Source organism: Watersipora subatra, chromosome 5, assembly GCF_963576615.1.
Source record: "Watersipora subatra chromosome 5, tzWatSuba1.1, whole genome shotgun sequence".
In the NCBI taxonomy this organism is placed as follows: Eukaryota; Metazoa; Bryozoa; class Gymnolaemata; order Cheilostomatida; family Watersiporidae; genus Watersipora; species Watersipora subatra.
In genome coordinates, this window is record NC_088712.1 from 28,265,512 (window position 1) to 28,409,690 (window position 144,179).

Genomic DNA, 144,179 nt, shown 5'->3' on the forward strand with positions numbered 1-144,179 from the left:
AAAAAAACATGTGTGAAGTCATGAATGCACTTATTTTCTTAGCTCGTCAAAATATAGCTATAAGAGGTAAGTGTTGATCCAAGACTATATCCAAACATCTACCCATTTGTGCAACAGGAAAATCTCTTTGTGGTAAAAATCATTTGATTCGGTAGACATAGAACAGCGATTCAACTTGGCACCATTCATATGATGAGAAAGGGGCCATTCAAACACTATTGGAAAACAAAAACTAATGACTTTGACCAATGGCTGTAGGACAGACAACTCTCAATGAGTTCACGACGAATCAAAGCTCTCAAATCCCAAAGGCTATTTGGGTTGATGAGCATACATTACATGTGAGTGTGCTTGTGTACCGTGCGATAATATTAAAATAAAGCCAGCGATTCCCTGCCCCATTTTGAAACGGTAGCATTGATAGGTTGCAAAGGTCATGATTCTAATTTTATCTCTTTTTGATTATATGGCATACCATTGGGGTAATTACTTTGGTCATAAATAATAGTCTCACATTTCAAATTTTGCAGGATCCACTGTAACCAACCCAGAAGCTGTAATAGCCTGAGAACCAAACTCTAACCTCAGCCAACTGCTTAAACTTATGGCATCCACAACTACTGACTTGGAGAAGTGGCTTCAATCTAAAGTCATTTACAACTCTCCTGATAACATCAATGAGTTACTCAACATAATGGGGCAAATGATTAGCCGGAAACTGACAAGCCAGATAAAGGTAGCTGGTATATCTTAATGGTTGATGAGAGTCCAGATGCATTAAATAAGGAGCAGTCAACTTTCTGTTTCAGGTGAGTGTAAACAACTTGCTTTTAGGTCTAAAATTTGGATGCCACACAAGCCTCTTTCTTTAGTGCAATATATATTGGTTACAGCTTTAGACTAGGCCCCAAACCTTAACTCCAAACACAATCTTACAAAAAAATCTATCCTTTGGTGTCATCTGCTACAACAGACTTGAAATGGATATTTGTAAAGTGACCTGGTTTATTAACTCAATTACACGTGTCATATTGTCATAATCACGTCATATTATAGACGGGTTGACAAGAACTTTGTTGCCCATGATGAGTTCTTGGGGTTGTACCATGTAGACAAGACTGATGCTGTGACTCTTTTCAACACCATCAAGGATGTGACCCTGCGCCTTGGCCTGCCACTTGATCTATGTCGAGGACGATGTTATGACGGTGCTTCTGTCATGTCTGGTGTGAAGAATGGTGTTGCTACAAAATTCTTATAAGTGAGTGTGCAGTGTAGGCATGGCAAGGTTAGATCACAAAGCCCCTTAAATATATATCTACTTTGATGGGATTACCAACACTGCATTTAAGTTTCAGTCAAATTCCTCAAACGGAAACACCCAAATATAAAAGTATTTTTTGGTATGGTTTAAACAAATATGCTTGGTTCAAATGCATAAGCTCTATGTTCACAAAGTTGTCTGAATGAAGATTTGATACATACCGCTTTATGCTACTAGTTACTTAATCAGTGAACTCATTTTGTTTTAGGTCAACCCTAAAGCCCTCTATGTACATTGCTACGCACATTCACTGAATCTCACTGTGCAAGACACCACAAAAGACTGCTCAGTGATGAGAGATTCCTTGGATTTGTGCAATGAACTGATAAAGCTGATTAAGAGTATTCCGGAAAAAAGAAGCATGGCTAGAGACTATCAAGAAGTGTTCAGGGGAAGGCGACTCTGCTGGCAATGTTAAAATATTCTCCTCTACAAGATGGACTGTGAAAGCTTCCGCTATGAAGAGCATCATCAATAACTATGGTAGTATTCAAACCCTGCTAGATGAGATAGAAGACAACTCTTTAGACAGTGATACCAGAGCTAAAGTGTTATTACTATCAACTAAGATGGAACAGTATGACTTTCTATTTGGTAGGTTTACTCGTATACTTCCCAAGCTCAACTAAATGGAGCATGACCATGTCCTCCTAGTAACATCTCAACTGTAGTAGCTCAGCTATTATATTCAGTCACAATGATAATGTGACAATGTTACATATATGAGAAGTCTCTTATGTTTAAATTTATAATGTGTTTTGAGCGATGTCGATGGATATTATTAAGATTTATTATATCGGATCGTAATTGTCATCTCCTCCTAATTGTCATTTCAACAACATAATGTTTTAGGATTGATTCTGGGGAGAAGTTGTACAGAATGACAGACACCATAAGTACAGGCTTACAAAAAGAGGAGTTAACAGCTAGCGAGGCCAGATGTATGGCGAATAATATAGCTTCCTATTATCAATAACATGAGAACAGAGGGGTACTATAAGAGGTTTCACAGCCAAGTGGAATCCATGAAAGAGAAACTAGGTTTGTCTTACTCCATTTACTTGTTAGGCATGAAAGCATAGTGTGAAATGGACCCGGTGTCAATCAAATGCAAGTAGAATATAAAAACTCAAATAAGCCCATGCAGCAACAAGCTAGTATCAAAATTGTTCCCAAAATATCAGCTACAGCTATATATGCTACTGGTTTTTCGCCTAATGTGCAAGGGAGGTTTAATAACATGCTCTTTATTTCCTATAGATGTGAATCATTCTGTGTTGCCGAGAAGGAGACCAACCAAAAAGAAAGATGACAACCAAGATACAGCTCATTCACATATCAATCAAGACCATCATCTACCATCAAGACATGTATTGAAGATCGGTTCAACCAGAAAGGTATGAGTGCTCACATAGCTTTAGAGCAGCTTTTATTGAAGACTAGCGCAGGGGAATCTGTAGAAGTAGAGCTTAATACCATCATCAAGCTTTATAATTTAGACTTTAATCAGTCAAGTCTAGAGCATGAACTAGAGCTCTTGTCATTTAGTGACTGAAAGTTCAATGTGATGTCAGAGTTCTTTGCATGGATAGCTAAGGGGCAGAATAATTCCCTGTATCCTCAGTTATCAAACACAGCCAAACCGCCTTCTATTAATGCCTGCCAGCAGTGCTGCAAGCGAAAGGTCCTTTATGTTGAAATGTAGCTACATAAATATTTCGTGTGACCTTGCTGGGTGACCGGCTGGGTGGTCACTATGTCTCAATCTCCTTGTTTTTGCTCTTTATTGTTATTGCCAGTACAAGCTAACCTGGCTATTTATATAATGCCTATTTTTAGCTGTTGTTGCTGTCTTGTCTTTGCTTCTTTAGTTAGTCAGTCTCTGTCTTGATACGAAACAATAAAGCTGTGTAACACATAATTTTAACAGGTTATGGGCCCAGACTCGCTTTAGTGCAAAAAGAAACTTATACCGTGAATTCAGAATGGCAGGTGTTAGTGATGATAAGCTATCACTGAATAAGCTTACTGACAAGAATTACAGCACATGGAAATTTAAGCTGAAACACTATCTAATTGCTAAGGAACTGTGGGATTAAATTGATGGTACTACACCAAAGCCAGCAGAGAGTGCAGATGCGGCAGTGAAGAGTGCTTACACAAAGAAGTCTAACCAAGCCATGTCGGTGATAGTATTGTCAGTGAGTGATAGCTTTCTGTATCTTATAACCTCGTGTACATCACCTGAAACTGCATGGGACACTTTGCAACAACACTTCGAACGCGACAGTCTAACGAACAAATTATTTTTGAAAAAGAGATATTTTAAGACTGTAATGCAAGAAGGGTCCTCTGTAGAGTAGCACATACGGTTTATGAAGGAAACCACTGACAAACTAGCGGCGGTAAAGGCACCTATTTCAGAAGAAGACCAAATAGTTACATTATTAGGCAGTCTGCCTAACAGTTACGCTATGCTGGTGACAGCTCTATAAGCACGTGTAGACAATTTGACTTTGAACTACGTGCAGCAGGCAGTCATCAATGAAGAGCAAAGCAGGCAGCAGAGTAAGATGAGTAGTCATCAGTCTGATTCTGCTCTTGTGGCAGAGAATAGTAATCGATCAAGGTATAATAGAAACAGGAGAAGAGCCTGCTATGTCTGCCAGAGTGTTTTTCATCTAAAAAAGGACTGCCCCGACTTGGCAAAAGCAAGTTCTCAAGAATCTAACAGTCATCACAGCACCAAACATGCTGCCGCTGGCATTGAAGCAGACAACTCCGCTTTTGTAGTCTGCGAACCTAATGACACCAGTGATGCTAAGGAGTGTAAGTGGCTGATTGACTCTGGTGCAACTAGTCACATGACCTATAGCAAAAAATCTTTCAAGGAGTACACTGAATTCAAAACTCCTCAAAAGGTCAGCCTTATAGATGGTCACACCCTGGAGGCTGTTGGCATTGGACAGATAGATATCGAAACTATGGTAGGACGCAACAAATCCAAGCTTAACACTATGTACGACGTACTATACGTGCCAGCAATGAAGGTCAATCTGTTTTCAGTAAGAGCCGCAGCTTCAGAGAACGTTATAGTTCGATTTGGGCACACACAATGTTGGTTGAAGAACAAACGGGGTGAAGTTCGAGCAATCGGAACACTAACTAACAAACTGTACTACTTGGATACATACAACACGCATCAAGCTACTGTGGCCTGCAACATGTGGCATCAGCGCTTAGGACATGTCAATGAGCAAACCATTCGGACTGCATTCAATAATGGCTTGGTAGAAGGCGTAAGTTTGTCTAATGTACGTTTAGATTTTTGTGAACCTTGTGTTTTCGGGAAAATGCATAGGAAATCTTTTTCAAAAGATGTTAGTGTCAGATCTAATAGACCTTTAGAGTTGATTCACACTGATGTCTGTGGTCCTATGAAAACCGTTGGCAATAGTTTGTATTTTGTGTTATTTATTGATGACTTTACAAGATATGTTTTTCTCTAATTCATGAATGAGAAAAGTAAAGTTTTTGAAAAATTTAAAGAGTTTGAGGCATTGGCGACCAATCAGCCGGGTCATTCCATAGGTGCTCTGCGTAGTGATGGTGGGGGCGAATATGTTAGCGCGGTTCTTGAGCAGTACTTACTACTTAGCATCAAAGGGCATACACCACTAACTTACAATACCTTACACACCCGAACAGAATGGTGTAGCAGAGAGATATAATAGAACCATTTTTGTGAATCAGCTAGGGCCATGATAGTGCAGTCAGAACTGCCAAAGCGTTTTTGGGCAGAGGCTGTGGCGACTGCTGTCTACATTAGAAACAGGCTACCTACAAAAGCAACACAAACCACCCCTCATGAATTGTGGTTCAAAAGGAAACCGAATGTTAGCAAGTTCAAAGTATTTGGATGCACAGCCTATGGTCACATTCCTGATCAGCTTAGAACAAAACTTGATGAGAAGGCTGAGCGCATAGTTTTTGTAGGATATGGTAACAGATGTAAAGAATACAGGTTGTACAATCCAAATACTGATCAAGTGGTAACTAGACGCGATGTAGTGTTTGATGAAAGAAGACTCGGCCTGCATCTATCCAACGTTGAGACATGTGTAGATAAGTTGTCAGATTCTAGTATTGATTTGTCTTCTCCTGCTGATACGCTTCCTGTTGAGTTAGAAAGAACTAGCAATGTGACCCCTGAGCGTCGTTATTCACAACGCACTCACAAACCACCAGTTAGGTATGGCATTGATGACTATTCATGTGCTAGCGTAGAGCACATGGCATTGCGTGCATGCGATCTGGTTGAACCAGCTAACTACTCAGAAGCCAAATCTAGCCTGCAATCCAAGCAATGGCTTGCTGCCGCAAGAGCAGAGTACAAATCATTGGTAGACAATGGCACGTGGGAACTAGTAAAACTCCCAGAAAATCGAAGGGAAATTGACAGCAAATGGGTTTTTAAGGCCAAATATGCTCAAGATGGGCAAGTCACTAGGTTCAAAGGTCGCTTGGTTGCTAGAGGTTTTGAGCAAAAGCATGGGTTAGACTATGAGGAAACTTATGCCCCTGTAGTTAAGTATCCTTCACTAAGAGCAGTTTTGTCTTACGCTGTAGCTAACAAAATGATCATCCATCAAATGGATGTCACAACTGCCTTTTTGAATGGGGTGCTTGAAGAGGAAATATACATGTGTCAGCCAGAAGGGTTTGTACAGCCAGGCTCAGAAAATCTAGTGTGTCGCCTCGAAAAATCCATATATGGCCTTAAGCAATCGCCAAGATGCTGGAATAGCATGCTTGATAGCTTCTTAAAGTCAGCTGAATTTCAACAATCTTCAGCTGATCAATGCATATATGTAAGAGAAAAGGGCAGCGTAAAAGCCATCATAGCAGTGTACGTAGATGACCTGGTAGTGATGTGCAGTTCTCAATCAGAATTAAATCTTGTGAAACAGCTTCTGGGTAGCAGGTTCGAAATGCAAGACTTAGGTGAGCTTCAATTTGTTTTAGGTATTGGTGTCAAGAGAGATGACAAATGCCTGAGCTTGCGTCAAAATGCTTACATTGAGCAAATGCTCAAAAGATATGGTATGGCAGAGTGAAATCCTGTATGCACACCAGCAACATGTAACGTCAAACTAGTGAAAGATGATAGCAGCAAACCAGTAGACATTAAGCAGTATCAATTAATCATTGGCAGCCTTTTATACTTGGCGGTAGCTACAAGGCCAGACATCTCGTACTCAGCAGGGGTTCTTTCAAAATTTAACAGTTGTCCCACAGTAACACATCTGACTGCTGCTAAGCGAGTGTTGAGGTACTTGAAGGGTACTATGCACCTGGGCTTGAACTACTCTATTCCATCAAGTGGGGAGGTTATAGGCTATTCGGATGCTAGCTGGGGTGATGATGTGAGTGATAGACACTCTACTAGTCGAGTAGTCTTTCTTAGTGTTGGCAGTCCTATAGTGTGGTCTAGTAAAAGGCAAGCCACAGTTGCTCTCTCTACTACGGAATCGGAGTATGTTGCGCTGTTTGATGCAGTGAAAAAAGCTGTTTGGTTAAGGCAACTCTATCTGGATTTTGGTCAGGCTAATCACGAGCCAACTGTAGTAAATGTGGATAATACTTCAGCTAGTGCAATAGCAAATAACTCTAAAAGCAGCAAAAGGCTAAAACACATGGATATAAAATACCATTATGTCCAAGAAGTAGTTAGTGGAGAGGCGGTAGCCACAGCTTATTGCCCAACAAATGCATGTTGGCAGATATTCTGACTAAGTCATTGGCCCGAGCTCGCTTTGAAGAACTCAGAAACAAATTAGGGTTGGTGGTGTAGGTCCTCAAAATATGATGAGCTAAGTGGGGGTGTTGAAATGTAGCTACATAAATATTTCGTGTGACCTTGCTGGGTGACTGGCTGGGTGGTCACTATGTCTCAATGTCCTTGTTTTTGCTCTTTATTGTTATTACTAGTACAAACTAACCTGGCTATTTATATTACGCCTATTTTTAGCTGTTGTTGCTGTCTTGTCTTTGTTTCTTTAGTTAGTCAGTCTCAGTCTTGATACGAAACAATAAAGCTGTGTAACTCATAATTCTAACACTTTAGTGCCATGAAATGGTTAAAATCCCATATTAGATCCTCCATGAGTCAGGTGAGGTTAAACTCCCTCATGCTGCTTCATGTCCACAATGACCTCACTGATACCATAGACATACAGGAAGTAATTAAATTGTTTAATTCAAGATCTACCATCTTCAAATTTAAATAATCTCTAGGAAAGAACATTAATATCACATTGAGTTTTGAGTCACTCCTGACTGGTGCTCTTATTATTATAGATCTAGGATAGTATAAGTTTCATTGTTCTACGATTATTTATTCTCAGCAGAATCACAAACCTTCTAATATTCAATTTTAAATAATCTTTAGTCTTTTATTTATAGATTTGCTGTTTAGAGTTTATTATCAAATTTTAATCAATAATCACAATATTTTATTTCTTACCCCTGGCACAAGTTTACATACCACATGACATGTATTCAATAATTCGTATGGAAGGTGATACACAGCAATCTTCATGATTTTTGAGAAATTTTTTTAGTATTATGCTTGCTTGTATAAGTTGCAATAATACAATTAAAGCTGCTCTCAGATAGCATTTCTTGTGTGTTCTGTAAAAGTTTTTTGATATTCGCGAGGGTGTTGCACCCCTCCCGAACCCACCCCGCCGGCCTACGGCGGAGTATAATGTATAGTATAACGGCAGAGTAAAATGTGAGGGCCATAGGCCGCAGGCGGCATACGGCCCTCACAAGTCGCCTAAGGGAGCTACTCAAGATATTGGCAGAGGTATCCTAAAAATGAACAATACAGCCCCGGTGTATGGCACCATTAAACAGGAGGTTGCCACGGCTCAGTTTTATGCTGCTACTACGGACATGTGGAGCTCACGCACTTGGGCAGCTTACTGTGGGTTTACTATTCATTTTATCAGGAAACTTAAGTCAAGCTGCTTGCAGGCATGTTTCAACACCAATACGCGGCATCGCATTGTAAATTTGTAGCATGTTAAAAATGACTTTTTTAGAACCAATCTCATTACAGAGCTTATCGCAAACCAACTAAACAAATTTTAGACGCGTTAGCTATAAATGGGATGTGCGTTTGTTTAAGAATTTCGAATTTCATTGCCAATAAAAATTAATTGTTAGTGAGGTTATTGTATTGGTTAGGCATATTTTTAGTAGTATAGCTGAAGAAAGTAACTTTTAGTAAATTTTAATTCTACTCAACACCATATTTTATATCTTATCTCAACAACAGAGTGATGCATTGTGCTCTTGTTTTGTAATTAGTTTTAGCAAGAAAAGCTCGAGTGTAAAATGTTGCACTTCCAACTTCCAAATAAACTGACCGAAAGTGGCAATCCCCAAGCTTTAAAAAAAAGTATCGTAAATTGTTATATTCCGCTAGGTTTTACATGCCCTGAAGATCATACCTCTGAAAACCTAAAAGCTGGCATCATCGGGGTAATTGAACATTGAGGGTTGGATGAAGCTAAGATGACTATTATTTCCACTGATAATGCTGCTAGCATTGTCAATGCACGCAGATATGCAGGTAACTTATTTCAGACTGAATTTTATTGTTTGTGACCACCAAAGTCACTCTCTTGAGTGTCACAAATATTTCGTAACAGCAGTTGAACAGTTATAGCTGCTATATATAGATTGACAAAACGCAGCCTTTTGTCCATGTTTAGTCTGGTATTTCCATTTATAAGTAAAATGGTTCAAATTCAATCCTTGCCAAGCGCACAAGTACAGTGAATGCTGACTAGTATACCTAGTTGTGACAGTTTGCAATGCATTACAGGTTGGACCAGAATATCATGTTTTGGTCACCGCCTTAACCTAGCAGTTGTAAATGCACTGAAGAAGGGCAACAAGGCAATAGATAAAGCCATTTCAAGCTGCCAAAAGGTGGCGACACACTTTGCTCACTCGCAAAGAAGAGTCGTCTTCTAGAGGCTGCTCACGAAAAACTCCATCTGCCAAAACACCATTTGCTAAATGAATGCCTTACGAGATGGGGCTCAAAGTTCACGATGATCAATCGCTTTCTTGAGCAAGAGTGTGCTGTGGGTAAAGTGCTTTCAGTCGATAAAAAACACACATTTAATATCAACAGGAGAGGATTTGGCTACCTTGGAAGCCATCAGAAGTGCTATAAAACATGTGAAATCTTTCACTGACACGCTATTAGGTAGGTTTTGTAAACATCTACTGTTAATATGAACATTGCCACTACAATCCTAAGCATCTACTATGAATGTGTTTTAAAAATTACTATAATGCAAATGACCAAATGTAAATTAAACATATTCTCTGCCATTAAACTATTTGGACTGCCTTTTATTAAAAATTAGATTGATGAAAAAGATTAAATTGGCCAAAAATAACATATAACCATTATTTCAAGAAAAATAGAATTGAAACTTTTTAGTGATGTGGAGTTGGGAAGGGCATGACTGCTTACTCTTTCCCCTATACTGCTTTTGGAGATATATTAGCAGGTGGCTTTTTAGGTTAGCAATATTGATGCCATATTGTGATAGTCACCTGCTAAATGCTTTACTTATAGGTGAAGACGCGGTCAACATATCACTTGTTCAACCGTCGGTCATGCTGTTTAACAAACTTTTAGTGCCGGAAGAGGGTGGCGTCGCCTTGACCCGACAGATCAAGTCCTCCATCTTAAAATACATCAATAAGCACCATCAGCACTGATTATTGGCAACTGGTCTCAAAATGTAGCTTTTTAGATCCAAGGTGAACGAATTCTACTGGCATATTAGTGTGACATAGCTACAAGATACATTGCATAGGCTACACTGCAGGTATGAAGCTTTTGAAGCAGTGCGTATAATACTCAACAGGATAAAAATAAGATTTTTCCACTGATACTTTAATCATTAGTAGAAAACACAGCATTGTAATATAACATGTTGCGAAAGTTTTTTTTGAATTTTTAGATTCAAAGCTACACACAATGAGAGTGTGACAGAAATTATACTTCGTGAGTATGAACAGCTGGCTCCCCAGATATACAAGAAAGAATCACACTGGAATCTGCCACCACCAGCTGTACTGCTTCAACAAAATTCAAAATTTGGGGAGCGTATCTTAATGCTCTCACTACTCCGTCTCTCATTACTGCCAGCAGTGACCGGCTTAGCAAAGAAGTTTCATTATACACAAGTTTACCGACAGTGGCGGAAAAATACTCTGACCCTTTGACTTGGTGGAGCCAGCATTAAACTTATTTTCCCTGCCTCAAAAAGCTTGCTAAGAAGTATTTGTGCATTCAAGCTTTCAGTGTAGCTAGTGAAAGGCTGTTTTCAACCGCTGGAAACATTATCACAGCAAGACGAAATAGCTTTAAAGCCTGCCAATGTTAATCAACTATGTTTTCTATCCACAAACCTGGCATCTCTGTCAAACGAATCCCATAACTGAACGTTTTATGGGGTTAATGTTAGTAAAATTATAACACATGCTATGTCTATAAAGTAACTTCATTAATCTTGCACAGTTGAAAATTTTGAAGTTTAATACTTCGGGTTTGTGCATGTGCAGGTATTATAGTTTCCTCAATGTCAATTGCCAAACTGAATATGGTGTAGAGCAATTTTTTTCAACCTTTTTTGAGTCCGGGAACATTTTTAAATTTGAAAAATTTTGCGGCACACCATTAACCAAAAATGTTATAAAATGACACTCTGAACAGTATATTTAATCACAATATAATTTCTCAATTTATTTATATTCAGTCAGTGTGTAAGGGGTGTGAAACCTGGGCATGTTTAGATGAACACAAAGCCAATATTCTAGCGCCACCCCTTATTTGAAGGTCACCTATAATTGAACGACACTGACATTCATCATGCTAATTAGTAATCAAAGATGCGCAACTAGGCATATTGTACTAAACCATCTGTCCAATTCCGATGGACTTTGAGTTTGTGGGTCTATATCAAATGCATTGACCATGCATTGACCATGCATCAAACATGCGAATAGACGCACCTAGATCATGTGCCTGGAGATTGAACTAACTACATCGACGACTGGGCATTCGATCAAAATTCTCCTACAATATAAGTTGTGTGTTAACTTTAAGAGCACTACGGGAACGTACGTATAAACTTTAACAGATACGTCGAGCAGGTACGAATCCGAAGATGCTAATCGGCAAGTCGGTCAAGGGATATAGAATGTCAGACGCTCTAAAGGGTTCTGAGGATAACAATATCCATCGTTTCAGGTCAGACGTCTAGATGAACATACAGCTAGTAACTATCACAAGTAAGCCACACTGAAGCAGTCTGATAGCATTCCAAAGGTAGACGCCATGCTTGATAGAAACATTGCGGAGAAAAGGAAAGCGATTAAAAAAACATGTGTGAAGTCATGAATGCACTTATTTTCTTAGCTCGTCAAAATATAGCTATAAGAGGTAAGTGTTGATCCAAGACTATATCCAAACATCTACCCATTTGTGCAACAGGAAAATCTCTTTGTGGTAAAAATCATTTGATTCGGTAGACATAGAACAGCGATTCAACTTGGCACCATTCATATGATGAGAAAGGGGCCATTCAAACACTCTATTGGAAAACAAAAACTAATGACTTTGACCAATGGCTGTAGGACAGACAACTCTCAATGAGTTCACGACGAATCAAAGCTCTCAAATCCCAAAGGCTATTTGGGTTGATGAGCATACATTACATGTGAGTGTGCTTGTGTACCGTGCGATAATATTAAAATAAAGCCAGCGATTCCCTGCCCCATTTTGAAACGGTAGCATTGATAGGTTGCAAAGGTCATGATTCTAATTTTATCTCTTTTTGATTATATGGCATACCATTGGGGTAATTACTTTGGTCATAAATAATAGTCTCACATTTCAAATTTTGCAGGATCCACTGTAACCAACCCAGAAGCTGTAATAGCCTGAGAACCAAACTCTAACCTCAGCCAACTGCTTAAACTTATGGCATCCACAACTACTGACTTGGAGAAGTGGCTTCAGTCTAAAGTCATTTACAACTCTCCTGATAACATCAATGAGTTACTCAACATAATGGGGCAAATGATTAGCCGGAAACTGACAAGCCAGATAAAGGTAGCTGGTATATCTTAATGGTTGATGAGAGTCCAGATGCATTAAATAAGGAGCAGTCAACTTTCTGTTTCAGGTGAGTGTAAACAACTTGCTTTTAGGTCTAAAATTTGGATGCCACACAAGCCTCTTTCTTTAGTGCAATATATATTGGTTACAGCTTTAGACTAGGCCCCAAACCTTAACTCCAAACACAATCTTACAAAAAAATCTATCCTTTGGTGTCATCTGCTACAACAGACTTGAAATGGATATTTGTAAAGTGACCTGGTTTATTAACTCAATTACACGTGTCATATTGTCATAATCACGTCATATTATAGACGGGTTGACAAGAACTTTGTTGCCCATGATGAGTTCTTGGGGTTGTACCATGTAGACAAGACTGATGCTGTGACTCTTTTCAACACCATCAAGGATGTGACCCTGCGCCTTGGCCTGCCACTTGATCTATGTCGAGGACGATGTTATGACGGTGCTTCTGTCATGTCTGGTGTGAAGAATGGTGTTGCTACAAAATTCTTATAAGTGAGTGTGCAGTGTAGGCATGGCAAGGTTAGATCACAAAGCCCCTTAAATATATATCTACTTTGATGGGATTACCAACACTGCATTTAAGTTTCAGTCAAATTCCCCAAACGGAAACACCCAAATATAAAAGTATTTTTTGGTATGGTTTAAACAAATATGCTTGGTTCAAATGCATAAGCTCTATGTTCACAAAGTTGTCTGAATGAAGATTTGATACATACCGCTTTATGCTACTAGTTACTTAATCAGTGAACTCATTTTGTTTTAGGTCAACCCTAAAGCCCTCTATGTACATTGGTACGCACATTCACTGAATCTCACTGTGCAAGACACCACAAAGGACTGCTCAGTGATGAGAGATTCCTTGGATTTGTGCAATGAACTGATAAAGCTGATTAAGAGTATTCCGGAAAAAAGAAGCATGGCTAGAGACTATCAAGAAGTGTTCAGGGGAAGGCGACTCTGCTGGCAATGTTAAAATATTCTCCTCTACAAGATGGACTGTGAAAGCTTCCGCTATGAAGAGCATCATCAATAACTATGGTAGTATTCAAACCCTGCTAGATGAGATAGAAGACAACTCTTCAGACAGTGATACCAGAGCTAAAGTGTTATTACTATCAACTAAGATGGAACAGTATGACTTTCTATTTGGTAGGTTTACTCGTATACTTCCCAAGCTCAACTAAATGGAGCATGACCATGTCCTCCTAGTAACATCTCAACTGTAGTAGCTCAGCTATTATATTCAGTCACAATGATAATGTGACAATGTTACATATATGAGAAGTTTCTTATGTTTAAATTTATAATGTGTTTTGAGCGATGTCGATGGATATTATTAAGATTTATTATATCGGATCGTAATTGTCATCTCCTCCTAATTGTCATTTCAACAACATAATGTTTTAGGATTGATTCTGGGGAGAAGTTGTACAGAATGACAGACACCATAAGTACAGGCTTACAAAAAGAGGAGTTAACAGCTAGCGAGGCCAGATGTATGGCGAATAATATAGCTTCCTATTATCAATAACATGAGAACAGAGGGGTACTATAAGAGGTTTCACAGCCAAGTGGAATCCATGAAAGAGAAACTAGGTTTGTCTTACTCCATTTACTTGTTAGGCATGAAAGCATAGTGTGAAATGGACCCGGTGTCAATCAAATGCAAGTAGAATATAAAAACTCAAATAAGCCCATGCAGCAACAAGCTAGTATCAAAATTGTTCCCAAAATATCAGCTACAGCTATATATGCTACTGGTTTTTCGCCTAATGTGCAAGGGAGGTTTAATAACATGCTCTTTATTTCCTATAGATGTGAATCATTCTGTGTTGCCGAGAAGGAGACCAACCAAAAAGAAAGATGACAACCAAGATACAGCTCATTCACATATCAATCAAGACCATCATCTACCATCAAGACATGTATTGAAGATCGGTTCAACCAGAAAGGTATGAGTGCTCACATAGCTTTAGAGCAGCTTTTATTGAAGACTAGCGCAGGGGAATCTGTAGAAGTAGAGCTTAATACCATCATCAAGCTTTATAATTTAGACTTTAATCAGTCAAGTCTAGAGCATGAACTAGAGCTCTTGTCATTTAGTGACTGAAAGTTCAATGTGATGTCAGAGTTCTTTGCATGGATAGCTAAGGGGCAGAATAATTCCCTGTATCCTCAGTTATCAAACACAGCCAAACCGCCTTCTATTAATGCCTGCCAGCAGTGCTGCAAGCGAAAGGTCCTTTATGTTGAAATGTAGCTACATAAATATTTCGTGTGACCTTGCTGGGTGACCGGCTGGGTGGTCACTATGTCTCAATCTCCTTGTTTTTGCTCTTTATTGTTATTGCCAGTACAAGCTAACCTGGCTATTTATATAATGCCTATTTTTAGCTGTTGTTGCTGTCTTGTCTTTGCTTCTTTAGTTAGTCAGTCTCTGTCTTGATACGAAACAATAAAGCTGTGTAACACATAATTCTAACAGGTTATGGGCCCAGACTCGCTTTAGTGCAAAAAGAAACTTATACCGTGAATTCAGAATGGCAGGTGTTAGTGATGATAAGCTATCACTGGATAAGCTTACTGACAAGAATTACAGCACATGGAAATTTAAGCTGAAACACTATCTAATTGCTAAGGAACTGTGGGATTAAATTGATGGTACTACACCAAAGCCAGCAGAGAGTGCAGATGCGGCAGTGAAGAGTGCTTACACAAAGAAGTCTAACCAAGCCATGTCGGTGATAGTATTGTCAGTGAGTGATAGCTTTCTGTATCTTATAACCTCGTGTACATCACCTGAAACTGCATGGGACACTTTGCAACAACACTTCGAACGCGACAGTCTAACGAACAAACTATTTTTGAAAAAGAGATATTTTAAGACTGTAATGCAAGAAGGGTCCTCTGTAGAGTAGCACATACGGTTTATGAAGGAAACCACTGACAAACTAGCGGCGGTAAAGGCACCTATTTCAGAAGAAGACCAAATAGTTACATTATTAGGCAGTCTGCCTAACAGTTACGCTATGCTGGTGACAGCTCTATAAGCACGTGTAGACAATTTGACTTTGAACTACGTGCAGCAGGCAGTCATCAATGAAGAGCAAAGAAGGCAGCAGAGTAAGATGAGTAGTCATCAGTCTGATTCTGCTCTTGTGGCAGAGAATAGTAATCGATCAAGGTATAATAGAAACAGAAGAGCCTGCTATGTCTGCCAGAGTGTTTTTCATCTAAAAAAGGACTGCCCCGACTTGGCAAAAGCAAGTTCTCAAGAATCTAACAGTCATCACAGCACCAAACATGCTGCCGCTGGCATTGAAGCAGACAACTCCGCTTTTGTAGTCTGCGAACCTAATGACACCAGTGATGCTAAGGAGTGTAAGTGGCTGATTGACTCTGGTGCAACTAGTCACATGACCTATAGCAAAAAATCTTTCAAGGAGTACACTGAATTCAAAACTCCTCAAAAGGTCAGCCTTATAGATGGTCACACCCTGGAGGCTGTTGGCATTGGACAGATAGATATCGAAACTATGGTAGGACGCAACAAATCCAAGCTTAACACTATGTACGACGTACTATACGTGCCAGCAATGAAGGTCAATCTGTTTTCAGTAAGAGCCGCAGCTTCAGAGAACGTTATAGTTCAATTTGGGCACACACAATGTTGGTTGAAGAACAAACGGGGTGAAGTTCGAGCAATCGGAACACTAACAAACTGTACTACTTGGATACATACAACACGCATCAAGCTACTGTGGCCTGCAACATGTGGCATCAGCGCTTAGGACATGTCAATGAGCAAACCATTCGGACTGCATTCAATAATGGCTTGGTAGAAGGCGTAAGTTTGTCTAATGTACGTTTAGATTTTTGTGAACCTTGTGTTTTCGGGAAAATGCATAGGAAATCTTTTTCAAAAGATGTTAGTGTCAGATCTAATAGACCTTTAGAGTTGATTCACACTGATGTCTGTGGTCCTATGAAAACCGTTGGCAATAGTTTGTATTTTGTGTTATTTATTGATGACTTTACAAGATATGTTTTTCTCTAATTCATGAATGAGAAAAGTGAAGTTTTTGAAAAATTTAAAGAGTTTGAGGCATTGGCGACCAATCAGCCGGGTCATTCCATAGGTGCTCTGCGTAGTGATGGTGGGGGCGAATATGTTAGCGCGGTTCTTGAGCAGTACTTACTACTTAGCATCAAAGGGCATACACCACTAACTTACAATACGTTACACACCCGAACAGAATGGTGTAGCAGAGAGATATAATAGAACCATTTTTGTGAATCAGCTAGGGCCATGATAGTGCAGTCAGAACTGCCAAAGCGTTTTTGGGCAGAGGCTGTGGCGACTGCTGTCTACATTAGAAACAGGCTACCTACAAAAGCAACACAAACCACCCCTCATGAATTGTGGTTCAAAAGGAAACCGAATGTTAGCAAGTTCAAAGTATTTGGATGCACAGCCTATGGTCACATTCCTGATCAGCTTAGAACAAAACTTGATGAGAAGGCTGAGCGCATAGTTTTTGTAGGATATGGTAACAGATGTAAAGAATACAGGTTGTACAATCCAAATACTGATCAAGTGGTAACTAGACGCGATGTAGTGTTTGATGAAAGAAGACTCGGCCTGCATCTATCCAACGTTGAGACATGTGTAGATAAGTTGTCAGATTCTAGTATTGATTTGTCTTCTCCTGCTGATACGCTTCCTGTTGAGTTAGAAAGAACTAGCAATGTGACCCCTGAGCGTCGTTATTCACAACGCACTCACAAACCACCAGTTAGGTATGGCATTGATGACTATTCATGTGCTAGCGTAGAGCACATGGCATTGCGTGCATGCGATCTGGTTGAACCAGCTAACTACTCAGAAGCCAAATCTAGCCTGCAATCCAAGCAATGGCTTGCTGCCGCAAGAGCAGAGTACAAATCATTGGTAGACAATGGCACGTGGGAACTAGTAAAACTCCCAGAAAATCGAAGGGAAATTGACAGCAAATGGGTTTTTAAGGCCAAATATGCTCAAGATGGGCAAGTCACTAGGTTCAAAGGTCGCTTGGTTGCTAGAGGTTTTGAGCAAAAGCATGGGTTAGACTATGAGGAAACTTATGCCCCTGTAGTTACGTATCCTTCACTAAGAGCAGTTTTGTCTTACGCTGTAGCTAACAAAATGATCATCCATCAAATGGATGTCACAACTGCCTTTTTGAATGGGGTGCTTGAAGAGGAAATATACATGTGTCAGCCAGAAGGGTTTGTACAGCCAGGCTCAGAAAATCTAGTGTGTCGCCTCGAAAAATCCATATATGGCCTTAAGCAATCGCCAAGATGCTGGAATAGCATGCTTGATAGCTTCTTAAAGTCAGCTGAATTTCAACAATCTTCAGCTGATCAATGCATATATGTAAGAGAAAAGGGCAGCGTAAAAGCCATCATAGCAGTGTACGTAGATGACCTGGTAGTGATGTGCAGTTCTCAATCAGAATTAAATCTTGTGAAACAGCTTCTGGGTAGCAGGTTCGAAATGCAAGACTTAGGTGAGCTTCAATTTGTTTTAGGTATTGGTGTAAAGAGAGATGACAAATGCCTGAGCTTGCGTCAAAATGCTTACATTGAGCAAATGCTCAAAAGATATGGTATGGCAGAGTGAAATCCTGTATGCACACCAGCAGCATGTAACGTCAAACTAGTGAAAGATGATAGCAGCAAACCAGTAGACATTAAGCAGTATCAATTAATCATTGGCAGCCTTTTATACTTGGCGGTAGCTACAAGGCCAGACATCTCGTACTCAGCAGGGGTTCTTTCAAAATTTAACAGTTGTCCCACAGTAACACATCTGACTGCTGCTAAGCGAGTGTTGAGGTGCTTGAAGGGTACTATGCACCTGGGCTTGAACTACTCTATTCCATCAAGTGGGGAGGTTATAGGCTATTCGGATGCTAGCTGGGGTGATGATGTGAGTGATAGACACTCTACTAGTCGAGTAGTCTTTCTTAGTGTTGGCAGTCCTATAGTGTGGTCTAGTAAAAGGCAAGCCACAGTTGCTCTCTCTACTACGGAATCGGAGTATGTTGCGCTGTTTGATTGAGTGAAAAAAGCTGTTTGGTTAAGGCAACTCTATCTGGATTTTGGTCAGGCTAATCACGAGCCAACTGTAGTAAATGTGGATAATACTTCAGCTAGTGCAATAGCAAATAACTCTAAAAGCAGCAAAAGGCTAAAACACATGGATATAAAATACCATTATGTCCAAGAAGTAGTTAGTGGAGAGGCGGTAGCCACAGCTTATTGCCCAACAAATGCATGTTGGCAGATATTCTGACTAAGTCATTGGCCCGAGCTCGCTTTGAAGAACTCAGAAACAAATTAGGGTTGGTGGTGTAGGTCCTCAAAATATGATGAGCTAAGTGGGGGTGTTGAAATGTAGCTACATAAATATTTCGTGTGACCTTGCTGGGTGACTGGCTGGGTGGTCACTATGTCTCAATGTCCTTGTTTTTGCTCTTTATTGTTATTACTAGTACAAACTAACCTGGCTATTTATATTACGCCTATTTTTAGCTGTTGTTGCTGTCTTGTCTTTGCTTCTTTAGTTAGTCAGTCTCAGTCTTGATACGAAACAATAAAGCTGTGTAACTCATAATTCTAACACTTTAGTGCCATGAAATGGTTAAAATCCCATATTAGATCCTCCATGAGTCAGGTGAGGTTAAACTCCCTCATGCTGCTTCATGTCCACAATGACCTCACTGATACCATAGACATACAGGAAGTAATTAAATTGTTTAATTCAAGATCTACCATCTTCAAATTTAAATAATCTCTAGGAAAGAACATTAATATCACATTGAGTTTTGAGTCACTCCTGACTGGTGCTCTTATTATTATAGATCTAGGATAGTATAAGTTTCATTGTTCTACGATTATTTATTCTCAGCAGCATCACAAACCTTCTAATATTCAATTTTAAATAATCTTTAGTCTTTTATTTATAGATTTGCTGTTTAGAGTTTATTATCAAATTTTAATCAATAATCACAATATTTCATTTCTTACCCCTGGCACAAGTTTACATACCACATGACATGTATTCAATAATTCGTATGGAAGGTGATACACAGCAATCTTCATGATTTTTGAGAAATTTTTTTAGTATTATGCTTGCTTGTATAAGTTGCAATAATACAATTAAAGCTGCTCTCAGATAGCATTTCTTGTGTGTTCTGTAAAATTTTTTTGATATTCGCGAGGGTGTTGCACCCCTCCCGAACCCACCCCGCCGGCCTACGGCGGAGTATAATGTATAGTATAACGGCAGAGTAAAATGTGAGGGCCATAGGCCGCAGGCGGCATACGGCCCTCACAAGTCGCCTAAGGGAGCTACTCAAGATATTGGCAGAGATATCCTAAAAATGAACAATACAGCCCCGGTGTATGGCACCATTAAACAGGAGGTTGCCACTGCTCAGTTTTATGCTGCTACTACGGACATATGGAGCTCACGCACTTGGGCAGCTTACTGTGGGTTTACTATTCATTTTATCAGGAAACTTAAGTCAAGCTGCTTGCAGGCATGTTTCAACACCAATACGCGGCATCGCATTGTAAATTTGTAGCATGTTAAAAATGACTTTTTTAGAACCAATCTCATTACAGAGCTTATCGCAAACCAACTAAACAAATTTTAGACGCGTTAGCTATAAATGGGATGTGCGTTTGTTTAAGAATTTCGAATTTCATTGCCAATAAAAATTAATTGTTAGTGAGGTTATTGTATTGGTTAGGCATATTTTTAGTAGTATAGCTGAAGAAAGTAACTTTTAGTAAATTTTAATTCTACTCAACATCATATTTTATATCTTATCTCAACAACAGAGTGATGCATTGTGCTCTTGTTTTGTAATTAGTTTTAGCAAGAAAAGCTCGAGTGTAAAATGTTGCACTTCCAACTTCCAAATAAACTGACCGAAAGTGGCAATCCCCAAGCTTTAAAAAAAAGTATCGTAAATTGTTATATTCCGCTAGGTTTTACATGCCCTGAAGATCATACCTCTGAAAACCTAAAAGCTGGCATCATCGGGGTAATTGAACATTGAGGGTTGGATGAAGCTAAGATGACTATTATTTCCACTGATAATGCTGCTAGCATTGTCAATGCACGCAGATATGCAGGTAACTTATTTCAGACTGAATTTTATTGTTTGTGACCACCAAAGTCACTCTCTTGAGTGTCACAAATATTTCGTAACAGCAGTTGAACAGTTATAGCTGCTATATATAGATTGACAAAACGCAGCCTTTTGTCCATGTTTAGTCTGGTATTTCCATTTATAAGTAAAATGGTTCAAATTCAATCCTTGCCAAGCGCACAAGTACAGTGAATGCTGACTAGTATACCTAGTTGTGACAGTTTGCAATGCATTACAAGTTGGACCAGAATATCATGTTTTGGTCACCGCCTTAACCTAGCAGTTGTAAATGCACTGAAGAAGGGCAACAAGGCAATAGATAAAGCCATTTCAAGCTGCCAAAAGGTGGCGACACACTTTGCTCACTCGCAAAGAAGAGTCGTCTTCTAGAGGCTGCTCAAGAAAAACTCCATCTGCCAAAACACCATTTGCTAAATGAATGCCTTACGAGATGGGGCTCAAAGTTCACGATGATCAATCGCTTTCTTGAGCAAGAGTGTGCTGTGGGTAAAGTGCTTTCAGTCGATAAAAAACACACATTTAATACCAACAGGAGAGAATTTGGCTACCTTGGAAGCCATCAGAAATGCTATAAAACATGTGGAATCTTTCACTGACACGCTATTAGGTAGGTTTTGTAAACATCTACTGTTAATATGAACATTGCCACTACAATCCTAAGCATCTACTATGAATGTGTTTTAAAAATTACTATAATGCAAATGACCAAATGTAAATTAAACATATTCTCTGCCATTAAACTATTTGGACTGCCTTTTATTAAAAATTAGATTGATGAAAAAGATTAAATTGGCCAAAAATAACATATAACCATTATTTCAAGAAAAATAGAATTGAAACTTTTTAGTGATGTGGAGTTGGGAAGGGCATGACTGCTTACTCTTTCCCCTATACTGCTTTTGGAGATATATTAGCAGGTGGCTTTTTAGGTTAGCAATATTGATGCCATATTGTGATAGTCACCTGCTAAATGCTTTACTTATAGGTGAAGACGCGGTCAACATATCACTTGTTCAACCGACGGTCATGCTGTTTAACAAACTTTTAGTGCCGGAAGAGGGTGGCGTCGCCTTGACCCGACAGATCAAGTCCTCCATCTTAAAATACATCAATAAGCACCATCAGCACTGATTATTGGCAACTGGTCTCAAAATGTAGCTTTTTAGATCCAAGGTGAACGAATTCTACTGGCATATTAGTGTGACATAGCTACAAGATACATTGCATAGGCTACACTGCAGGTATGAAGCTTTTGAAGCAGTGCGTATAATACTCAACAGGATAAAAATAAGATTTTTCCACTGATACTTTAATCATTAGTAGAAAACACAGCATTGTAATATAACATGTTGCGAAAGTTTTTTTTGAATTTTTAGATTCAAAGCTACACACAATGAGAGTGTGACAGAAATTATACTTCGTGAGTATGAACAGCTGGCTCCCCAGATATACAAGAAAGAATCACACTGGAATCTGCCACCACCAGCTGTACTGCTTCAACAAAATTCAAAATTTGGGGAGCGTATCTTAATGCTCTCACTACTCCGTCTCTCATTACTGCCAGCAGTGACCGGCTTAGCAAAGAAGTTTCATTATACACAAGTTTACCGACAGTGGCGGAAAAATACTCTGACCCTTTGACTTGGTGGAGCCAGCATTAAACTTATTTTCCCTGCCTCAAAAAGCTTGCTAAGAAGTATTTGTGCATTCAAGCTTTCAGTGTAGCTAGTGAAAGGCTGTTTTCAACCGCTGGAAACATTATCACAGCAAGACGAAATAGCTTTAAAGCCTGCCAATGTTAATCAACTATGTTTTCTATCCACAAACCTGGCATCTCTGTCAAACGAATCCCATAACTGAACGTTTTATGGGGTTAATGTTAGTAAAATTATAACACATGCTATGTCTATAAAGTAACTTCATTAATCTTGCACAGTTGAAAATTTTGAAGTTTAATACTTCGGGTTTGTGCATGTGCAGGTATTATAGTTTCCTCAATGTCAATTGCCAAACTGAATATGGTGTAGAGCAATTTTTTTCAACCTTTTTTGAGTCCGGGAACATTTTTAAATTTGAAAAATTTTGCGGCACACCATTAACCAAAAATGTTATAAAATGACACTCTGAACAGTATATTTAATCACAATATAATTTCTCAATTTATTTATATTCAGTCAGTGTGTAAGGGGTGTGAAACCTGGGCATGTTTAGATGAACACAAAGCCAATATTCTAGCGCCACCCCTTATTTGAAGGTCACCTATAATTGAACGACACTGACATTCATCATGCTAATTAGTAATCAAAGATGCGCAACTAGGCATATTGTACTAAACCATCTGTCCAATTCCGATGGACTTTGAGTTTGTGGGTCTATATCAAATGCATTGACCATGCATTGACCATGCATCAAACATGCGAATAGACGCACCTAGATCATGTGCCTGGAGATTGAACTAACTACATCGACGACTGGGCATTCGATCAAAATTCTCCTACAATATAAGTTGTGTGTTAACTTTAAGAGCACTACGGGAACGTACGTATAAACTTTAACAGATACGTCGAGCAGGTACGAATCCGAAGATGCTAATCGGCAAGTCGGTCAAGGGATATAGAATGTCAGACGCTCTAAAGGGTTCTGAGGATAACAATATCCATCGTTTCAGGTCAGACGACTGACTAAGACTGTGCTGGAGCGTCTCCAGCAAGCAGGGCCAATGCTGGCATTACCAATAAAAAGACCTTCAACTATTGAACGCTGATTCTAGAGCGATTTTAGAGCTACTCGACAGTTCTAGAGAATGACGAGTACTGTTGCAATAGTGATGTATTATTGGATTTTCAACAATAAACATTATTACATGCCAGTAATCACCTTGTTACTTTGTATTATATGTCTTGTATTATATATTTTGTCTTATAATTTTACGTTCGTTGATATTTTATCATTGTTTGTTGAATTATCTTATATTATAACTTCATGTTGGATGTTATGTTATCATTCGTTATTCGTTAAATGAAGTTCAACTTACCAAAATCTTGAGCAGCTAGTTGAAAATCTGAATGCCACCCTTTCATTGAAAGTCATCTCTCATTAAAGGCTATCATAAAAAAGGGTCAAAAAATAGAACGCCATAGCGTTCAAATAAAGGTTTTACGGTAAATAACCCTCCCAGTCTTTACACCAGGGGTCTCCAAACTACGGCCCACGGGCCAGATGCGGCCCGTTGGGCCCCTCAATCCGGCCCGTAGAAACACTTGAAAAAAAAATTAATGAACAAAATAAAAAAATAATATTATTAAACAAAATAATATTATCAAACAAAATAAACTTTGTGCAGAAAATGCACGTTATGACTCAAGCCAACTAGCAAGAGTGGCTTGCGTCGATTTTTGTCCCAACTTCCTATTCATACTTCCGTTTCAAGCACATTGCGAAATTTAAAGAGCTGAGGGATAACGTGGAAATTCCTTATATTTCAATGCTTCATAATGGTTCATAAAAGGAAAAGAAAAGTAGATGATGAATGTCGGCGATTTCAAGAAAAGTGGAGTGTAAAATACTTCTTCATCGAATCTGCAGATAAAGCATTGTGTGTCATCTGTCATGAGACTGTTGCAGTATTGAAGGAGTACAATTTGCGGCGCCATTACCAAAGCAAACACCAGGGAACATATTCACGGTTTGAAGGAAATATACGTGAAGCGAAACTTGCAAAGCTAAAGCAGTGCATTAATTCTCAAAGATCAGTTTTCACAAAAGCTTCAAAACAAAATGAGTCGATAGCAAGGGCTAGTTTTAAAGTGGCTTATATTCTCGCTAAAAAAGGCAAGCCTTTTACAGATGGTGAGATAGTAAAAAACTGTTTGCTAGAGATTGTGGATGAACCTTGTCCGGAAAAATCAAAAGTTATTAAAACTATAACATTGGGTGCTAATACTGTTGCCCGGCGAATTGGAGACATGAGCACAAACCTAATGGAGCAAATTGCCAGCCATGCTAAGAATTTTGTGCATTTTTCTTTGGCAATTGATGAGTCAACGGACAGGTGTGGTACCTCCCAGTTGCTAATTTTCCTTCGAGGTGTGGATGCCAATTTAAATATCATTCAAGAGTTGGCTTCACTGAACAGTATGTACAACACAACGACTGGAGAAGACTTGATGAAAGAAATACAGAAAACATTTGAGCAATATAGTTTGGATTGGAATTGACTGAAATGCTTAACTATAGATGGGGGAAGAAATATGTGTGGCGCGAAGAAAGGATTGGTGGGACAAATCAAACAATTTTGTGCTGAAAAAGATATATCCGAACCAATGTTTCTACATTGCATAATACACCAACAAGCTCTTTGTGCTAAGTATGTGGGCATTAGCTGTGTGTTGGATTCCGTAACAACAATGGTGAATTTGATAAGATCACATGGACTGAATCACAGACAGTTCAGGGAAATGTTAAGAGAGACTGAGACAGAATCTGTAGACATGCCATATTACACTGCAGTAAGATGGCTAAGTTGTGGAAAAGTGCTGTCAAGGGTTTTTGAGCTAAGAAAGGAAATTACTGAATTTCTTGCAGGAAAAGGGAAGCATCAAGCATTACTGTCTGATAAGGCGTGGATATGTAAGTTGGCTTTTGCTGCAGATATCACTGGCCATATCAACAGTTTAAATATTAAGCTACAGGAAGAAGAAAACCTCATTAGTGATTTGTTCACACATCTAAAGGCCTTCAGGCACAAACTAGACCTGTTCCTGAAACAAGTTCAGGTTATGAATTTAATACATTTTAAAAACTGTACAGAGGCTATGGTAGAAGCTAACACAGATTTTCCACTTTCATTTGCTTGTGGGATTATTGAAGAGCTTCAACATCAATTCCAGAAGAGATTTGCACGCAAAAGCAGATGAGTTGAGACTCTTTCAAAATCCATTTGAAGTGGATGCAGCTGCGTGTCCAGACAGTTTACAATTAGAGGTGATTGAGCTACAAGCAAATGACTCGCTGAGGGATAAAATTTAAGAAGGGTTTGTTCAATTTTACCAATTCTTACCTAAAGAGAACTATGAAAATTTGAGGCATTTTGCTGCAGGACTGCTATCTATGTTCGGCACCACTTGTGTGAAAAAACTTTTTCTAGAAATGAAGTATGTGAAAAACTGTTATAAAACAAACATGTCAGATGAAAATCTGAGGGCTCTTCTAATGCTTGGGACCTCAAACCTAAAGCCAGACTTTTTCACAATTTTGTCATCGAAAAGCTAGTTTCACCAATTATTTATATTTATATTACTCTTGCTTGAAATTTAACTTTTAAATTTTGAATAAATATTTTCTTAACTAATGAATCTTGTGTTATGTACTTCATTTTATTAAAATATTTGCTCTTTGACCAGCGGTATACGGTTTATCAGCCCTCAACATGCTGGCTGAAGGTTCATGTGGCCCTCTGGCTGTAAAGTTTGGAGACCCCTGCTTTACACCAAGGACATCGGACAATGACATAATATAGGCCCTATACAAAGAATGATTAATAAATGTTTTGTAAAAATCAATGCTTAAAAAGGGTCATTGGATAATTTTTCACGGCACACTAGTGTGCCGCGGCACACTGGTCGAAAATCACTGGTGCAGAGGAGTGTATATTTTAGTATATTTTCAGTCTTCATTGTCTGTTTGAAGCTTTGGCGTGTACCATCAGAATTTTTGTAGTTATTAAGCAAAAACAAGTTTTTCACTAATAATTGCAAATTAAGTATATAGTACAAGATTAGCCTGAAAGTAAGATGTACCGCATATCATGAACACCACACAGTTTAGTTACATGGTTATTGTTTAAGTTTTTGCTCTTAGTGGGTGTCTATATTAAAAATGATTTATTTACATGGAGTTGTCCCCTTCTGTCAAAAAACTACACACGGTAGGCAGTAGACATGAAATCCGTATCAACAAACCAAATATCCGAAAAACCCGTAGGCCAAGAAGCACTCTTGCCCAGCACTACTAGCTACCCGATACTCTTTAAAACTCGAATGGACAGGGGTGAGTCTAAACTCGTTGGTCAAGAAGTACTCGTGCCCAGCACTAGTATATATGTATGTACCACCAAACCTCTAATTGAATGCCTTTTCTATTTGATATTGATCTTTATGAACCCACTAGCAAGTGATTGATAAAAAAGTGTCCACCGAATGGTACTAATAAAGACTTTGAAGCAACGCTATAAAAATATACAATAACCATATCAGGCTAACAGTAGTTCCTTGTTTAATGCGGCCTTGATAATTTGGCTATTTTGAAAAACCGTTTACATTTACGATGGTATATAAACAACTAGTTTTAGGCTTAAAGTTGTACTTGGCACCCTAGGGCTGAAAGTTTATCATTTATTTGTGTAAAATGCAATGCAGACGAGTTTTGCTAAAAACATTGTTAGGACGCCAATACCAACTAGTTCAGTCGTACAAAAAAGAGTTAAGGTCTAAAGACATTGTGGAAGGTATTAAACAGCCAGAAGATGAAATCGTTTCAAACGAAAGCATCAACCAGAAAGCAACTGGCCGAGCAAATTATGCAAATATTTGTCTTTAAAATGTTTATTTCTTCTTCTGCATGTATTGTAAGTATGATTTATGCCACTCGTTCTTGAATGTATCCATGTATTTGTAGCTTGTGATAGATTATTATTATACAAAATCAGTATGCAGATTCATAGCATATTATTTGATAGCATCCTTGCGGTTATTTTAGCTTGGCTTACAATGGATCGACATACATCTCCTTTTCTATTGCATGTAAAAGGCCAGTTCTGGCTGTAAACTGTAGCAAACATATTAACGAGTTTTTAAAAAAAATTGTGGAATGTAGTATAAGTAAAAACATGCCCTTAAATTTACAACCAAATAAAAAATTCAAAACCCTAACAAATTGCAGACTGGCACAGACTATAATAGCATCACAAATTAATTGCAAGCAAGAGATAGATATCAACTGGTAGAAATATTGTTCGGTTTTCCAACACATTTATTTAGAGATCTACGACTAATTGGAGGTAAGTTATCGGATTTCTTGCATTTAAAAGGGTCAATGTCGCTCCACCAAAAAAGAGTCCAAAATATAGGCGACGTGTGCTTCATCTGTAAGTGTTAACTTTATTTTCCCAAAATTCTGATGAGCTATTTGAAAAAACACGATGCCAGTCTCTATTTGAAAAGTACTATATGGGAAGGGTGAAAAAATAGAGCACCATGGTGTTCAATCGAGGTTTTGCAGTATATATCCATGTACAAAGGTTTGTCTGTATAAATGTACGCGTGTACAAATGTATGTGTTTATATGCGTGTACATAGAAATATGTATATATGTGTTTATATCTCTGTGATTGCATATTTACTAAAGTGCGTACAAATTCCCTGTGTGTACAAAGTGTACGCTTGTTCATGTTTATTCCCGCATTTATTTGAATATTTGGTTTATGTACAGCCAGTTCATTATTGAATGATAATTTCATATAAAATGTGAAAAATACAAGAGGATACTTGCTGTACCTGTCAAGTCACTGATACATCACTACTATACTCCTTGCTGAACATCGGCACACTACGACATACATTTGTATATCCATCTATTTAGGTTTAATATTTAAATCTTATCTACAATTAAAAGTCAAAACACATTCCATTTTGCTTCCTTAAAATTGCCTGTGTTATAGTTCTGCCACATTGACATGAGCAAGCAATACATTTGTGTCACTACTTGATCCTGTCGAGTCGTTCGTCCTTTAACGATATGGTGACTGCAAATAGGTTTCTATTCAGTCAGTGAAAGATGTGAAAGACGTCCCAACACCAAAACGGGTTCAAGAAGTGAGAAAATGCGGAGAATATTTTACAAATCCTTCTGTTATTCTCTGTAAATGTACGATGTCAGCAACTCCTTTTTCTGGGTTTTATTTACATCTAGAGGTTTAATGATAATCAGTTTTCATGAATTTTACTTCAAAGTTCATCAAGTTTAAATATGCTTCCTTTGAAGGATCAAAGCGTCATAATTTTATTCTTTGTAGAAAATTACATTTTGAAAAAAAAACATCAATGCAATCAAATCTTTTTAGCTTTGCGTATTTCTTAGTATAAAAAAGATGTTCAAATGCTCTCAAGAGGCAATATTAGAATCTCAGCAAAAGTGATAACACAGAAGCAATCTGTATAACTCATAATTAGGTTACAGAATACTGCGATAAACTGTGATTGTGATAAACTAATAAGGTTGCTAGTAGTACAACAACAAAATAGACAAGTGGTTTCCCATAGTATTCAGCCATTTTGTTTATTTATATTTTGAAATTCTATACAATTGTATGGAATATGGCTTTGTTAAATGTTACCAACCCGACTTAGTTGAGTTTAACTGTTACGAGCGAACATCATTCGATCAAGTAAAACATTTCGGAGTGAAATTTTTATAACTCCTGTTAGTCGCACACATTATACTACAAGTGAAAGAGATGTGTGAGAAGTGAAAAATTATCTCCTCACGTGCTTCATCAATCAGTCATATACACATTCCACTTTCTAAGGAAAAGAGAAGACAATTTGAGCTAGAAACCATCTGATGACATTGCCACTAGAGAGCAAAATGTTACAACTATCCAACGTCCTTAATCTCGCATCGAACTATCAACTGTACAACTGCCATCAACACCCGTCACCAAGAGGGTAGCATGTCAGGTTATATGAATGTGTCTGTTACTCGCTAAAAGAGCAAGCTCTATACATTGCGCCGTACCAATCCTCGTACAGTCCAGCATGTCAGGAAAGTTTATTACCACCTGGAAGCATCCTCTTCATCTCTTCTTCTCTGACTTGCTGGTAATAATTGAAGACAAGTTTCTTATTGCCGATCGACCCAACACCAGGAAGTGTGCTTACTCCCTTCGCCACATTCTTTGTTCTCTTCTCACTAGACTACAATGGGCAACTTTGAGAATTTTTCTCTCATATCATCCTACAAACATTCCTTAGTATTTAAATAAACACGACCACCCAGGAAGTTCTGTTTACTCTCACATAAATCAAGGACCATCAAGGTCTGGTGAGCTATGGAGAATATACTCTACTGACTGCGTGCAACACTTCATTAATTCTATTACAGTTCTTAACATGATGCAGAATATGTATGTATGTACTGTTATAATATAGAAACATTTTTAATTACTGGCATGTACATGCTATAATGAAGTACATGTTCTACATCATATTCAATGTCCTCTTCTCGCTGAAAGCAGCTATTACCATATTACAGTTTACTTGTTCACAAGCATACCCTTTGTTCAATCTACCACTTCATGATGTTTAAAACTTCTGTTTAATGCGCTTTATTGCGCTAGTTTAGTCTTCTGTCTAATCCATCTTTTCATGCTATGTAAACCTTCTGTTTCAACCTTTCCTTCATATGTTCAAACGTTCGATTCGATCCAGCATTCATGCTGCTTAAACCTTCGGTTTAATTCACCTAGTCATGCTGTTTAAAACTTCTGCTCAATCCACCCCTTCATGTGTTTAAATATTTTGTTCAATTCACCACTTCATGCTGCTGGAACACTTTTTGCAATCAAACTTTTTTCAATCAGCACTACATGCTGTTCAAGCCCTCTGTTCAATCCACTCCTTGCTGTGCAAATTTCAAAACTGCCAGGGTAAATGACACAGAGTAACCAGATGAAATGACACAGGATAACCGGGGTAAAATGAGACACCTCATTTTCCCCTGGAACCCAACTTCTCGGAGGAAAATATCAAGGCAGCAGTGGCAGAAGTAATGGCCAGGAAAAAATTCTACAAAATACTGCAGCTATGTATGGCTCAAGTTATGCAACACTTGGCAGGTAAATCTGCCCAGATGTGTGTTTAGTTGATTGAAGATGCTATCTTTATCAGTTTAGCTGCAATGACGATGAATGGACATTAAAAGTTTGCAGCACATCATATCCCCTTTGCTTTAATTGCAGGTATGTGCAAAGAGAGGACTAAGAATCACAAGTTGGGAAAAGTAGCCAGAGAGAAACCAACTGGTGCAAGTGTTTTCCGACTCGGACGAAGAAGCTGGAGACTAGAATGCTTGCATACAGCTATGCAAAATATCTTGAAAAGTCAGCTATTTTTTTCCTCATGGCAAACAAATGAAATTGGCGGGTAAGGAAAGGCTAATGGGGTTCAGGCAGCGACGTTCTGATATCTCACTACGAACCTCGTAAAGCACTAGCTTATCAAGAGCTGCAGCCTTGGACAAAACAACTGTTAATGCATTCTTCGCTAAAATTGAAGACGTGCTTCAAGTTTCCAATATCCTCATTGAGAAGATTAGCAACCTTGATGAGTCTGATTTTAAAATGATTCACCAACCAGGGGAAAGCGCTGGCATCAAGGTGTGAAGCAGCTCCGTTTGCTTTCTTCTGCAGAAAGAGGCGCACTTACGACCATGTGCTGCTGTGTCGGTGGCCCAAGACAATTTCTGCCTTCGGCATACATTTTGCCTCGAGCACATGATGAAAGGTGCACCTCCAGGCAACCTTGGGCTGTCAACCATTGTCTACGACCTCCTAGGGCAGGAAGGAACCGGCCAACTAAGCGGAAAAAGCAGCAGCAATTGTCTACCAATTTGATGGGAGGTCAAATAAAAAAACCGCTCCAGCTCCTCGACCAAAAGTGATTTCTCAGTGCATGATAGTTCCGAAGATGACAGTTCCGAAGATGGCAGTATCAGCAGTGGATCTGAGAATGCAACTGAAAGTAGTGATCCTTGACAAGACATTAGTGTCGGTAGGCTTATTATTGCTCAGTTGAAAACTGAGGCACCACGACCCCGAAACGTTATAAGAAATATTGTGAAAATAGAGGCAATCGACATCATCGTATCTTTTTATAAAACAATTTAAAAAAAAACTCAATTTTTTCAAAAAACCAGAACAGTCTGATGAGGGTACAATAAACATTGGGCAAGTGATAAAAGTGCTCTCCGACCCTCTGATCATGGTTGGTACAGCCAGAAGAAGGGGACGATGTTTCATTTTGACATCAATTTGGAAGAAGTCCACCTCATATAATGTAAGGTGGACAGTAATATGTTAGACAAAACCTGCACTTAAAATAAATTTTTGAAATCGTAAGAGTTGCATTTAGTTATGAAATGATATGGCCATGTTTACTGTGTTATGATGAATATTCTAGTTGCTAACCACAACTTCATTGGCCGCCTAATTTTCCTCCGGCTCCGGGGAAATGAGACGACCAATAAAGTGTCATTAATACCTAGAAAATGAAACAATTTTTAAAAAGCACATTTTGGCTGTGTTATACAAATATTCTAGAAGTTTTTTTAACTTTCGAGAGAATAAGGACAATCAAACTGCGGTAAAATTTGTTGAATTTTCAAGTTAGAAAACGCGTAATATCACCCATTTTATGGCTTTGGAAAATTGGAATATTTTCCTCTGGTTTCCCCAACAATACATCTCTGATAATAAGTCTCTCATCATATCCAGCAAACATTCCAATCTTTAAAATAGACAGCATTATCCAGGAAGTGTTGTAGGCCCTCAGTAAAGTGAAGGACCCTGAAGGGCTGGTGAGCTATGAGGAATATACTCTACTGGCAGCATTCAACAACACGACTATATCATTAACTCTATGATAAGTTAGTTATGAGTATGATGAATGATTACTATAATATGTTTAAATATATTTTTATACATTATTATGAGTCAAAATTATATTGGTTATAATTACAGCAAAACGTCTATTTGAGTGCCACCTCTATTAGCCACTATAGAAGAAGGGTTGAAAATACAGTGTCACCCTTTAATTGAATGCCACCTCTATTTGACCGCCACCTTGACATTCATCATGTTTGATTTTCATGAACTTATAATGAAGATGGTTCATCAGTAAAAAAAAACCCACAAAATGGTACTAATACTGGCTAAGTTATATTAACAAGAATTAATTCTTTTGTTGTCATAGCTGCCATGGTATTAGTGATGACATGTCTGAGAAGGTCAATCGCCAGACTCATAGCTATATTGGATTCAAAGTCACTAGGGTATAAACCTAACCCATTGCTTTCAGATTGGTCCATTAGATGGTTTATAACCTAACCTGAAAACTTAGGACATTTAGATAAACGATGAGAATATTCTTCAATAACAGCGTACAACGTAATAGCAGACATCGTAGAGACGTTTTCAAGTCTGTTTTCTAGCTCCAATGTTTTTATTTTTTTCTTCACCATATATCTTTTCTCAATATAACGCCACTATAGCAAAAGGGTTGTAAAATATAGCACCATGGCACTCAAATAAAAGTTTTACGGTATGCAAATATGTTACAACTAAGAAAACTAGAGATAAATAATACGGCTAGGTTTCATAGCTATAATAAATATGGTTTATACAGGCCTAGTTCAATAGTCAATTCTATCATTTTCCTTTTACTAGTGATTATTATTATATTACTATATATTCTGGATGACTATCAGTCACCTTGCTATAATCGAGTGACATTCAGAAACAAGTAATTGTTATATAGTTTCATATCCTAAAAATTAAGCTTGTTACTTTATAGTATTTTATATTCATAATTTTGACCAAGGTTGACAGTCTTATACAGGTAAACCATTTTTTTTACACAATCTCTTGTCTCTTTGTAGTGTATGTAGGTTTTTACATGTATGTTAATATGGGTATGTTATGTATGATAACATGTTAACATGTATGTTAATATGGGTACATGCATATAAGCGTGTGGGCACTTGCTTAAATGTTAGTATCTGCATGCATCTGACATAGTCCTGATAGTTTGCATTAGCGTTGAAGCCCACATTCTTATGGATGCTGACATACACCATGGGGTATGCATTAGTAGTATGGAAGGGAGAGCATTCGGTGACCAAATGGGTGTCATTAATCAGAATTCAGTTTTACAAGATGTGACTAATCAGGGTCGATCAGCAACTGGCCGATCAATTTTGTGTTGAGCTCTTCGACTGACTAAATATTTCAAATTTTGTCTCATTTTCTTCTGAGCATTTTGACTTCTTTTTGATTGGTCAATTTCTAAATTGGAACTACATGTACTTTTGTTTTAATTTTATTAGTTCATTTATAAAATCGAAACTACATTCATTTTGGAACTATTCTGATTGGATGTTTTGGTAGTACTCCTAATCCAAATGCCAATGCGAGAAAAATTTCAAATATTTGAATAGTTTGTAGGCGATGTCAGTCTCACAGTCAATAAAATAAGATCGTGTGAACATGTAAAATAAAATCATAATTCTTAATGGTAATACTACACGCTAATAAAGCTGGAAAATAGATAAAAAAAAGAGCAAAAAATACTGCTTATCGAAGAAGGAAATGCTCTCGATAATGCTCAGAAATCATTTCGTCTTAAGGCAGTGCCAAGTCTATAACGTTACCATTTTGTGAAATGTCTGGCTTGTTGCTGTTCTGAGATGAATTGAAGCTAGTAGCATCTTCATCATCTGTACTAGATGCGAATAACGACTTTCTTAAATCATTCATTGCTCTGTTGTATTCTTCTTTACAACATCTGTGATAATGTAAATCATCTATGAATGAACAATATCCGCTATCTTGTCTCGGATACTATGAAAAAAAGATAAAAACATCAGAGACACAATAAAGAGATTGAATACCAGTATATTGACTGGTCGATAACTCTTTGGAGACGACCACTTGGAGGAATGAGATATATTACATGAGTAGAGGCGGAAGTTCAATGAATCCCTGGAAGGGTGATCTAGCCAATATGGCAGAAATAAAGTCTGCTACATAACAAGTCTTCTATGACATAGTCTACTATGCTGAGAAAATCCATACAAAAACTTGCCCATGCACTCTCAAGCCTGCGGACATTCAGTCTTATGACCAATACTAAACCCAAGACTCTGAATGATTTCTATCATTAAAAATAATGGACAACAAATTACTAACACCTCAAACTGAAGGTAATTATAGCTAGAATGTTTTTCTTTAAACTCATGCTCAAGTACCATTTTGACAAAAACACTCAAATATCATATGAAATATGTCACGACATCATGACAAGTCTGAAAAAGCCCACAAACAATAAGATACAAAAACAAATTTGAAGATCACAATAGAGATGAAGTCGTTACCAATGACACATTATACAGAAAGATCAATCAATGTACTGTGACGTGCAGTCATCCTAATGCGTATTTAATTTACAGATTCCTTGATAATATAAACCTATGGAAAAACTAAATCAGACAAATACAGAATGAATTTCCTACCCAAATAAAATCAGAAAAGAAAAAAATTGGACAGCAATTTGGAAACCCAACATTGTTTCGACAATGGGATTATACACATTCAGGGTATCATGGCAATACAATATCCCATTGCTGACTCTGGTGGCACCAAGGTCTGAGGCAGGAAACCAAAAGCTAATCTCGTGATCTATTCAAAAAGGCTCTGACCTACTTTAAACAATACACCAACCACAAAACAACCACAAAACAGACGTAAAAAAGGATAGAGACGCTTAGAAAAAATGTCAGACATTAGAAGCCCACTAGCAGGCTGAACCACTAATCATAATTAATCCACAAAAACAGATTAGCTGCACATTTACTAGGATTTCAACCTCAAACTCCTCTAACTATATAATAACCTAGATGATTAAGTAAATCCACCCCAATTTGACAATATCAGTCTGTGCAAAAATGTTCTTTTGAACGGAGAGACTAAATAGAACAGGAAGCCAAATCAACATTTTTGGAAACAAGCAGGGAAAATAGAGGCAATCATCTAGCTGATGTTCTTACATGTGTAGAATGACTAAACATCAAATCACAACACTAAAAAATGTGAAAAGTTGAAAGAAAAAACTGGTTCGAAAATCAAAAAAATTGCTAGAAAGTTTGATCTTAACAGACCTCGATCTGCTATAACAACTCATAGTAGCTTTGCAGATCATAATGGAAATCTGAGGAATAGTGGAATAAAAAAATCTATGCCAAAACAGCTAGCAAGAGAATTGTGTTTGAGAGACAAAGTCATAGATAACATTTAAACCTCAAAAGCAAATTTAATCAGACGACGTTATAAGAGTAATAGGAAACAAAACAATATTATTGATAGAATATTAAAAAGTAGAGATGGTAAATTTTCGTACAACTGTCAAAAACCAAACATGCTCAGTGAGTTATAAATAGCTGGAACCCCCACTAACTTTGTTAGTTCAAGTCTCTAAAAATGACCAACCACACCGTAAACTTGGGGGTACTCAAAGGAGTAACTTTTGATGTCTGATAAAAAAAACAGACCCTAGAATCTGACTATAACAATTATGGAACAACAAAAATTCTAAAGAAACAACAATTACCCTGCGCTGAAAAGTAGAATTCAACAATACTGATGACTCCGAAAAAGTCTGCATCGTAAAGCAGTCAAAGAAAACATGATCCTCCAAAATATCAGAATAGAAAACTTCTGTTCCATTCGCCAGTTTTCAAGCATTAAAAATGTTTTGTTATCGATGGGTGGTGTTGATCTTTGTGACCAAGCCATTTCTTACCACAAAGTAACAGCCAAGTCAAAATTATGGCCGATTCGTGTAATAAATCATCTTCTAGACTTAAGAGTTAATAACTGCTGGCTCACTCAGAGAAACTAACTTTTCAAACAAACTCATGCAGCTATTTGACTATCGTTTCGTAATGGGAGAACAACTACTAGCATCGGCAACAAAAGTAACTGATAGTGATGACACGAGAAATGAAGAGCTACAAATTAGCGGAAAGTTAGTTCCACTTCCAATGGCGTACGATCGAGAAAAGGGAGCAAAACATTTACCAGAAGCCTTGACGCTGAATAACAGTGTTCGTTGTAGACGAGAAGGTTGCTCAAACAAAACTAGCATTCGCTGCACAAAATGCAATGTTTTTTGTGTATCAATGCAGGCAGAAATCGTTTTTTGTTCTCATAAAAGTACCTGCTAGTTTTGCTTACAATATTAAATTGATGCTTTATGCTTTTATGTTTAGTTTTTATGTTGCATCTATAACAATTGTTTTAGACGACTTTTATAGTCATCGAGTTCCAGTGTCCTATAAGGGAGGAGTGCTGTCGATAAAATACATTTAGAAAAAAACTTTAGTTTTATGAGTTATTTTGTCATATAAACAATTGCAAGTTTAAAAATCCACTCAGTCTTTTGGGTCTCAAATGGATATAGATAGACTCGCACTGCTTTATGCTGATAATTGTTTAATGTGTTTATAAACATGAAAAAAATGAGGAAAATAAGGAATGATCTCCAATTTACAGAATCGGAATGCTCCATTGCTCAGAACTCATTTCCATCTTAAGGCAATGCCAAGTCTATAACGTTACCATTTTGTGAAATGTCTGGCTTGTTGCTGTTCTGAGATGAATTGAAGCTAGTAGCATCTTCGTCATCTCTACTAGATGCGAATAACGACTTTCTTAAATCATTCATTGCTCTGTTGTATTTTTTTTTACAACATCTGTGATAATGTAAATCATCTATGAATGAACAATATCCGCTATCTTGTCTCGGATACTACGAAAAAAAAGACAAAAACATCAGAAACACAATAAAGAAGAGATTGAATACCAGTATATTGACTGGTCGATGATTCTTTGGAGACGACCATTTGGAGGAATGAGATATATTACATGAGTAGAGGCGGAAGTTCAATGAAATCCTGGAAGGATGATCTAGCCAATATGGTGAAAATAAAATCTGCTACATAACCAGTCTTCTATGACATAGTCTACTATGCTGAGAAAATCCATATTACAACTTACCCATGCACCTTCAAGCCTGTGGACATTCAGTCTTATGACCAATACTAAACCCAAAACTCTGAATGATTTCTATCATTAAAAACAATGGACAACAAATTACTAGCACCTCAAACTGAAAGTAATTATAGCTAGAATGTTTTTCTTTAAACTCATGCACAAATACCATTTTGACAAAAACACTCAAATATCATATGAAATATGTCATGACATCATGACAAGTCTGAACAAGCCCCACAACAATGAGATACAAAAAACAAATTTGAAGATCACAATAGAGATGAAGTCGTTACCAATGACAGATTATACAGAAAGATCAATCAATATACTGTGACGTGCAGTCATCCTAATGCGTATTTAATTTACAGATTTCTTGATAATATAAACCTATGGAAAAACTAAATCAGACAAATACAGAATGAATCTTCTAGCCAAATAAAATCAGAGAAGAAAAAAATTGGACAGCAATTTGGAAACCCAACATTGTTTTGACAATGGGATTATACACATTCAGGGTATCATGGCAATACAATATCCCATTGCTGACTCGGTGGCGCCAAGGTCTAAGGCAGTAAACCAGTAAAAAGGCTCTGACCTACTTTAAACAATACACCAACCACAAAACAACCACAAATCAGACGTAAAAAAGGATAGAGACGCTTAGAAAAAATGTCAGACATTAGAAGCCCACTAGCAGGCAGAACCACTAATCATAATTAGTCCACAAAAACAGAGTAGCTGAACATTTACTAGGACTTCAACATCCTCTAACTATATATATATAATAACCTAGATGATTAAATAAATTCACCCCAATTCGACAATATCAGTCCGTGCAAAAATGTTCTTTTGAACGGAGAGACTAAATAGAACAGGAAGACAAATCAATGAGTTGGAAACAAGCAGGGAAAATAGAGGCAATCATCTAGTTGATGTTCTTACACGTGTAGAATGACTAGACATCAAATCACAACACGAAAAAATGTGAAAAGTTGAAAGAAAAAACTGGTTCGAAAATCAAAAAAATTGCTAGAAAGTTTGATCTTAACAGACCTCGATCTGCTATAACAACTCATAGTAGCTTTGCAGATCATAATGGAAATCTGAGGGATAGTGGAATAAGAAAATCCTCGCCAAAACAGCTAGCAGAAGAATTGTCTTTGAAAGACATAAAGTCATAGATACCATTCAAACCTCCAAAGCAAATTTAATCAGACGACGTTATAAGAGTAATAGGAAACAAAACAATATTATTGATAGAATATTAAAAAGTAGATGGTAAATGTTCGTACAACTGTCAAAAACCAAACATGCTCAGTAAGTTATAAATAGCTGGAACCCCCACTAACTTTGGTAGTTCAAGTCTCTAAAAATGACCAACCACACCGTAAACTTGGGGTACTCAAAGGAGTAACTTTTAATGTCTAATAAAAAGAAAAACAGACCCTAGAATCTGACTATAACAATTATGGAACAACAAAAATTCTAAACAAAGGACAAAGGACGTGTCCCGGAGGATTTGAGGCTAGAGGTAGCGAAAATGGAGAAGAAATGTGATTATTCTATTAGTGATGGGTGTTTACGCAACTTCTCTGACTCTTTAGGCCGGCTGGTGGTGCCTAGGCACCTAATTATTAGAGTTTTAGAGGAGTGTGATGATACGATATATGGAGGACACTTTAAGGTCGAGAAAACACCTGGTAAGGTGTTGGAGAAGTTCAACTGGCCTACAGTCAGGAAGGACGTAAATAACTGGGTAAAATCTTGCCAAGGGTGCCTGACGAGGTCCCATATGACACATCCCAATAAAGAGCTGATGCAGCCTATTTTGGCTGCAGCTCCATGGAATGCAGTTGTAATGGACGTCTTAGGCCCACTGCCAGTGTCCAATAGGGGTTTCAAATACATCTTAGTGATGATGGACCAGTTCACTATGTACCCCAAGTGTGCCCCTCTGAGGTCTATTTCTGTCAAAGTAGTGGCCAGGAGCTTTGTACAGCTCATAGTTTGTAGACATGGTGTACCTAATCAGCTACAAACAGACAGAGGTACGCAGTTTACTTCTCAACTGCTAAATCAAGTCTCATTGTTGGGAATGAAACAATCATTTAGCAGTGCTTACCACCCTGAGAGTCAGGGATTGGTCGAGAAGTTCAATGGAACTTTGTTACAACTCCTGAAGGCGTATGTGGACAGGGACCAGAAGGACTGGTGTTCCTACTTAGACCTGGTTCTACTAGCCTACAGGACAAGCAAACATACTTCAACCGGGTTCTCCCCGTTTGAGATGGAACATGGTCGGACCTGCCGCCTGCTTGTTCATTCGCTCTGCCCTCAAACTGATGAGCCAAGTTTTGATTCGTCAGATGATTTTGTCCTGACCTTAAGGCAGTCGCTCAGAAAATCATGGAAGGTAGCCCATGAGACTAACAAAGCTGCCAGTTTGGCACAGAAGAGGCAGTATGATAAGCGGGTGAATTTTGATAATATACACCCAGAAGATAAGGTTTGCGTGAAGCGTCCTAATCCCAGGATTGGACTCTCACTTAAACTCCAGCCTGTTTACAAGGGACCCTATGAGGTTCTTGTTAAGCAAGGGGTGGATGTGCTTTTGCGGCAGGGTAGATCCCAAAAGCCAGACTGGGTTCACCTTAATGACTGCAAGCTTGCTCATGAACGGACACATTATTGGCCTGATGCTGTGAGCTCTGAGGTAGTTCCCCCTTTTGGTGGTCTAGCCATGCAAACTACGCATGCAGCGGAGCCAGTACCAAATGCAATGTCTGGTGCTGATGGTGGAGATAACTCCACAGCATCTGATGTGGTAGCAGACTCAAGTCAGTCACCCGAGGCTGAGGGGGATAACATCAATTGGGATGATGGGTTAGAGGCGAAAGAGTTGCCACGGTATGAGCTGCGACCACGCGGCCCTAGGCCCATGTACGACATGAGCAAATCGTAAAAAATAATAAAACGTAACTGGCAGTATATTGTATTATAATCTCGTATTATATACACACATATATACAACTAAGATTATGCTAAAAGGAACGCTAGTTTTACTGGAATTTTAAACCATGGGTATAGGTACGAGGTGGGCTATGGTTCCCTCGACATCTATCTGGTTGGTGTTATTCCGATGTAGTTGAGACCGCCAAATGAACATAATTGACTAGCTACACGCGTGTGGTTGGCTCGATTACATTCATGTATGCCTCAAATTGCAGATGACTGAGAAGAGTACCAGTGAGGGAGTAGTGGTGAAGGACGAGGTGGTGGAAATGTCCATAGCCATGGACACCGTGGAAAATTCTGTGGACCAATTCAAAACTCCGGGGCCAAACAGTAAATCCCAGCCAAAGCCAGCAGTCAAAGCTCCAAAGACCACCAGCAAAAGGGCAACCAAGGAAAAGGGCGAAAAGAGGAAGTCCAAGAAGACTACGGACTGTTGTAGCACTGCCAAAGATTTAAGGAAACTCAGACAATTGCTGAGAGACAGAAGAGCGGCCGTCCAATCAACCGGACCGATCGAGCTACATTACTAATGTATTAGATAAGCTTTTAAATGACATTCTGGCTGAAAAGAAGAGTAACCATTTTGTAACCATTATGTATATATCAGCTATATGAAATACACCACTTCTCCCTATACCTCTCCTCCTTCTCGGCCAAGCAAATGATCGGGCACGATGCTTTTTGAAAGAAGGAAGGTATAAGGTGCCATATAGCTGTATTGTGTATTGCCAAACACGTTTGCAATATCCAACACTGATGCACAATGTATTTTGTGTATTGCTAGGTACACTATCAATAGCCATTATACAACTTGTCACTATCAGGTTTACTGGTAATGCACGAGGCAAAGACTCAATAGATACTAAAAGGATCTATTGCTTTGTACAACATAAAAAAAATTGCAACATCAACTGAATATAATGGAGCGGTATCCATGTATTTAGCACAAGAGGGTCACACCAGCATGTGACCACAAGCTAGACCTGGTCAACTCTGGAAATAAACAGATTCCTCACGGTTCAAGCAAATGTCTCAATATTTTGGGCGGCTTGACGTTGTAACCCGGATTTTCGAGTTATAACCTTCAACCGCCTAAGCTGGATTTGAGGAGCTGTTTTGTGCAAAGTCAGTCACGAGTGGTACCGACGTCAGCGTTAATCCAAGTTAATGCTACGGAAGATACCACACGACGCCGCAAAAGCTTAAGCAAGATCTGTGTAGAATTGTATAAAAACCAAGAGCTTGTGCGCATCTCTTCAGTTGGTTTCCAGTCACTGCTAATGACAAAGCACCACTGAGTGAGAGAAGGCACCAGAGTTCCAGGCTACACGTAAGTTGTATTGTGTTGTTACAAAGTAAGGGGGTGGACATTGGGAGAATGCTGAAGGGAAAACGGAACTCCATACGAAAGAACACACGCTGTTAGAAAATTTTAATCTAATACACTGGTAGACTCCAGGGGACACTGCATACCTTTGATTAGATCAATTATATATATTGTATAGAGTAAAACTTCATGGATAATTGTGGTTGCCTCATCTGGACAAAGCCTTTTGGCTGATGCTGACTACTATTTTCTAATATTATATTACACTAGGTTTTGGGGTTTTTGAAAATATAACTGGAGTATATGAAATGTTAAACCAAAACTTGTTGTTCCCACATCTAATAATAATTACTGTTTAGTGCTCTATGAATAATTAGTTCTGTTGGTCATATAAGGAGTCTTCTCACTCGTACAAACAATTCTGAATGTTCGAGATTTGTACACATCTACAATGCTACACAACCCACAGCAGAGCCGGATGCTCGTTTCATTGTCTAGATACAGTGCGTTACACATAGACCTTATAATAAGATGATATGCGGGTGTCTTGAAGGCTAATTAAGGAGAGTGCAAGTTTAAGATGAATAGAAAAATATCCAAATAGATTGTAAGAGACAAACAAACAATGAGATAGACATATACAGTAAACCATTGATATAACTGAGGCAAATTTGAATAATTAACCATGACGCACTTAGCATATTTTTCCTATTACAATGTAAAACCATTAGTGACTGGCTATGTAAAAGAACGCTTAAAAAAATTGCTAAAAAATCGCCGGATTTACTTCTAAGAAAAACCGCACAAATGCAGACTAGTAATGAAAAATAAACATTGCATCAGAGACAAAGGTATTTGGAATTATCTGCGAAAGCTTACATACAAACAACAGAAAAAAACTGGGTAAATCTACTCTCTCAAGTAAAGAAAATAGGACATACTGCTACTATATATACTCCATCGCCTGCGAAAACAAACCACAAGTACAATTCTCAACACAACGATTATCTCAAAAGTACTATACAATGCATACATATGAGGAAATGTCTTTTAGTTCATGGATGAAGAAGAATAGAAAAACATAATACAGAAGAAGACAAAATGCTGCATTATCAAACTATTAGGTAGGAATTTTGATGAGCAGCCACTTCATGCCCATCATATTAAAAAATCTATAATACAAATCTCAAAAAAATAAACTTATGATACCTAGATTGACCCCATGAGACAAGGTCACAACAGCAAAGGCCTGCTAAGGCAACTGAGAGCAGATCATATCAATAAAATACGAATTCTTTTGAATCTGTTAAGAAAAATCGCTGGCCAGCTGCGCGGTCTGATGACTGGCCGAACAAAACTGCAAGCATTCCTGTACAAGATAGACATGACTTACCAACAGGCTCATGTCTTAAAGACATGGGAAAGTCTTCCATTACATTTATAGATGTATAAACTATCATTATCTCAGAGCCAGCCGTGAACTCAAACCAGCAAACCAGAACTCCAAAAGTAGCAGTAACTCTTCAGAATCCTTACAGAAGTCTAGTCATAAGACCCGACTAATAATTTCATTACAGCTTTAGTGCAATAACAATCACCATACATTTGATTTGTCATTTCTATGTTGGTTAACATTAATTAGAAAAATGGGGCTCGCTTGACCGATGACAACAGTTCCTTTTTGTTTCCATTTTGTTTACAAATATAATTCAGAACCCATCTAGCACAAAAACAACATAATACATGGTGGCAATGGCGCGCAAAGGGAGATAGAGAAGATGAAGGTGATAAAAAGCTTAGTTTTTAATGTTTCAGCTCTTAGGTTAAACCATCTGAGAAAATCTGACTTTGCATACCCTGGGGGATAAACTAGATGGCATAGTAGTTAGGGTAGATTTAAAAAGGCTAATCAGAAACTTATCAGTTTCAACAATTATAACACAATCTGAACTACTATTTTTAAGCTGTTATTTGTGCTTAGAAGGCACGTGCAAGCTCTGAAGGTTGAAGAAAACTTTTATAGTTTGGTGAAAAGTATTCATAAAAGCTACACGATAAAATTCCTGCTTTCCAAAAAAATTTGCTTGGTCGCTGATATCGACTAGCACAACAGTGAAAAAAAATTCGTCGCATTCCAGGGAAAATGATTGTTTAGTTGACACAAAGTTGTGATGTTCGCAGAATGTTCTATCCGGGACACCACATTATTTTAGTAGATGAAATAGCCAATTTTGCCCAGCATTCATTATTGATGGTGTTTACTGACATTCTCATACAATGTTGATAGGCTTCAGCTAGGGCAGAAGAGAAACTAAATGTTCTCACCAGGCAAGATATACATTACATATGGTTGGCTGCACTATCTGTCCAGCATTGATACCATTTGGAAACCATAGCTCAAGAGCGGAGATTATATCACCTTGTGTCGAGATTCACTCACTTTTCAGACTTATGTGACAAAACCACAAACTGAATGTTTAATGTAACTTATATGAAGGTCATTTAACAACAAAAATGAACTGGTTACCAAATTCAAGCATGCCCGTAAATAGTTGAAAAGCAATAATATGGCCTAGCTGTTTAAAAAATTGGTTTATCTCACAGCTTTTTGTTATAATCACACTGTATTTTATGGCAATTTACAAACATGCCTTGTAGCTGCATATTTTACCTAAAGAGTGCATATCTTAATATATAGGGGAAGGCGGGGTAATTTGTGCCACAAGGTAATTTGTGCCAGGGCACTTTTTGGATAAACTATTGTATGTCTGATATTGTCTTTTCTTTCACATAATAAGCATTGGACGGTATCCATATTGTTTCCTGTTTCTTCTCTTCAAAGCAGATGGGGAGTAATTTATTCTAACTCAGCTATTTTTTTAGTAAAAAGTATTTTTGATGAATATTTGAGAATAATAAAGATATGTCAAACCATCTATTCTTTTTTAAGATGTATGTTGGGTATAATGACATTGTGTAAATTGATTGTATGTAATACTTTTTTATAATTTTAATTTTTGTTCAAAATGGAGGCTTGGGGTAATTTCAGCCACTGACATTAGGGTAATTTGTGCTGGCACAACTTACTCCGTGTTCTTACTGCAACATATAACTTTATATAAAATGTTCTTTACATAGAGATTTTTATTGGTTAACCTCTTTTTTTAGCTCACTCCAACTACTGTAGTAAAAGAAATGCCACGAAATTACAAAAGAAAAACAATGCGTGCTGACAATATCACTGAAGTGCAAATAGTAAAAGCTGTTAAATTGGTTCAAGAAGAGAAGTCCAGTATCAGGAAGGCTGCCAAGCGCATGGTCTCAACAGAATTACATTGGCTAGGTATATCACTAACAATAAGCAAAGAGGCTACAAGAGGACTGCTGTTGCTCACAGGGTTTTTACCGATGAAAAAGAGAGATCTATAGCTGACCATATTAGAAATTTAGATGGTTGCTTTCACAGGCTCAGCAAAAACAAATCTCCAAAACTGGCTCTTGAAATCTGTTGCAAATCAGATAATGGTTCCATCCAATTGGACCAAGAACATGATGGCTGGTGAGCAAGTACTTTTATGAGTCTAAAACTATCTGGATTTTTTATATTTCAATCTGCGTGAATTTAATCTTTTTTTACATTTTCAAGTATTGAATGGTTTTCAATCTTTTATGGAGCAAAACCATCTGTCCATGAGAAAGCCAGAAGTGACATCACTAGCTCGGCAAATGGGATTCAATAAGCCAGATGCAGAGGTTTTTAGGCAAGCTTTCAGATATTATGTCTAGGTTGGCATTAATTGTATTATTTTTCATGCACAAAGTCATTCGCTTGCATAACTAGGTGGATATATTTATATACACTACTGCGATCAAAATTCTAAAGCATACTTTTTAGCTTCAAAAGTATTATTTGATTCTATATAATTTATTGTATATTCATACCGATTTTTACAGTTTTAGGATTAAGTTTGGTGCTCAAGATATATACAACATAGATGAGACAGGAATCAGCACAGTTCAGAACCCTGGAAAAGTAGTCAGTGCCACTAGCAAAAAACAAGTAGGCTTGTTAGCTCCCAAGAACGTGAACTAACTACCATGTGTTGTGCAATTAGTGCTAGTGGGAATTATTTGCCTCCTTTTTATGTTTTTAAACATGTGCATATGAAGGACTACTTCCTGAATGGATGTGTCCCTAGCTCTAAAGGAGTTGCTTGTAAACCGGATACACGAACTGTGATATCTTCTCAGATGAGTTCCTACCATTTTTTATTCGTTACACTCACTGCCCAAAGGAACATCCTGTTCTCCTGATATTATACAATCATGCATCGCATGTCTCTCTAGCAACAGTAACTCCCTGCAAAGAAAATAGCATTCACCTGCCGACTGCTGTAATATAATCGGCTTGCCATAACTCCAGCTTGACAGGAAGTGAAAAAAAGCACGAGACGGTGGAGGAGATCTTATGTTTGCTCTCTTACGGCTTGAAGCTTGGTAAGTTTGTTTTGTCTCCTGCTAAGTAACTACTTGTTAGAGGACCCACTGAACTGAAGGCTCTTTAGTACACAACTACCACCACACACATCCCACAAATTGCAACCGTTAGACTGATGTGTTTATGGGCCTCTGAAAATTTACATCAATCAGTTCATTGGTGATTGGATGCGATCAAATCCAGGCAGGTATGTTTCAATCTATGAGCTTGGCAAGCTGTGTTCTCAAGCATGACTCCAGATAATATCTAGATTTAGATGCACAGGTATACATCCTCTCAACTCACTTATATTTAGAGATCACGAGTTGCTCCTGCAAGTGTGACTGATCAGCCGACGCCACTTGCTTATGGAGAAACCAAGATTTTGTCTGCAATATGTGTATATCAAACTCAATCAACTGAACAGACTCCGTACCAGCCAACAGTTTCCCAACTACCCACTTCAATGCCCAAGCTGGCAACTCTGATACTACTGAAAATACTTGCAACCATCTGCCATGCTGCAAGCTTTAACTAGTCGAATTACCCTGTCGCAGATTCTGTCGGTGCCAAAATCCACTTCTAGGGCAAAAGCTTATAAACGGAAAATGCAATTAGCTACCATAACAGATACCCCAGAAAAAAATGAGTTGAAAAAGAATGTTCTGAGAAAGCTTTTAAAAAAAGGAAACGTGAAGCACCAGCAAAAAAGCGCAAAATTAAAACAGCTCCAATAACTGCGTCATCATCAGAAGAGGACATGGGAGTTGTAGGAGTTGAACTGCTACAGGCAGATTCAGACAGTCCAGATGATGAGTTTGGTGAAGCTGACATTCTAGACCAGCCTATATTAATTAAGGAGGGGGACTTTGTGCGGGTGAAGTATGTGACTGATAAACAGCACAAGTTCGATGTAGGAAAAGTGATGGCTCTTGTAAAACCCAATTTCGAAGCTAAATTCATGCGTAAAGTAAAGGGGACGGCTGCATCATTCACTTTCCCTGATGATGATGATTTAGATTTGATTACATTTAATGATGAAGTGCTATTGTTTGGAAAAGCCATTTCGATTACGGGGATATGAAGGGCTGCAAGTAAAGTTGTTTAGTATTGACTTGGGTGATTTCATCATTGAATAACAGATATTTTAGTGTTTCATCTACTGACCTGTGTAGTGTCACCATTTAATTATAATATATTGCAGCGTTTAAATACTTAAGCGAGTTATATTCGCTAATACAAGTTTTATAAAATGTTACTATAATAAAGTCACCCAAATTATGCAATTTTGTAATTTTTCTATGCTGGTACAAATTACCCCGCATAAAATACACTAACAAAGTTTTTTTAAAGTGGTACCCTTGGTCACCTTGTAAGTTGTATTCAAAGTGATTGATATATCTTGTTAGAGAACATATTAAACAACATAAATACAAGTAATTGTGTAAAAGTAGTGAACAGACAATAGGAAATACGTCAAAAACCGAAAGATGACACAAATTGCCCCGCCTGCCCCTAGACGTACGAAACTATCTAGTAGTAGAACAGTTTAAATCAAAGAAAAAGGTCTTTAATCCATTTTCATAAACAGCTGTAATAATTTTATTGAACATGTTCACCTAAAGATACAGCTGCATTGTGTTATATTAATGCCCCAGCTTTTATTGAGCACTCTTTAGTATCTGAGGAATGGACAGTACAAACTCTAGTTACTCCACAAAGTGTATGCCCATAAAATCAAACAGCGTATTCATAAAGGGACTTATTATACAAGTCGAATATTTATGGAGAAGAATGGGATGGAATGCAAGACTCAGAAGCATAGGGATTCAAGATCACAGCTAGAGCTGGCACGGGTAGCTCGTCTGGTCTTGACCCACCGGGTCAGAGGTGCCCGGGTCGGGCCACCCGACCCTTTGGTCTTCCTATATAAAAACACGGGTAGGTTTATGGCTCAACGAGAGCGATTGTATATCGCTTTTTAAGTGCGATTGAAATAGAGTCGCGCTTAGTCCTAGCGCAGAAGGACCAGGCGAAATAAAACAAGGTGAGTCAAGACTATATTTTTACGACTGCGACAAGTTTTTTAACTATAGGTTTCACAACGTTTTTCGGCAAGAAATAATCAACATGTCGGTGGTCTGGGAGATCATGAAGAAGCCAGTCACAAACGGGAAAGATCAAGTTATTTGTACAATATGCGAAGGCAAGTTAAGCTACAAAGAAGGGTCCACCTCAATACTATTGAGGCATTTACAACGAAGGCATCTTGAGGAACTTAGAAGCGCGTCTACGAACCTTCAATCCAGCAAATTGATTATATTTTTAGTTTCACTAACACCAGAAGTTTTAGGGAAGTGATGGATTTTTGCTTTCCACTATGCTGGGTTATCTATTTCTATATTAGTAAAGTATTTCTTAACTAATCTCTTTTTGTTGATTATAATAGCAGAGTTGAAAATAAAATCTGTAATAAAAACACTCTAGCCAAAGTCATGGCATTAATCTATCACCCATTGAATAGCATTGATCCATCAATGTCTCGCCATAAATTGTAGATTGCATCTATAAACCAAGCCACAAAATATAATGATTGGTGTTATAATGGGTTCTTTTATCTTGGGTTATTGATGTCACAACATTAGGCTGTAGTAGAACTATCTCTTAACCTTTAACTAATAAAAATTTGCACGTGCTGGCCCAGCCCGACTCGATTTTGGCCCTCATTGCTGACCATGAGTCTGGCCCGACCCTGCATTTATTGGGCTCGTTCCAGCTCTAATCACAACCACCCTATCGTACAGCAAAAATTAGCCAAGTTCAAAAAAAGATTACGTACCATGATTACCAACATTATATTCACAAACCGCAATTTCCTAAAATAATTAGATGACGATCTACAGAGTAACGCAAACAGCACAAAACTAGTTATAGAAGCAGACAAAGCAATTAACTACTATAAAACAGAGACTGACCACTACAAGTAGCTCCTACACAAAAATGTAACCAAGGTGTAACATGTTGATTGATAAAACAAACTTTTAAGATTAGGCAGAGGTGGTTTTGCATAACCTTCGACGAAGTCATAGGAAAATAAATTGAATTTGGAAAACCTACGATTAATGGAGTTTGGAACACCTACAATACAATCATCAGCAAATCAGCTGGCTTTCTCATATAGCCATGAAAGCTTTCAGCTATATAGCATAATTAGTAGAAGAGATCAAAGTTTCTAGCTTAGTACAGTAAAACCTTGACATACTAAGTCGATCATTTTCAATATTCTTGGTAAGTCGAAATTCAAATTTCATCATCTGTTCAGCAGTTTTTAAAGATGAAATTTAAAGACACGATCACCTAATATGATGCGCCAATTTTACTTCATTGCAGCCACACATTCATTCCTTATAGCTTTTGGTCTCTGTACATCCATGTTCACTGTCTTGTGGTAGAGACCACCCAACATATTATGTCCTACTAATAATCATCCTAAAATATGATCATAAACATTAGAAGACTGAGACTACAAACTGTTCGAATTTTCTCAATATACAGGTGTAATTGTAAAAAGGTTGATATCAGTGAGTAAAATCACAACTAAGGTTTTACTTGTTCTAAGTATATTTTTTATAGCATCACCTTTTTTATTCTATTTCCCAATTTGATAGCAAATTCTTTAAAATCTACAAAAATAAATCATTATACAGTCAAATCCCAACTTAAGATCAGCTCTACATACAATTATTTGCACTCGCAACAAAAAATGTGAGCAAACATTTGTCAAAAGTTACGCAGTAGCTATAATATCCAAAATACAACATTCAACTTTTACTAAAACATGAGTCTGTTAAATCAAATGGGGTCCAAACTAAAAATAAATCATCCAAACAATAAAAATCAGGTTGGTTTATAATGTTTAGAATATGTTAGAGCAGGGGTGGGCAACGTGTGGCCCGCGGGCCACGTGTGGCCCGTGACCTCATTATATGTGGCCCACTTGACTTTTCAGGATATCTGGAAATTTTTGCATATTATTTCACATTGTGCTCAACATACCAGTGGCCCATTATGATTTATAACTTCTTTGGTTGCGCATGTCCATCACTATATTGTTGATCAATATTATGTATATTGACGTGCTTCAACCCATCGAAACCCCTATGCAGATACGAAACGTAAATGGAGGAGGTCTGGTGTCTGTAAAGAGGACTGTACGATGAACGTACTTTATTAGACATGTTAATACTCTTCATGAAATATTTATATCTATATTTTATATTATATATTTATCTTTTCTCCCCAACTCATATGATCGATCCTTGGGTCATAATTGAATATAATTTACCCCGCTTTACAAGAACAGTGTGCATCAGTGACCTTCAGCGGCTTCTCATTCTTTCGCTGTGACCGGTATGTTGTCGCCTTTACAGTACTTTCTTCATCATTTTTTTCAACAAACACATTCACTGACGCAAAGAAGCTTTCATTTGCATACTTTCCTCCTTGAATTCGTTGCCTAAGAGCTGGAATATACGGTAAAAAGCTTTCACCAAAATCACTCGGTAAACAATGTAAACTTCGTGCAGCCGCCGCCATTTTAGTTTATGCTTGTCGGAGGTCGACTAGTTGCTTGGTCACGTGACGAGTGGGTGGAGCTACTCTGGGAATCGGCGTCATGTCAATTATAATCATTCTGGTTCATAATACTTACTATGACACACGTACAGCCAGAGGTCAAAAAAAGGAAAGTAGATTTACAGAACAGACAGTTCAATCCAGACTGGGAATGGAAATATTTTGTGGCTGATGTAAGCGATAATGTCATTTGCTTGATATGTAAAGACAAGATAAGTGGGAAGAAGGAATATAATGTCCGAAGACACTACAACAGCCGCCACAATGACTATGATCGAATGCAAATGCCAGAGGAGAGAAAAACTAAAGCAAAAACTCTTAAAAGCTCTCTTTTTCAACAGCAGCAATTCTTTACCAAGCCTAATTTGGAAGCAAAGGCAGCTACCCTGGCTAGCATTTCAGTATGCAACATCATGGCAAAACGTGGAAAGCCATATCTTGATGGTGAAATGGTTAAGGAAGCTATTCTTGCTGCTGTTGAAAATATATGTCCAGACAAAGTTAGCCAGTTTCAATCAATCAGCCTTTCAAGAAGAACTGTAACACGACGCATCGAATAGATCTCAGACGACTTACATGCACAACTAATGGAAGAGCTTACAAAAGCAAGCTATTTTTCACTAGCGCTTGACGAATCGACTGACTTAGCTGACACAGCACAACTTGCTGTATTTTTTCGGGCTTACACTGAAGATGGTTCTATAATAGAACTTGCAAAGCTCTGCTCCATGCATGGCACTACTACCGGAAAGGATATATTTGAAGAAGTTAAAAAATGTATTACAGAACTGCAATTACCATGGAAGAAGTTAGTAAGTGCAACTACTGATGGTGCACCCTCCATGACTGGGCATAGGCATGGGTTCTGTGGTTTACTCAAGGAAAAGTTGCAAAAAGAAGGATTGCCCATGCCAATGACTTTTCACCGCATTATACGCCAGCAGAATTTATGTGCCAAAACACTGCAGATGGCTGATGTTATGGCTACTATAAAAAAGCAGTGAATTTCATTAGATCTAAGGGGCTCAAACATCGCCAGTTTCAGAGCTTCCTGGCATCAATTAACAGTGAACATGAAGACATACCCTACTTCACTGAGGTCAGATGGTTAAGCTGTGGTGAAATGCTGAGAAAAGCTTATGCATTACAAACAGAGATGAAGATATTTCTATTGGAAAAGAATTACCCAATAGACCACTTTGGCGATCACGATTTCATAAATGATTTCGCATTTTTGGTTGACATGACTGATAAGCTTAATACACTCAACATGAAGCTTCAAGGGCAAGATATGTTAATTTCTGATCAGTACCATTGTGTTGCAACCTTCCAAACCGATCTTGAACTGATCATGCAGCAGATGGAAAAAGGAGAGACCCCTCACTTTCCAACATTGTCCAAAAGAGTTGGTATTGATCACAGTAGGTACCTAGAAAAGTTGGAAAATTTGAATATAGAATTCCTTGACAGGTTTGGTGATTTCAAAAAGTATGTGGATAAAATTGTATTGTTTAGCCACCCTCGACTTGCCGAACCTATTGATATGCCAATTCCTTTGCAGAGAGAACTTATTTCATTGAAAACAGATCCGATAACAATGGAATGTTTCAGAATAGAATCTGACTTATCCATTTTACAGAGCTACACACGTCTGCCAAAGGCCACCTACCCTAACCTCAAAGAACATGGAATGAAATTTCTGTCAATGTTTGGTAGCACCTACCTCTGTGAGTCCTTATTTAGCCGAATGACATACGTCAAAAATAAATACCAGACCAGGCTGACAGACAGTCATCTATGTGATATCTTACGCACATCCGTAACAAACCTCAGGCCAAGATTGAAAGAAATAGCTGCCAAAAGCCAATGCCAAATTTCCCACTGAACATTAACTCATTAAGCATATTATTACTCATTCTTGTATGTTTTTCTTTCACATATTGTATTAAAATATTAAATAATAAAATATAGTATTAAATACAAATATTCTGTCATAGTATTCTGGTATTTATGGTAATTACAGCGCATGTGTGCTTTGGCAACAATAATAATTGGCCCTATCATATCATTGCAAGATGTGGCCCACCATATATTTCTTAGGTTGAATGTGGCCCACAGCCGAAAAAGGTTGCCCACCCCTGTGTTAGAGTATATTGTACCCTTTATTTGTATTACTCATTATCACTAAACCTATGCATTGCTGATTCTAGACTCAATTCACATGGATTTTGGACAATGTAACAATAAATATCTCTTTATTGGTTATTACTCAACATTTTACTGGTAAATATTCAGCCATAATTTTTATACAGTGTTAGATGAGATTCACCAGTTATGGCTTTCAGAAGCGTTTTATTTTACTAAATATCAAATTGTTAGAGCTAGAATATACTGTAAAGGATTTTGGTCGGCCTTTACTCAAGCACGATCTAGCTTGTGATAAATGTTGTATAAATGTAAGAAAACGAGTGCGGTTTTTCATTCGTTTTATTCCGAAGGAAATTCCATTAGTCGTGGAGCTTGCGACTACGGCTCTGCTCTACCATCGACAGCGCTCCCCATATATACATTCATTTTACCCGTTCCTGCTAATGAAACCGAGTAGAAAATCGTATAAAAGTAAAAATAATAGAATCGTCGGCGTGGTTATAATAAACAAAATTATTAGCGATATTAGTATATTTACATTTGGAAAACAATAGATTAATTAATCAACATATTACATATACAAAAATAAACAGATTGATTCTTCATCAGTACATGTAATAGTTTGGTTTATTTTAACAATTCATACAGATTAATATATTAACTGAATATTCAATTTAGCTGCCCATCTGCTCTGTAGTTCTTCATTTAATAGTAGAACAAATTCATTTTTATGTACTGAGATACTTTATCATAGCCTGTGAACCTATACTATTATACCTTTAATTTATCACATGTATATATTACAGTCTATTTTCTCTGATTCAACTGAAGGTGCTAGTGCTGAGTGACAACAACTTCAAGGAAGACCTCCTGACGCTGTTGGTGCTCTTAAATCTCTCACTGCGCTACACTTGGACAGCTGCCAACTTCAGGACCTCCCTGAATCGTGAGTATAACTCAGTCTCTCTGTAGGAAGTTTCTGAGCAAAAGAAGTATATTCACCGCCTATGGCTTTCAGAAGCGTTTTCTTTTATTAAATATCTACAGCTACACTTGGACAGCTGCCAACTTCAGGACCTCCCTGAATCGTGAGTATAACTCAGTCTCTCTGTAGGAAGGTTCCGAGCAAAAGAAGTATATTTAACCGCCTATGGCTTTTAGAAGCGTTTTCTTTTATTAAATATCAAACTATTTACTGCTTCGAACTATTCAATTTTTATCTTGCAGTGTTATTTATTCAACGTGATTTATAAATACATACTTGTTTATTAATCATGTTGAATGATAATTCACCATCAGGGTAATAGATTATAACACCAATGACTCTATTACAAACATGTTTTGTGAGTTATCTGTAGAAATTAGCTGCAGTACGTAAATACTTCTAACCTTTCATATCTCTCACTTACATTCAAAAGTCATTGACATGTCATTTGTCAATTTTTCAAAGTTAATTGCATGTCAATTGCATCTGCTATAGCGATAATTATTGAATGGAAAAAATTGCATAACAGCTTAATAATGTCTGCCGGTAAACTTGGCTTGTCACTATGTTAGCCGATGTAACGGCTACCGAAACGGTTGCCATGGCTTTAGAAAATCACTTTATTCCAAGCCATAGAGGTAAACCTCAACTTTTCATAATTCATAAGCGTCGTTATTACCTCCATTGGCAAAATATTTTTGTCAACGACTTTTCTAAAGGTTTGGTGAAATTTGATTTATACTGCTATACGATGAATAGCACGGGCTAGCCGGGTCACGCGCGCAAGGATTTTCGCCACGCACATACAAAACAAAAACAGCATGTTGTTTTTGTTTTGTATTTGCGTGGCAAAAATCCTTGAGTGCGTGACCCGGCTAGCCCGTGACGAATAGTTTTCCGATGTTGATTCCGTGTTGAATCAACATCGGAATGTTGAATTTTGAAAACGTCTTAAAAATTGTTGTAATTAAACGTATACGTTGTCTTAGCTAAAAAAAACTATTCATCGTTTGACCTAAACACAGAATACGTGTGTACATTCAATAAGTATCCATTCAAAAAGCGTGAGTGATATACAATGTACCGTGAAACCTCGTAAAACCTTTAATTGAACTGCCTCGAAGTGTTGCTCTTAACGAATCCCAGGTAAAGTAAGGTAATTTTTGCATAAACTTCAAAAAAAATCCGCAAAATTGATCGTGGGTAAAACGCTCAAAAGAAAAAGATGTCTTTTCTTTTGAACATTTCAACAACGATCAAGTTTTGCCAATGTCAATCTAAAAAACGTCCTGGCAATAACATCACCTCAAACAACAAACCAATCTCAAGTGATAAAAAAATCTCTATACTTTTTGATAAAAACGTTTTAAACTTTACATTAGAAGCATTTAATTTGAAACAAGCCATTTGTGCTTTTGATTTATATTATAGTTTGTATATGTACATGTATCTACTAATAAATAAGTAAATACATGGACTTGTGACAGTGCTCTGATAACTTGAACGCTTTGATAATTCGAACACTTTTGCTCAGTCCCTTGAAGTTTGAGTTATCCGAGTTTCTCTGTATATAGATAAAGATAATACAGTTTAGCGTTGTATATCATCTGAAGCCGATATAACTATCTAATGGGACATAGTCACAGCAAGCGCTTTATAATATCGCCTTAAGCTCAAAACGGCGCCAGCTCAAACATTTGATGAAGGAGAGGAAAGCTCTCACTGTTGTGTGAAGACACCAAAGCTAACAGAACCTCGAGCCTTACCTTGTGGTCATGTCAGCGGCACCCCGTATTTGGAGGCAAACTAATTAGATTAATGTTACTGTTAGTAAGGTTTCATTTCCTCTTCAAAGTCTTTACGTTGCCAGAGTGCTAATGTTTTATGAAGTCAGTAAAAGTTCAGGGGTCAGCGCGACCTTAACAAGTCAAGCGCTGAAGCTCCAGCACCATTTGAAGCTGATATAACTACCTACTGGGTCAGATTCACAGAAAGCTACTCTTCTATCACAATATCCTATGCTCCTAAAATGCTGCCAGCTCAAACATTTGACAAAGGAAAGGTCTCACTATTGTGCGATGAGGTTTTGTAAAGTCAAGGTCAAAGTGACCTTAACGGGTGAATGCAACAAGTTGATTGGTTGACAAAATTTTAAGATTAGGCAGAAATTGTATTGCATAAACTCCAACTAACTCATAAGAAAACGGAGTGAATTTGGAACACACAAGGTAAATGCAATTATCAACAAATTAGTTGGCTTTCTCATATAACCAAGAAAGCTTTCAGCTATATAACCTAATAATATACAAAGACTATAAAAGGATGGCATAGAACCAAATCGATAAAATGCAAAACCAGGGCGATCATTAGCAAGTTAGGACTGGAGGAGTGTGTGACTACCACTACTAAAGAATGGAGGAGTATATGACTACTACTGCTAAACATGACGCTTTTATAACACTGAAAGATTATAAAGATAACTTCAAAAACAATCAAACAAACTGACTAATCAACCTAAGACAGAGCTCAGAAATCAACAACGAAATTTTAATCAGGATCAATACAAGTACACTATAGAATTAACATTTGAATTTTTGGCAAAATAACATTAATTGACTGGTAATTGACTGGTTTAAAAATATACCAAATAAACATGAACGCTCACTTGGATTATAATGTGACGATGGTCTAAGGACCCTGAGAGACACTGCGAGCAACATAGAAAAATTGACAAAAGAAAAATGCGACATCCTCCAAAACTGCGGTTCACGCATCACCGTTGAAGCTATTATAAAGTAGTCAATTTTCTAGACATAGCATTGAACCAGAGAAATGACGCATAGGCACCACACACAAGCCAAACAAGCTATAACATGTGGACAGCAGGTCTAACCGCCCACCAAAGATCCTTCACAATATACTACATGCAATTAACCAATGGCTCTGCAATATATCATTCAATACAGAAGTATTTTACCAAGCGATCCAGAACCATCAGAAAGCTCAGAAAGGAGACAACTTTAAATTACATTACAAAAGGTACACAAAAGCCGACAAAAAGAAATGCAAATTTATTTGGCTCAATCATCCTGTAATAAGAGCTGTGCCTCTAACATTGGCAAAAAAATTTTCAACATTCTAGGATCAGACTTCACAGAAGAGAACAAATTGTATAAAATCTTTAATAGAAACACCATTAAACTGAGTTACAGTTGCACATAAAACATAAAAGCGAACGTCAACAGCCAGGTGTTCTATATCACCTGGTGTCATAACAAACACCAGGTGATATAAAACAAAACCAACACGAATAATCAACAATTTAACTGCAAGCAACTCAGATAACCCTGGTTGAGCCCACCTGGAGAACTTTTGCTGAACTGTGACCATGAAGTTAACTTCAAGAGATTCAAAAGCAAATGGAGCTCTCAATTGTGCTGTCCAGGTATGACCGCGAATCTGAGGATTACAAAAGTAATTTTTTACTATACGCTGCAGGAGCAGAAGCAGCACAGGTGGCTAAATCTTCCGCTTAGTAAGTCACAGATAAAAGTGGCAAATCTATACTGCAAATTTTGGAGCAGCAATGCGTAGGTGATAAGAACATTATTCACGAGCGGTGCATGTTCAATACTCTTTCAACTAGCAGAAGAGAATGCTGATACATTCTACACAGCTATGCGAGAGCTAGCTAACAAATGTGGCATACAGACTATTGAGCTGAAGAAAACAGTGCAGCGTCAGTGGACGAGATTCTACATGACGGAATACATGTTTTAAGCATTCGAGACAATACGGTACATAAAAAGCTAATATCAGAAGGTAATGCTTTAACCCTGAAAAGTTTGTGAGGCTGTGCAAAGGTAGTGAAGTTGCTACTGCTGCAATGAAGTCTATGAGTCACCCAGCTACTGCTAAAGTGAATACTGTTCAGTCAAAGCCTAAACAATGGCAACAATGCAAACAGCCCAACAAGCTAACCCACACTGGTAAGCCACCACCAAAAAGTAGATGAGAAAAAGGCCTGATCACTTGTAGCGTGGCGGAGGCTATCAGCGAAGATGATAAGCAGCAGTTGTTTGGAGGTCTTGTACAACTGAAGGACGACTGAAGGAAGTATCTACACTATCTGGTCAGTTTCTCTGCAGCTTAGAGAAAGAGTGGAAGCTAGACTGAAAGAAATGGTTGGTCAAAATGTCATCTCATCCATAGAACAGAGTGGTATAGTAAAATGGTGGTAGTAGGGCCTACAGAAGTCCTCAGGTAACGTCAGAGTATGTGTCGATTTCACTAGCTTGAACAAAGCTGTCCACAGAGAGGTCCTTCCTCTGGCTTTAAGCGACGGCAGTCTGGCCCTACTAGGCAGGAGTAGCATCTTTACCAGTCATATGTCAACCAGAGTATGTCATGTTTGTTCTCTGTTTGTTTTAGCTTTGTATCCGGATCCAGAGAGCTTAAATGGCTTCACTTAATTTTATAGATACATCAAAATGAGTCTTTGTAAAAATTCATTATTTTCATGTCTTCCATTCATTATTTTCATAATTGGTTTTGTGGTATTGCTGCCACTTGATTGTTATTATTATATTATTACGATTATTAATTATCATCATTCAGTACTGCGTTACTACTAGTACTAATCACAACACACTCACCAATTGTTACTGCTGCTGACTACGGCTACTGTTCACTGTAAGTTGCTTTCATGTCACCAAGACATAGAGAAATTTCAGACAAACATTGATGCTCTCCACAAATGGTCAACTGAAAATATGATGCCCTTTAATACCACAAAATGTGAAGTGGTTGTTTTTAATAACAGACTACAACAGCTACCATCTTATACTATTGGAGGAAACCTACTCAACTGCGTGCAAGAAATTAAATATCTTGGGGTTACTATACAGTCTGACTTGAAATTTTCAAATCATATAGCCTCTAAAATAGCCTCAGCAAGTCGAAAACTTGGCTCTATTAAATACACCTTACATCAAGCACCTCAACGTGCCAAGCTTCTTGCCTACCTAAGTCTGTGCCGTCCCATATTAGAGTACGCAGATGTCCTCTGGGACCCTGCAGACAAGGCATCTTGTCACAGACTGGAACTTGTTCAAAACAAGGCTATAAGATTTATCAAAGGAATAAAAGGTTGCCATGGTGTAACAGAGGGAAGGAATGATTTGGGACTACAGTCCCTTGAACATAGAAGAAAAACCCACAGAATTTCTCTCCTGATGAGAATTCTTTCAAACGAGGAAAGACACAAAATACTATCATCAGCATATGACGAAATAACAAACAATAGAACTGTAACTACAATGCACACAAGATCTGCGGAGAGAGGATAACCTGCCTCAATATATGCCTCTAAACAGTTGTACTACAACAGCTTTTTACCCAGAAGTATCCGAGACCTAAAAATAGGGTAGTAATCTCATGATGCCCAAATCCTAAAATAAATGATTTCAAATAAATGTTGTAATTAAAACAGCTAAATGCTGGAATATTGATAGTGCATAAAGTATTCATAACCAAATCTATCAACAATGAGGCACTCAAAACCCTTATACCACTAGGTAGTTTTTTAGAGTGTTCTAAATTATCTGAGGTAAGATCTGAGGTAAGATGTCGTCTTACACTGAGTGTTACGAAACAACTATTTTAACCAATATGCGTTCATATAGCCAACCCAAAACAATTGTCAGAGCTCAGAAATATCTGACTCATCACGATATCTAGCCAACACACACACCTCTAGCTGTAACTCTCAGAGAACAGCAACACTCTACGTTTATATAACCGCAGCGACTACGTTGTGAACCACAATAAAATGCACAACACACTGTAATATAAATACGATCAATCCGCGTTATCTTTTACAAGTAGAGAGAATACCATTTTTGTTTTAGGGATTGAGAGTTAACGATTAAAACGGCGTTCTTGATTTAGCGACTAAAAGACAACTAACAAATCATGGATAACTTGAACGATGTACAACATATAAGTGAGATCTGCTGCACCAACGATTTTGTGTGCCATTTTCGCTATCCAGTGATGAGGTTTATCGCAGATCCGTTAGTCGTTTACAAGCGTCACAATAGAGTTAACTCCTAATTGAATCGATGCAATGCACGCAGTAATTATATACGCAGCGTCAAAATTACGTGGATTATTATATTTAGATGTTAAAGTTATTTAGATATTATTGGATTATTAGAAAATTCACTATATGAATTATACACCATAAATATACGGTAGTTTCCATTGAACAAATTTCCATAAACAATCGCGAACAAATGAGACTCTTATATACGAGGATAGGATACTTTTAGGATAGGATACTTTTACAGTTTCCATTTAATTTGGTAATATGCCTGCAAATAGAGGCCTTTTTGTTATTTTGTTATCAGCAAAATAAAAAAATTACTAACATATGGGTTACAGAGATTTCGCCTACGATATGATTTGGCTACAAGAGCTTTTGTCTATAAGAAAGTTCAGCAACGAGAGGTTTCGTCTACGAATGGCTGGAGGTTACGTCTATAATTTCTGGATATTACGTCTACAGCTACCGTATATACACACACTAGGAAAGCAAGGTTGCCGACAACTTTGGCATAGTACGACATATTAAAAGACCGTTGTCATGCGGTTACAGGAAATAAAGACGCTATCTTTGCTACGAAACTTGCGTATTTGTAAGTTCTTTATGAATTCGTACATAATTGTTTGATCGATCGTACCCTCCGATTTTTTATTTATAATTAATGTAGCGTAGGTATTTTGATGCAAAATGTTCAAAAACAGTTTGATCATATTCTGAAAGCTGATTATTAAACTACATGTACATATGTACGCAGACATGAATCAGTGATCAGTTGGTTTTGTGGATTATGGCATTTTTAGCAGACAGGGAGCAGACAGTTGTTGAGAGTCACTAGTTTGGTGCATAACATGTATAAATTGTTATCTAGTGTCTCTCAGGAATAGGTTCCTAGACCTCTTTTTTGTTTTTATTATACATTAATGATTTGCCTAAAAACTGATTTTTAAATGTAGATTGTTTACAGATTATGCTGTGCTCTACGATGCTAGATCGTGGCATTGTGTTTACGCAGGGATTTAAACGCGTTAAAAGAGTGAGCCAAAGACTGGCAACTGTCTTTCAATATTTAAACAAATGTTCAGTGTATACTGCAGAAGAAGAGAACTTATCAATCTCTTATCAAATACAAGGAAGTTATGTCAAAAGTTGTCACAACCATCAATTTTTTGGTATTGAGTTTTTGTATCATCTCTCTTTGATTAAATGTGTTGACAATATTGCAAGCAAAGTGCTTAGAGCTCTGGCAATACTGCAAAGACTACTAAAGCTAAGGTTCTTGCCTACAAGACCCTAGTGAGATCTGGGCTAGAATATGTGTGTTAGACACGGGATCCTGTATGTACTTTTAAAAAGTTTTGAAGAGGTTCAAAATAAGGTTCTCGAGTTTATCTTTAACATCAAAGGGATTGTTAGCTTCTCAAAACCTAGATTAAATACAGGTATTGATTTACTACAGGAAAGGAGAAAATTAATTAAGTGCGCTCATCTCTTGATAGTGCATCAATCTGGTTTGATTCTGTTTGGTATTGCTGAAGCTGGCCATTCTCATAATATACGACGTCAATGTCTCCATTTACTTGCAATATTAGCTCAGTATCTTACAACGCAATGTTTTGCTAAAAACTATAAGAGAATTGCTTGAAACTGTTTCATAACTGCTCCTACGGAGAAACTCAAGTGTAGCGTATGTTATGAAAAAAGAAAAAAAGGAACAAAATTGGGGTTTCTGATAATATAGTAGTTTTCACACCTCTTATTCCGTCTGGTAGTCTGTGAGGAAAAACCAACAATTAGATTTAGAATTATCATGGTTGTAATACACGCTATGGGTGATCGTTCTCAAAATACGAAAGTATTGGTAAAAATATAATTGTAGGCTACGTAATAGGTTTGCAATCGACCATTTCATCATACGATAAAAATTATAAATGTTTTTATGTGAGGAATAGTGTATGTAACAGAGGCAAAATGTAAGTGCTGTAATGTATTTTTAAAGGGATTTTTACTGAGGTTGAGAGGTATACTCTTTGAAAACTAGAAGCAATCGAATTAACGGAGTTTCGTGGATTTTAAAAGTTTATCAGTTCCAAGTCTTATAGAAACAGACCACTTTTTGTTGTGGTCTGTTGTGGTCCACCAAAGCCTACAGAGGAGTTGACAATCTTATGTGTTTCATCCTAAGTGTATTTGTGTTCTATTTTGTTAACTGTGCATATCTCAAGATCAGTAGTGACAAAGCGCTGCAGTCATCGAAAACCCTTTTAGTTGGGAAGTAGGAAAGAGTGAATTCGCAAAAGTGGAGTGAAATAAATGTAGATTGTTGTTAACATTTAAAGGGTGCGCATTGAATCTTTCATCTGTTTAAAGTTCAAAAAGGTTCTATGCATAAAGTTTCTATCTTATACCGCTTGTGTTTTTTTGATGCTACCAATGCTTGGTTACAGATTTATGTTCTCTTAAACATATTTTCACTACAACTAAGTGAATAACTCATATTCAGTATGTGGTAAATTCAGATTAGGTCGAAAAGATAATGGTCAAAATCATTGTTGCCGACAGACCATTTGTCAAATTCAGAAACAATTCGTCGAACTTTATAGACTTTTGTATTGAAAATACATGTATAAAGGTCCAAACACACTAGGCGAATTTATCGCGAGCGCCATGAGGAGGGCGAATATATCGCTGGCAGGTGCATAAACACACTTGAGCGATTCACTAGCAAACGATATAAAGGGCACGCTCACAAACTGCCAATAAAATTCCGTATCATTAGTTTCTTCGTTGTTAATAAATTTAGGTTAGTCAATATGGCGCCGTCTAGGTGACAATGTAAACAAATTACGCATTTGTTATTAAACCTATCTCACTTTCATGGATTGTACACTGCCTACACTACAAAAAGACATAAGAAAAAACAATTATAGAATTTTTAACTAATGTTTTTTACGATTTTTATACATATTTTATTTTGTAGTGGTTTTTTATACTTAATATATTAAATTTTTCCCGTTCTCAAGGTGGTCAACCTGCGCAACGATTGACTCCAAATGTTGGCTTTCAACTCGGATTTTTTGTAATTTTTGTTTGTTATGGTGTACAGGACTGGGATTGCTATTATTAAATTTATGAACAATTCAGTGTTCGTTCTGAAAATGTTTCAATCGTAACAAAATAGCCAATTGTCGCTGCTGTACGTTGGTGAACATCGATAAGAAATAATTACCCGCCATAAAATTGCATTCTGGTAAAAACTAACCGATAGGAATGCATCTCGCTAGCGATAAAGTTGTGTAGAGAAAGTCTAGCGTTATCGCTCTGCATGAGCACGCTGAGGGAATTCTAGCGCAGATTAGCGCTACGCAGCCCGATATCGCTCTAAAAATCGCCTAGTGTGTTTATACCTTTATGTTATCATTCTGTTACAATTCCTAAAAAGTACACATCTAACCATAACATCAAACTATGCCATTTCAAAAGATTTCAGTGTGTAGGATGTAAAACAAATAAACATATTATATATATATATATATATATTGTATATCCTTAAAGCTGTTTAGCTTTCAACAAATTAAATTTTGCATCATAACTTGTATCTTGAATCAAGAGAACACACAATGTGCTGTAATGTATATTATTACACCAATATGTCATAGAATTTCATAAAAAAACATGTTGCATGCATATCAAAATGGTGTGTGAAGTATTTTTATGGTACAGCAATTACAACATAGTGTATGTTTAACTGTTAGAGCTAGTACAAAATTATAAAGTTAAATCAACACCATGTTAAATATAAATTTACTTAATAGGTGAAAACTTACTGTTAATATTATAATTAATCATATTTTTTCCCAATATTATTTTCGACTAAAGTTTTGAGTTGGCTCGAGTTTTGACAGTACAGATAACTGAAGCAAGTGAGAATGTTGCTTGACTATAATGATTGGGTCGGTAGCTTAAAAGTGTAGTCCACACTAGCTGATCTTCTTTGCTGAATGGCCAGCAGGAATATTTTCCATAATCTAGTAATGGACCCTACTGAGTCAACACGCTCAGGTCAAGCGGAAATGCCATTATGACATCTGTAGTTGCAAAAAAGTCTGACAGAATAGAGACGTGTAATGCTACAACTTGCAATTCATTTTAAACGTAGAGATTGTTAATTGCTTCACAAGTTCTGAATTATAGTTTCACAGTTGATAGCTGATGATGACGGAGGATCTAGAGTATCCGATCGATGGGAAGGGTGTGTTTGTGGTCATGAAACTGTGTCAGCATTTCTTCAAAAAGCCATGGGATAAGCTTTCTACCCTCGATTATGATACTGACAAGGACAGTATCCTTGAGACGTTCAACCTAACGCTATACTCCCCCAACCTTCTATATGCTGAGAATTTAACTAATGAAAATAGTAGCAACAACAACTTTGATCGCTTCATGGACACATTTAGCCAACAGTTAGAAGAGAAGGATGAAGCTAACAAGGAACCCTCCTTTGTGATGTTTGTATTGATGAGCCACGGTCTGGTGAATGGAGGCGTATTGCTATCTACACCAGAATCCGAGAAGAATAGGGTGGATCCGTGCGATTGTGAGCCCCACACGGGTACTGGCGAATGTTATGTGCGCTACATTAGCACGCATATTATGAAAAAGGTGTGCGATGTCTATGGACATTTGTCTATTCCTAAAATCTTTGTCATACAGACTTGCCGCGGTGATGAACGAGGCGTTATTCTGGCAAATGGTGTGGACACAAGGATTTCTCGACTAAATGGAGTAGCTCCTTCGGAGCTTGAACTTTTTATATTGAACACTTCTGACTGTTTCTTATTTCGACCATGTTTAGAGGGTCATGGTTCCTGGGCCGGCGTGGAGGGTTCGAAGTTTGGCTCATTTTTTATAAAACATTTTTGCCAAGCATTAAAGCAGTTGAGGGAATCGGCTAATCACTCTGCAGAAAATCGCAAAAAGCTTTCTGGAGTTAGAGGAAGTAAAGATTGTCCTCATCCGTTTGAGCGTTTATTAAGCCTTGCAAATGAAGAAAACATGGAAGGTGGCTGGCTAGTGAATATTTGTCAGCGGACGACAGAGCTGGTGACTAACTGGCTCATCCATGAGATACCTGAGAGCGCTAAAACTGAGCCAACAGATGATAAACAGCAACCGCACTTCAGCAGTTCTCTCGCTTACAAAGTGTCCTTTCTGAAAATTCTGAAGACTCAATGGGAAGAGAAGGACCAATATTTGGCGGAGTGGTATGACAAGATGCAAGGAACAGGAAGATCAACCTCAGCTCAATCATTCTAATTCGTATTTCCTTTAGGTTTTAAGCTTTTTATCCCACTTATTTACAATGTGCAACCCACTTACATGTATTTACAATCACATTTCGGTTATGAATGACTTTCATTTATTTCAGCAGTCGATTTCCTTATATACTAGATATGTTGTGTCAACTAACATATATACATGTAGCTGTATGCCCAATTTATTGTCAGCTAACATGTAAAGCTGTACCAGCTGAATGCCTGGCATTGCATGAGTAATAAAAAATGTTTTGTGCAAAAAACCTACTTTCAATCAACATAATTATACAACATTTACCGTTCTAACTTTCAAATGAAGATGTTTGTTTATATACGTGAACTGTGTTATTTATGTTTACTGAGTTTATTTCTGTGTAATTCATACTGTACCAGCTGCAGCGCTTACTACAGATTTATACTGATTGCAATAGCCTTTTTGGCTATATGAGTTTACACAACTTTTTCACATGGGCATGCGTTTTTCTTCTGGTATGACTTCAGTAATATTTTTCCTGGTATGGTTTTACTATAATAACACTACCTGCAGTGTTTAACATGAGGCCATGAAGAATGGCATGTGTTCCAAGTATGTGCTCAATTTACTCCATGGTATAACCAGTTAGACAGTGTAGTGTATTGAATGAATGGATGTCCACAGGACTGGAGGCTGGAAGTTTGAATCCACTTTGCAGCAGATTTCTCATTCTTAAAACCTTATCGCTATATCTGGATAGACAAACATTTAGATTTATAGATACTCAATGGTTTGTCAACTCACCTATATGGGTCGCGATCTCAAAAACCATGGTTAAGTCCCAAATCACGAAGTTGAGTTATCCGACTTTGAAGCTGCACTAACTGAATTTATAATATTGGTAACGATTTTTGCAACACGTGCATCCGGACCAATCAAAGAGTGATCTTTCTGAATCTGAAGTCAGTTAAGCCAACAGAAGTCTCCATCCCTCGGAAAACCCGCTTAAAACCGTTGCTACGCTAGATGGGAAGTACCGAAAAATGGCGTCCGTTGAAAGTAATCGTTTTTATTTTGCCGATTTTAATGATGACCCTGACATTTTAGACACTTTTAATGAGTACTTAGTATTCCAACTGATGCCAGGAGCAGTGAAAGTCAAGGGAATGACAATAATATTTTTTCTTAACGATTTTTATAAGATTTAATTAAAAGGATAATTATTCGATTTTACAAGATCAGAGTATATAATGTTCGATGGTGTGTAATATTTTACTGTTACTATGTTTCTAAAGATTTTGTTGGTGATACTACTGCTGTGCCCTAAATCGCGATACTGTCAAGCCGTTTTTAATAATCTGCAAAATTAAGAACAAGTAACACATTTTCTAATACATATACCACTAGTTCTATGACAGCCAACTAAAATCTGTTTACATTTTTAAATTCAGCATAATTTTTTGTATATAAATACAGAGATCTAGATGAATATCACAACTTCTTAATATTGGTTGCTATGACGTTTTGAAATGTAAACACAATTGTGCATTGGTTTTCATTACTCAAACTCACCAGTTTTCTCAGAACTTTGTTTTTGCACTAATGGTGAACATGCATTCAGTTTATTGACCATAAAATCGGCTGTAATTGAAGTAGAATCAAATTTTTTTTGCAAAACAACTGCTTCTGAATAATCTCCTTCTGCTAATGTAGATAACTCGAAACTTCATACACCAGACAACCATGGTTTCTGAGAAAAATGACCCATATAATAGCTGTACACTCATGTATTATCGCCTAACATTTATAGCTGTATACTCGTTGCATTGTTAACTAGCATATATGGCTGTATATTTAATGTATTGTCAACTAACAGAGCTGTATATTCAATGTATTGTCAACTAACATATATGGCTGTATATTCAATGTATTGTCAATTAACATATATGGCTGTATATTTAATGTATTGTCAACTAACATATATGGCTGTATATTCAATGTATTGTCAACTAACATAATTATATGGCTGTATATTCAATGTATTGTCAACTAACATATATGGCTGTATATTCAATGTATCGTCAACTAACTCTATACAACTCTAACAACTATAATCGTTGCATTGTCAACTAACATATATAGCTGTATACTCATATAATATATATCAACTAACATATAATATATATGTATTGTCGCGCCACTCACATAGAAATAGCCTGGGCTGTATCACCAAATTACCTGGCACAATGGCCCGTATAGGGAGTCTTACTGAAAGTGAGCAGCGGGACAGCGCCTGGTGTATATTTTAACTGATGTATATTCAAGCTTGTATACAAACAATCGACATGCATATTATCACAGGTAGCACCAACATATTATATAAAAAGTCAACCCGAGTTTATGTAGCATGAACAATAGACGAGTGGTTGCTATACCACGATTAGCAACAATTCCCTATACACGAGTGGTTGCTAATCGTGTATAAGGAGTAACACGATAAGCACAATGTTACTAATCAAGCTAATCGTATTAGCACGATTAGCACGAAAAGAACACGAATAATACTATAACATCTACAACTGGTCACACAGTGATCTTATAAAGAGCAGCCATAACTTGCAGATATAATTGCAGAAGAGGCATAACTGCATCACTTCTAAAAACTTGTTAAAGCTTTCGCTTAAAGCAAAAGCTAAAATTTTAAAATGATGGTCATCGAGAGAAGCACTTTGTGGATAAATTTTCATCCAGAGACTGAAAACTGTTGATGGTAGAACTCTGTCACCTTCAGTGAATTGAAATATTTTAGTAGTTTCGATTGTAACATCGGAGTGAAATGACTAGAGTGGTTCCTCGCTGGCCGATAGTTGATCATCACATAATTTTATCATATGATAAAATATGCTCTTTTCTTCATTCACAAGCTGTTTGATCATAGTGACATGTTGAGCATTCAATTGCTGACTATTGCAATCATTCAATGTCTAAAATAAATAACAGCAGGATTTCTAACGATATATGTTGGGCTATTCACAGTAGAAGTCAATTCATATAGCAGCAACCAATTAGATATTACAGCAGTTGACACTGTGACAAGAGTTGTCACTAGGTGTGGCAATAGTTGACACTAGGTGTGACAGTGGTGTGGCTGATTGTCAGCTGCTATCACACCTTAGTGTCATACTTGGTGTCAACTGCTAGCTGAGCTAGCAGTTGTCAAGTGTACCAAGCGTGACAGGAGTTTAGTTTCAAGCTATAACAGCAGTAGGCACTAGGTGTGCCAGCACTAGACACTACGTGTGACAGCAGTGGACACTAGGTGTGACAGCACTAGACACTAGGTGTGACAGCACTAGACACTATGTGTGGCAGCAGTAGACACTAGGTGTGCCAGCACTAGACACTTCGTGTGACACCAGTAAACACTAGGTGTGACAGAAGTAGACACTACATGTAGGTGTAACAGCAGTAGACACTTGGTGTGATAGCAGTAGACACTAGGTGTGATAGCAGTAGACACTAGGCATGACAGCAGTAAACACTAGGCATGACAGCAGTAGACACTAGGCGTGACAGCAGTAGGCACTAGGCGTGACAGAAGTAGACACTAGGTGTGACAGCAGTAGACACTAGGTGTGAGAGCAGTTGACACTAGGTGTAATAGCAGTTGACACTAGGTGTGATAGCAGTAGACACTAGGTGTGCCAGCACTAGACACTAGGTGTGCCAGCACTAGACACTAGGTGTGCCAGCACTAGACACTAGGTGTGCCAGCACTAGACACTAGGTGTGCCAGCACTAGACACTAGGTGTGCCAGCACTAAACACTCCGTGTGAGACCAGTAGACACTAGGTGTGACAGCAGCTGTAGACACTAGGTGTAACAGCAGTAGACACTAGGCGTGATAGCAGTAGACACTAGGCGTGATAGCAGTAGACACTAGGGGTGATAGTAGTAGACACTAGGTGTGACAGAAGTAGACACTAGGTGTGACAGCAGTAGATACCAGGTGTGACAGCAGTAGACACTAGGTGTGACAGCAGTAGACACTAGGTGTGACAGCAGTAGACACTAGGTGTGACAGCAGTAGACACTAGATGTGTCAGCAGTAGACACTTGGTTTGACAGTAGTACCCATCAAGGATGACAGCAATGTAGAACCTAACTATGATAACAGTTGACACTAGGTGTGACAGGAGTGGACACTAGGTGTGACAGCAGTTGATTAGTTGTGACAGCAGTTGACACTACGTGTGACAGTAGTAGACACTAGGTTTGACAGCAGTAGACACTAGGTGTGACAGCAGTAGACACTAGGTGTGACAGCAGTAGACACCAGGTGTGACAGCAGTAAACACTAGGTGTGATACCAGTAGACACTAGGCATGACATCGATGTAGTACCTAACTATGATAACAGTTGACACTAAGTGTGACAGCCGGAGACACTAAATGTGACAGCTGGAGACAGTAAGTGTGACAGTCGGAGACACTATGTGTGACAGCAGAAGACACCAGGTGTGACAGCAGTAGACACTAAGTGTGACATCAGTAGACACTAGGTGTGACAGCAGTAGACACTAGGTGTGACAGCAGTGGACACTAGGTGTGACAGCAGTAGACAATAGGTGTGACAGCAGTAGACACCAGGTGTGACAGCAGTAGACGCTAGGCGTGACATCAATGTAGTACCTAACTATGATAACAGTTGATACTAAGTGTGACAGCAGGAGACACTAAGTGTGACAACCGGAGACACTAAGTGTGACAGCCGGAGACACTAAGTGTGACAGCCGAAGACACTAAGTGTGACAGTCGGAGGCACTAGGTGTGACAGCAGAAGACACCAGGTGTGACAGCAGTAGACACTAGGTGTGACAGCAGTAGACACTAGGCATGACAGCAGTAGGCACCAGGTGCGACAGCAGTAGCCCTTGGAAGGTAAGATGATTTCATGCAATGAAACGCTTGTGACCGGTGAATACTTCATAGCAGAGACACAAGTTGCCATAGTGACTCACCGAGCAGTAACTCCTAAGTAGTAGCTCACATCTAACTTTTAGATAAGACCATGACTTTTGTTCGTTATCCTTACGGATAGCTTTTGAAGGGTCTTTGCTGGCCATCATTTCTTCTAAAGCAGCTGCATCAGAAAGGTAAGTGGGTATTAGCACGGCCCCCTATCTCCAAACCAGCCACAGGCAGCTACTTTATATTAAACAAGGCCACTAAAAAGACTAGGGAAATATGCTAACTATTCTGTGAAGATTCCTACATACCAGTTTTAACTTTCAACCATTAGAAAATGAAATGTTCAGATTTTAGTCTACATAATCACTTGAAAATGTAATTTTACAGCTGTTTGATTTACATATTTAAAATGAGGATTAATTTAATATATAATTTATGGCTATTGACTAAATTAAGTACAGTAATTAATTGACCAATAAGTAACAATGTTGGAAATGAGAATTTTAGTTTTTTCAACAAAGACGTTCAGTTATCTCGTACAGCACTGTAGATAGCAGCTCAGTAAATGGTTCATGAAGTACAAGCAAGTAACTATTATTAGAAATTGTCCTCGTTACTACTACAACTAGCCCAAGAAAACAAATCACTATATTGAACCTAAGGCTATTGTGTGATGTTCAGATCTTGTCGGGATTCAAATGCGTAAAAAATTGTTTCTTGAGGTATTACATTTGCCATGTTTGTTACAGGACTATATCGTGAATCCTGGTTAAAACCCTCGCTATATTCGCTGTGTTTCCATGCTGCAAATGGGTTCGGAGTTGCTTGCTGCTGATGATTTTGCACCCTATCGTTTCACTGATATTGTATATCTTTTAAAGATGTGCGATATATCCCTCGAAATAAAACTTAAAGTAGAATCACTTTTGGGTCACGGTCACTTTTCAATGTGTAGTCCACTAGTTGTACTAAAAAGTAAATATTGTGTCATACGAGCAACTCATCCTTGTCATGTTAATGTGAAGGCAAAAGTCAAGTAGAAAACGGGTCGCCAAAAATGCTTGCTTTTAAAATTCCGTCTGGTTTCTGAGATTTAATCTCTTAAACACTTCAAGCAATGCCCTGCTCAAATGGTAATCTTAGAAGTTTAGTTTTCCATGCAAATGCACCACAATCTATCAGATTAGAAACTCAATAATGCGCCTTCGGATGCATTAAGAACAACTGCCCTTGATGAAAGCATTCATGGATTGTTATTGTGAAAGCAGTGGAGTGATTTTACCTTGCTGAAAATCTACATGTCTGCAGTGCAATCCCATGCATCGCCGAGCTTACTGCTGGTCGTAAATAAAAGCCCCCTGCATATTCATACCCCCTATGTACACCACTATGTACACCCCTATATATACCCCTATATATACCCCCTATATACACCCCTATGTATATACCCCTCTGTATATGCCCCCTATGTGTATACCCCTTATGTATATACCCCCTATGTATATACCTCCTATGTATATACCCCTATGTATATACCCCCTATGTATATACCCCCATGTATATACCCTCTATATATATATATATCCCTATGTATATACCCCCTATGTATATACATGTACCCTCTATATATACCCCTATGTATATACCCACTATGCATATATACCCCTATGTATATATCCCCTATATATATACCCCCTATGTATATATCCCCTATGTATATACCCCCTATGTATATACCCCTATTTATATACCCCCTATATATATACCTCCTATGTATATACCTCCTATGTATATACCCTCTATATATACCCCCTATACATATATTCTCTATATATACACCCTTATATATACACCCTATGTATACCCTCTATATATACTCCCTATATATACTCTCTATATATACCCCCTATATATACTCTCTATTTATACCCCCTATGTATAGCCCCTATGTATAGACCCTTTATGTATACTCCCTATATATATATACCCTATGCATACCCCAAACACCAATGGACCCCTACGCGTATCCCATGCATATGCGTACTAATCTATTTGTTGGGACGCATATGCGTGGTACCTCCTATCTATCGGTTTGCACAAACGATGAAGTAACTTTGGCAAAACTTCACTATATAATAAGAGTCATGTTCAGTCTGTCCGAAAACACGGTTAGAAGTACGGAAAAAGATTGCATCATAAAGGGATCGATCCTGCAACAAGTGAGTAAGCCGTCCTGCCCGCTACCAACTTCGCTATTCTTTCATCTTCAATCGTTTTAGAACTATTGTGCATTACAGTATTGTGAATTATGATAACTTATTGACAAGCCTGACGATCTCTCATGGCACACACCGGACTGAAAGGCTACTAGTAGTAATAAAATATGACTAAACAATACGGAGATGTTCACACTTGTATGAGCGTTACATGAACTGACAGTGAAAACAATTCTTAATCGTGTTACTTGGTTAAAGATAGCAATAGTCCACTGTCCACTTTCAAATTCAGCACAATTATCAACTAAGCCTAAATAAGCAACCGTCCCTACTTTATATGTCCGTGATGAACAAGAGTCTAACCTTCACTCGCGTGGAAGACTCGAAGAAATGTTAGAAGATTGTCTGGCAGAACTTCATCTCCTGATTTCAAGTGGAACACCTGAATGTCCTCAGACCCAAACCTGTGTGTAGACCAAACACAGTAGTTAACCAGGGTTAATGACTCCCTGATAATAACAAACTCTGTACTGTAAAACCTCATTGAGGCAGCTCAGTGGAGGTCAAGTTCACACAGAGTTTAATAGCAAATGCTGAGAGATGCATGCAGAATGTTGATTACACAAGCGGACTGTCTATGAAATTATATGTGAAAAAACAAAATTCTGTTTTTTAAAACATAATTTTGAATTCTACAAATATAATTTTGAATCCTACACACAACCCAAAGTTTGCTGCATCCATTCTGTTCTGATGAAACTTTTTGGTGCCAATGTATTCTAACAATAGCTGCCGATAGTATAAGCACCTGCGTTACTCATTTAATAACATAAGATATGGCTCATCATCCAATAGTACAGATGAGACCATGCAGCCTCCTATTGGCTCAGATTAGACTACCAGCTTCTCATTGGACAAAATTAGACCAATCAGTGTCCTATTGGCGCAGACTAGAGCAATTTGAAGAACTCTTTGAAATCTTATGATTATTGCTTTGCTGACACCCAGATTGGGTCACCAATGTGACTTGTCATACAGGAGATAACCTTTCATAAAGCAGATAACTTTTCATACAAAAGATAACTTCTCATACAAAAGATAACTTCTCATACAAATGATAACTTCTCATGCGGGAATAACTTCTCATACGGAGATAACTTCTCATACAGGAGATAATTTCTCATACAGGAGATAACTCCTCATACAGGAGATAACTTCTCATATAGGAGATAATTTCTCATACAGGAGATAACTTCTTATACAGGAGATAACATCTCATACAGGAAATAACTTCTCATACAGGAGAGAACTCATACAGGAGATAACTTCTCATACAGGAGATAACTTCTCATAGAAGAGATAACTTCTCATACAGGGGATAACTTTTCATACAAAAGATAACTTCTCATACAGGAGATAACTAACTCCATATCTATTTCACTAAGTTGCATTTGGTAAATCTCAGAAGAAGCATTCACAAGTGTTGCACGTTCAATTTTTTTTTTAAACTGGCTGATCGAGTCAAAGAATACTGCTAGATCAGAACTTAGTAGAGACATGGGGAGTCTCTGTAAACTTTAGTAGAGACATGGGGAGTCTCTGTAAACTTTAGTAGAGACATGGGGAGTCTCTGTAAACTTTAGTAGAGACATGGGGAGTCTCTGTAAACTTTAGTAGAGACATGGGGAGTCTCTGTAAACTTTAGTAGAGACATGGGGAGTTTCTGTAAACTTTAGTAGAGACATGGGGAGTCTCTGTAAACTTTAGTAGAGACATGGGGAGTCTCTGTAAACTTTAGTAGAGACATGGGGAGTCTCTGTAAACTTTAGTAGAGACATGGGGAGTCTCTGTAAACTTTAGTAGAGACATGGGGAGTCTCTGTAAACTTTAGTAGAGACATGGGGAGTCTCTGTAAACTTTAGTAGAGACATGGGGAGTCTCTGTAAACTTTAGTAGAGACATGGGGAGTCTCTGTAAACTTTAGTAGAGACATGGGGAGTTTCTGTAAACTTTAGTAGAGACATGGGGAGTCTCTGTAAACTTTAGTAGAGACATGGGGAGTCTCTGTAAACTTTAGTAGAGACATGGGGAGTCTCTGTAAACTTTAGTAGAGACATGGGGAGTCTCTGTAAACTTTAGTAGAGACATGGGGAGTCTCTGTAAACTTTAGTAGAGACATGGGGAGTCTCTGTAAACTTTAGTAGAGACATGGGGAGTCTCTGTAAACTTTAGTAGAGACATGGGGGAGTCTCTGTAAACTTTAGTAGAGACATGGGGAGTCTCTGTAAACTTTAGTAGAGACACGGGGAGTCTCTGTAAACTTTAGTAGAGACATGGGGAGTCTCTGTAAACTTTAGTAGAGACACGGGGAGTCTCTGTAAACTTTAGTAGAGACATGGGGAGTCTCTGTAAACTTTAGTAGAGACACGGGGAGTCTCTGTAAACTTTAGTAGAGACATGGGGAGTCTCTGTAAACTTTAGTAGAGACATGGGGAGTCTCTGTAAACTTTAGTAGAGACATGGGGAGTCTCTGTAAACTTTAGTAGAGACATGGGGAGTCTCTGTAAACTTTAGTAGAGACATGGGGAGTCTCTGTAAACTTTAGTAGAGACATGAGGAGTCTCTGTAAACTTTAGTAGAGACATGGGGAGTCTCTGTAAACTTTAGTAGAGACATGGGGAGTCTCTGTAAACTTTAGTAGAGACATGGGGAGTCTCTGTAAACTTTAGTAGAGACATGGGGAGTCTCTGTAAACTTCAGTAGAGACATGGGGAGTCTCTGTAAACTTTAGTAGAGACATGGGGAGTCTCTGTAAACTTTAGTAGAGACATGGGGAGTCTCTGTAAACTTTTGATACATTTATTTCTTGACCAAAAAGCAAGTGCCTGATGACTTGAGGAAGAAATGTTGCTCTTCATTTTAGGCCCTAAATATACGCACTTTACTGTATCAATGGGTTAACACATCCCAAATAAAGAGTGCCAACCAGAATAATTAAATCTAGAACTTTTTCCAAAAAACCAAAGAAAAAACCAGAAAAACCTGGTTAGAAAAACCAAAAATTGTTTAATAAATTTAAATTTGATGACAAAGTACAAAATTGTAGGGCTACATTAAAAACAGAGAAATATTCGATAAACATCATCGGAAAAGAAACATAGCCCTAGATCACTTCATAAACAAATAGTATGGATTTCCAAAGGTGCCATAATAATAATAGTAATAACAAGTAGGATAGACTGAGATCAGACCAGAGGAAAAAACCGCAAGAGATAAGAGCAACCTAACTACTTTTTTTTAATCACGTCTTGATTCTTCAGCACATCTCACTGCAGTCATACCTCTTCATACGAGTGCTCCAACATGCGAGAAACTCGATGTACGAGCTGACTTTCTAGCGAATTTCTTCCTTGAGATACAAGCTAGTTCTCGATGCCCGCTACACTATTTGACCAAGTATGCGAGCGGACGCTTGGGAAAACAGCATTGCCCGGTCTTTCTTCTCGAATCAGTTTGAAAGAAGTTTTTAAAAGGTCAGCTAAAAGTTATAGTGAACGAGAGGTAAAAGCGCATAACCGAAAACGGATATATAAAAATAAGACGATAAAATTAAAGTAAGTTTAGTAAAAGATTAAAACTTATCTTCAAGTGTGTGTTAGTGAGCTAAATTTATTCAAGTTGTATTCAAAGTTTATGTTAAAGGGTCTATTCTCATTAGGGTCACAAATGTTTAGTGTACCGAATGCGTTGCTCTGAAGTCTCTCTCAGCCGTTAGCCGCGACACCTGTCTAGAAAGTAAAAACTTCATACAGTATTGTACATTGTGATGTCACATTTTATTGCAGATCATAGCAACTAAATACGTATTATAAGTACTGAATCACAGGAATTGAAAACGTCTTTTTACTGTAATATCCCGTTTAGGTGGTGTTTTCACCACCTAAACTATTGTAGTAATTAAATATTTTATATAGGAAATATTGCCTTGAAGCATGAGTAAATTGACTTACAAGCCGAGTCCCAGAACGCATTAAGCTAGTATGTCGAGGTATGACTGTACTAAATTATAATACAACTGAATTCTCCCTACTAGTCTTAGATATGAGAAGGTAACTCTAATAAATTTAACATTACCAAACCACCCTAACTTAGTCAGTAATATGGTGGACGCAACAGTTTAGGGTAAAATCTATTTTTTTGTTTTAGATTTTTAGCATGGCTTATCAGAACCAAAGTAAGTGTAAGTTGAACTGGGTATTTCTTCCATCTATTACAAGTTATTTGGAAATTGTTTCAACAAATATCATTGGCCAGCCAGTCCTGAGCAGGGATATCATTGGCCAGCCAGTCCTGAGCAGAGATATCATTGGCCAGCCAGTCCTGCGCAGGGATATCATTGGCCAGCCAGTCCTGCGCAGGGTATAATGAGATGAAGTTTGGAGTGATCAAGTTACTAAAGTTACTACGCTTTTATAGGAGAATTTTGTGACGAAGTTTGCTTAATCAACTTTAGCAGCATTTTGATATTTACAAGAGCAAATATCATTTTTTGTAAAATATATCGAATATTAAAAAGAGAAGACAACTCTTTGAACTTTCAAAAATATAACAAAGGGAAAACGTTGAGAGGTTGACTTGCAACAAAATTCACATTACAGTTATTTGATATGAACAGATTCACCATATCTTACTCTGTTGTGTTGTAGGTGCAAAATATGTGGAAAGGGGATTACAAGCTCTTAAAAGCTCAAAAACGAACAGAAAATCGCAGCCACACGAGACCGCCGTAGTTTGGTTTCCCTTTCCAAAACGGCTCAAATGTGATGTAGTTGTGAGAGATGGTTTCTGTTTAAACTTTCTTGCAACCTTATTCGTCGAAATATTTTCACAAACATACTTCACGCATTCAATAAAACCATGTCTATTGTTCATATGCGTCTGTTTTATCATCATTGTAATGCTGTCACTTTTAGCACTGATATCTTATAACTTACCGTAAAAGATCGTTTAATTTTTTAACCATAGTTCGAATGAGTACATATCATTGTCTGATAATAATGACGAGCCTGTCGGTCACCTGTGATAATCGAAAAGTGCTGCAAAAATTATTTGCGAAGTATTGGGTCACATGATTAGAGAACAACTTGACGATTGAATAATGCCGAAGCAAAACTGTAAAGTGGCGAGCATCTTTATTTGATACGGGGTCTTCAGTAAAACCCGAAGTGTTTGTCATAAACTAGTACTACGATAAGTTTTATATTGAGCTTTGTATTGGCCTTTCAATTCACGTGAGAACATCATGTGACAAGACGATAACCAAATTTCGTGGTTACGTCATCGAAATAAAGAGATTCCAATCTACGGCCGCTTTTCGTTTTTGAGCTTTTAATAGCTTGTAATCCCATCTCCACATATTTGGCACTTGCAACACAACAGAGTAAGACATGGTGAATCTTTTGATACCAAATAACTGTAATATGAATTTTGTTGCAAGTCAACCTTTAACATTACCAAAGCGCCCTAACCCAGTCAGTAACATGGTAGACGCAACTGTTTGGGGTAAAATCCATTTCTTTATGTTTTAGATTTTTAGCATGGATTAGATATCAGAACAAACGTAAGTGTAAGTTGAACTGGGTATTTCTTCCATCTATTCCAAGTCATTTGGAAATTGTTTCGAAAAAGATCATTGGCCAGCCAGTCCTGCGCAGGGATATCATTGGCCAGCCAGTCCTGCGCAGGGATATCATTGGCCAGCCAGTCCTGCGCAGCGTATAATGAGATGAAGTTTGGGCTGATCAGGCTACTAAAGTAACTACGCTTTTATAAGAGAATTTTGTGACGAAGTTTGCTTAATCAACTTTAGCGGCAATTTGATATTTACAAAAGCAAAAGTTATTTTCTTGTAAAATTTATCCAATATTAAAAAGAGAAGACAACTCTTTTTCAAGCCCATTGAACTTTCAAAAAGATAATTTAGTGAACAGGTTTAACAAACAGGTCTCGAATCGCTAAATACAAAGCTCTGACTCACCCCAACTCTGTCAGCAAATACAAAGCTCTGACTCATTCCAGCTCTGTCAGCGAATACAAAGCTCTGACACACCCCAACACTGTCAGCAAATACAAAGCTCTGACTCATTCCAGCTCTGTCAGCGAATACAAAGCTCTGACTCACCCCAACACTGTCAGCAAATACAAAGCTCTGACACACCCCAACTCTGTCAGCAAATACAAATCTCTGACTCACCCCAGCTCTGTCAGCGAATACAAAGCTCTGACTCACCCCAACTCTGTCAGCAAATACAAAGCTCTGACTCACCCCAACTCTGTTAGCAAATACAAAGCTCTGACACACCCCAACTCTGTCAGCGAATACAAAGCTCTGACTCACCCCAACTCTGTCAGCAAATACAAAGCTTTGACACACCCCAACTCTGTCAGCGAATACAAAGCTCTGACTCACCCCAACTCTGTCAGCAAACACAAAGCTCTGACTCACCCCAACTCTGTCAGCAAATACAAAGCTCTGACACACCCCAACTCTGTCAGCAAATACAAAGCTCTGACTCACCCCAACTCTGTCAGCAAATACAAAGCTCTGACTCACCCCAACTCTGTTAGCAAATACAAAGCTCTGACACACCCCAACTCTGTCAGCGAATACAAAGCTCTGACTCACCCCAACTCTGTCAGCAAATACAAAGCTTTGACACACCCCAACTCTGTCAGCGAATACAAAGCTCTGACTCACCCCAACTCTGTCAGCAAACACAAAGCTCTGACTCACCCCAACTCTGTCAGCAAATACAAAGCTCTGACACACCCCAACTCTGTCAGCAAATACAAAGCTCTGACTCACCCCAACTCTGTCAGCAAATACAAAGCTCTGACTCACCCCAACTCTGTCAGCAAATACAAAGCTCTGACTCACCCCAACTCTGTCAGCGAATACAAAGCTCTGACTCACCCCAACTCTGTCAGCGAATACAAAGCTCTGACTCACCCCAACTCTGTCAGCAAATACAAAGCTCTGACTCACCCCAGCTCTGTCAGCGTCTTCTTCCTTAAGGCCACTAGACTGTCAGATTTGGCAAGTCCTAATAAATACGTAGTTACAGGCAGCCATAAGAATACAGATACATGTTTATCATGTCTTTTTCAGTCTAACAATAAATAAATATGCAGGCGGATAGATTCATAATCACTTGCTCAAATAATAGACTGCCATTTGATGTAAATGCCCCTCCTGTCCGTTGATACAAAGTCAGGAACATAGACTGAGTTGTTGTGTGTATCACTTCATTTACATGTACTTACCTTTTAAACACTATACACCATAAACACAATATATAAAAACAACAGAGTAGTTAACTTCTCAGAGAGAGCACAACTCTTTTTACTTATCTATTAAACACGGCAGAAGCTTATTAACTTATCGCCTAGTTCCTGAAGATCGCAAGAGGGCATCCATGAGCTTATTCTGTAGATTACTATATACGCTTATTTATACATCGATCTTATGTGAATGTCAAAAGGTATTTTAAGACAACAGTTGCATTTATTGTTGGTATTACTTATGTATAAGATGACTCCGCTATTCCAGAATATTCTGGAATAATGACATCAAATTATGTCGTTCAAAAATAAAAAACATAACTTTCAAAATTTTAAGGTTTCTAGTAAATGCAATAAATAAAGTTCTTCAGCGTGTTTTAAACGAGGTTTGGGATGAGAAGCTTATTCTTTTTACAACGACTGCAAGTGCTGCCTGTTCTCAATCACACATTTGCTACTCCGTGGCTCATCAACAAAAAAGAGCAATCGGGTGTGTGACAAGCAGTATACATACAGCAAAGTTTATTTAAGTGTACAAACATTAGCCTTCATTCGAAATTTGCACGATATATAAATTGTCAAGTTCCAAACTCACCGGTGGCAGTACAGCACAACAATAATGGCTGCAATGCTATGATTCAAAGCGCCGCCATAAGCTTGTTTACCGGTAATATGTACCATAATCTCACTGATATCTGATACCAGTAATTCTATGAAGTAACTTTAACATTTATACAAGGAAGCACGATTATTATGAGTGTTTGTTAAGGCTTCATAACATGTATGTGTATATTGCCTCTATAATAACAAAGTTGGCTTTTCATATTCACATTACATCAACATTACTCGTGTATAAGTTGACCAGAAAAATATTGCCTTAAAATCATCTACCAGAAACTTAACTTATGCATGGGCATGTAGAGTAGCTAGCGGAATGCCCGATGTTACACGGGTATTAAAAAAAGCTTACAGACGGTGGCAGGTAATGTAGTTGCTATTGGCTAATTTAAGCAAGCTAGTGTCCATATTGCTAAACTTGCTAATAAAAACCGTGAGAGCAAGCTTTAGTGATGTTGCGCGTAACGCAGAGTCGCTATGCGTATTTTAAGCCAGATAATGACTCATATCGACCCCTTGCATCCATTGCATCCTGTGTAGCTTAATAGGGTAGCTGTTCACCTTGTGAACCGGAGGTTCCGAGATCAAATCTTCTGCGATAAGAATTTTTCATTGCTAGATTCTAGTTGCTATAGCTGGACAGACACCCTTGAGATTTATTTCTATAAATGAATCTGAGTTTAATATAGACTGGTAAACTCATTTGAGAGAACACAACTCCAACATAAAAACAACATAGCCCTTGTTAATATTTGACATACCGAGTTTCAGTTGAACGACATTGTTGGGATTTTCGGGATAAACAAAACCACTGTGTACGAAGAAGTCGCTGTTAGGTCTGAAACCGTAGCATATGTAGACTTGGTTCCCTGGTTCATATGCCCCGTCGGCATAGCAATGGCATTTATTCTCAGCTTCATCGTAGTCAGTTAACATCTACATTCAAGCATGCTATGTTGATATGGGTTATTATAAACATATATATCACAACAAGGTTACAGGATTCACAGTCCTGCATAAACTATGACCAGAATATTTGTATTTATCCTTCCAAACATGACAAAACATCGTTTTCATGGTATTCCGAGACACCAACATACAACATCCACCATCGTAGGTTTCAGTTCATGAACTTTCTGTTACTACAACCTTCAATTTACTATCCTGACTTCTCCGTAATACTATTAGATTACAGCTTTTAAAGCATGTCTGTGGTCAACTCACTCAATAATTCCTGTTTTCAGCATTTTAACTCTTTTCTTTCTTTTGGCATGTAACGAACAGCTTCATTTGGTTGATAATTAGCAAAGACAAAAACAGGTTATTCATACAACCAACTGAGGTTTCACACCTGAAGTATTTATCACTCTGAGTACAATTACAGTAACAGGTGTACATTTGTCAAAACATCAAATGTTGGAGCAAACACATATTATTATTATTAGAGCATACTTTACTTTGTATAATTTGTTCAATATTTTGAATGTTGATATGCAATATATAATCTTAATATACAATACAATATACAGTACATATAATATAAATATTATTTAATATCTTAATGATAATATATACTAGAAATTCCCCTGTCATACAGCCCACGACCAAAGTGATATTGGAAAAAAGAAAGGGTACTGATGGTTGAGAAATGCAATATTAGCAGTCAAATGGCACTGCAGAGCAATAGGATAACTGCAATGGTAGCTGTAATGTACTGGGTGTGGGTGTTATTATATACAACAAACAGCAATAATGAAAGGACAAGATTATATGTTTATATCTCTCCCCCTGCAATAGGAGAAATGCAATATTGGCAAATATTAGAAGTAAAATGCACTGATATTATTAGAATAACCAATATTATTAATATAGTAATAATAGAAAACCAATGCACAACTTTGTTTACAATTCCAAACGTCATAGCTAACAATATCACGAAGTTGTGATATTTATATAGATTTTTAGAAAATCTATTTAAAAAAGTGTTTGGTCATGACAAACAGCAATAATGAAAGGAAAAGATTATATGTTTATATCTCTCCCCTGCAATAGGGGAAATGCAATATTAGAAGTAAAATGCACTGATATTATTAGAATAACCAATATTATTAATATAGTAATACAGTAATAATAGAAAGCCAACGCACAATTTTGTTTACATTTCAAAACGTCATAGCTAACAATATCAAGAAGTTGTGATATTTATATAGATTTTTAGAAAATCTATTTAACAAAACTATTTAGAAAAAATAATAACAGTAACATATTGCCCATCATCAATGTTGTTAGTGTGACTATAACACTTCAATAGTCAACCAAACTTGTAATTAAATATTGTAATAATCTCATAAGAATTGTTAGAAAAAAATATTATCGTCATTTCCTTTACTTTCACTGCGTTGTAGATCAGTTAGAATAACAAAGTACTCAAAAGTGTCTAAAATGTCAGTTACTTTGAAATCGGCAAAAAAGAAACGATTATATTTCAGTACTTCTACGTTAATTACAAAAGCCTTCAGCAATTTTACAATGCGATAGACTGGCGAAATGTGCAAGTTATTTTTTATGCATGTTATTTTTTCGTGAAATGCGCACGACTTAATGGTTCTATTCTCTGTTGCTCGGGGTTTCAAATGCCGGTCTTAATTTTGATAAAATCAAGGCTTGGCAAGTGTTAATAACGATTTTCGGCCAAATTAATGTCTATTTGTGTATATTTAAGATATTGTCGACAATTTACATAGACTTGGTAACATATTTAAATAAGTTTATATGTGTTTTGTATCGTTATTATACTTAAACGACTCCATTGAAAAATGGTTAAATTTGTTGATGAGATTTCGGTACAAGGGTTTGCGAGGTTGTTGATGAATAATTTTCGTGAGTTGTGTGCACATGCATTTATCATAAAACTCTCAAACATTCGCTCCACTCGTGTTTGATCGTGGGATAACCAACATTTAATGATAAATACTTCAGGAAATTAAATGAAACAATAATGCAGCTGCATCATATAAAACTAAGTGAAAAACTAAATTATATGTAGGACACCAAATTAATATAGTAATAATTAATAAAGGACATTTTTATTCCCTTAATGTTCAAGTAAACAAAATGTAGCCTGAGCGATAAAGGAAACATAATGTGTAGATGCCCCAACAGGAAGATGGAGATAGTCTAACTTAGGCCATATTATGTAAACTTGATATTACCGTAAAACCTCTAATTGAACGCCACCTCCAATTGACCGCTACCCTGAGAGAAGGGTTGAAAAATAGACCGCCACTCTCCATTTGACCGCCACTGACGTTACTTGATTTTTACGAGCAAAAATATCAACTGATCAGTAGAAAAGTGTCCACAAAATTGTTTAAACTTATGATGGTAGATGGAACTTTGAAAGCAACATCATCGAAATAACTACTAACTGTCTCAGGCTAATAGTAGTTCTTTGTTAAACGTGGTCCTAATACTTCAAAGGACAAGCATATAAAAACCGGTTTGCAAGTTTTAGACCAAAGGTAACGTTTACCGAGCATATTTTTATTGTGCTAAATACAAAAAAATTGTGCCAAAAATTGTTTGGACACTAATATCGACTAGTTTAGCAATGCAGAAGAAAGAGTTGAGACTGGAAGATATTGTGGATGGTATTGGATAACGAAGATGTTCGTTCTATAGAAAGCAACAATCAGAACGCAGCTACCTGAGCAAATGACGGAAGTATTTTTGTTTTAAAAACGGTAATTTTTGTTTCTGCATGTAATATAAGTATGATTCGTTTATGTCACTTGTTCATGAATATAAATTTGTATCATTTGATGGATTATTATTGTATAGATTTATAAATAGACTTATAAATATGCAGGTTTATAGCATGTTATTTAATATCATCATTGCGACTATCTTAACACGACTTAAAATAGATCATCTTCATAACTCCACTTCTATTGCACATAAAAAGCTAGTTGTGGCTGTAAACTGTAGCAAACATATCAGTGAGTGCAATAAGCCTTTATTCAACAATGTTAAATACAAATATAAAATAAAAATGTCTTCAAATTTAGAATGTAATAAAAATTTAAAATGCCAACAAATTGCAAAGAAGGACACAGGCTATAATACCATCGCAGGTCAATTGCAAGCAATAGATATCAACTGTTAGAGATATTTCTCGGTTTCTCAATGTACATTCATCAAGAGATCTTTGACAAGTTAGAGGTAAGTTAGCAAATTTATTGCATTCAAAAGGTTTAATATCGCTCCATTGAAAAAAGAGAGCAAAATATAGGCGACATTCGCTTTGCCCGTAATAGGGCTAAATTTATCTTCCGAAAATACTGACGAGCTATTTGAAAGATAAACCGCCAGCCTCTATTTGAACATCGCCTCTAATGGACCACCAGCCTTTATTTGAACGCCGCCTTCAATTGACCGCCAGCCTCCATTTGAACACCGCCTCCAATTGACCGCCACCGTAGAGGAAAGATTGAAAAATAGAGTGCCATGGCATTCAATTAGAGGTTTTACAGTAGCTATATTTAGTAGACACTCTTACAATGTAAACGATCCGTTCTGGGAACGTTTACATTATAGGGAGTTTGTGTTATAAGAACAGTAAAATACATGTAAATTGCCTAATCCGTTCAAAGATCTTTCAAAACTCACCTTTTGGCTAGTGAAAAAGGCACAAAAATAGACTCAATTTTTTAATTTATTGGCTCTACCGTGGCCTGTAGTATTATTGGTTTGTATCAACAACTTTTCTCCTTTTTCTTATCACTTTCACTTAGTTAATGGTCCATGACTAGGGTAGCTTTACAATAAGTTAGGGGGAACGCACACCTACAACGTCCATTTACACCATTTTGTTCACTTTTTCTAGACAGCAGGCTTTACTCTGCAAAGAGAAAACAAAAACATTTTATGTCTAAAATAAAGCAAAACAACAAAATATTTTTACTATAAAAATAGCGGTACCGCCTGCTCATTGCCTATCGTATCCAGAGGTCAAGGTTAAGATAAAAAAGAACTTTTAACAATACTCCAACTTGTGACATTCAGATTGACAGACTGACACTTGCATCAATCAATCGTCTTTTGAGTATTTCTGAAGAATTGTGCGGCTACCGATCCTCTGTGCTTTATCGACACAACTGACGATCTCTCATGGGGAACTAGATTGCCAGGATACAACAAAAATATACAGAGTTTTCTCTCAAGTGGGACCAGAGAGAAAGCGACATTTTTACGACTAACTACAAAATTCCCATTATTCAAATCAAATTTGAGAACTCGCACTGATTTGACATTTTACATTATATAGAATCTATACGTAACACAAAATTTTTACATAAATTCTTTACGTTATTTGGAATTTACATTATAGGAAGTATATGCTATAGGAGTGTCTATTGTATACATTAAAATAAAATAAATCAACTATTTTTCGTACATTTTAACTATTAAAATACTATTAGATTACAATTGCTATATTATTGGCAATTGCTATATTATTGACAATTGCTAAAAGCTATTGATAACTGCTAATAGTTACTGACAAACCAAACTCTATAAAAAGGCTACAGGAAGTATCTATACCCTGCATAAGTGCGAGTACCCACCTCACCCTGTCGATGGTTGCACATATCCCACAGAGGAATGAGCGTGAGATGCCCCATACTGTCATCCTCTACTGCCTGCACACTGCTACCAGATATTCTGATATAGTTCTGCCTCGTCATCACAGTGCTGACAGCCCACCTTCAAGATAGATGAACCCTATGCGCTTGCAACTAGTTTGAGTGAACTCAGAGAGAGACAAATCTTAACATTTCTAGCAAGATACTCACAATTGCTAGTCAAGGTTGTACTATAGGTAAGTGGTATTATGGGTCGCACTTAATCTATTGCCCAAGCATGCCACATCCTTTAGTCATTGACCTCAACAAAGTCTCTTCCTATTTCTACCCACATGTTCTAGGGCTAAGAATGTAGAACCATAACTATATTAGAGATTTGATCCCATGTCATAGTAATAGCAATGCTCAGTGTTCCAAACTATGGCAACTCTCCAATCAGCTCTGCTATATTTGGGCACTGCTTGTGATGCTAATAGAACAAGAAGGGAATTTGTGGCCAAAACCCCGAACAATTTTACTAAATCCAAATTGAGTATAAATTTGATAGGCTCTTTTGTAAAGCAGGCCAACTACAGCAACATACGATATAGTAAACTACAAAACATGAAATTAATAATTATCTTTTCTTTTATTTCAACTACTAGTACAGAGAGAGCGGACAACTCATTAAAAATGTCATATATTACTTCAATTTCCCAAGCTTATGTGAACATTGGTCCAAATCAGCATTGTAATAAACAAAGAACGTAGAGGTTGGGTTAGGAATTTACTTATCGCTACAAAACTGGCCTATCTTGGAGGTCTACAGCTACACAACTACTATATAAGGGCCAACTGGAAATGCCGTAAAGGCACCTGTAGAGATCGTAGGTAAAGTTCTTAGCCATCACAGGATACTGCCCCCTCCTCTTGTTTATGAAAAGAGACCAGAAGTAGGCATACTGCCTCGCTACGTTTCTCTGCATGTGAATGCTCTGCTCGTAGGTTGGGGAGCCTTTCAATAGAGCGATCTCGTTTGGGGGGAAATAGAGAGGCGTATCATATGTCTCTGGAAGAACATCTGTTACAGAAACATATTAGCTACAAACAGTCAAACTTCTCCAGGTGCACATGAAGTTAATTCAATCTACGATGTGCTTTGTGTATTAAATCAGTTTATGTTGGAGCATATATTTCTAAAAACATACAGTGTAATTCAAGTAATTTGTTATGCAGATTACAAGACTGCAGTAACTCTGTAGTATATACTGGAGGTGATTAAAAACATTAGAACAAATCGATTATATCAAGGTCTATGCTTTCTACACTTTTGCTTACAAATGATAACTCTATGCTCTCTACATCTTTGCCTACAAATGATAATTCTATGCTGTCTAGACCTTTTCATGGAAAACTGAGCAGCATTTGTATTTGCTAACATTTTATTGTCCAAGCAACCACAGCAGACGCTCCGGTAACGTATATTTCCTGTAACGTAAATTACAGATAACATAAAAAAATTATGTGAAGTTTTTGCTTCCTACTATGTAAAAAATTCTATATAATGTAAAGTGTCAAGTCGGGCGAGTTTTTAAATCAATTTGAATGTTAGTTTATTTCGCCGCACTTGTGGAAGAAAAAACACTGTGTGTTTAGCATTATATCTATGATATATAACTTTCGCGACATTATAGTTCGTCGTAAGAGATTGTTAAATGTGCCGACTAAAAGGCGAATAGAATAGCTGCGCAATTGTTCATAAATAAAAAGGCAATCGATTAGTGCAGGTCGGTCTACCAAGCTGAACATCACAGGTTGGAGTGTCGCCGAAAAATATCTTTATCTTCACCTTGACAACTGGATAGTGATAGATGACGAACAGGTAGAACTGCTTTGTATAGTAAAAACTTTTGTTGTCTTGCCTTACTGTAGACATACAAAATATTTTTTCTTAGATCTACTTTGCAGAATAAACTTTCCTGTTTAGAAAAATAAGCAAATCGTTGTAAATGACCGCCAAAAATCTGGAGGCCCTATCAACTTGTTGTAAACTTACCACAATCATGGTCTATTAAACCAGTGAGATTGATCATAAAAAGGAGAAAAGGTGTCGATGCAAACCAATAATTCTGCAGTTGCGGTACAGCTCGCAAATTAAAAGAGTTGAGTTAAGTTTTTCCTTTTTGCATGGCCAAAGAGGTGAGTTTGGAAAGATCTTAGAACGAATTAGGCAATTTACATGTATTTTACTGTTCTTATAACGTAAATTACCTACAAAGTGAATGTTTCTGGAATGGAATATTTACGTTATAGGAGCGTCTACTGTACTAGAGGTCTGGTTGAGCAAAATGTACTATGACTTCCAGTTTGCCACTTTTATTATTTCTCGAGTTCAGTAGCAGTGTCGCTAGCACTTTATTCAGCTCATATGTAAGCCAACCGGTTAAAAAGGTTATGAAAATGACACAGCACGCACCAACCATCTAGAATATCAAAAAGAATGAACAGCCAGTGATTCGCCCAGTGTCGAAAAAAAAACTTGCCCTCATCAGAAAAAAAGCTATTGTGTCAGAAAGAGAGCTTGGTCCATTTCAAGGAAAAAGCTTGCAACAAGTCAGAAAGAAAGCTCTCTTTTTCAGAAAAAAAGCTCGCCAAATGTCAGATAGAAAGCTCTCCCATGTCAAAAATAAAGCTTGCCCCATGTCGATTAAAGAGCTCGCCTTATATCAAAAAGAAATCTTGCCCCATGTCAAAAAGAAAGTTTGACCTATGTCAGAATGAGAGCTTGCCCCATTTCAAGGAAAACGCTTGCATGAAGCCCAAAAAATAGCTCTCCCCATGTCAGAAAGAAAGCTGGTCCCATGTCAGAAAAAAAGATCGCTCTGTCGGAGCAAAAAGTGATGCAGCTTGCCATCCTATTTTACGTGATAAGGCAGCTTTGTGATGACAGCATACTATCTTTCTTATAACATCACCTCTGAGATATTCAATCACCAGTAGCCAAAAAGGTAAACAGAACAATGCTACGCTATCAGGTTGGAACACAAGCTATGGCATTTAGATCCGCAATGGTTGACCATTTCAGTAAAAACATCTGTCATTTGTCTGTAACTCATACAATGTGACAGTGGGCTGCTGTACCATGCAGGATTTTATGAATTAGTGAGATAGCCAATGAGTATATCTAGTTACCATGGCAACAATAATTTCCTGTTTAGCTTAAAATATAAACTGACCTAGATATGGCTTCCAATATGAACCCGAGCCTTTGAAGCGCTCGGAAAGGAGGTGCAGAGACAGGGCTATGTTGGGCATTTGAGAGGCAATGGGATCCGTCCTCAAGAGCTCACCTGAATAAAATTTCCTGATAGCTTTTAACGACGAACTTACACAACATCTTAGTAGATTTTATCAGAAAGTATCCATGTTTTTCTATTATTTCTATTCTAAGCGCACTTCAACTGCAACCAAGTTTCATCGATTTTGACCATGAAACATATTGGTAGTCAGATCACTTTAAACATAAAAAACAATCACAAATAATAATAGAAAAACATAAGTTCATCTTGTAAAATCAAAAAGACAAACAAACCATTCCAAGAATTCAGGCCACACTGTAACATGCCGATTACAATGGAAAAATCGAGTGACATGCTGGCAAACATTGACAGGCATAGACAGGTCTGATATGATGCACAGACATTGCCAAGCAAGGCCAGGTTCTTTGGACTGACCTATGCTAGATAACTCTGTATCAGCTGTTAGCATCATAGACCTGGGAATTGACATAAACTCCTCATGGGGCTATAAAACAAAGTTATATAATTATGACATGGTAGATAATATCTTATATTATTATATCATTACGACATAGTAGATAATATTTTATCAATTTTATTCAAGGCAACACAGTAATCACTTATTGCAAGTAGCAGAACTCTGTCTAAAAACTACGAAAATTCGAATATTGGTTCGAAAATACTCTGTCCGAAAATTCGAATATTTAAATATTTGAAACGAATCCATCCCCTTTGTAGTGATTTGAGCCAGTTTTAATTCGATTTTAAGTTAAACAGACGCAAAAAAGGTTTGTGAGTTAATTTGAAAAGGATACAGCAATTTAATGGAAATAATTTTTTTGGGTTTTGATATGTTCTGCTTATTGTTGTTCATCAAAACACGTAAAATATATCCAACACATTTACGGATATAACACAAGGATTGTTAAGGAAAGAAACACATGTAGTGTACACCATTGTACATCTACTTATTACTAGTTCATGTATACATTATAATATATATAACATCATTATTGTTCTATCTGTTCCATCTATACTGCTCTTATGGTAACATTAGAGCCTAATAACTCTGTACCCAATAATTTGTTAAATATAAATATTTGTTAAGATAAATCATTGAATGAATCGGAATTCGATTTGTCCACATCAGACAAAGATTTGACTTGTTGGATATTAGTTGACATGAACAGGTGATTTGATTTTTTCATCAAATAAAAAAATTGATATGAACACAGCTCTAGCAAATAGTAATGGCGGCAAATTTAATGACATTGAAACGCTAGCACGTAATAGCTGTAAAGCAGAAATGCATTAACATCCTTTGTCATTAAAACTGTTGTTAATCAAAAAGCTTGCAATAAAAATTGAATCTTTTTAATATATGTTCCTTTTTAATAAATCTATTATTTACCGTTGTTTTAGTTTGCATTTATGATATCAGAGTTGTTCAGTCTTTATGCAAATTGAATTACTTTCTTCCAGTACATTTCCGATGTCACCAATCAGAAATTAGTGAATACCAAGCTAGATATCCTTCACTAGTCAAAATTTCAATGTACATTTTTTATGTTGCTTTTTTATGACACAACTTGAAGCAAACAAATCTTAATTTCATATCAATGGCATAGTTGTAAAAAGATGTAAGTTCATGGCGAGAATATTGAGTAGCGCTTATATAGCAGTTGTGGATTCTGGGTACTGAAGCTAAAATTGAGTCTATTGAACTTCTGCTGTGCCTCATATGTTCAGTCACAGATTCAGAGATATACAATATCAACTAGTATATATATTATATATATTATCATATTATATTAGAACATATAATATATACATTATATGTTCATTAGACTTGTTTTCTTATGGCTTAGTGCTAGCCTTTAGTATTCAGCCTAGCATCTCATACATATAAAAAGGCCACTTGGACTCCTCAAGATGGAAAAAATCCCCATCTAAAGCAGATTCACTCCCTCAAAGCCGAACTAGGGACCAGACCTCTCCTCTTAGGACTTTTTAAAGGTTATTCTTTTAGAGATATCACTCATAACTGGAGGCTGAGCAAATAACCTCTACTTCTGTACTCAATAATTTGCCAAATATTTCCCAATCATTATTGAGTTATTTGGGTTTGATTGACACGTATCAGATATTGACACGTATCAATTGATTGGTTATCAATTGACATGAACAAGTGATTTGATTTTAAATCAAGTTAAAAGGTATAATTTGGGCATAGCTCACCAACTGAGCCATGCGGATGTGTAACTAGATTCTCTTCCTAAAGCAGAAATAATGGCCAAACACTCCTCTTCAGACATCTCAAAGGTCTGTTCATAACTAGAAACTCAACAAATAACCTGAGCGCAAGCTAACAAAGTCCAACCTCAATTCTTTGAGTCGCTTGAACACCGACTCCGAGTCCTTCAAAGAGAGCCAAGTCTACTTTATCACATTTGGCTCCATTCTCAGTGCTCCACCTCATGAATGCTCTCAGTCTAGACTCTCTGCTCCGAGTGCCTGAATAGGAATACCGTTCTCTTTGACTCACATTCTTATCAACATTTACAGCAATTAGGCCCTATATACATAAGTCTCAGGGTTTGTTATTTGTCCAGTTATAGCGATAAAGTTTTAGAAATGAAAAATCCGCTACGCACTGGATACCTTCGGGTCCTACTGGATACCTACGCTCCAACTCAGTACCTTCGGGTTCAAACACGGGCGAATTAACCCAATAAGCCACATGGCTTATTTGCCATACAATGAAATAATTGTCCGCATCAGACTTATGACGCAATCTTATCTCCTGACGCTAGATTAAATTATAATAACGGCACTTATTTACGAGCTTACATAGGAGTTCAAGTCATCCCAAGTCATTGGGTAAAAAACATAGTCAATTGAAAAAAGATATTTTGCAAAAAGATCTTTATTACCAGTGCAACACCGGGCATTCAATAGTACATAATAAACATCAGACAGCCTTGACCTGCCTATTCCACAAGCTTACCTTGTTATACAGTTCTAGTTATAAATCTCATATCGCGGTATATTTAACCTCTTTGACAGACTCGTAAGAATGTCGAGATAGAGAGAGTAACGCTGGACGCTGTTAAAAGACAAGTAAAGCAATGTGTGATGAGCACCTGTCACACCTGTCGGGTCGGCGGGAGTTTGAAGGGAGCGGACCTGTTCTGTCAGCTCCCATATCGAGCAACAGCTGCTTTCTAGATCCTTAGCTGATGGAATCTGTGTAGACACTACAAATGCAAATATGATACTGCAGAGTTGTCTTCTGTTGGCAACACAAAACGTATTGAAGCAGGTGTAAACCCCTTATGTTCCACTTAAATAACAAGCATAACTTATACAAGTACGCAAGGAAAAGCTGGTACTTTAACTTAGTGGTATTTTAGGTATTGGTAAACCTTGGCTAATAAAACCCTTAGCTAAACCTCATAGCTTGGAGAAAGATAGAACAAATATACAATTAAATTTATACTTTTGTGGCTCAGCTAAAAAAAACTTAGTCTACAATAGGCCTACAGAGTGAACTATAAAACAGGAACACACAAGTTTAAACCAAAGTTGCCATCTACTTGCAATACAAATAGTGTTGCGCATCCTCTGATCAGGTGTTAGTCAATGACCTCTAATCAGTCTCATTTTTTGACAGGCATTTGTTCTGGTAGTCATAGGATGTGACCAGTGAATCTCAAGCTTCTTTCTCAAATTACAGTGGGCCTGCCATACGACATCAATTCGTTCGTGTTGGCATTATAAGGCAAAAATGGAGTATAAAGGGGTATAGAAACGCATAGTAAATATCTCATGCAACCAACCCCTGGTAAAAAAACATCAAAATTTTATATACTAATATATAAAATAATTTTTTTAATATATTGTATATATTAAAAAATTAACAACAAAATAGTATATTAACTTTAGTAACTATAATTACCTACAGTAACTTTACTGCATTTTTTATATTATAATAAACTTTAATTTTGTCACCGTCTTAATCTTTATTACGGTTTCATATTTACTAAACTTGAACGAATAATGCTAAACTGAGAGAGCGAGCAGCAGTATCTTTTTTAGGAAATGTGGGAGGTATTTCGGTGAATAGCACATCGGCATCTTCATTATTCCGACGTATGTAGCACACCGACCATCAATTTTGAATTTCGAGAGAGATGTTTTTGTTGATGTCGAATGGCGGAAAAAAACGCCGCTTGGAGGCAAAAAAATACATGTTTCACATCGTAAGGCAAAAAGAATTAAAACAGGGAGATTGTAATCCAGGAGTGCACTTCATAGTCTTTCCTTGATCAGCTTGTATACATTTTTGTTACCATAAATCCTCGTGTATAAGCCGCCAAAATGTATAGGGGACACCTCGAGCTTTGAAGGTTGTTTTTTTAGTTACAAGGTTGAGTTTTTTTGAGTTTTGGTATACAACGTGTTTATGGCTGATTCACACTATATCGCCGTATCTCGGCGTTGATGCCACAATATTTCGGTGATCGTTGATGATAGCCATGCTCACACTATTACAAACTCATCCATGTTTGCATCAGTAAATACTCGTTTTTTATTTTCTTAAAAAACCTCTTTGTTTTCGGGTGCTCGAATAAAATACTATGCCCGCAGCAACTATCATGAACGGAAATAAATCACGCTATCCATGACCTCGAATTACTATCACCGAAATGGTTCACATTGTACAGGCTGCCGTCAATGCTCAGCGGAATATTGGGAAAGTTTGACAGCTGCACATTCTCGACGCATTTGCGTTGCTTCATCGAGACTGTCGGCCCCGTTTCACATAATCGACGATGAATACCAAAAGAAAATGCCAACATACGGCGATATGGTGTAAAGTGTAAAACTAGCCTCAAACCTAACCTGCCGTCTACATCCATTAAACATATTTAATTTAGTCACATAAGTTATTCCCCAAGTCTACCTCACTGTCTGCCAATGCACCTATGCATTGGCTGACAAGATAAAAACTAACCAATGAGTGTTCTCACCTTTAAGGAAAAAGTGTTACACCTTCCACAAACCACAAGAAACAAGTAGCCTACCAAATCAATGAGCACATTTTGTAACCCGCCTTTTAATTGAAAGTTGTGAGTGTAGCTTCAAAAACTAGCATCCAAAATGCTGCAGCAGCTTCTGGCATCATCGAAAAGCAGCTCAACGAACGGAATCAAGTGCTGGTGATGTCGGATGACATTGACCATGGCTTATGACCTCATTACATGAGTACAAGTATTGGATATTTCCTAGCATATTATTGTTGAATAAATTATTTTTAGCATTTACACAATTAATTCAAATTGTATAAATAGTTATTACTATAAAAATCCTACATAGACATATTAATATTTGCTATAATTATTTTATATAGTTACAATTACCTTTGCAGTATATGTCATGTCAGGTTTCTCACATGACAATACTTCAAGTCCCTAACCCTGAATGTAGTGATAAATTTACAAGTATAGCTTTAAGACTGCTTGTATTAGCCATACCCTAAACTTTTAAACACAACACTTTGGTTCTCAGAGCGGCTTATACAGGAAGATTTATGGTAGTCCTACTCATTTTGCTGGACAGTATCCGTTAATGGCTTTTTAGCAGTTTCCTGTAAAAGCTATCAATGGTTTTTATATTAGTTTTGGTGATGGTCCAGGTTTCACTATTTTATAAGAACATACTTGATAAATATTAATAGGAACAGGTAAGCTACCACCTTGATATAGAGTGAACGGTTAAACTAATAACTTGATTTAAATTCAACAGTTAACTACTTACTCTAAAGAAGCACTTTATAGATGAAATAATGCTACAATAAACTTTAATTTATATCGTTTTACATTTTATTCTCATTTTTTACAATTCGCCAAACAAGGAGCTTGGTTATCAAGCAATTGGGCTATACCATGCTCTTTGTTGGCAACGCTAGCTCGCACTTACGTTGAAAAATTTTGTCATTTAGATCAGTCAGCTGGTCATATTTAGCTTCAGCTGAAGCTTTTCTTCTACTGGCAGCATCATTTCGTTTTCTTCCCATGTTGAGAGACAAACTCTGCAACAATAAACGGGAGCGAAAGAAGAAAGGATATTAAACCAAAACGAAAAGAAACTGACTAGCGCAAAATATTAGCCACAAGTTAAACAAATGGTTTGGTTATGGAGAATCCTTTTATTTGACGATAGTATCGCAAAATTTTTATTCGACACCCCTTCCTGTCTTAGGAACGGTGTAGCATAACACCTGAGTAGAAGAGTGAAAGTGGATGCATTGGTTGACTTCCGGTAAAGCACTGGCGGCGGATATTCAGTTATACCATTAGAGCTAATACGAATTGCTGTAATTTTGGCCTGTGAAATATCTAACTCCTTAGAAGCAAATGCTCTATCTGGAGTTAACCAAGGAAAAGCCCAAAATGTGCCTTATTCACTCATATACCTTTCCTTAGAAAATTATTCACCAGAATGTACACATGGGTGCACAATTCCCCTCATACTATGATATACATTTTTGTATACATGGTTACATGGTATAATGTACATGGTACATGATATCATTTCACTATGTATGCAACTAATGTGTATATGTAAATGTGTACATAAAATAAAGTTTTATATTCCAAATGTGTAGCCAGAAAGAGTTTAATCTCAAAATAACCTGCATGTATAGTAGTAAATGGAAGTTTAATCAAATAAAATAATATATTTTGTTATTGACTTGAAGTAGAATGCTTTTTTGATGATTATTAAGCATAATTGCAGTCAGAGATAAGATTGCAAAATATAGTTGATTTCATAGGCTATCTCTCTGTAACATTTAGTATAAATGTTCAAATATAATCGCTATAACAAGTTTAGCATTTAGAAATTCTGGCCAATTTTATATAAAATTTCAAGTAGAAAAGTATTGATTAAATGCAATATGAAAGAATTAAGAATATTTAAAAAAGAGTTAAAAGTAGAACATAAACTTGAAGAGTAATATAAACATCTGAAAACCAAATGAGTGTCATGCAGACATATCACAATATGAATATTGCTTATAACCAGATTTATTGTGACATTTTATAGAAACACTAGTGCAACATATAGATGTAGTATGTAAAGGCATGTACACTATATGGATAGACATTTTGAATTTTCTCTGTTTCAATTAATTTACAGTCTTTTCACAACATCTCGCATGGCTATTGAGGTCCTCTGCTTTGGGGAATCGGTGATAAGTATGGTTACCATTACTACTTCTATTTGAGCAACCTGAAGCAGAGCAGCTACTAGGCAATATTAGAAATAAAATAATCAACAATATTGTGACACCATTTTATTTACCAATCAATATGATTTATAATATTATATCAAATAATTAAATTATCAATATTGCTACCAGTAGTATTTCAATTGGAAATTTTAAAATTAATATTTTGCGTGTTGCATGCTTTTATAAACTATAAAGATGTATTATTTTTATATGAATTATTGTTATTATAAAGTATTTAATTTTAATATCATAGTCTTACATATATTTAAGTTTGATATTTATTCATTTAATAATATAATACACATTTTATAATCAAATATAATTTAATATTAATATAGTAAATGAAAATGTAATTGAATACATATTGTTAAAATTATTATACTGTGACTAACGCTAACTAATAAAATAAGACATGATAAAATATTATAATAGTTATATATATTTATCACTCATGTATTGTATGTAGTTCGCAGTAGTATTGTTAATTGTAGGTAATATTATATAAAAATATAGGTAAACTATGATAACGATATAAAGTATGAGTAATTTAAATTTTTTAATAAATCAATAAATATATTTATATAATTATATACATAAATATATATAAATAATATTTATATTTATTCTATAATATTATTTTAAAAATATATCACATGATACTCAGTCAGTCACTGGTAACTTTTCCTCCATCTATTGAACTATTCCGTCTAACTCTGGAATGACAAAATAGAAATTTGAACTTAGAATATAATGAGAATGGTACATGAGATAAGCAAAAATGTTAATTTGAGTTAATCAGAATTCAGAAATCACTAGAATAATGTTGGTTACGCCAACATGCAAACATGTAACAATCATGCGGTTAATCTAGCAGTCAACGATAACCAATGTTAATGACAAAGTACATTTGGATTTTCAATTCAGACATTAGGCATAAGATTTACCTGCTATATTGACTATTGTACTTTCAATAGACTCCACAGGTATTGAATTTTTGCTCAATATACCTCAAATTATGACTAGCCTGTGAGTAGCATAGTTTATTGAAAAAAACAATTTCAGTGCCATGGTGAACTCAACGAAATACGCTGTTTATCGCCGCCATTTTGGAACTCAACGCAAATTGCCTCAGACCGAGTTGCATGCACTCTCACTCTCCCACTCAGATAAAACACACAGGTCTTCCACTCAGTGTGCTAGCGATGGTCAGAGCTGTGAATGAGAAAGTTCAGGGAAGTGGAAGTTTAGGGGATGTTTATATGAGGTTGCTAATTTTCAAACAACCAGGCTGAGCACACTATTTTTGTATAATTGAAAGACTATAACATTAACGAGCAAAAGTAACTTATATTTACAATAGCTCTAAAACTGGTTATTGCATTATATACTATTTTAAAGATGACAAAATTTCCTACAAGTTGATACCAATAATTTCACAATTTCAAATACCAAAACTCCTTCAAATCTCAAGTCAAAATACCAGTCTTACTCAAATTTGTCTGAATGTGTGAAACGTCAAATGTATCTGCAATCAGAGTCTGGTTTGTGTTTCTATAGAAATTACAGTACATGTTTATGTTTTCAGGTCTGTGCAAAAACCTTAGGCGCTGCCGTTAAGCAGTCAACAGATATGACTATATGGTGGCTGGCAGCAACATTCATTTGAATACTGTATGTGGATACCTTTTGAGACACTGTCCGCCTCACAATGCGCAAGGTGCTTTTCAGCCCAAGCAAGAGCACAGCTGCTGTTGCAATTAAAGCGTTATCTCAAAGTTTCTGAGTATATATTGCAGCGGAATTTAATTACAAAAAATAGAAAGAATAGAAACATACAACTTATAGTCGGAATTGTAAATACAAGCAACCTGCTTCTCTAACATAGCTCAATTTTTCACCCGCCAACACATATTTAAAAAGGGTCTTTGGCATAAAGTGAACAGTTTAACAATCAGAATTAAAAGTGAAATATTAAAAACAATACTACTTAACAATTAGAAAAAGTTTCAGCCATTAAGAATATTGCATAAGTATTCTAATAATTAATGGCCACTAGCTTGTTTGTTATATTTTGTTTTTGTCATTAGGGACAGAAAGGGACAGAAAGGCAGAAATTGCAATGAAATTAAATTACTAATTAAATGGTAGTTTTAAATCGCTTTATTAGTTAAATTAATTAGTTTCGAAATTGTAAACTTGCATTAATAATTGAACTAACAAATTATTTTCTATTCAAATTCAAATTGTTCTAAATTACCAAATTAGCTGGTAATTTAATAATTACCAAATTTGCGACTTGCCAAATTCTTAACTCACGAGTGACACTCGTAATGAATATCTCACTTGACTACCAGATGTTTGCATCTGAATAAGACAAAAAATAAGCAATTATTGAGCTTGGCCAATTTCAATTAAGTGATTTGGAAACATAGTTTTCAAGTCTAAATAAATATAAGTTAATCCATATATATGTAGCTCTCACATTAGATACAAACAAATGAGGTTTGGCCTTGGTTATAGAGAAATCAGATGGTTTGTAGTCAAAAGTAGTGATGAACATACATGTATAAAGCTGGTCTAACTCAGGCTATAAGAACTTAAAAAATTTTTTCAAGTTCTTTCTTCAATTTTTGCTTCAATTCCAAAAAGGTCTGTGTATATCTTTATTTCACCACTGCTACCACTCTCACTAATATTGTTATATTTCTTCATTTAATATTCGGTAATATTATTCAAAAAAAAATTGTTGATTGCTTTATACTCGATACCAACACAGTTTAGAATTGTAGTCTGTTGCTAATTTAGGCAGCAAGGTAAAGCTGCCACTCGAACCACACTTCTTCATCAACTAACAACATCAAATTGGATGTTAGAGATGGGTGATGAAATACTGTTGTCTCACATGTATGATTCCTTTACACAGAGGTGTAATGCTCTATAATGAAATGTAAAGACCTTCAAAGTGCTTTTATATATTGGAGTTGCATGCTCATGTTACACTATTAGAGTAATGGCATCCTAAATATAAACTAGGTAATGTATGTGTAAGCAACTAGTTGTGTCCAGATGCCTTCGTTATTCTAGCAGTTGAAAAACAATGCTAGAATAGATGTGTATGTGAGTTTAGCCTTAGCATCTACTTAGTTTTTCTTCTCTTTATGTACCCCAAGCTATGTGCATATCCTGATACCAGCTGTTCAAAAAAGAAATTATATTCACGACGACTTCTCAAACAGCGTGCGTTGCTATGCTCATGTGTGTAAAATGCCGTGCTTAATTTCGTACAATCATATGTACCTGTTTACCGCGACTGCTATTCAATATCATGTTTTACAGGGAATCCTTTAGCCTGCCAACTAGCGCTGATCGGTAACTAGAAAAATTTAACAATCATACTAGTACCGTGTCCGGTCTCACACAGAACAGCTATGTACATAAATCTGGCTCAGTTTTAGCAGGGTTGTGGTAAAAGAGGCTGCTGGCAAAGGTTGTTACTCCTTACCAGTTCCAAATTAGACTCTAAAAAGAAGAGAGTGTAACGCCCTGAAGTTGGGTGTGAAGATTTGCATAAATATTTATTCAGTAGAATCTATATATCATAATCTTTACTATAATAAGAGCCATTTATGTCCCAATTTGATCACGCAGATCACACCGCACAAGAATTGAACTCAGAAATTCTGTTTGCTAACCAAGCACTCTGCCAACTGCGCTGCTCGATCACCTTGCAGTGTCACGGCATATTTGGGAACATATCGATTACACACGATGATCTCTCACGACCCACAGGACTGCCAACGCATCCTTTATATATATTTCTCAAAGTATGTCTGTCTGTCGCCTGTCTGTTATTTCGGCTATAGCTATCCTTCAGTTTTTTCGTGACGTCATTTTATTGTTGTCGGCCATCTTTATAGACAATTTTATCGTTAAAAACACAAACCATTTGCAATAATAATTTGAAAATGATGTTTTTGTTTGAAATTTTTTTATTATAGTATCAAAACAACACCTTAAAGTACTAGATAAAAAAGAAAAACGATCGTTTTTTACAAATATGGCGGCTTTTTCGTGAACGAGCGCATGTGCAAACGGCTTGATGACGTAAGAAAAACGATGGATTATTAGAATAATTGTGGCTGGACAACAACGCTGACGCAACGTCATGGAGTAGAGTCATTAGAAGCCTAGCGCCTATTAACCAGCTTACTGGAATTACTAACTTACTAGCTTAAGATTAGTAAGCTTACTAGCTTACTAAGTTTATACAGTGCACCCTCAAGATACGATGTTTATCCGTTCCAAGGCTGGCATCGTATGGCGAAAAAATCGTATGTCCGGGTATGGAAACCATTGTAATTATACAATGAAAAACAAGAGTAAAAATCGTCCAAAATTCTATAAAAATGCTGTACATATTGAAAACTAGTAACAAAATAGTATGTTAACTTTAGTAACTATAGTTACCTACAGTAGCTGCATTGTATTAAGTGCACCTAGTGATTATAATCTGCAATACAGTAAGCCAATTTTAACACCCGGGCAACGACGGGAGGCACAGCTAGTTAGTCCATATAATTTCATCAAAATGTCTCCATTCCTTGTTTATTAGTTTTGAAAGAAGACCCTTAGGTCTGGAAGCATAGCTATTTTCAGACCATCACCTTGGAAACCAAATTTGTTTGCCACAAATACCAAGCAGTAATGACCCAGAAAAGTGCCACATCACGCCATAAAGATCTTATTTGTCGCCATGGTTGGAGCAGATGGCTTGCATGGGCGGACTGGTGAAATAACAAAACAATATTGACTTGCTAGCGTAAGGGTTACATAACTTTGGCCAGATGTGACGCTATTTGTCAATGAGCCGTCAACTTATGAGGAGCTTTGATGCAGCCCTCAGGGGAGCATTACAAAACCACTAGTGCTTGGATCAAATCAATTGATGCTTGAGGACACCAAATAAGCGCGTGGCTCATAATAGCATCGGTTCTGGGTGTGCGAAGGAGAGGGATAGAATGATATATGCCAATATTTGCTATAACAAGAGCTGTATTGATCTGGCTGTAGCAACAGTTGAAGGTTTGGAAAACTATTGCGTCATACAAAATTTGAACATATGACAATAGACTTTACCACCCAGCATGATACCACCTACGCCAATTCTCACCATGTTTTAGATGATTCCGTAAAACAATGATTCCGTATAATGATGCATTCAAACTGTTTTTCGCATACTCATCGATTTTTCCAGATTAATTTACCGATTTTTTCAAATAATTTGATTATCGGGCTGTCTTCAAAATCTAGTAACTGTTTATTATCTCGCAAGCATACTTCTTTCAAATTGAAGCTTATGCAAGGAACGAGTAGAAACCATATTCAAAGTTTGTGAGTATAGGATACTAGTTGCAATATGTCATGACCACTAACTCAAAAGAGGAAAAGGTCATAAACTCGTCTCATGTCACAACTATTTGAACATTCTTGCTGTAACTAGATTCAGTATCCACCATCACACACTGGTACAAACCTACAAATCTAGAACATTCTCTTTCACGCATTGCACCTAAACAATGGTTCTAGAATAATGAGTCAAGAGTTATGTAATAGAGGCCTTAGTTCCTTCTCAAGCCTACCCAACTTGACTGTATCAAGGGAACATACTGAATGTAGAAATTTATGGGCTAAGGTAGTTATACATAAGAGAACATTGAATTGCCATGTTTTTTCTCTCCTCCGTGTCACACGAGTAAGTGACACGTTGAAAGCTGCTGTGGTGTTTCATTAGGAGGTGATCGTTCTTCTAGAAACAACTGACTCTGTCCAGCGTACTAGTAGTATCGTTAGTATTCTGGTTTGTGTTATTTGCCTAATTAAACAGGATACAGGAGTTTAGCCAACAATAAGCATAGATTGCAGCATTCTAATCCTGCTGTGATGTATAATTCAAGTCTGAATATTTTATCCTCCTGTTCAATCAACCAGCTAGTCATTAACCACACTCCCTAGCAATTAATCTCGAGTCTCACATATGCTAATAAGTCTTGTGGCATTTGTGGTCTATCTCACTCAAGAGTTCTCAAGAACAATCCACTGCTCTGTAGTCTGGTCTACCAGGCAAATGGAAGCCTACAAATTAGTGTTCATAAGAATTCCCATACAAAAACATACAGCAGCTGCTTAGAGAAGCTGCATAGTGGTTTTACTGTGACTGTATGCATAGCTTTGGTAGCCGATTATTAATCAATTGGTCGATATCCAGAATATATAAAATGTTAGTAACATAAGAAACTGAGGCCGCTTCAGACAAATATATATATCTGGGGCTGGCAACTCATAGTTCTGCCAATTAGGGAACAATATAGTTAAAGAACAACATTATTTTAACAAATAGGTCTGACAGTCCATAGGACTGACAATTGGTCATATTTTTATTCATCCTGTTTCATGAGTGTATTTCATCGCTCGGTATCACTTGAACTCATTCTTTACGGTCAACATCAGGAAATCTTTACAGCTGTCATACTCTTTACATACTTTTTACAGTTAGCTAGCAGAATTTTGACAGTTTTTATTGTTAAAGTCGTACTTGGTACTAAAATGAGTATCCTGAAATTTGGAGGAGTTTGGACGAGTTTGCCGGAATAGCTCATATCATCGGCTGCTTAGCTATATTAGCCAATCACGCGCGCCAGCCGTAAGGTTCTCCCGATTGTTGGTTTACAGTTACAACCCGAAACAAAAACGATTTTCATATAAAGCTGCGTTACTAATAAAAGCATTTTACTAATAAAATTAAAGCAAAATTATTTATTTATTATTCATTTATTTTTATTAAGTAGTTTTTACGCAGTAAATTAGCTCTTAAAATACTAGTTTTTATTTTCTGGCTTTTTATTTTAAAGCTGCTAGTTTATTGCATTAAATCACGCGAGATTATTAAGCGAGCTTTCATTTAAGACGATGACTGTAATGAAGTAAGCCACTCGTTCGATTCACCTCGGCTGAGCGGTCGTCGTTGTAGTTCAAAGAATGCTGCCATGTGCAATGGTTCGTTCGTCTACGTGGTTGCTAATTCAACGCGAGACGAATGGGTTTAAGAACTCGTCAACTTTCTTATTTCTGTTGCTGAAATATCCGTTGTTGTCTAGGTGAGGTTTTCCTTAAAGTCGTTATATCTCTTTGCTTGCTGTGTGTTTATCTGATATGATGCAACATGTTTAATGACCATATATACTCAGCTTAATCTTAGACGTATAGATAGACACTTAAATCGAATATGATGTAAAACTGGTTTCCGATAGAACTGTGTCTGTAGCATATTTAAGTACACGTATATTTAATAAATCTCACTAAGATTTATTAAATATACGATTCATTTTTGAACACGGATACTTGCAAATTGTAGGTCTCCCATACATTTATTTTATCTAATCGTTAAAACATGCGCTAATTTTAGTTGAAGCAAAACGTTGAAGGTGAAAATTGGTTTCTACCGATACATATCCGTCTGCTTATCGACTTGTGCAGCGACATTATTGCGTGAACATCACTCTCAGGTTTTTGATGGTTTTGGTGTGCTAACCTATTTGTTCCTGGCCATACGCACACTCGTAGCTTTACCTTGCGCCTCGATAGACACTAAGATGTACGTGCATTGCATGGCTGATTTTAGTAAAATAGAGCTGACAAGTACATTTATAAAATCAATTATATACAAGTACATGTATGTGGTCGCTTGTGTGTATTAGAAAAGAGGTTATAGGCCGGGAGATTACCGTACAGGATGAAAATATCCGATGGATATAAAAATTCGCGATTTCGCGAACAGTCAACTCCGCGAATTATTAAATTCCGTGAATAATTAGTTCTATTTTTTATCACAAGGGAGAATAACTACTGCATCAAATTGAAAACTAGTCGCTAGGCTAGTTTTTAATATAACTACTAAACGTAGGTGAGTTCCAAAACATTTTTAAAATCATTGCCTAGGCTTTGAGCTAACACCATTGCCAATGCATCACATTTATTTACAAAATTATTCAAGGTTGTCACAAGATAGGCAGAATGGCGTCATAGCGAAAATAGCCACTAGGCAGAAGTACTAAACGTAGCCGAGTTCCAAAACTTCTTTAAAATCCTCGCCGGGGTTCGAGTTTTATTGCCATTGCAGCAAACATTACAAAATTATTCAAGGTTTTTACAAGTAGTTCGACATAGCTTCATCATCGCAAAAAAGCTCTCCAAGTCTTTATACATTGAAATCAACTCCATCAATCTCGAATACCGAAGTTGAGGACGATCATGATTCTGATCTGGACATTATGGTATGTATTTGATGTGCAGTGCAGATACGTTTTTCCATTATTAACTGCATTAGTTAATTCTTTTGTTTAAAAACTGATCGCTTTCATTAAATACTTCAGTTATTGTTTTTGTACTTCCTTGACACTTGTTAAGATTTTTTTCTTTTTTGTGTTTACTGCAGATTGAGAATAAAACAACCTACTCCGATTACGAAAACTAGAGACAAGTAGTAATATTCATCAAGGCAGGAATATTGGCAGAGAAGCAACCAGTCAACCTAGACCCCTTCATTGACAACAACTCCTTGATATCGCTGCAGCAAACATGATTAAATTATATATTTTATTTCATGTATAGATATATTATAATTTATTACAAACTTGAGTGTACAAATAAAATTTTACAAACGATGAATGGAGTAAATATAAACAGTTTAGTCTATATTGCGGTTGTGTAGAGCAATAAAATTAAACTGATACTCTTGATAAGTGAATACTAGCGTGTAATGGCGCTCTCTGACTAGTTATTTTGGTAATAGCAGCTCTACATCGCTGTCACTGTCTTGGGTAGATGTTAAAGGCGATTCTCTTGCTACTACATGGCTGGTAAGGAAGTTATCATCAGAACTCTCCTCGTAGCTTACTATTGCAAAATTCTGCCGGCTGGCCAAAGATTTGTGCTCGTAAAGGCGTTTTTGCTCTTTTTTTTAAATCAGATATATTCTCTTCGTAAGTAGCTGCAGTCACTTCTATCTGAATTTCCAGACTTCCCTGAATGATTCGTGATCTTCTAAAAATGACATACACCACCCTTGCAATCATTGTTCTTCCGTGTATGATGAAAAATCTCTCTCTCACACTAAAACAAATAATGAATTGGTAGGGATGGAAAACATGAATATTGCGTTTTACCGAAGAACCAAAGTAAGATTCAACTAATTTAGTAAATGTGAAAAACTCATTACTTACCACAAATTGTTGGTTCATCAAAGGCCTCCAAATCTGTGAATATTCGTGAAAACCTCTGAACGCAACAAAGAATTTATAGCTTAGTACGATCCACCCGTAGTTGTAAGCTAAATAGAAAACGAAACGCGCAATGCGCGCAGCCGCGCATGCGTAAGGTTAACTCTATTGCTAGACGTAATAGAGTTAACTTTTCCTAGAGAGTGGAAGTTTTCAGCCGCGAATAAATTCATCCGCGAATATGCATGAAAAGACAATTTTCGCGAAATATAACTCCGCGAATAAATTCATCCTGTACGGTATATAGGTCAAAATGTCAGTCATTATTTTCGGTAGGAAAGCATGCGCTCGATTAATAGGGTGTGCGACACACCAGTGCCACCAGTGTGACCGGTATTGCTGTACGGTATGTAGACTGGCCATACTCCTTATTGTTCGCCAGTCATTCAGACAGTCTAAGGCGCTTTCTGAGTGAACATATATATTTAAAAACTCGGGAATGTTTGTAGGGTGATATGAGAGAGGTATAGAAGGATGATGGATTGTGCTCACGGTTGCCCATTCTGGCTTGGTGAAAAGAGAGCAAGGAATGTGGCGTAGGGAGTATGCAGAATTTCCCGGTGTTGGGTCGATCAGCAATAAGAAACTTGTCTTTAATTATTACCAGCAAGTCAGAGAAGGAGCGATGATAAGGATGCTTCCAGGTGGTAATCAACTTGCCTGATATGCTGTATACACCGACTGTACGAGGATTAGTACAGGACAGTGTGTGGGGCCTGCTCTTTTAGCGAGTTACAAACATGTTCATATAACATGCTGCACTTATGGTGACGGGTGCGGATGGCAGTTGTACGGAGGACAGTTTGATGCGGGATTAAGGACGTTGGGTAGTTGAAACATTTTGCTCACAATAAGTGGTGAAAAGCAACCACAAATATTTTTCCCTATTCGTCTATGGCGACGCCAATTGATGGTCTCTGGCTCAACAGATTGGTTTTTGGTTTTTTTCAATTTCTTATCTCATCTTTAATATAAAATGATGGTTTAGGGAGTTGCATATGTGTAGTTTTTTGTTCAGAAATGATGATATCACGAGAGAAGATAATTTCTACCTCAAAATCTCTTCTCGTAGTATATACATGTGGCTAGTAGCTGTCACTAAATATAAATTTTGTACTTGAGCAAATTATATTAGCTCGTAGCAGTTTTGTTTTTGTTTTATTACCGTCTTTACATTGCTCTCCATGCTAATATTATAAAATTGTTTGATGGAACATTCATGTTATGCATTATAGGAGTTATCCCACCTCGGCATTAATAGTTGCCCATTATGAAAGCCTGGGCAGCATGGTAGATGTGTTGGGATGGGCATCCTACCATGCATGTTAGTAATATAATTTGTTAGCTCATAATCGTAACTATCATAGAGATCCACTTACACGTACATGTGATTGTTGCATTAAAATCAACTGAGTAGGGTTGGTAACATTTAACAAAACCAAGTTGATACAGTTTATGTAATTTTAAAAAAGGATAAATAAACAAAATGACTGAATGCTATGGAAAACACTTTTTCTTTTTTGTTGTACTATACACAATCTTGTCACAGTATTCTGTAACCTAATTATGAGTTATACAGATTGCTTCTGTGTTATCATTTTTTCTAAGATTGCCTCTTCAGAGCATTTGAACATCATGTTATTCAATTTATCTTTTCAAACAATTGTTTCTCATTTTTAAGTATGAATAAACAAAATGGCTGATTACTATGGGTAAACATCCATCTTCATTGTTGTACTATTAGCAATCTTTTCCGTTTATCACAGTTAAATTACAGCATTCTGTAACCTAATGATTAGTGATACAGGTTGCTTCTGTGATGTTACTTTGGCTGAGATTATAAGATTGTTGCTTCAGAGCATTATTTTATACTAAGAAATACGCAAAGCTACAAAGATTTGTGATAGGATATAGACAGATGTGACAATTAGATGCTTTGATAGCAGCAGATTGTCAGTGGAAGATTGGGTTGTACAGTCTTTTTCAACCAATAGAAACCAGTCACTGAAGATTTGAACTGCTGTGAGGGGTGTCCTGCTTATGCTGAGAATGTTGCAATTTATACTCTACCCTATCCTATTGGTTTGTTAAAATAAAATTGTTTAAACTCCACCAACTTACAGTAAGATATATATAGAAACTGATTATTAATGAGCCTCTAGATATAACTGACCCTAAAAAAAGTTTCTGACATTGATAGGGGGTAACAGGCAGGATAGGCACTCGGCAGAATTTAGCCACTAATAAGCATAGATTGCAGCATTCTAATCTTCTTGTGATCTATAATTCAACTCTGAAGACCTGATTCACATGTTCAATCAACCAGCTAGTCATGAACCGCACTACTAGCTATTAATCTCTTAAGTCTCACATATCCTAGTAAGTCTTCTGGCATTTGTGGTCTATTTCGCAAGAACAATCCACCGCTCGGAATGTAGTCTGGTCTACCGGACGCATTGAAACCTAGGAATTAGTGTTGATAGGAATTCTCTTACAAAAACATACAGCAGCTGCTTAGAGGACGGTGTTGGGATGTCCATAACATTCTTCTCTGAGTGAATAGAAACCTCTGCAGTCATGTTGTCATTAAAGGACTGACAACTCCAAAAGACTAAGTAGTGAAACACATGAACCGCTAGCTCACATGAAAGTGAAGGAACAGTTTGTGGCGAATGCACTTTAAGGCAGAAACAAGGGATGCATTTCAACTTAATTGTAGATTCATTTTCCTAGCTACTTTTTGCCAAAGGTTGAAAATTTTGTATTTAAACATCCAACCTAAACAGATGGATATACCGATGCATGTTATCGTGTACTGATGTTCAGCAAGGAGTGTTACAGTAGTGATTTATCAGTGGCTTGACTGGTAGGACAGTATGCTTGTGTTTTTCATGTTTTGTATAAAATTATCATTCAATACTCAGCTGGCTGAATAATAACTAGAGATGAAAATAATCACCAAATAAACTTGAACACAGACATGGTAAACGCGTTGGTAAACCATGTATTTACACACATACTGTGCATTTAGGCACATACATAAATACATACACAAATGCATAGATGTACACATAGATGTACATAAAGCGTATACACACATGAAGTTATGCACACAAATATTTTTACACGCATATACATGTGTGTATATATATATGTGTATATATATACGTGTATATATGTGTATATATATATATGTATATATATATATATATATATGTGTGTATATATATGAGTATATATACATGTATATATATATATATATACTTATATATATATAAGTGCTCGATACTAAAGTAGAGCTTACTATAAATTTGGTAAGAAATTTATTAAAATTTGACTTAGTATAAAACGCTTAGTAATAAAACGCTTAGTATTTTAAGCGTTTTATCTGATAAGTGTTGCACACCTTTTGTGTAATATGAAACTTTTAGTAATTTTTTGCTGAGTCAAATTTTAATAAATTTCTTACCAAATTTATAGTAAGCTCTACTTTAGTATCGAGCACTTTATGCTGACTTTTAGCCTATACTTTGTTGTCTATATATGTGTATATATATGTGTGTATATATATATGTGTGTGTATATAAATATATATAAAAAAAAATTGTTTCCTCACCCCGGATACCCCGTATGGGTGGTAAATTCTGCTCGAACTCGAGTCTCCTACCAGAGACCTGGGAGTTTGAGCACTCGCCTCAAGATCTTAGCTGTTCCCAATAGCGCACTTTTCTGCAACTCACCTGAGTTGATTGCTGTTGGTATTTGGGCAAGCCACATATATATATATATGTATATATATATGTGTGTATATATATATATATATATATGTGTATATATATATATATATGTACTTGCAGTTCATGCATCTACACATACATGCATGTATACCTTTATACATGTACATATACATACTTTAAAACACACAAAATATATCAGCCTACATGTACCATGGTTCCATAACATAGTGCGTCCTCATTAACTTCATTGTCATAATCCCTCTTGGGTCTATCCATATATATATAAATATATTTCTCAAAGTCCGTATATCTGTCTGTTGGAAATCCGGCTATAGCTATTATTAGTTCAGCTGAGCTGAACAAAAATGCAGACTCAAATTCATGGAATTCTTACTGTCATTGGAAGCCTTACCTTATTAACTAGCTTAGTGGAGTTTCCATTGGCAATATGCCAGGTTACTAGCTTGAAAGGTACAGTTGTTTGACAAAGTTTTAAAACCTTTACAGTTGTTTTTATTTCTCTTTTAATTTATTTCAACTACACGACACACTTATCTCATGATATGTAGTTGGAAAGTTAGAATGGCAAATGTTGTTATATGTTGAATACAAATCAATTTTCTGTCCAAAGACTCTTCTATTACAAGGGCAACGCCGGGTGGCACAGCTAGTATATATATAAATCCCAGTCTGTCAAGTTTGGTTGTATATCTAGCTATAACAATTAAAATCTAGCAACAAAAAATCTGCATTGCACTGGATTAGAACTTATGATATTTAATTTGTAAGTCTGCAAATGCGCGTGTATCCAATAGGCTACGCCGTTTTTATCAACCTTATCTATCCTTATCATGATTAAAGCTACAATTGTACTTTTTATTGTTAATTAATATTATATTACCTGTCGCAAGTTTTTCTTTTGAATCATTTTAAAAAGCCATTTCAAAATCCATTATTTTTTTAAATTGTAGTTTTCAAATACGCCATTATACTCCTATTTCTGGTTCTTTCTAAGGTCAATCGCTACATCTACATATAAAAGCTAAATAATTTTTATGTGGACAGTTGTATTATCTCGAGTAGGAATTGCCTCTACATTCTCTTTCTGTTTGGTCAGACCAATGATATAAAATTTGAGGGTTTTATATTACTGGTCAGACAAAGTAACCTCGTGCGTCTCACTGCTATACGTTTATACCAGTATCGAAAAGTACCAGTATAATATTGTATTCAAAGATGTATTCAAAGTTTTGATGGAGAACTTGTGCTGCAAGAGTCACCTTTTAATACACACAATTCTATGTGCTCGTTGTTACTATTCATTCAACACACTCATGTGACTTCTACTTTATTTTCTCAGTTTGTATTGTATCAGTATCAAATCATTTTTCATAGTATGAAAACAGACTATCTAGCCATTACTTGCTAATTATTTCACATTTAAACACCTTTACAGTTGTTTGAACTTTTCTCTAAATTCATTTGAGCTGCACAAAGCTCTTCTCATGCTGTGAGATTTAATCGTTACAATTGGAACTGTTGTATATGTTAGTGTCTATTATAATAATAATGGTACACGGCATTATATATAAATTTCTCCAAGCAATACGCCTTCATAAACATCTCCAATTAATTACTTGCCCTTCTCTGAACAGACAACTCTTAATGGCTACTTATTTGCCTAATCATTCACAACTGTTTTAGGCCAACTTTCACTTTGATACAAACTTACCACAACTAATAAAATTGAGTATTACATAGTTGGGTATTAACATCACTTACACGGACCTCATGTTAGTACTTTATGACTCAATGACATGCTAAGGTGTTTATTCATGGAATAAATAGCATCTCATGAACTGAACAAACAATATACCGTATATTATATACAAGTATGATTGTATATGAGTCGTACTGACTGATAGACAACACGAATGATTTATAAGGGTAAATGAAAAAACTGTGCGTTATTGGTTTACATAACACACCAAATATAACAACAAATATAATAATCTGACTGATAGACAACACAAATGGGTAAATAAAAAGATTGTTTGCTATTAATATAATTAAGACAACAAATTAAATAGTAAATATACTAATATGATTTGTAAGCAAATTGATGTGGAATATTTGTGAAAAGTAACGCGAGTAACACAAGTACCTGCAACCTTGCAGGCTCTCCGGAAAAATATTGCTTAATATCAAGCAATTGTAACCATAGTAACCATTGTAACCAAAGTATACTGGTCATCACAGGAATTTAAACAGAATATGGTTAAAACCAATGGTTTGCATTTGAGCATTGAGGGGAAGGTCTGAAAGTCTTGGAGTGACAGATTGAACAGGAAGTTTAAACAACATGATGGGGTAGATTGAGCAGGTTGACACAGTGTTAAGGGGGTAGATTGAACAGGTTTACACAGTGTTAAAGGGGTAATTGAACAGGTTTACACAGTGTTAAGGGGGTAGATTGAACAGGTTGACACAGTGTTAAGGGGGTTGGATTGAGCAGGTTGACACAGCGTTAAGGGGGTAGATTGAACAGGTTGACACTGTGTTAAGGGAGCAGATTGAACAGGTTGACACAGTGTTAAGGGGGTAGATTGAGCAGGTTTACACCATGTTAAAGGGGTGGATTAAACAGGTTAACAAAGTGTTAAGGGGGTGGATTGAACAGGTTTACCCAGCGTTAAGGGGGTAGATCAAGCCGGTTTACACAGCGTTAAGGGGGTAGACTGAGCAGGTTTCCCCAGTGTTAAGGGGGTGGATTGAACAAAAGGTTTAATGTAACATGAAGTGGTGTATTTAATGGAAAGTTTCTAACGGTATTAAAGAGTGGATTACACAGAATGTATTCAGCAAGAATGAGTGGTAGATTGAACAGAACAGTATGGCATAACGGTTCACAGAGTAAAAATGAAATGGGGTATAGGTTTGAACGAGAAAGAGAGGCTGATAGAAAAGAGGAATATGAAGAATTGGGTTGATTCAAAGAGGTTCAAATGTCAGTAACCAGATGTGGAAGGTGAGTAATGGTGAGATTAGGAGGTTCATATGTCAGTAACCAGGTGTGGAAGGTGAGTAATGGTGAGATTAGGAGGTTCATATGTCAGTAACCAGGTGTGGAAGGTGAGTAATGGTGAGATTAAGAGGTTCAAATGTCAGCAACCAGGTGTGGAAGGTGAGTAATGGTGAGATTAGGAGGTTCAAATGTCAGCAACCAGATGTGGAAGGTGAGTAATAGTGAGATTAGGAGGTTCATATGTCAGTAACCAGGTGTGGAAGGTGAGTAATGGTGAGATTAGGAGGTTCAAATGTCAGCAACCAGATGTGGAAGGTGAGTAATAGTGAGATTAGGAGGTTCATATGTCAGTAACCAGGTGTGGAAGGTGAGTAATGGTGAGATTAGGAGGTTCATATGTCAGTAACCAGGTGTGGAAGGTGAGTAATGGTGAGATTAGGAGGTTCATATGTCAGTAACCAGGCGTGGAAGGTGAGTAATGGTGAGATTAGGAGGTTCATATGTCAGTAACCAGGTGTGGAAGGTGAGTAATGGTGAGATTAGGAGGTTCATATGTCAGTAACCAGGTGTGGAAGGTGAGTAATGGTGAGATTAGGAGGTTTATAAGGATTAAGGTACATCATAGTAAAAATTGAAAATAAAAGAAACAGAAATGAAAAATTTCAGTATATATCGGAATTTAATCAAAACTGGTAATGGTTGTTGACAGTTTTTCAGCGAGTTAAGGGGAATAATGATACAATTACAAAATATAATGGAAACTAGAGAGAATAGAGATAGAGAAGGTTATACAGAAAACCCTGTTTGGACAGTCTTCAGATTTAAAAAGTTGGTGATATAGCAAAGGGATATTGCAGATACTGTAAGGTGGTAAGAACAGCACATGTGTGAGATTGGCAAGTGATAGAGAAATAAAAAAAAAAGGCTTAAATTCAGAAAGATGATGAAATGAAGAAAGATGATGAAATGAACATAAGGTGATGAAATGAAGAAAGATGATGAAATGAATAGAAGGTGATGAAATGAAGAAAAGATGACGAAATGAAGAAAAGATGACGAAGTGAAGAGAGTTGATGAAATTAAGAGAGGTTATGAGCTAGCTAATCAGCGAGTCGTCATCGAAAATTGTAGACAGAAATTTCAACATAAAAATTTGGACAGTGAGTGTGAGATCAAAACAGAGATGACAACTGTTACAGTAGTTGGAACATAGTCCTGACAGCAAATTAGAGAGAGTGGGAGACAATAGAAAGGTAGAAGTTTAGAGAAATAGAGGTTTACAAAGCAGGAGTTTTGATTGAGGTTTAGATCGAAAGAAATAATGAGATGGGCAGGTTTTTGTTGTGACGTGATGAAAGGGGCAAAAAGGGCACAAAATGTATAAAGTGGTAAGAAGTACTGACCGAGGAGAAAGGTTTTTAGCAAAGTTGAAGTACAGAATAAGCTCCAAGAAATCTAAAATGTTGAAATGCCAAGGTTTTGGTTATGATGCAATGTTGAGGTGGACTTGTGCAATTTATTGAACAGGGAACAAAGTCAGTCAGAAATGTTGACAAAGGCTGGATAGAGGTTTAAACTTTGACAAAATGGTGGATTTTATTATCCAAACTAGTGAGCAAAAAAACACGTCGATGTCTCCATTATTTCTTTAGAAACATCAAACACAAATTCTAAGAGTTTAGTTCAAAATTATCTACTAGCTACCATCTCTACTACATGACTGTTGTTTCAGTCATATCCCCACAACAAATATACATGCAGCATGTAAAAGGCAGGCTATGATCACAAGCGATGCATGTACAGAGAGAGGCTGTGGTTGTAAGGAACATGCAGAATACATGCATGCATTGTACAAACAGCAAATATCTTGTTAATTATGCAGCTTAAGAATGCAAAAAAGCTGTCAGTTGACAAAACGAAACCATGATTTTTGGGGGCATGGCAAAGGGCATGGCGAAGTCATGATAGCTAAAGTTTTACCAAATTATCTGCTTTACATGCTTATTATCTTAAATAAGAGACTTGCATCCGTGAACTACTAACTTTAGTATAGACTTGCAGGTTTATAAACTTGAAAAATACAAGTTATAAAAATGTTGGTTGAATATACCAGCATGAAAAGATGGTCATGGGGTAGAGATGGTAGCTATTTCAGCTGTTGTCAGGTCCTGGTAGTCGGAAGATGACGCTAGCAATTGGACTGGTGGCCATATTGCAAAATATGGGGAGGGGTTTGTGAGAGCAATGGGGTTTTTCTTGATAGTCAGTCGGGTGGACTCAAAGACGCCGGTGTGGGTATGGGTATTGGGACTGGCATGTTGCTCAAAATCTTGAGCCAGGCTTGTCGACCGATCTTGTATCGGACCAGGCCGCAGTTGACCTTTTCACTGCCGACAAGACTATGGAGGTAACAGTGTGGGTGAGAGACTGAGAGGCTCTTCACATGTCGGATTTGACAAACGAGTTCGTCAAGTCTGACAAAAGTCATGGCTTCGCTTGGACAACTGCCAGCTTTTTTCACATTCTCAAGAAGTTGCATCGCTATTTCGAGGTGCGCGAAAGATCTTAATATCTCCTTTGCCACCCCTCAGATGGGACAGAGGGGAACGTATACCTGAATCGATTAGAGCAGTTTGACAGGAGGATTGGGATGACCGCAAACAATCTTGGCTTCAAGTTTAAGTTCTATGAGGCACTTCTAGCCTCTGTGTATGGATGAGTACTGTCAGCAGAGCATGCTTACGCTGCTGACCTTAGGTCAGTGATGGCTCGAGTACAAGATACGTTGGTCGTAGAGTCGTGAAAGGTTGTGCTAAAAGGTAGCTGTCTTAACAAAAGCTCGCGGTGGGTAGCATGAAGTGCTATCGCTGTGGTAGTAGTGCTCACAAGGTCAAAGGCTGTACAAACAAAAGGTAGTCCAAGCCTGCAGGGAGGAAAACCATAGGATGAGACCGGCAGCGCGTGTCCTCCCCCATAGAAATGCGGTAAGCATGATTTATCGAGAGAGAGTGTATTTAGACTTGCAGATTTATAGAGTTTAATATGCATGCATGGTGAAAAAAGAAAAAGTTACAAATGTGTTGGTTGAATATACCAACATGAACAGACAGTCATGTGGTAGAGATGGTAACTAGAGTACACTAAGTCTGGTGTGTATAATAAACTTAGATTTGTACAAAAAGCATATTGTATGAGTCAACATGGTCAAGGAGGTTGCCATAACCTGCAATGCAAAATCTGCTAACTCAGGAAAACACAAAAGCTGGTGATTTTTATGACAGAACTGTATTCAATTTACCATGATGAGTACAGCAGAATGAAGAAATATGATCCACCCGTCAGCAAACTAGATTTTGCTGTGCTTACATTGATGCTGATTTATTAAAGACAACAAATAGAACAAATTCTTAGAAACTGATGAAGAGCTGATATGAGGAGAAACATTAGTGAAAGGAGACTTACTTATCAGTTGTTACACAAGATGGAGGCAAAGGAAGAGCTACAGAGTTTTTACAAGGGACTAGAGATACGGAAGGTAAAACTGTAACAAGAGAAGAATAGAGCTGGAGAGTGGAAACTGGTAAGTATGGCTAAAGTTTAAACACTAATTGGTATACAGAGGCAAAGATTGGAACTGTGAAACGGGGTAGAAAATGTAGTGAAAAAAAACTAATTTTCATTCACCAAGTTTATAAGGAAAACGAAAAGGAAGAAAAGTTTGTAAATACAACCCAATAAGTCGAGAGAGTTATAAAACATGTTATTACTGAGTATGTCGATGTCTATTTAGTGAGGATCTACTAAATAAAAGATAAAAAGGTTTAGTAGAGAGAAGTACAACTTCAATAAAAAGAGCAGTGAGATTGACTGATAAGGCAGCAGCCAAATCAGCTGAGAGGTAAATGTCACGATAAGGAGAAGAGGCATGGTAAAAGAAAAGAAGTGAAATCTATCAAACAAAAGGTTAAAATGTCAGAAGATACTCAAGTAGGTTTATGTTGATGCTTATCTAGTTTAGCTGCACAAGTTTACAAACAACGCTGTAGATTATAATAATATATAATTAGGAGGTAAATTGAATAATGGTGAAGTGGGATGGAAGGTAGAAGAAAATTGTCTGGAAAATAAGAAAAAAAAGGATTCAGGGAGAGATGAACATGATGGAAATACAGACATGGATAAAGGGTCAACTGGAGGATGGGTCAATAGCCTTTGGAGATCTTATAGGAAACGGCACAATAATTTTACTGAAACATGTTCAGAACTACTGAGAGGGGCATCGATCAAGTTTTGTCTAGTTAATTAGTAGGCCAAGTGTGGTTTCCAACAATTTCGGAAATTACTGCAAGTTTTCTAAAATCTATTTGGTAGCTTTCATACTGATAACTGTACTCATCCCAATGCTAGATTGACAAGCTCACCAATGTTAATGAATTTTAGAGAGCCTTTTTTGTTCTCTTTGTTCTGAGAGCCTGCAAGGCTGCAAGTTTTGTGTTACCTTTGGGTTTATTTCTATTTTCTTTAGGAGGTTGAGGAATTAGGGAAGGTTTGGAAGACTTGACAGGAGGTCGGGTTGATTTAACCGGTTTCTTCTTGCTAACGGGTTTATCTGGAGCAGGATTGGTACGTCGGGGTAAAAGAGGTTTACGAATGGGTGGTACTTGATGAGTCAGGGTACCGGTGGACTTATTAGGCCTCTTCAGTTTGGGCACACAACTTGGCTTGATGACCTCATTCACCCTATAGATTATTAACACATGCTGCTAAATAATACTTTTTGGCAAGATAAACATAAAAACAAAACATAAAAATAAAACAACATAAATGAAGGCATTTGTGTTCAGGAGCGGTCACACCAAGACGATTTATCGGAGTTGCTTTCACGTAGAAAAGGTTTGCTTAATGGGAAATACAGTGAAACACGGATAACTCAAACTTCAAGGAACCGAGCAAAAGTGTTCGAGTTATTAGAGCGTTCAAGTTATCAGGACAGTCAAAAGTGCACGTATTAATCAGTAGATACATGTACATATACAAACTATACATCAATCAAAAGTATAGATTGCTTGTTGCAAGTTAAAGGGTCTCTTGTGTGAAGTTTTAAATATTTTTAATCAGAAAGTATAGATATTTTTCGATCACTTGAGATTTGTTTGTTGCTTTAGGTAATGTGACTGCCAGGACATTCTCAGATTAAAATTGGCAAAACTTGATCGCGGTTAAAACGCTCGGAAAAAATACATACGTATTTTTCTTCCGGGCGTTTTAACCAAGATCAATTTTGCAGTAAGTCAGTTATTACAAAACTGCTTTACTATTAAAAACCCAATTTTGCTGATATTACTTTAAAGTTATTCAAATTTTACCTCGCTTTTCTTGCATTCGGAGGGCTTATCGCTAAGCGGATGATTGGTAAAATTTGATTTTTGCAAACCTTTAGAAAATTAATGGAAATGAATGATGAATGGTTAATGAAAATATTTGCCGATGGTGGTAATAACGAGGCCTAAGAACTACTAAAAGTCAATGTTTATCTCTACGGCTTGGAATAAAGTAATATTCTAAAGCGATAGTAACAACCGTCTCGGTAGCCGTTTGGCAAAAAACTGTTCGAGTTAACGGAGTTTCGGTCGAGTTATCTAAAGCCATTTATCACTGCGTGGGAACGGACCAAGCAAATCCATTCGAGTTAACCATGTGTTCGATATATCCGAGGACGATTTATCCGAGTTTCACTGTAATTGTAAAAAACGGCTTCGTCTCCATTGCCGATACAAAGTTGATTAAAGGCTGCATACTATGTTTGCCTGTTTTTGATGGCCATAACTAAAACATGGAATTGACCAATCGTATTTCACAATAGTGCGGAAAATACAAACATAGTGGCAGTACATTCTGTTCTTCCAAAAAATCAGTAGAAAATAGCATTAAAATCAATAGATATTGAACAACTGATAACTGACTTGCAGCCATGATCTTTACTTTAAAACCACGCAAATCCAGATCATTTTTCAAGAGCTCAAGAGCAGTATGATGAGCAATGGAGTAACTCTCTTTTGTGTTTATGGTGACAAGTGGTCAAAATAGAATGAATATCGATGTTGTATTTCATAGGCTAAAAATGAGACCACATTTTGTGTAGTCGGTGTTTGAGTTGGTTTGATGATAAGTCTTTGCAACAACATATTTCAAATTGCAAACAGACTAGAACACCATTCCAGCTCTCTCTGAAGAAACACAACTCCGAAAAACGTCCTGGTGCCTTTAGAGACTTGTGGTGGTAGAAACATATAGTAATCACGATAGTAAACTTACTTCAATTTCTACAATTGAGCTGATTGAACTGAGAGGTTTGGTTGCTGAGAACTAATAAAGCAATAATAGTAAAGGCCGGCCTTGGCCCCTCTTGCCATTGTAAATATTATGAAGTTTCCATAGCAACAGAGAATACTTCATAGAATACTTCATCTTGGTTATAAATATGAATGCTTGAAAACAGCCAGCTTACACTTAATAATACGTATGTAGGCCTTCTATTCTTCCTTATGATTTTACTGCTGTTTGTAAATGTAAACTCAAAGCAAAGAAATTCTTGTTTAGTAGTCATCACTTCAATTATGTTTTCTTTAATTAGTTTCTACTAGGAATAGATATTGACTAGTCCAGCACGGGTGAAGTTTTGTAGAGTTAGTCGAATTGCTAAAGTTCTTTATCAAATACACCAACTGATTGGTAGAAAACCAGAGAATAATCAGGTCAAAGTTCAGTTGCTACTAGCTATTAGTAGTCAGATGATGAATTGGTAGAACAGCCCTAATAGAGACTGAAATGATATGAATAAATAAACAACAAAACTAGCGAGAAATAACAATAATAACATAGTTCATGATTTGATGACTTACGCCTCTTCTTCATCCGACTCAAAATCATCTTCATATATAACTAAAATATATCGAGTATCCCATAATGCTTTGCTGGTTATCCATGAACTAAATTATCAACAAAGCCATCAATATTATAAAAATGTTTTAACAGGATAAAAGCTTCGCAATGAATGAAGGCTGCTCCATTGAGTTTTATTTTCTAGCGGTAAAATTTTTAATTTTATATCTGAGACTATTAGAAACTGGCTTTAAAAGGTGAGTATGTAGTACTAAGGTTTTATTTTTAGAAGCTTGTAAAATCAAGAGGAGTTGCGCCCTCCTTCTAGTTCACAAGTTTGAGACTTGTTTTCTCTTAAATAAAGTATTATTCTTGGGCTAAATAATCTTTTTTTGCGAGTCTTTAAAGAATTCTGCCGCCCTAGTTACTGATTCCAATGTTGATCATTTGGTTTTGGCTCAAGCTAATTCCAAGGAGTATAATATTCACAGAGGGTGAAGCTTTCTAGATTCTTTCAAGTCTAATTATTTGTGTTTCTATCAGCTACTACTGTTACAAGAGGAGTTATCCTCTAGTGAACCCTTTTTAAACCTTGAGACATGGCTGTCGTTATATGAAAGATTTACAAATGCAAAACACATATTTACTCAGACTGTTAGATTGCTATTCGGCTCTCATCATAGTAGATTAAAATTATAAAGGATTTATTTACATATGTTAGGAAGCTACAGCATAAACTCCAAAACTAAAAGTTATTTCAAAACCCTTTAAAAAAACGACAGTGCAGCAGGTATGACTGACCATCTGGCAGCATGAAGGTAAAAGTCGTGTAAATTAGATGTGTTCCTTATTCCATTGGTAAATATCAGCTTAAGAAAACCAACCTGTCTCTGGGGAGGAAATATCCTCCATCATGGGAGTTCGAGGCGTGGCTCTTTCCAATCTGAGAGGTGGCAAAGGAGATCTTAAAATTCTTCGCACACCTCTAAATAACAGTACAACCTTTAGAATGCAAAAAACTAATGTTTGGTGTTCAACTACAATAGGCTATCATCTCCATTACAAGACAGAAAATGTGACTGTCATTCTAAAACATTCTAACAAAACACTGTCAGCCAATAAAATATCTAAACTTATACAAATGCGGTGTTCAGGAACTACTAATATTACCACTACTGTTATTATTGCTATTGTATTCACCCAGGAGCGAGGACTGTCCACAGTCTAGGCTTGCGGTCATCCATTATAAGACAGTATTCTCTGGTAAAACAATGAAGACTTGACTTTGAAATGCTGATTGATAGCAACACAACTAGTTTATTAGACTCAGTCAGCTAAAGTAACATTACATAGCCATACTATGTGATTGTGATGCGTACAGTTTATGATGTGTTGCTAAGCAACACTAACAGTACACCTAAAACCTAAGTGAGACGCGCAGTAATACTAGAGAATGGTTTCCAAATGATAAACCAAAGAACCTTTCTGTCAGCAAGTAGTCAATAAGCTTCTCCAATCGAAGAGTTGTCTGCACATTATAACTTCCTATATAGTACAATAGAGCTTGTCATGCATACTTTGTACAACATACAAAATTACAGTGTTAATTTTATATAATTACATTATAAATACACCAATAACTTACTGGCATATTACAAAAAATTGTGGGTTCATAAAATATCTTTAAACATAAATGGGAATGCATATTTGCAGAGCACAATACAATCCTTAATGTGAAGTTATATTAAAAGTTGTTGATATTCAGCTTTGTGATTGACTAGCTGACTGTCAGGCTTTTTACAGTCACAAAAAAACATTAAAAATATATAAATTCAAAGTAAAAAATTAATTCGAGTGTTGTTTTATTTATCTGCGTGTCTGCGCTCATTTTATGCTAGTTTCACAGGCTTACAGCTGGTTGTAAGCCTTTGAAAGATGTTTACAAACATCCTAGAAACATGATAAACACCCTAAAAACACTTTCCTTTTTGAACCCAGATGTGTGTGCGAGATGGAGATATTTTTATTACCTCTTTGTTCATTTCTATTCATTTTTGCAGGTTGAGAAATGACAAAGTAAGTTCACTTGACATCGTGAAAGCTCGATGATATAAACTCACATTACACGTTAACAGCCAGCACAAAATATTATAGCAGTAAAAGTGGCAGATAAAATTACAGATTGGTGTTTCAATAACATTTTTGTTTAATTTTGACAAAATAACAGGTTGCATCAACATTTTCATATCATGAAAATGGACAGAAAAATTCGCAATTTCTGAAAATATCAACCAAAAACAGCTGTGACATTATAATTATTATATTAAAATCATGTTTTTTTAGCTAGGTTTAAAGCCTACTAACACATACTCTGCTTTTTCATGAAAGCAAAAGTATGTGTTAGTAGGTTTTAAACAGATGACTTCCAAAAATAAGTAACTTACAGAAGATTTTTGTGATTTCCAATTCGTGTGAAGTAAGACTCCTCGCTAGCACACTTCACAAGATAAAACACAACGGTCGATCTATGTCATTCTACATCCACCGCTCGAAAATTTCCAGTATTTGTGAGATCGCATACAAGCTTGTATCATAGTTAATTGCCATGTTGGGTAACCAAAATGTAGCGTGGTGACTTTACATTCAGGGTTAGTAATCTCAGAGGTTTTGTATGTCAGTCTCCACCATAGATATAGTAAACCCTATACCTATGGTTTACTATATCTATGGTCTCCACTCTCCACCAATAATTCGAAAGCCTTATTACAAGGTACTGGTCAAAAGACTGGCCACCGTCTGGTCCAGTCAAAACCAAAGTCAAAATCAATAAAAATTGTATTAAATTGAACTGAGATCCGCAACAGGTTAAAGCGAACCAAAATCAAACAAATCAAATCAAATTCGATTTATCTTTAGAATTCAATTTTTCCAGTTTCATCTCATTATTCTTATTATTATTACTCATTATTATTCTCATTATGCTCATTTTATTATGTCTTTCACTTTCACTTGACAAAATAGATCTCAAACATGGTTCTACGCTTGAAAATACTGTTATGCCCATCAGCAATAGCTTGACTAAAAACTTATAATTGTTATTCCAAGTATTCCAAGTATGACAAACTATCGAGTGTTGAAAGAGAGAATATAAGGTGACGATGCATCTTAGGTCGGTACAACGTGAATACAACGCGTGCGCAACAGACATACAAGACACTTGCAGCGCACAAACATTTTGAATACAACGCTGACACAAGTAATTAACAACCCATGCGCCACAACGTGACACTGTTAACACATTAATATTATTAACGTGCAATAATAATAGTAGTAATAATATTATATTATTATTCAATATTCTATTTACATTTATAGTCTGTTAACAAAACAGGTCTAAAACATTACACAAAGTATTCTATTTATTTTATATTGACCGTTGTAAGTGCATTGTGATGATAGTGTATGCGCGTTGTATCCACAATGTTTGTGCGTTTACAGTGCCTTGTATGTCCGTTGCGCACGCGTTGTACGCGTGTTGTACTGACCTAAGATGCACCGTTACCAATACAAGTGTCAAAGCGCAGTAAGGTTAATGTCATTGCTCAACAATCATTTGAACCGTCCAATCACATTAGAGTATCACAAGAAGTTAAATGATGCTTCGACTGTTAAACATGAACTTACACAAAACTTTTGTAGATTTTATCACAAAGTATCGGTATTTTTTTTTAACATTTCTGATTGTTTTTGATGTTTGAGCTGATCCGACTGCCAAGGTGTTTAAAAATTAAATTCAAAAAAACTTGAACACGTTTAAAAGACTCAGATGCAAGCGAAAGTGTGATCATGTCTATAGTTGCACTTCAGCAAAAGGACCGACGGAATGGAAACGTGTAACACTGCAACTTAAAAGCAATAGACGATATCAATAACGAAAAAGACAAGCAGCCACCATACTAGTCCCGTCATTTAGTGCTTGACTGCTTGATCGCGGTTAAAACGCTCAGATTCTATTGAAAGTACGATTATGCCATCTATAGTTGCACTTCGACACAGAAATCGACGGAATGGAAACGCGCAACACTGCAACTTAAAAGCAATAAACGATATCAATAATGAGAGAGACATGCAGCTGCTCAACTAATGACCTGATTATGGTATGTAATTTTCTTCAGAGCGTTTTAACCGCAATCCAGATCCGTCAATTTTAATTTTGAAACACCCTGGCAGACAGATCACCTCAAACATCAAAAACAATCAGAAATGTTTAAAAAAAAACGATACTTTGAGATAAAATCTAAAGTGTTGTGTACGTTCATCCTTAACCTAGATTCAACCAAAAACTCTAATCTCTGTCATAAATAAGGCACAATGGAAATAAGATTATATTAGAAGTTTAAACAAAATTCTAAATGTTACTGTACAACATCAATATAAAGCTTTCGAAACAGATAAAAAGAACTAGGCATCAGCGCAGTATTCTGTTTGAAAGTTTTTTTTAAATGTGTGGTTAGATGCATATAACTTAGTAGGCTATAGGTTTTCAATGTTCACACAAGTAGCTCCTTTATTCAATGTTGAATCAGTAAAACGCCTTACCAAATGTGTTGATGTAGGAGGGGAAAAATCTCACTTTTGAGCACATATTTTACCACTTCATTATTTGTAGCTGCAGCCAAAGTGAAGTGCTCAAAGATTTTTGGGATATAGCCTTCTTGACCCGACAGAAGGTAGCTGAAACAAACTCATTATGATCTGCTGGAGCCATCAGTGTACCCAAAGCTACCTGGAATACTACCCAACTGCAAGGAACTCAACTCTGCTAGAATAATGTCTATCCGAGTCTGTTAGTCTTTGCTATTGTACTATTGTTCTAGTATTGTTTGATAAAAACTCAAGAAATAAGCAGGCTTTCTCAGTGAGTATTGGCAGTTTTTATATTATACTTAATGAATACTCGACATTGCACTGGGAATAAAACAGTTTTTTGCACAGAAAATTTATATTTAATCAACATATTATATACACAACATTTTCCATTCTAACTTTTAAATGAAAGTATTTTGTTTATTTCTATGTACTGTTTTTGTTTCTGTGTACTGTTTTTGTTTTTGTTTCTGTGTACTGTTTTTGTTTCTGTGTATCGTGTTCATTTCTGTGTAACACATTCTGTACCGGCTGCTGTGCCTACTACAGCTTTTTATTGATTGCAATAGTCTTGATGGCCATGTGAGTTGAAGCAGTTTTTTCATGTATAGGCAAGCATTTCTCTTCTGGTTTGACTTTAAGTACACGGCTAGCCGCAGTGTTGAGCGTGAAGCTATGAAAGATTTGCAAGTGTAATAATTATGTGCCCAATTTATTTCATAGCATAGCCAGCATAGGTTATTGGATAAATGCCTGTTTGCTGAATTGAAGGTTCTGAGTTCAAATCCAGTACATGGGCGAATTTTTTATTCCTAAAACTTCATCGCTGTAACTGGACAGACAAACATTGAGATTTATAGATAAGCAAAAGTATATAACTTTGGAAACAATTGTTTGAAATGGCCAATCACAATGTTTTGCTGAGCGCCAATCTCTATATATAAATCTCAATGTTTGTCCCTCTGTCCATCCGTACTGGATTTTAACTCACAACCTCCAGTTCTGCAGACATCTATTTATCCAACACACTATCCAACTTCCTACACCATGGAATAAATTTGGCACATACTTGGAATGTGCACTAAAAAGCCGTGAAAGACTAGCACACGCTAGTTTTTTACGGCTTCACGTTAAACACTGCAACTAGCTTTATGTGTAAAGCCATACCAGGAGGAAAATCCGTGAAGCCTTTCCCAAACAAAATCGCATGCCCATATGTGAAGAAAAATGTTTAAACTCATATAGCCAACAAGACTATTGCAATCAGTATAGATCTGTGGTAGGCACTGCAGCCAGTACGGTACGAATTACACAGAAATAAACACAGCACATGTAAACATAAATAGCACAGTTCACAGAAAGACAAACACATGGTTTAAAAGTTGGAATGGTAAATCTTGATGTTGAACATGTTAACTGTAAAAGTAAATTTTCTGTACAACTTTGTTTATTACTCGTGCAACGCCGGGCATCCAGCTAGTTACATACAAATTCTCTTAATAAAGTTACAAAAAACTGGAAAAAGCTTACTGTAAAACATTTAATTAGAGCTATGGAAAAAATAGATAATACAAAAAGCCAATGAAGCAATTTTTGTTAAAAAAATACTATAGGGTAACTGTAAGCCATATTAGGAGTAAGTACATCCAACATTCAGACAAACACAAGGTATCAATTGCATTTTAAAAACAAGTAAAATAGATAACACGAGAAAATAATTAAAATAATTTATTAAATGTGCGGCTAGCTTGCTAAAAACAAAGAGCGATTTTTCAAAATATTTTTCCGATATCAAACCAGACAATCTTCTAATGTACCTAATAGCCAGCCGTTTAGGAATATCATATATTTATTAGAAAGTATTCTCTATGTTATCTTTGCTGGTTTCTGTGGCACAACCAATTAAATTTTAACAATGCACTAGCATTATAATATAATTGAAAATAAATATTTGGGTCGGTGACAAAATTGATTAAAACGCAGAAAATGTTTTCGTTTTCTAATATCCGATAACAACTTCAGTTCAGACAACATTACAATTGAAAAAGCAGTCGGCTCTTCAGGGCCATTATGAGTTTCATAGAATTCGTAGCGTTTGTTTTCTCTTTTAGTTTCCTATTAACTACATTGCTTTTCAAATGATAAAATAGATTTTGCAGTAGCCTATAACGGAGCTTGTAAAAGAGAGCATGATGACTTTAATATATCTGCTACTAGAGTGTTCATCACATTAAAATGATATTCTTATATATAGAACGGATACTAACTTCACTTACATAATTGCCAAAAGAATCGCTGCAGAAAACTTACACTCCTAATGCAATAATTATTATTAATGTTGGTATAGTCTACCTATGAATTTTAAGACCAGTATCACCAAAATGCACTAGAATGTGGACTCGCGTTACGCGTCTGCTGCTAGCTAACCCTTACCGCAGGTAAGAGTGCAACGATTAATACTAGTTAGTGCTCTCGATTAGCGGCCGAGATCAGTCTAGCAGACAAATTGCGTATGCGAACTGACCAGTTTGTTACCTATTTGTAACAAAGCGTAGTCATCAAGACGATAGTGATGTACGCAAAGCCGCGTAGGAGAGAGTTGCTTGACCGATGAAAGTGGATATAGAGCTTGCTAATTTCTAAATAAACAGACCATGTACACTGTTGTATATGCAGGCGTCTCCTGCACGCTTGACTATGGTACAGAAACTTAGGCTTAGGAAGCCAGCTAGGTTTTAGAAGGCAAAGCCTCTCACACAAGCTTGCAGGATTATGTAGCTTTCTCAGCTTATTAAGAAAGCTAAGGAAAAGCTAAATAGATATGGAGAAAGGTGTAATGGGAGCATTTTTCTTTTTGCTTCTAGCTAGTGAAGTAGGGGTGAGTGGTTATTAAACATCCACCATTTTATATACTATATAAATGGATATTTTACGGCCATTTTATATACATTTTATGTAATGGGGAGATCACAAAAACAAGTTTCATTTGTAGTAGCTCTAAAATTTATTCTTTTATTGTTTACCATTTAAAAGAGGACAGAATTCTCTACAAGATGATGCCCATAATTTTATAGCTAATTTAAGATAAAATAACCCTTTTAAAGCCAATGTCAAAACACAAGTTTTACCTAAATTCGCATGTAGCTCAAATTCTAATAGGTTTTGTATCTGCAACCAGTTTCTGGTTTGTGCTTTTAGAGGAATTAAATGTTTTGATGTCGGCGTAAGCCCTGTAATCCCTATGCGCCGTTGCTGAACAGTCAGCAGATATAATAACATAGTGGTAAATGGCAATATTCATTTGAATACTGCATGTAGATGTCTTTCCCTCTGTCTCAAAATCGTACTTATCAGCTCAAGCAAGAGCACAGTTGCATTTGCAATTAAATCGGTAGCTGAAAAAGTTTTGAGTATATATTGCAATACAATTTAATAACAAAAAATGGAAATGGTCAGCTCAGAGTTGGAACTGTAAATGCAAACAACCTGATTCCTTTGCATAGCTCCATTTTTCACCTGCCAACACACATTTAAGAAGGTTCTTTCACATAAAGTAAGCAGATTTACACACAGAGCTAAAAGTGAAATATTAAAAACGATACTGCTTAACATTTAGAAAAATTGTCAGACATTAAGAATACTGCATATGCAAGTATAACAGTAATAATAGTTACCTGTATGAATAATAACACAAGCTACATGTATAACAAATATGGTTTATTCACTATCATAGTATGTGATGAATTACCTGTTTTATTATATTATTAGTATTATTTAGTTGGCAAGTTTTTCATAAATTAATACAATTAGTAATTGTCTCGCTTTGCATTAGATATAAAATGACTGGGAGGCCATCAGTCAGTAACAACCTTGGCTCTGTTTAGAAAGCCAAAAAAGTTGTTACACTATGAGAGTTGTTCTCGCCTCCTACTTCATTTATTGGTTCTATCTTAAAACTGATGTCAAAGATACGTTTTTCATTATTTAATGGAATTGATAGTTGTCGCCCTTTGCATTACAGCTCATAAAAAGCCAGCTACAACTTTGGCTCTGTTTAGAGAGCCAGGAGAGATGATGTTACACTAAGAGAGTTGTTCTCTCTTACAACTGAGATAGTTGTAAGAGAGTATCACTCTATATAAGAAAGTATTGTTTCCTGATTTAATTTGTTTATTCTATCTTGAAGCCGATACCAAAGATATTCTGAAGAATGTTAGACAGGTGTGCTGTAACTCTTCATACTCATTGTGTTCTGCTGCCGATGCCACACTCTTAATGCTCCAAGAGGCAAGGAATCGTTAAACATGCCTTAATTGGGAACACTAATTATTTTATTGCCAATTGGTGATGTACTCATGCGTTAGGAAGGCTGACGTATTTAGAAGAAGGCACGCATTTAAAGGCATGCATACCTTTAAAGAAAGCACGCATTCTTTAAAGGTATTCAAAACGGAACAGGTGGCTTCTCTATCAAGTCACTAGTCTCATTCTCTCAACAGGTAATTTAAATCACATTATAAAATGTTTGTCACTATAGAACAATCTTTTATATTTATGCTAAGAAATATGCACTAGAATCAAGCCTTAATGTTTTACACTTTGCAAATCTTTATTATATTCTAGCATATCTTATTCCAATGAATGAACTTTCCCAATTCTTTACATCTTCTCTTTCTTCCTCTGTTAAATCTTTATTTTACGGCGATTAAAAGGTTTTGATATCTTTCATGGTTTGTGTCCTCGTTTTTTACATGACAGTTACAGGTTTTCAACTTAATTCAGCTCATGTAATATGGACAAATTGCATATAACATCATATAACATCATATAACATCATATAACATCTAACAATTATTTCGAAAATATCATCGCGAGCTTCTTCAACAATGTTCCACCTAATATCCAATTTATTAGCAGAAAAAGGCACTTTAAAAGTTTTATGTCTAACAAATTATTTGGTTTTATTGGCGAACTGTTGCCATTTTTGTGTTTCACGACTCTGGTATGGCATGGCATAACTTGGAAAGCATTTCTGTTTGAAATTTTATTTTTTCCCATAGTGTTGACACTGACTGTATGTATAGAAAATTAGAAACATTCAAAGCCATTTTAAGCCCGAAAGTATTTTTTTATATTCTATGAGAATATCTATGAAATAGAAAAAATTCCAGCTACAGCCTATCGGACAAGGCTTTGCTATTTGTACTTACTTATCCCAGCAAAAACCAAGGTTCTGGAATATTCTAGTTTTACCACAACTGTAAATAAATTGGACCAACCGTATTACTAATTTCACTGATTATGTATATTCATCAACATATCACTGTGATGTAACCTTAAATTTCTACTTTTGCAGCTAAAGTTGTGGTAATTTGAACAAAAAAAATATTGTTATATTTCTGTATGAATAATAACACAAGCTATAACAAATGTGGTTTATTCACTATCATAGTATGTAATGAACTGTTGCCTTCAAAACCTAGTTTATATAACCATTAGCTATGGCTATTTAATATATAACTAAACAAAAGTATAGATTGTATTAGATATATAGCGCAACGTTAGCTTGACTTGAGCTTTTTTATCATGGCAATATATCAATCGTCTTACCTTGTTAGAAAATTTAATTAGCTTTGAGTTTTATAAAATTTTATGCAAGCACTATTTAATAGAGTTAAACAACCTTTACCAGAAATATACAACAAATAATAGAACAGTGTAATATCATTTCCAATCATTACTACGATAAGACTTGTGTCTGTCTATCTTTCCAAGGCCATCGTTGGAGGTTGCAAAAAAGATTGCATCACATGGGATTTGAACTCGTCACATATAATTCATAGACTAGGAATATGATAGAGTTTAGCAACTTCTAATCTTTGCTGTAATAAGTGCCGTGTTCGTCTGTCTGTGTGAAGCCACACAGACAGTGCTTCGGATACATGGCTTAGTGGATGAATTCGCCAACCACTGCACCAGTATCATGGAATAAATGGGCACCTAATGATTACACATGATGATATTTCACAGCCCACGAGACTGCCAGCGCACTAGCAGCGTATAATTATATATCTAATTGTATCATTAGACTATTTCATTTAAATAAATTAGTCATATAATCTGCAATTGAGGAGAGATATCTAACCTTGAACAGCATGTGTTACAAACAAGAATAATCAATACGATCTTATCTCTTATCTCATCAGCTCTTATCTCATTAATTAACGTTTTACTCCTAGTGTATATATATTAAAATAGTTAAACTATAGTGTGAAAAGTATAGGAAGAAATATCAATGTCAGTACTTGCTGCTAACTAGGTTAGGAAAACAATGTCACCTGCTGCTCACTAGGTCAAGCCAACAAAGTCACTTGGTGCTAACTAGGTCAGGTCAACTATGTCATTTGGTGCTAACTAGGTCGGGTCAACTATGTCACTTGCAGATAACTTGGTCAGGCCAACTGTATCATTCCGTGATTTACTGATTTAGCAATTTGAAAAGTTCTGTACCAAAATGACCTTTGTCACAACCTTAAAAAATAGGAGTTGAAAATATAAGCACCATTTTAAACATGGCCGAGTTAATACTCTAAACGTCATGTCATGTTAGAAGTACTTAATATACTTTGTCATATCAAAATAGTGCTTATATTTTACAATTTGAATTTAAGAATGAGACAGAAAATAGTTTTAAAATTTTACACCTCAGTTTTAAGTTGTATTTAGATCAGCTTGCTTGAAGGTCAAGGTCGACCTCTAGTTCAATAACACATTCAAGGAATAAAAAAATGCATTTTATAGACTGTCAGACCTGCTAGCAATTGATGTTTTTTACCTGAAAATTATGTATTTTACAGCTGAAAATTAAAATAAACAATGGATTGCTTTCTTACATTGTTGAAAATTTTATATTTAATGTGAACATTATTTGATCAGGTTTATACAAAAAGATAATTCAAAATGGGTCATTTGTAAGTTTGGGAGATTTTTAGGCTGTGCAAGAATAATAAGAGTTATTGACTAGCCTGAGGAAAGCCCTGTCTATCCCAGCCTAGCGAAACTAGGTCAATGACACGAAATAGCACCAGCTTAAGCTGTGATAAAACATAGTAACAATAATACTATAGAAAAAAGGATTTGAACCTGGACAATTTCATTGCCGAGGACATGCCAGATGGACATCATGGACCACGGTGTCATAGGGTCATGTGACCAAGGTGGACCAAGGACGGATACCATGGACAATGCCAGTCGTCATTGGAGTTCATAATAACAATAATAGTAATAATAATAAGCTACAGAATGATCTCATACCTGACAGTGGTAGGAGCAGACGTGTCCTTCAAAACAATACAGAAATCGGCAATTTTAGGGACAGCACAGATTTTGAAAAAGGCTCTACAGTAAAAGAAGACAGTAACAATCCTCAGGCCCTTAGATAGGGTTCGGGCTCATGTACAGCCAACCTCAAAGTTTGCGAAAAACACCTCCCATAATCCTTATTATAATAAGAGCCACGCCTATTTGTTCGAAGCCACGCTATGAGCATTAGGAAAAGATTGCCATCAACGGGAATTGAACCTGTATGTTTAGATTCCAAGCCAAGCGTGCTACCATCTGCACCATCTTTCTATATTACAGATTAATTGTGTGGATACTTAGTACACATGCCGACCTCTCACAGCTCATGAGACTGGGCCAGTGTGCTAGTAATTATAATAACAATAATACAAGTAATAGTACTGGCTAGTGAAATGTACTTGAATTCTATTAGATAGTAACTGCAGCTAGTTGGGCAAATTATAAATTATGAATAAAGGTCGGATACAAGGCTAATATTTGGCAATTATAAACCAGGTTTTATTGAAACCAGACAAGGCTGTTACTGTGTGCTGACGCTAACAACGGTAGTTAAAATGTATTTTATGACCTAATAACTTGCGTGAAGTCAGAGAACTTGTACAACTAAATAGGTTGAGCAACTGAAAGAAGCTCCTGCATTTGTATCAGGATTAAAGTTTTTTTTAAAACTCTGGCGTTAAATTCACCTCTAAAAAGAAATGCTTTTTATAATCTGGCATTAAAACCATGATTTAAACAAAAGACAACAAGTTTGACTTTCGGGATATTACTTTATGATTAACACTGATGTGTTTCAGCAGTGAGTTAAATGAAGTGGTAATGGTATTAGTGTGTCAATAGGGTGGATTAGTAAGTGGTTGTCTCTCCTTGGATAACTATGTTAGTTTGAAACAAAAAGAGCATATATATAGCTTTTTTTACCGTAAGCGGATCAAAAGTATTTGTGTAAATACGGAGGAGAAAATGTACATTGATGATGGCATACATTAGTAGATATGAGGGCATTATGTGTTTCTTGTTCTATTTGGTGATTAAAAAAACATTGTATATATGAGGAGTACAAATGTTATTTGATTTCATGAAAGATATACGAGGAATTAAAAACAACTTGTGAATTTGTATTATTTGCACCTGTTTCAAGTTTACTCGTAAAATTCAACTGTTTGTGCTACCAACAGCTGTGGGATGATAACTCTACATTTTTATCTCTCATCGGTGATGGGAAAACCTGAAAACTTACTATCAATTTGTAATTGATAGAATCAACTTGTTTTAGAAAAGCTAAAATTGTACATTATGGCCGATAAACAACAGTTTGGGGTTGGATTTCCACAATAGCAACTGATGGTGAAGGGCATCCAGCCTTCAATTTTTCCACTGCTAATTTAACTAAAACAATTACCAGGAAAAGGAAGCTACTAATTTAGTAGATTCCTTTAATTTTAATATTAAGGAAAAAAAGTAGTTGTTGCTTCATGATAAAACGCATAAAAAACTTGTCAAATACATTTTAGGTTTGATAAAGTTTTATAAACAGTAAAATACTATGTAAAATAACATAGTGTACTATAATGCAATAGGATATGGTATAATATAGGCCTAAATATATAAATTAATTAATAGGCCTACTATAAATTAATTTAATATCTTATACTATAATATAATTTGATATATTTTAATATAATGTAATAGGATATTATATTATAATATAGTGTAAAATAATATATTGTGATGACTAGATTGTTTCTTGCACAAAAAGTTGTAGACTAGCTAGTTATGTCTCATAACGACTTTAAGAATCTCCAGCTGCCTTCCTTCCAGCCTATCAAGTTTGTCAGACTAGTAGTGGATAGTTTTTATAGCCTGAAGGTCTAAGGTGTTTGACCTGTGAACTAGGAGGGAGGGAGGGTTGAGTCTTAGAAAGGTTACTTACCTGTTGTGCCAGGTAGTACATTCAAACTTAGATGGCTCCTTCTGCTGAAGCAACAGCACAGATTTGTCTGCTGTCGCTTTATTAACAAGGGATCTGTTGAACAATCGACTGTTTGTGAGTCTCTCGAAGATTAAGTATGATGTTGGCTTAGCCTACTGCAAGCAGAGGCTGTGCGTGTTTCTAGTGTTATACAACCAATGTCTCTGTGATCTTGACTGAATATGTCGGAGTCCAGTAGAAGGGGAACCTCGACAGCTGGAGACCCAGTTGGATAGAGCAATTTGAGGTTGATGTATTTTCTATCACCACTAGTGGCCTTTTTTGGGAATTGAACCCTGACCTGTTGACCTTGCTAGTCAAGTGTTCTAGATTACTAGGCCATGGCTGCTCTCTTCAGATGTAACTATAATATATAGAGAGGGAACATAAGGGGAAGAAGGAAAGGAGACTGGCATTTCTTCCTGCTTTAAATAATTTCAATGCTCATTAAGAACTCTTCTACCAATTAACCAATCACGGATCTGCTGGACTACTAGCAAAACGAAAATCTTTATAATATGATCTATATTTCGACCTTGAGGCGCTGCTGTCTCTATTAAAGGAAGTAGTCGGCCCGTACATTGTTTGTTTCTGATTGCAGCGGTTGCGTGAAGTATCTGGAACGGATAGATAGCAGGTGGGTGGGGACTTGTCCCACTCCATGATCAATACAAGCTGCGTGACATGAAGACATGAATAGGAGGGTTGTTAATGAGTAATTGATGGACTGTTGAATGCCGTTACCCCTCGAGAGATTTCTTCTTCATCCATACTCAGATATCTTGTCCCGTCAGACATATAGAGGAAATTAAATCAAGTCAACCAGGACTAGAAAACAATTCTGTCTTTAAATAAAATTATGTCGCCATGCACGCAGGTTTTTTTCCTATAATTTCTTGCAACTGCCATTCAGACCTTTTAATCTGATACGACAGAAGCGCTGACTGCACAAGCCCGGAGTCAGCAATGGAAGCAGCACGTTACGAGAACATCAACTTCACCGTGATAGAAAATGGGAGCACGACTGATGTCATGAATGATGATAGTGGCGCTTCAATCGAAACTGCGTATATCACTGGAACTATAAGCTGCATTATCACTCTCCTTGGAGTTATTTTCAATGTGTTAAATATCTACGTTCTCGTAAGCCTGGTGCGAAAGAGGAAGAATCCACCAAATACATACTATTTGTTGATAGCTATGGGTGTAGCTGACTTTCTTGTAATGTTCTTTTACGGTTGGTTCACGTACAGCGTATATACTAGGAAACCACCACTCGACTTCAATGACCTCACGGATGAGCACAGTGACTATTATTTTTTAATGCTTTACCTTTGGTACTTTCCAGTAAATCCGTGTTCCTTGGCCTCTAATTGGATCATCGTTGCGACGACTGTCTTCCGATTTCTTGCTGTTGTCTTTCCTCTGAAAGCCTCGAATCTGTAAGTGTGTTATTTCGATTTTTTATCAGTTTAATCATTGTACAGGTTACGAGTCTAAACGCTTGCTATCTCATGATCTCTACACTTGACAATCTGTTCACGGAGTACTTTGACTGATTCAACTAATTTAAATGGTTATTCACGTTAACTTTAAAATGATTTCGTCAGAAAGCATAAACATCTTTTTATCATGTCCCATTTTGTTTGTTGTTATATGTTGTTACAGGTTGTTATGTTGTTATAGGTTGTTATGTTGTTATAGGTTGTTATAGGTTGTTATGTTGTTATAGGTTGTTATGTTGTTATAGGTTGATATGTTGTTATAGGTTGTTATGTTGTTATATGTTATGTTGTTATAGGTTGTTATGTTGTTATAGGTTGTTATGTTGTTATAGGTTGTTATGTTGTTATAGGTTGTTATGTTGTTATAATGTTAAGGTCTGAATGTCAGTATGTTTCAAGATTAAGATCGGTAAAACTTGAGAGCATTTAAAATGCTTAAAAAAATGGTGTTTCTAAAAACGACGTCAGTAATCATACTTCCTGTTTGTCCCTGTCGTTATGGCATCAGCTTTTGCATTCAAATCGCAGTACTATGGTTCCCTATTGATATATATTTTATATTGTATTTGCTCATGATTGTTTGCATAAAACTTCAAATATAGCTTCAGCTACATTGCTGTATAGGTTTTAAAGGATTTAAAATTAAGTTGGTTAAAAATTGTCTCATCGTTTTCCTCTCAACGCTGTGTAAACATCTAAACACCTGATGCCGATGAGACCATATATTTTATATACCTTTTATAAACAATATGCATGACTTCTGACATCCTTTTAGGAGAAGTCTGGGCATATATTTTTCTTCTGAGCATTTGAACTGCCACCGAGTTTTTCCGATTTTAATCTTGAAACATCTTGACCATCTAAAACAAAGAACAAAATCTCAAACGCTAAAAAATATCTATACTTTGTAATAAAATCTTTTAGAATTTTTATCTAGTTCTCTACTAATCTGTATATATATTTCTCAAAGTTTGTCATCTGTTGTTGGTTTTCTGTTTTCGGTATGTCTAGCTATAGCTATTATTAGAATCTTGGAATGAAAAGACCGTACCGGAAAAGATTTGGTCTCTGACCCTCCCATTCACCAGTCTAATTTCTTACTAATCCAGCGACACAAGCTTGATGAATTCATTAGGCAATATATGTCGTTATATCGGTGCAAATATGCTCCAATATTTGCATTTGTATAACTAGCCACTCTCCATGACGTTACGTTACGTCATGGTGAGTGGCTAGTTAAGTAGTTAGCTCTTATTAGTGAGTTTACTCCAATTAGCCATTGGCAATGTGCCAGGCTAATGGCAATTGGCAGACAACTACATTACCTCTGACTATTACATCATAAGCTGATTTTTAATACCCAAGCAATGCCGGGCATTCCGCTGGTAAATATAAAACTCAAAGTTTGTCTGTATGTCCTTCTGTATGTTCGGCTATAGCTATTAAAATCCTGGAATTAGAAGGACGCATTCTGCTAGATTTGAGCTCACAAAGATTGCGACCGCAAGTGTCGAACCGAACATTTAACCACCAAACTACGCTGTTCTTACGATTCAATTGCTTTTATCATCCACCGTATACCGTATGCAAACGGTAAACGTGCACTTTTGAACATTAACTAATCGTACCTTTTGTATTTGTTATTTTTTTAAATTGTTTAAAAACTAATTTTTTGCTACCATTATCTATTTTTTTTAATTTGTAATTTTAGAATATGCCGTTTAAATTTTAAATGTGCTGTTGCACATCTATTTCCAGCTTTTCGTAAGGTTAGATTGCTAAATCGGTAAAAGCTAATACTTTTCCCACAAAGAATTGTATTATCTCAAGTAGGAATAGCCTCTATATTCTCTTACCATTTGGTCAGACCAAGTACCAGACAAAAACAGTCCAATATCTCATTTTTACATTTGTACCAGTATCGAGAGGTACCAGTATCGCCGTATTCCAAGTTTTGTTGCATAGCTTCTGCTGGAACAGTAACCTTTTTTATACACCCACACTTCTATGCACAAAATCAATTGTTATTATGAATTCAACATATTCAGAATTTTTATTTTGCTTTCTCAGTTCGTATTAATTGTATCATTACCAAATCACTTTTTATTGTAATCGTAACAAAACAGGCTTAATTTAGCTATTACTTGCTAATGATTTCGCATTTACATTTAAACATGTTTATAGTTCTTTTATTTTCGTTTTTAATTAATTTTAATTTTTTTTCTATTTATTTGACCTGCACAAAACATTTTTCTCATGGTATGAAGTTTAAAAGTTGTTTGACAAAATTTGAAAATCTTTACAGTTGTTTTTATTTTTTATTTTATTTTATTTCAATTACGCAAAACACTTTTCTCATGATATGAAGTTTGAAAGTTAAAATGGCAAATGTTGTTATATGTTAAATACAAATCAATTTTCTATCCAAAGACTTCTTTTATTACCCGGGCAACGCCAGGTTGCATAGCTAGTCTTTACTATAATAAGACTCGTTGCCGTCTGTCCAAAGCCACGCTATATGCGAGGCGAAGCTCTCAAAGTCTTCCGTACAGAGCTGTGTCACAAAAAAAAGGCTTATGGTTTTAGCTTAATTTTAAAATCAAAATCAATATCAAAATCAATATCAACTGAATGTTTATTCGCAACTAAACTCAGTATGTCTGTCTTAGAATATAGCAATAAGAATCCTTTTCCATTGCTTGATAAGCTATTAGCCTCTTTGGCCTAAGGGCTGGTTCAAACTATACATGTATATCATAGACCTATAAACTACATGTATACTGTTAAGTATAGTTAATAGTATAGCTAACTAGTCTGTCTATGCTATATAGACAGACTAGCTAGTTAGTATGTCTATGCTAAATATTCTGTAAACTAACTCTAATATATCACAGTTTATTGGTATTAATCTCACAATAATTTAGTGATCGTCTGTGATAACATTGTTCACACTATCCCAAACCTGTCTGTGCTTACATCATTGAATAGTCTATAGAATAACGTTTGCATTATACAACGACATTGTGTTTTCATTCACAATGTCGTTGGCGAAACGCTTAGTCAAACAGACTATCATGAAGGGAAATGTAGATCAAGCAATCTGTGACAGCTAATCACCATCACCAAAGTAGTACACATCGCACGAACTGTCATTCATGTACGGTGAATCTTTGGCATAGTTTGACAGCTGCAATGTTACCCAAAATATCCATATTGGCTCGGTAATGCCATCAGTCTATGATTCATGTAGCCCACGAACAATCGTTGAGAAGACAACCCTGACATACTGCAATACAGTCTGTACCAGCTATTGTATTGCATCATGATATATATATATATATATCTCTCAAAGTTTGTGTATGTGTGTAGTTTCAGCTATAGCTATGAACATCTCGGAATAAGGAATCCATACCACAAAAGATTTGATCTCGGTCCCTCCGGTTTAACGCCTTACCAGTTCAGCCACACGAGCTTGATGTATTCATTAGGCGATATATGTCGCTATATAGGAACAAATACGCTATAGTTCTTCGTCACGACTCAATTTATGTATTGGTAATGTGCCAGAATATTAGCGAGTGGCAGGCAACTCTCATTACCCTGCAATCTCTCATTAACTGCAACGCCGGGTAGCACAGCTAGTACATGTATATAAACATGCCCAAGTTTTGAGGCTAGGAAAATTTTTTTTATCCACATCACATTTTATTCCACACTATTCATTATGAACTGTAAATATTTATTAAATATAATATTCATTTGCATTATTCATGCCCTTATAAGTATTTTAAGATGTTTTTTGAGTGTATGTGCATGCTTAACATAATAACAATGTTATTATAGGTGTGCGCCATTGATGCGGGGCAGTCTACTTATTCAGTTGGAAAGAGCACCGGTAATACCAACTAAAAGTTATATCTTAGTACTAATAAACACACAAAATGATAAACTTTGATGATTTTATTATAACTACTACCCTGGCAGTCTAGGAAGCTATGCGAAATTGCATGGTGTAATAAATATACATACAATTATTCAGGAATACCAATGAATTTTAGATTTAAAAAATGTACGCCCATTTAGCTATTAAAAACTAGCTAAATGAGGGCGCATTTACATTTTACAAATCTATATTCAAATCATATGAGACATGTTTCAATAGTAATAGATTTGTTGTACATATATAACGATAAATCTAACATATCTGATAAAGTGTTAGATTTTCATTTATTAAACTGAAAACTTTTAGAGTGTATGTGTTATGGAATGTTTGGCTACAAATGTCCACAAAAATCAGTTTCTATGATGATGGAAAAATGCTTAAAGTCAAACCAGCTGCAAACATGTAAATCTAAGTTTGCTTCAAATCTATATTTTGGTATTTTTATAATAAGCATAATAAATAATTATTTTAATACTGTGTCTATCTCTGCCACCATGTAACATGGCAGCCCAGGAGCATAGCATTATAATATAATAGTTGTATTGTTATTATATTAATAAAGCGATTCATTTGTGTGACACAGTAGCAATACATTGCACAGGTCTGAACATCATATTTGACATTTCAAACACGCGAAATCCGCCATTAGTTGTTTTTGTGATTCGCATGACAATTTTTTGCAGTTGCTCTCTACATTTAATGTCATAATCTCGCAGTTGCTCTCTACATTAAGCGTCGTATTTTTGCAGGTACTCACTGCAGTAAGTGTCATATTCTTGCAGAGGTTCACTGCATTAAATGTCATAATCTTGCAGCTGATCACTACATTAAGTTTCATATTCTTGCAGCCGCTCACAACATTAAGTGTCATATCTTGTAGGTGCTCACTGCATTAAGTGTCATACTTTTGTAGGTGTTCACTGCATTAAGTGTCATACTCTTGCAGGTGCTCACTGCATTAAGTGTCATACTCTTGCAGCTGCTCACTACATTATGTGTCATATCTTGTAAGTGCTCACTGCATTAAGGGTCATATCTTGTAGGTGCTCACTGCATTAAGTGTCATACTCTTGCAGGTGCTCACTACATCGTGTCGTACTTTGTAGGTGCTCACTACATTAAGTGTCATATCTTGTAGGTCCTCACTGCATTGAGTGTCATATCTTGAAGGTGCTCACTGCAATAAGTGTCATATCTTGTAGGTGCTCACTGCATTAAGTGTCATACTCTTGCAGGTGCTCACTACATCAAGTGTCGTACTTTGTAGGTGCTCACTACATTAAGTGTCATATCTTGTAGGTGCTCACTGCATTAAGTGTCATATCTTGAAGGTGCTCACTGCAATAAGTGTCATATCTTGTAGGTGTTCACTGCATTAAGTGTCATACTCTTGCAGGTGCTCACTACATCAAGTGTCGTATCTTGTAGGTGCTCACTGCATTAAACGTCATATTTTTGCAGGTGCTCATTAAATCGGATGAAGCTAGCGATAATTCTTATTGCTGTCTTCTCTCTGCTCCTGAACTCTCCTACTTGGACTACATTGCACACTTATACAAGATATGATGACAGAGTGCGGGTAACAGAAACTCCCATGTACAACAAGCTGAGCGCGTACTACGTCACTTACCATGTAAATCAGTGTTCACACCCTCAGATTTGTCGTGTAACGATTGTACTATTACCTTGCTAAAAGCAGTTTATTGAGCAAGTCTTTAAAATATCAACATTGATTAATTAGTTAAAAAAATTCACTTGTCTCATTAAAAAATAAAACGGCTCTCATGTAGATGACATATCCGTCTCTCTCAGATGTACAATTACTTCTCCAAGTTTGTTGTGGTATGAATATTGTGCCTAGCCAATCACGGCTAGGATGCTTATTAATGACTCCTTTTAAAAAGTTCATTAACTACCAACATTAGGCGGCAGACAGACCTTTATTTTATATCCATATCATGATCTTGCTCCTAAAAGTGAAATTTGACATTTGTATAGAGAATTTTCATGATGTTTCTCTATCATTCTTTTTTCAATGCTTTCATACAGTCTGTATCTCTCTGGCTGTTCAGGCTATTAATGCAATTACTGCCTTCAGGAATAATAGTGTAATAATAAGAGTAATAGTATAACAATAAGAGTAATAGTTTAATAATAAGAGTAATAGTTTGATAATAAGAGTAATAGTATAATAATAAGAGTAATAGTTTAATAATAAGAGTAATAGTTTAATAATAAGAGTAATAGTATAATAATAAGAGCAATAGTTTGATAATAAAAGTAATAGTTTAATAATAAGAGTAATAGTTTAATAATAAGAGTAATAGTTTAATAATAAGAGTAATAGTTTAATAATAAGAGTAATAGTATAATAATAAGAGTAATAGTTTAATAATAAGAGTAATAGTTTAAAAATAAGAGTAATAGTTTAATAATAAGAGTAATAGTATAATAATAAGAGTAATAGTATAATAATAAGAGTAATAGTTTAATAATAAGAGTAATAGTTTAATAATAAGAGTAATAGTTTAATAATAAGAGTAATAGTTTAATAATAAGAGTAATAGTTTAATAATAAGAGTAATAGTTTAATAATAAGAGGAATAGTATGATAATAAGAGTAATAGTATAATAATAAGAGTAATAGTTTAATAATAAGAGTAATAGTTTAATAATAAGAGTAATAGTTTAATAATAAGAGTAATAGTTTAATAATAAGAGTAATAGTATAATAATAAGAGTAATAGTATAATAATAAGAGTAATAGTTTAATAATAAGAGTAATAGTTTAATAATAAGAGTAATAGTTTAATAATAAGAGTAATAGTTTAATAATAAGAATAATACCAGTATCACTAATACCTACTATGTACAACTGACTAATAACTACTATGTACTACTGATAGCTATTATGTACTACTGATAGTTACTATGTACCACCAATAAATATGTACTACTAAGTACTACATACTACTTATAAGTTATACTTACTACATGTATGTACTATTAGTAACTACTATGTACTACTAATAAGTACTATTTATTACTCATAACTAATACTAATAGCAATTAACTTCTACCTACTACTATTAGCCCATTATCATTTCACACCTTCTCTGGTACAACCATCTACATGTACAACTATGATACTTTTAGGTGATTGAGATTTATCTCCCCTTCATAATCAACAGCACTCTAGTTGCCTTCCTCATTGTAACCCTCAACAGCAGCACCATCACAATGTCAAAAGCGATCCAGGATGAGACGGCAGTCGCGAGGAACAAGGAACGACGCAAGATCAGCATCATGCTAATAGCAATAGTTCTGTGGTTCCTTCTGTGCAACTTACCTGTGTGAGTATTCCAGTGTGGTACATACTCATCTGTATCGATGATAACTTCTGCTTTTTTAAATAGCTTGGATTCATTTGTGGCAACTGTATACAGGTACTTGTGTCGATCAGTGACTAAGCTGTACAGGTACTCATATCTGTCTGTGAGACAATAATAATTGCATAACTATGACATGCCTAGATATGTCTTTTTATTATTGCGGGTTTTAAAAGAGAAAGTTTTAATGTTAAAGAGCAAATTGCAAAGAAACTTGCTTGAACTATTTAATCACTTTTTAACAATTCTAAGTAAAGTATTATTTTTAGGCCTGTTGACAGTAAGTCAATTATGAGTGACATACGTTCTATTTGACTAGACAAAACATGACAATGCTGTTTCAGTTAATTACAATTCATTTAAATTTTTAATTTAAATTAAATGTTTCATTTAATTCAATTCATTGGTGCCAATGCAAGCAAAAATCTTTTACATCAACAAAGAATAGTTATCAGTAATCAGCTAGTTTTTTTATTTTAAGTGTCTTTTGTTGATATTATGACAGAAAACATTTATTACTAGCGTTAAGCTTAGCTTATTACTAGCCTTTTCATTTTTAAGCAACTCTGGGGGCTCAAGAGGCTGGTTCTCAGAAACCAGATGGAATTTTGAGATTAAATATATTTATTGACTTGGCAGAGGGCGTGGAACATATGCGTCTGAAGTTTAGATAAAATCAGACAAATGTGGGTTCATACAGGGTTTCCAGGCCTAACAAGCCCACAAAATGGCAGGGTTCTATTAATATATTATCCTATGTCTATATATTTGTATCTGAGTATTATTAAATAAAATTTTTAGCTTATGTCATTACAAGGAATAAAAAATGTTTAATTTACAGCTTTGATAACTTTTACAGTATTTTAAAATAGTGATATAAAGCGGGCTTATATCATAGCAACTAAGTACATGTTGTATAATGTTTCCGTCAAGACAATGCCCTAAAAACTCCTTCTTTAACGAATACTATTTGTATTTACTGGATCCTTGTGGAGACCGTGGACAGACTTATTACTATTTCCTTGTACCATAGAGTTATATTCCATAGAGTGGTTTATAACATCATGGAATTGGCAAAGTCTTCAGACCTGGTAGAGATTCAGAAAACACAACTCTATCAAGACTTTGCCAGAATTAAAGATCTTGGTCCGCTGCTGAATCACGCCGGAAACATCATATTTTACTGCCTATGTAACAACACTTACAGGTGAGCACAACTTCTCATAGCAACACTTACAAGTAAGCACAACTTGTCATCGCAACATGTACAGGTAAGTACAACTTCTAAAAGCTACACGTCCAGGTAAGTACAGTTCCTCAAAGCAACACGTACAGGTAAGTACAGCTCCTCAAAGCAACAC

General features: G+C 36.5%; 7 protein-coding genes and 1 long non-coding RNA gene across 9 annotated transcripts in view; 7 read left to right on the forward strand and 1 right to left on the reverse strand.

The window, feature by feature from the left end:
- Positions 1-24,291: 24,291 nt before the first annotated feature.
- On the forward strand, positions 24,292-25,014 carry LOC137397248 (general transcription factor II-I repeat domain-containing protein 2-like). The gene has a single exon (XM_068083535.1). The coding sequence runs from the start codon at positions 24,292-24,294 to the stop codon at positions 25,012-25,014; it is 723 nt and encodes a 240-aa protein (XP_067939636.1).
- A 26,196-nt stretch (positions 25,015-51,210) lies between these two features.
- On the forward strand, positions 51,211-51,693 carry LOC137397249 (EPM2A-interacting protein 1-like). Its single transcript, XM_068083537.1, has one exon. It carries the CDS (start codon positions 51,211-51,213, stop codon positions 51,691-51,693), a length of 483 nt encoding a protein of 160 aa, XP_067939638.1.
- Positions 51,694-51,720: 27 nt separating this feature from the next.
- Positions 51,721-52,137, forward strand: LOC137397250 (general transcription factor II-I repeat domain-containing protein 2A-like). Its single transcript, XM_068083538.1, has one exon. The coding sequence runs from the start codon at positions 51,721-51,723 to the stop codon at positions 52,135-52,137; it is 417 nt and encodes a 138-aa protein (XP_067939639.1).
- Positions 52,138-52,289: 152 nt separating this feature from the next.
- Positions 52,290-53,018, forward strand: LOC137397251 (general transcription factor II-I repeat domain-containing protein 2-like). The gene has a single exon (XM_068083539.1). It carries the CDS (start codon positions 52,290-52,292, stop codon positions 53,016-53,018), a length of 729 nt encoding a protein of 242 aa, XP_067939640.1.
- A 7,884-nt stretch (positions 53,019-60,902) lies between these two features.
- LOC137396551 (uncharacterized) lies at positions 60,903-66,334 on the forward strand. Its single transcript, XM_068082863.1, has 2 exons — positions 60,903-60,964; positions 64,564-66,334. The coding sequence occupies exon 2, from the start codon at positions 64,582-64,584 to the stop codon at positions 65,683-65,685; it is 1,104 nt and encodes a 367-aa protein (XP_067938964.1). The 5' UTR covers positions 60,903-60,964; positions 64,564-64,581; the 3' UTR covers positions 65,686-66,334.
- A 1,617-nt stretch (positions 66,335-67,951) lies between these two features.
- Positions 67,952-100,327, reverse strand: LOC137396456 (actin-histidine N-methyltransferase-like). 2 transcript variants are annotated; one of them, XM_068082741.1, is made up of 13 exons: positions 100,319-100,327; positions 95,707-95,818; positions 92,868-92,981; positions 92,105-92,238; positions 90,160-90,229; positions 89,662-89,775; positions 87,302-87,506; positions 86,429-86,567; positions 81,566-81,740; positions 79,891-79,948; positions 73,209-73,309; positions 70,680-70,801; positions 67,952-68,642 (listed from the first exon to the last, which is right to left on the reverse strand). In XM_068082741.1, the coding sequence occupies exons 2-13, from the start codon at positions 95,801-95,803 to the stop codon at positions 68,499-68,501; spliced, it is 1,473 nt and encodes a 490-aa protein (XP_067938842.1). In that variant the 5' UTR covers positions 95,804-95,818; positions 100,319-100,327; the 3' UTR covers positions 67,952-68,498. The 2 variants fall into 2 exon arrangements, with proteins under 2 accessions (XP_067938842.1, XP_067938844.1); XM_068082743.1 differs by lacking the exon at positions 100,319-100,327 and having other exon boundaries at positions 92,877-92,981; positions 95,707-95,833.
- A 3,724-nt stretch (positions 100,328-104,051) lies between these two features.
- Positions 104,052-108,062, forward strand: LOC137396450 (uncharacterized). The gene is made up of 2 exons (XR_010978553.1): positions 104,052-104,175; positions 106,806-108,062. It is a non-coding gene; the product is annotated as an uncharacterized lncRNA (long non-coding RNA).
- A 26,732-nt stretch (positions 108,063-134,794) lies between these two features.
- The window catches only part of LOC137396830 (probable G-protein coupled receptor B0563.6), a 12,646-nt gene continuing 3,261 nt past the window's right edge, over positions 134,795-144,179 (forward strand). The window contains exons 1-4 of the mRNA XM_068083141.1: positions 134,795-135,423; positions 140,891-141,062; positions 142,586-142,782; positions 143,867-144,025. Of these exons, the coding sequence (XP_067939242.1) occupies positions 134,948-135,423; positions 140,891-141,062; positions 142,586-142,782; positions 143,867-144,025 (1,004 nt within the window). The 5' untranslated portion in view covers positions 134,795-134,947. The remainder of the gene's footprint in view (positions 135,424-140,890; positions 141,063-142,585; positions 142,783-143,866; positions 144,026-144,179) is intronic.

Coding starts and splice junctions, on each gene's coding strand:
- LOC137397248 (XM_068083535.1), top strand. CDS start 24,292: ATGGTTCATAAAAGGAAAAGAAAAGTAGATGATGAATGTCGGCGATTT.
- LOC137397249 (XM_068083537.1), top strand. CDS start 51,211: ATGACACACGTACAGCCAGAGGTCAAAAAAAGGAAAGTAGATTTACAG.
- LOC137397250 (XM_068083538.1), top strand. CDS start 51,721: ATGGAAGAGCTTACAAAAGCAAGCTATTTTTCACTAGCGCTTGACGAA.
- LOC137397251 (XM_068083539.1), top strand. CDS start 52,290: ATGAAGATATTTCTATTGGAAAAGAATTACCCAATAGACCACTTTGGC.
- LOC137396551 (XM_068082863.1), top strand. CDS start 64,582: ATGATGACGGAGGATCTAGAGTATCCGATCGATGGGAAGGGTGTGTTT.
- LOC137396456 (XM_068082741.1), bottom strand. CDS start 95,803: ATGGGAAGAAAACGAAATGATGCTGCCAGTAGAAGAAAAGCTTCAGCT. Junction 92,239..92,867: donor CGACCCGACAGGTGTGACAG/GTGCTCATCACA, acceptor ATTCCTATTCAG/GCACTCGGAGCAGAGAGTCT. Junction 81,741..86,428: donor GCAACCATCGACAGGGTGAG/GTGGGTACTCGC, acceptor GCTTGAATGTAG/ATGTTAACTGACTACGATGA.